Source organism: Capra hircus, chromosome 18 (assembly GCF_001704415.2).
Source record: "Capra hircus breed San Clemente chromosome 18, ASM170441v1, whole genome shotgun sequence".
In the NCBI taxonomy this organism is placed as follows: domain Eukaryota; kingdom Metazoa; phylum Chordata; class Mammalia; order Artiodactyla; family Bovidae; genus Capra; species Capra hircus.
In genome coordinates, this window is record NC_030825.1 from 57,420,353 (window position 1) to 57,559,354 (window position 139,002).

At 52.4% G+C, this 139,002-nt stretch overlaps 4 protein-coding genes and 1 pseudogene across 11 annotated transcripts in view; 3 read left to right on the plus strand and 2 right to left on the minus strand.

Annotated features, from left to right (window-relative positions):
* On the plus strand, positions 4,780-83,129 carry MYH14 (myosin heavy chain 14). Of its 4 annotated transcripts, none has more exons than XM_018062842.1 (42): positions 4,780-4,801; positions 10,149-10,559; positions 15,227-15,383; positions 16,871-16,898; positions 17,028-17,130; positions 17,827-17,850; positions 19,697-19,789; positions 20,164-20,227; positions 23,746-23,844; positions 24,762-24,902; positions 35,563-35,658; positions 38,114-38,232; positions 39,419-39,571; positions 39,994-40,167; positions 40,514-40,687; positions 42,352-42,466; positions 46,245-46,432; positions 48,873-48,994; positions 51,097-51,166; positions 51,301-51,461; positions 52,891-52,999; positions 54,061-54,192; positions 55,034-55,240; positions 56,654-56,791; positions 58,967-59,090; positions 59,653-59,824; positions 61,647-61,859; positions 62,428-62,572; positions 63,910-64,116; positions 65,949-66,053; positions 66,153-66,305; positions 67,456-67,704; positions 71,082-71,294; positions 71,866-72,078; positions 73,327-73,488; positions 74,427-74,555; positions 75,111-75,199; positions 75,294-75,417; positions 78,218-78,426; positions 80,235-80,343; positions 82,016-82,188; positions 82,362-83,129. In XM_018062842.1, exons 2-42 carry the CDS (start codon positions 10,152-10,154, stop codon positions 82,519-82,521), a joined length of 6,024 nt encoding a protein of 2,007 aa, XP_017918331.1. In that variant the 5' UTR covers positions 4,780-4,801; positions 10,149-10,151; the 3' UTR covers positions 82,522-83,129. The 4 variants fall into 4 exon arrangements, with proteins under 4 accessions (XP_017918331.1, XP_017918330.1, XP_017918328.1 ...); XM_018062841.1 differs by lacking the exon at positions 4,780-4,801 and adding an exon at positions 6,270-6,402; XM_018062839.1 differs by lacking the exon at positions 4,780-4,801 and adding an exon at positions 6,891-6,985.
* KCNC3 (potassium voltage-gated channel subfamily C member 3) lies at positions 86,518-100,047 on the minus strand. 4 transcript variants are annotated; one of them, XM_018062848.1, is made up of 5 exons: positions 97,761-100,047; positions 92,614-93,721; positions 91,312-91,503; positions 88,244-88,303; positions 87,088-87,173 (listed from the first exon to the last, which is right to left on the minus strand). In XM_018062848.1, the coding sequence occupies exons 1-4, from the start codon at positions 98,646-98,648 to the stop codon at positions 88,287-88,289; spliced, it is 2,205 nt and encodes a 734-aa protein (XP_017918337.1). In that variant the 5' UTR covers positions 98,649-100,047; the 3' UTR covers positions 87,088-87,173; positions 88,244-88,286. The 4 variants fall into 4 exon arrangements, with proteins under 4 accessions (XP_017918334.1, XP_017918337.1, XP_017918336.1 ...); XM_018062845.1 differs by lacking the exon at positions 88,244-88,303 and having other exon boundaries at positions 86,518-87,173; XM_018062847.1 differs by lacking the exons at positions 87,088-87,173; positions 88,244-88,303 and adding an exon at positions 88,570-91,030.
* On the minus strand, positions 102,908-110,709 carry NAPSA (napsin A aspartic peptidase). The gene is made up of 9 exons (XM_018062859.1): positions 110,206-110,709; positions 106,693-106,834; positions 106,432-106,555; positions 106,123-106,241; positions 105,580-105,779; positions 104,389-104,511; positions 104,037-104,181; positions 103,376-103,474; positions 102,908-103,195 (listed from the first exon to the last, which is right to left on the minus strand). The coding sequence occupies exons 1-9, from the start codon at positions 110,286-110,288 to the stop codon at positions 103,004-103,006; spliced, it is 1,227 nt and encodes a 408-aa protein (XP_017918348.1). The 5' UTR covers positions 110,289-110,709; the 3' UTR covers positions 102,908-103,003.
* LOC102188792 lies at positions 128,714-133,683 on the plus strand (annotated as a pseudogene).
* NR1H2 (nuclear receptor subfamily 1 group H member 2) overlaps positions 135,228-139,002 on the plus strand; it is a 6,613-nt gene continuing 2,838 nt past the window's right edge. Inside the window, exons 1-8 of one of the 2 annotated variants that reach the window (XM_018062857.1) lie at positions 135,228-135,346; positions 135,459-135,600; positions 136,182-136,243; positions 136,329-136,451; positions 136,772-137,062; positions 137,145-137,419; positions 137,605-137,784; positions 138,454-138,553. In XM_018062857.1, coding sequence (XP_017918346.1) covers positions 136,201-136,243; positions 136,329-136,451; positions 136,772-137,062; positions 137,145-137,419; positions 137,605-137,784; positions 138,454-138,553 — 1,012 coding nt within the window. In that variant the 5' untranslated portion in view covers positions 135,228-135,346; positions 135,459-135,600; positions 136,182-136,200. Of the gene's footprint in view, positions 135,347-135,458; positions 135,601-136,155; positions 136,244-136,328; positions 136,452-136,771; positions 137,063-137,144; positions 137,420-137,604; positions 137,785-138,453; positions 138,554-139,002 lie in introns of both variants that reach the window. The other variant, XM_018062856.1, reaches the window with a different exon arrangement.

The window sequence follows — 139,002 nt, forward strand, 5'->3', positions numbered from 1 at the left end:
TCTAAGGGCTGGAACTACATCTTTGTCCCATCCGTCTCCTTGGCTTCTGGTACAAGGGTCTGCAAACTATGGCCCACAGGCTAAATCCTTGGGTTTCTTGTTTGTATAAATAAAGTTTTATTGAAACAAACCCATACCCATTTGTTTACCTATTATCTATGGCTGCTTTCCTGCTAAATAGAATAGTTACAGCAGAGACAATCTGGCTCTCAAACCTGAAAATATTTACTGTTTGGCCTTTTACAGAAAAACTGTGCTGACCCCTGGTCAGGAACAAGGCCTGGCACATAGTAGGCACTCAGTAAATATTTGTTGTCACATAACTGAGCCGGTCTCTCATCTGTGACCCACACGAGGCTGCCAGCTTGCTCTTGTCTCAGAGCCAGTTCCAGTCACATGCGGGAAAACAACAGCCCAGGGACCAAAAATAAAATACTGGAACCATTCACATCTCGGCCACAGAGGAATTGCTCAGGCAGGAATATAGTCAGGACCCACAGAGAAACTCAGCACACTCTGTCCTTTTATTTTTCTTTGTTAAGACTTGGGGCTCCTTTACCCCTGCCAGGCGTGGAAACTGTTCCCCCCATTTTTTTCTCTTAAAAAAATCCCCCAAACCCTCTTCCACAGAGAAGCCCCCCTCCCTGACTTTCCTGTCTCCTCTCTTGTCAACTCCAATGTTTTGTTTTTGTACATGAGTTAGGTCCCAGCTGGTTTTTTTTTTTTTCCTGCTTCCGCAGCCCATTATTCAGATTCTGCATAATGAGGCAGTTATGAGTTAAGAATAATGGGGCTGTGTCAGCTGGCAGGAATCCCTCTGGGAACTGAGAAAGCTCTCACACTCCAATTTCCTTTTCTTCTTACACACATCGATCGCAGCATTCTATCCGTCCTCACTTTCTGAGCTTCTTCTGTACTGCAGTTTGTCCTGCACCCTCAGTATCCACAGAGAAATCAGAGCCAGTCCCTGAGAGCTGGGAACTCACAGTTTAACAGAGACAATCCCAGTGCTTCGGGTGAAGAGATGGATGCACGGTGGGATGCATCCATCCACCATCCATGGGAGGGATGACTTGACCGTCAAGGGAATGAGCTTGAAGTTTTATTCTGAGGACCCTCTCTGGCAGACTAGGATGGAGGCCAGATGGAGGGCTCTGAGGGAGCAGGGTGCCTCCTTCTGACCTGGTGTACATTCTGGTGATCTTACATAGGTATTCACACCCCGGACACTGGTGCCAGATTGCTTGGGTTCAAATCCAGAGGCTCTCATGCTTTCTAACTATGTAGTCTTGGGTAGGTTTTCCTCAATGTCCTCACAGTAAAATGGGTATGACTAGTACCTACCACTTAGAGTTATTGGGAGGATCATGGGATTAATACATACAAAGAACTTAGAACTGTGTCTGGCACACAATTGTTTAGTCGCTAAGTTGTGTCCCATACTTTTGTGAACCCATGGACTATATATAGCCCAACAGGCTCCTCTCTCCATGGGCTCCTCTGTCCATGGGATTTCCCAGGCAAGAATACTGGAGTGGGTTGCCATTTCCTTCTCCAGGAGATCTTCCCAAGCCCTGGATCAAACCCGCATCTCCTACATTGCAGACGGATTCTTTACCGCTGAGACACCAGGGAAGCCCACCTGGCGCAGAGTAGGCACTCAGTAAATATCAGCAACTATTAAAAGTGCTTAGCAACAGGCATCCTATTATCATTTAGTGATGTCATCAATTATCCTATAGATTGAGCAGAAAGAAGGACAGCTCCAGTTTAGATCCTGGGTGGGAATGATGACATCACCAGTTACCAGGTGGCAAATGGTTAGAATGTACATGCCAGAGGTTTCATTCCCACTTGAATTTCTGTTGTGTCCCAGTCCACACTCTTCTCTGGGGCACATGGGATTATTACCTATTTGTGCCTCAGTTTTCTATCAATCAAATGCAGATAATAAAATTATCAATCTCATATGATTGTTGAGAGAATCCCATGAGTTAGATACATACCAAGGCTACAATGTCCTGAGCACAGTTGGCACTCCCAATCAACAGCAGCTCCCGTTAGCCTCATGGCAAGAAGACTCCACGGTGGACATGCTGGCTAGGGTAACAGGTGCTCTCCTCTCTGTCTGGGAGTCTTGGCTAAGAGCACAGACTCAGGGGTCTGACCCACTGCAGTCTGAGCCCAGATCTGCCTTCAAAGGCAGCCAGGAGACCCTGGGCACGTTGCAGGCCTGAAAGTGGGAATGACAGTGCCAGCTCACAGGACTGGCACAAGGAGGCATCAACATGATGATGGTCATGCTCCCAGCACACAGTTAGCCTTAGTACATGTGAACTGTATAATCACTGAGGACGTCCTTGGAAAGGTCCTCCCCTCCTTGGAACCACTTGCCCATCTGCAAAGAAATGGGCAGTGACTGCGGCAACCTCAAGGCTTCTTGCCTATAAGGACTCACCTTTGCTATCACTGAGTGTAGGTGTTCGGAGATGGATGCTCCCACCCATGTCTGCCCTCAGCCCAGCACCAGCTCTTTCCTTCTGTCTCCTCACTCCCCATCTCTTAACTGTCAACTTTCCCCTTTCTCTGGCTTCTTTCCCTTGTTTTAGACTTTTTCTTTCTCTCTTGTTTCTCTCCTGCATGCTATCAGAAGACTGTTTGTAGAGCAATAAATAATGATAGCAATCATAATTTGTGTATTTAATCTTTCCCCCATGCTAGGACAGCTCTTTGCACATATTAACTCATTTAATTCACACAAAGACTTGTTACTGTTGGTTCAACAAACACTTACGGAGTGCCTCCTGTGTGCCAGACCCTGAGAATCCAGCTCGGAGCAAAAGAAAGATCCTCACCTTCGTGGGACTCACGTTCTAGTGGAGAGATAGAAGATAAAAAGGTAAACAAACAAACAAAAAACACCTCTTCTAGTGCTATGGGGGAAGAAACCAAGGAAGTCAAAGGAAGAAAGTGAAATGTTTTCTATAGAATGGTTGGGAAAGGCCTTCTGGAGGAGGTGTTTGCTTCCCTAGTGACTCAGACGGTAAAGAATTCTCCTGCAATGAGGAGACACGGGTTCCATCCGTGGGTCGGGAAGATCCCTTGGTGAAAGGAATGGCAACCCACTCCAGTATTCTTGCCTGGAGAATCCCATGGGCAGAGGAACCTGGTGGGCTACAGTCCATGGGGTCGCAAAGAGTCAGACACGACTGAGCGACTATCACTTATACTTTTCTGGAGGAGGTGACATTGGATCTGACCTGATGATGTGAGGTGGGGCAGCCATGCAAAATCTGTGGGAAGAAACAGCCAGTGCAAAGGTCCTGAGGTAGAACCATGCCTGGGGAGTGTTTGAGGAGCTGAGGAACAGCTGAAAAGCCTGTATCACTGGAGCTGAATGAAGGAGAGTTGATCTCACACAGGGCCGCCCTGGGACCACATCATGCAGGGTCTTGTGGGTCACAGTGAGGACTTTGGTTTTTACTCTGACAAGGAGCCATGAAAGGTTCTGAGCAGAGGAGGGGTGCAGTCTGGACAAAGTTTGACAGGATCCCATTGGCAATAGGCTGTGGGGGAGGGGTGGTGAAGGTGGGGGCAGAGGGGCCATCCTCTCCATTTGACAGATGCAGAAATAAATGGAATGTCAAAAAAAGGCCAGCAACAGGCTCAAGCCCCCACAGCTGTTGAGCAGTGGAGACAGGTTGGCAGGCTGGCTGGGACTCGAGTCCTGTGTAGTCCAGCCTCCCCTCCCCCTTCTCAAGCCTAGCTGCTCACCCCTCCTGAAGTCTCAGTGTACACCTGTAAAATCGAGACTCAGCTCAGAGACCAGTGGTGCACGGCTCACCAGCAACATGCTAGCTCCAGAAGTGGGCACCACCTCAGGGTTCAAAGGAGCCTTCACTTTGTGACCTTGGGAAGGTGCCTACCTCTCTCCTAAGCCTCTGTTTTCCCATCTATAATCTGGGAAGCATTAACCAACGTCTGGGTGTAGCCTGGTAGTTAAAAGCGCAAGTTCTAGCGTCAGATTTGGCAGGATCCGAGTCCTTGGTCCGCCGCTTGCCAGCTCTATGACTTCCAGCAATTAGACATCCTCTTTAAGCTTCGGTTTACCTCATCTGGAAGATGAAGATCTTAACAGCACTAATTCCAAGGGGGTAGTTGTAAGGATTAAATGAGATCATGAAGGTAAAGCGCTTAGCACAGCTCCTGGCATACATCAGGCACTCAATAAATGATCATTATTATTATTACTAACAGTAATGCCCACACCTCTGGGTGGGTGAGAGCCTGGAGAGTGCCTGGTGGTACGCGGTCGGCGTTTGACAAAAGTGAATTCTCTCGCCCTTCTCTCATGCCTGCCGGCTCCCGGGGGACCCAGGCATTCCGGCCTCCGGCCGCCCCCCCAAAGCCGACCCTTACAAAGGCCCTCATTCATGTCTGGTGCACAAAGCGGCTCATTCACCCTGGTCCCTTGGGCGTCCCTCCCCTGGCCACCCCTTGTGCCTCGCCATTGGTCGGACCCCCTGCCTGTCAGGCTTCAGGTCTTGCCTGCTGCCGTGCCCCCTAGCTCCACGCTCCAGAGCCGTTCTTTTCCCACGGCTGGCACACTCCGGCAACTTCTGATTGGCCCCGCCCGCCAGCCGCTCCTCTTGATTGGCGGGTGCGCACCCTGTGGGCGAGTCCATAGCTTGTCGCAGCGGGCGCCGATTGGCCCCTGTTGCGCTTGTGTGGGCGGGGCTTTCTTGGCTGGCCCGCCCCTCCTTCTCCCCAGGCCGAAGCCTCGGGACGGCCCTGGAAGCCGGTGAGTGCCCGGGGCCCGCTGCCTGCCTGAGGCGGCGGGGAGTGGAACTGGGTCCCGGGAGGCTGGAGCTCCGAGGTTGCGGTCGGGGCTCCGGAGGCCGGCGCGAGCTGCGGGGGAGGGGCGGTGACGTGGACACTCACCTTGCGCTCAGCGGGACAGCAGCTGGGGGCCAGGGGACGGGGTGGGGCGGGGCGTCTCCACTCGCCCCCACAACTCGAGTTCCTCCTCTAGGGGAGGCCGGGTCGGGGTCCTCGCTGGAGACCCCAGGCCTGTTTCGCAGATGGGGAAACTGAGGCTCGCTTTGGGACATTGGGCGCTTTAATACTGAGTCATTGCCTTCAATTCCCCGCACTCGATGACTCTGTCTCTGTCTTCACGTGTAAAAAGTGAGGACCGGAGACAGGGATCGTCGTGACTGGCAGAGCAGAGGGGTGGGGAAAGACATCTTTGAGCCCCCGCGATGTACTTGGGCACTTTTATAACTAAATAATTAACTTTAGATTATATTAACCCGAGATGGGTTATATTGCACCCATTTAACAGGGAAAGAAAAACAGGCCGCACAGAGGCGGTGACTGCAGGGCGACAGGGCCGAGAACAACACTTTGAAGACCGACTGTGTGCTGGGTTCCTTAACGTTTTTAATCCAACAGTAGTCCGCTAAGGAAGGCTGTAGTTCCTAAGAAGTAGATGGGGAGGGAGGTTGAGAGTTACCACCTGGGAAGAGGAAATTAAAATCTTTGAGGACCTACTACGTGTTCCACCCAAATCCGCTTTTTAGAAAATGGTCTGGGCTTGAACCCCAGCCCTCCTTACTGGCTGTGTGACCTTGAGCCGGTTACTTCCTTCACCTTTCCATGCCTCAGTTTCTCCAGGGAAATGGAGATGCTGATTGTCCTTATCTCACTGGTTTTGTGATCATTCTATGAATTTGGCCCACTGTTCTAAAAGCTGGAAAACCCTCGGCCCATAGTAGGTGCACTTAGTTACCATTATTTAGTCCTCGATTCAGAGAACTGAAGCTCCAGAGTCTAGAAAATCATGTTCTCGTCTTCTTCGATACGTCTCGAGCTCCCTGTGGATTGTACGGCCCCGTTTCCAGGGTTGAGGAAACTAAAGTTCTGCGAGATTAAATGATGTCTCGGGGCATTACTTGTTTAAACGCTGGGCTGGGCACTTTCTCCCACATGGGTTTATTCATTTCATTGGCCTCCATTCGCGAAGAGGAAAGCTAAAGCCCAGAAAGCTTGAGCGGGATTCGAACCCCCGGAGTCCTCAGCCCTCTCCGCTACGGGTCCTTGACCTTTGCTCTCCCAAAGGAGGAGGGGCCCTGGCGCCGCCGCCGCCCACCTGGCAACAGACTCATCCCCGCCTCTCCCCATCCCCCTGTCTAGGGCCTTGCAACCCCGGGATCCGCCCCCTTCCCCAGCCGGGCAGGTGCTAGGTGACATCAGAGCCGGGCTCCCTCCCGGTGACGCGACGTGGCCCCGCCCCGCGCTGGACCGCGGAGGTAGCCGCACCTGGGAGCTCTGAAGAGGCCGGGGGGATTCCTGGGCCCCCTCCCCAGCTTCCCGCTTCCTGTACCAGCCCGCGCCCCCCAGGTAACCCCGAGGGTCCGAGGGGTGAGGCTTGGGTCTTAGGGAGATGGGGGTTGGGCGCTGGGATTCCAGGATCTGAGGAGTGGGCCCCGGGGCCAGGAACCCCAGGTCTGATTAAGGACGACTCTGGGAGGCTGGGCTCATGGGAGGAAGGCGCTGGGACCAGGACTCCCCTGAGAGCTGGAATGTGTACGTCTTGAGGGAAGAGGGGGCTGGGAGCCCGGACTCCTGGGTCTGAGGGAGGAGGGGTTGGGTGCCCAGATTTCTGAGTCTGGAGGCAGGGAGGACCCTTGGAACCTAGCACTAGACTGAGGTCAGAGGGCTGGATGCCAAGGGCCCCAACCCCTGCCCCAGGGGCGGATCCCTGGCTCCGTCCCTTCCAGCCGGCAGTCCCTGCCCCTCCCAGGCAGGTGCTTTCACCTGCACTGGTGACAGAAATGAGTCCCGGCAGAGGTGTTCCTGCTGGTTAAGGAGGGCGGGGCTGCCAGAGGGCCAGGCCACCCCATCAGAGATGTTATCAGCTCTCAGAAGCTGGTCCCAGGCGTCTTCATCTCTAGCCTCTTCACCTTTAGCCGGCTGCAGTGAGGTGAGGGGGCTGGAATTCACAGGTCAAAGGGAGGAGAGGTCTGAGGGTTCCTGGAAATGTAGGCTGCCAGGGGCCCAGACTCCTGAGTCTGGAGGAGGAGGGGCTGGGGGCCTGGACTCCGGGGTCCAAGGGAGGAGGGACCGGGGCTCAGACTCTTGGCTCTAGTGAGGGGAGGCACAGGGCTGGGTGATTGCAAAAAACTCCCAAACCCTTCCTGGTCAAAGGCCATGAGCTGGAGAGGAAGTGGGTGGGGCGAGGGTGAGGGTAAAGTCCCATGGATGGGACTTGGCTCTGAAGGGATGAGGGCCACTTAGGAGGCCTGGAGTCAGCCTGGGCGACCTGGGGCCTGAGACGTGGAGAGAGATATGGCATTGGATGGCGGGAGACGCCCGCTGTTTGAACGCAGGGGCCTTGAGTTTGAGGCCAGAGAGCAGCAGGACCAGATGTCATGGGGTGAGGGTGGGGGCCTGGGACCAGTGGTGCTGGGTAGAGGGCCTGGGGGTAAGAGGGCTATGTGGCCTGGAGCTGAGTGTCCAGGTAAGGGAAAGATAAGGGCCTGATGGGGCCAGACCCGGAGATTTCCAAGAGGAGCTGGGTGTTTGGAGGGACTTCTCCAGAGATATATTGGAGGTGGGGGCTGGGGGGGCTGGAGGGCAGAGGCAGAAGCACCAAGGTGGGGGAGACAGAGCACTGGGGGGTCCTGTGACTGGCATGTGGGCAGTGAAGTGGCCATCTGAGGCTGTGGGAGATAACAGAGTCCAGCTTCTTCAGGGGCAGGGCACGGTGAGGGACAGGGGGCATAGTTTTCCTCGCGGGTGCTTAAACTACTCTGCAGTTGCCAAGCTCTGTTCCCTGCTGGTCTGCAGCCCCTTTAAGGGCGGGAAGGGGGTCTAGCACAGGCTGGCTCGGATCTCAAAGCTCATCTTGGGTTGTGACTGAGATGTGTCTGAGACCAGATCGACCCCAGACCAGGTGCTCCTCGAAGCAGGGCCTCGTCTGACTCATCTCTGGATCCCCAGACTCGTCCTGGGCAGAGCTCAGGACTTAAGAAAACTTCAGGGAATGTTGAGTGAATGCAGAAGTTAATGAATGGGGCCAGCCCGTGGTAAAGAGAAGGATTTCAGGTTGCAGGGAAGAAAGCCAGTGCTAACCAAGTGATGAAATTCAGGTCTGTTCTGGGATAACCTAGAGGTGGTCAGGGAACCTGAGTTACAGAAATCAGCTTGACACTGTCCTAGGGCTTACATCTATGAGGTCAAGGTCTTCAGCATGACCCAGTCTGACCCCCTTTGTCCTTAATCTTTCCTTACTTACCACCCTTTCTCCCTGGATCACCTGGCTCCAGCCACAATGCCCTAGACATAGAGGCACATGCCTGCCCCAGGGCCTTTGCAAGAGCTGTTCTCCCAGCCTGGAATGCTTTTTTGTCTGACATTCCCATGGCCAGTTCCCTTCATCTCCCTCAGGTCTTTATTCAGATGCCACATCAGAGAGGCTTTCCTTGGCCACCCCAATTAAAACTTCAATGCCCCTCAACCCTAACAGTCCCTGTTCTCTGCTTCATTCTCCCTCTTGGCATGTATCATCATTGAACATACTGTATAATTTACTTATTTATCTTTGAATCTGTCTCCTGAGATTAGAGCAGCACTAACTCACAGAAACACGATGCAAGCCAAATGTGTAATTTAAAATTTTCTAGCCACATTAAAAATAACGAAATAAAATGGAACAAGTGACGTAAGTGCTAATGATGTATTTTTTTAATCCAATATGTTACCAAACGTAAGAAACACGAATGAGCTTTTTGTTGCACTGTCTTTGAGACTGGGTGTGTGTCTTATGCTCAGAACCCATCTCAGTATGGATTCTCCATTTCAGCTCTCCAGTAGCCACACATGACTGTGGCTCCTATGATAGCCAGATCAGGGCTAGAATGTAAACACCTTAGGAAGGCAGGAATCTTTTTCTGGCTTGTCCTTTGCTATATGGCTGACACCTTGAACAGTATCATAGCCTGGCTTATTAAAGAATTATTTTTAGAAAATCTATTTTATTGAAATATAGTGGATTTACAATGTTGTGTTAATTTCTTCTGTATAGCAAAGTGATTCAGTTATACATACATATTCTTTTCCATTATGGTTTATCACTCTTCATTGAATAGCATTCCCTGGGCTATACAGTAGGACCTTGTATCCATTCTATCTATAATAGTTGGCATCTGCTAATCCCCAACTTCCAATCCTTATCTCTCTCATCCCCCACCCCTTGGCCGCAAGTCTATTCTCTATGTCTGTGAGTCTGTTTCTCTTTCCTGCTGCTGCTGCTGCTGCTAAGTCGCTTCAGTCGTGTCCGACTCTGTGTGACCCCACACAGACGTAGACGGCAGCCGTCAGACTCCTTCGTCCCTGGGATTCTCCAGGCAAGAATACTGGAGTGGGTTGCCATTTCCTTCTCCAATGCATGAAAGTGAAAAGTGAAAATGAAGTCGCTCAGTCGTGTCCGACTCTTAGCGACCCCATGGACTGCAGCCTTCCAGGCTCCTCCATCCATGGGATTTTCCAGACAAGAGTACTGGAGTGGGGAGCCATTGCCTTCTCCAGTTTCTCTTTCCTAGATAAGTATATTTGTTACCTATTTTAGATTCTAATATAAGTTATATGGTATTTGTCTTTCTCTGACAGTTCATTGACTATGATAACCCCTAGGTCCATCCATGTTGCTGCAAATAGCATTACTTCATTCTGTTTTTTGAATGGCTGAGTAGCATCCATTGTATATATGTACATCTTTATCCAGTCATCTGTCAATGGACATTCAGGTTGTTATTCAAGAATTATTGAATTGGGAATTCGCTGGCGGTTTAGTGGTTAGGACTCCCAGCTTTCAGTGCCAGTGGCCCCTGTTCAGTCCCTGGTGGGGGAATTAAGATCCTGGAAGCCTCGTGGTCCAGCCACACACACACACACACACAGACAAGAATTACTGAATGAATGAATGGATAGAGAGGTGGATGGTAGAGTGGGTAAAAAAGGTCTGTGAACCCATTTTGCAGAAGTGTAAATTGAGGCTTGGTGGGGAAGGCAGTGGCGACTGTCGGGGGATCTGGGGTGGGGATGGAACCCCTCCTTGACCCCGGTCCTCTGCTCTCTCCCTGCAGACCATGGCAGCAGTGACCGTGTCGGTGCCCGGGCGGAAGGCGCCCCCCAGGCCGGGCCCGGTGCCCGAGGCCGCCCAGCCGTTCCTGTTCGCGCCTCGCGGGCCGGGCGTGGGCAGCGGGCCCGGGGGCTCGGCCACGTCCCCGCAGGTGGAGTGGACGGCGCGGCGCCTGGTGTGGGTGCCGTCGGAGCTACACGGCTTCGAGGCGGCGGCACTGCGGCACGAGGGCGACGAGGAGGCCGAGGTGGAGCTGGCGGAGAGCGGCCGGCGGCTGCGGCTGCCGCGTGACCAGATCCAGCGCATGAACCCGCCCAAGTTCAGCAAGGCCGAGGACATGGCCGAGCTGACCTGCCTCAACGAGGCCTCCGTGCTGCACAACCTCCGCGAGCGCTACTACTCCGGCCTCATCTACGTGAGTGGCCTCGTTCCCCGGGAGGGCCTTGCCTGGGCTGGGGCGGCTGGGTGTCAGCACCCCAGCTGGAACCGACTTGAGGCTGTTTCTAATTTTCCCCTCAGGTTGCGTGACGATGCCCACCCTTGGTTGCCAAATGATAAATTATTGGATTACCAGGACTGCCTCAGACCCCATTGCAGGCGTTTCATGTTATACAGTAGATGCTCCTTATTGGGCTTCCCCTGTGGCTCAGTGGTAAAGAATCCGCCTGCAATGCAGGAGCCCCAGAAGATGCAGGTTCGATCCCTGGGTAGGGAAGTTCCCCTGGAGAAGGAAATGGCAACCCACTCCAGTGCTCTTGCCTGGAGAATCCCAGGGACCGGGGAGCCTGGTGGGCTGCCGTCTATGGGGTCACACAGGGTTGGACACAACTGAAGCGACGCAGCAGCAGCAGCAGCAGCAGCAGGATTAAGACAGCACTGGCCATAGTGAGATTGACTGTGCCCTAGTTACTGTTAACCTTTCAATGTCTCACGTTGTTTAATCTCAACAGCAAGCAGGTGGGGTAGGGCAGTGGTTCTTAGCTCTGCCTCCTCGTTATAGTCAGCTGGGGAATTTTTACAAAATACCAGCGCTGGAGCCCTGCCCCACCCCATTTGAATCAGACTCTCTGGGGGTGTGACATGGACACCGGCATTTTTAATAAGCTTCCAGGGTGGTTCTAATGGGCAGCCAGAGTGTCGTTCAGAGTAAACAGGATTAGAGACGTTGACAAGGAATGTCGACAATAATAGTGAGAAATAATGATCATGGGTGGCTAGCAAATATTTATCGAGCACTTAACGATGTGCCAAGTACTGTTCTAAGTGCTGCGTGTGGGTTAGCAGCTCACTTCTGGGCTGGGGACTTGTCCTTATCGCCTGATGTTTCAGGAATGTTAAGTGACTTGAGTCCCAGGTCACATGGACGTGAAGGATTTGAACCCAGGCAGCTGGCCGCAGAGTCACGCTCTGAATCCCAGCTTAGAGGGCTGGAGTCTCACTGCCTTGCTCATTGAAACTGGCCCGTCAAGAATAGCCACAAAATATCTCCCTAAGACCCCAAAAGGAAAAGTGCTGGTTTTATGTGTTTTAAAAACCACAAAACTTTCATGAAAGTAATAAAAGAATATGTCACTAAATGATGAGATGTATCAAAAAAATAAAAATAAATAAGCTGGTCTCAATGTCCACCCCGTTAAGGGTCATAAGCACAAGATGAGGGTATTTTTATGAATTCTGACTCCTGTTTTGGGGAGAGACTGAGGCCGTGAGAGGGGCCAGTAGCTGGCTCAGGGCCCCTCAGCTTTTGGTGGCAGAGGTGGGATTTGACCTCAGGATTATCTGGCCCTGGATTGAGGTGACACCTTCTGCAGCCTGTGTTGGGCCCTTAGGATTTCTCACTTGCCTTTGTGAGCCATGGGAGCTCTGTGAGCCTCTGTCTAGGCCACTGCTCTGAACCTCATCAAAATCAGGGAATCAGAGGGGCACCCAAAACCCTGAGCCACCCCTTTCCTGTTAATAAACACTCTGAACCCTCATGGTAACATTGTAGGGTATCTCCTATCATCCCCATTCTGTTGGTGGGGACACTGAGCCTCAGAGAGGGGCCAAGACTTAGGCCACACCCCACCAGCTACCAACCAGCTTAACTGGAATTTGAACCCAGGCCCCCATTCTATCCACAGCAGTGGGAAGATCATTGGGAAAGTTCAGGGGGGAAAATGGTGAGGCCTGAGCAAAGCTTGTGGTCTGAGAGAATTGGGCCCTGACAAATGAAAGTGAGATGGAAGTTTCTGGGAGCCCAGACAGGAAGGAAATTGGGCCTTAACAATAATCATTAGCACTCAGGGAGTGCCTGCTTTCTCCATGAGGTGCTGTTCTAAACTTCATTTCAGTATGATCTTGTTGACCTCCTCACCACATAAGGCTGTGAGGTAGGGGTTGTCACCTCCTTTGCCAATGACTTGGAGAGGAAAAGACATTGTCCAGGAGTAGTTAACAGCTAATGTATTAGGCGTGCATAGGGACTTCCCTGGTCGTCTAGTGGTTAAGACTCAATGCTTCCACTGCAGGGGGTGCGGGTTTGAGTCCTGGCCAGGGAACTAAGATCCTGCGTGCTTCAAGATGCAACATAATTGAGTAAATAAATAAAAAATAAGCATGCACAGGGCTCCAGGGCCCACACTCAGCTCGGTATTTGCAACATGAACTTGTGGGTAGCTCTCCGAAGCCCTCTGTAGAAGCGCTGTTCCCATCCCTGTGTGATGAAAAGGGGACCCGGGAAAGTTAAGGTGTGTGCTCAAGCCACCCAGCTAGAAGATTCGATTCAAGCTCCACCTGGCTTGTCCTCGGGCTGTGCTTAGTAAATACTAACTGGCCAAAGGGAAAGACAGTGCTTCCCAGTGGAAAGGGAGAGGGGGATGTCCGGGATTCCAGAAACCAGTTCCGGCTGCTCATAAGCTATTTGGCCTGGTGTGGTCCCTTCCCTGGGATGCCCAGGGCAAAGGGGACCCCATCTGCTGGACGCTGGCCGTGCCCTCTGCTCCAGGAGGCACCTGAAGATGCTTGGCATTGTGTCACTCTCAGAATCCTTCTAGATGGTGGAGGTTCAGAGCTCCATTTCCCCAGAGCTGGAAACTCACGCTTGGAGAGGGCAAACACCTGGAGTCGAGTCACACAGGCTAGAAATGTGGGATGACGCAGCACCTGAGTCTGAGTGAAGTCTTAGCTCCCAGGTGGGCTGGGAACCTGAGGGTGTCTCAGCACCGCGACTGGAGCGCCTTTGACTGCCCTGCCTTGGGCTGTCTGGTTTTTATTCAGTCATCCTTAATCCCCACCGCCTCTGTAATGAGCTGGGGAGGGTTTCTCAGGGAGGAAACCGAGACTGAGGGGAGAGTCGCTGGTCTGTGGAGGGGCGGTGGCAGCGGGGAGTTGGACCTGGTGGGTCCGCCTTCAGAGTCCTGCCCCAGGCCCTTCCAGCCAGGCTTCTGCAGCTGTGCACTGGCCACTCAGGTGTCCCCGGCCCTCTCTAGGTGCACCGGCCTCAGCCCTTTCCCCCCTGGCATTGGCAGCCAGCTCAGGTTCCCTCTAGGGTGTCGCCCCGGTGATAAGGTATGGCTGGCAGGAGGGGGCTGGGATGGGGATGGGGTGCAGGAGGTGGGCTCCTCCGCCAGCCAGAAGTGGGGGCCGGGGCACCAGCAGCCATGAGATACCCTCCCTGGGAATGTGGTCTGGCCGCCCCGCCCTTTGAGAGCTCTGGGGAGCTGCTGGCGGGGCGGGCAGACACCCAGCAAACCGGTTGTTCTGCTCCGGGCTGGCCACCCACCCTCCCATCCTTAAAAGCTTGGCATCAGGCAGCCTGCGGTGGCCACACCCTCACTCTGCTTGAGAAGCTCGAGTTGTCTGGGAGCTTAAAGCAGTTCTGCTATCAATCGACAAGTAAACAGCTAGTCATTTAACTCGCTAAGTAGCTAACTAGCTGCCTAAGAAGCTAGTTGGTTTCATAGTTAACTAGCTGAGACCCTGGGGCTTCCCTGGTGGCTCAGTGGTAAAGAATCCGCCTGCCAGTGCAGGAGACATGGGTTCGATCCCTGGGTTGGGAAGATCCCCTGGAGAAGGAAATGGCAACCCACTCCAGTATTCTTGCCTGGGAAATCCCATGGACAGAGGGGCCTGGCAGTCCGTGAGGTCGCAAAGAGTCAGACATGACTGCGCAACTAAACATCAGCTGAGCCCCTAAGCAACTCTCTGGCTGTATTAGCTAGCTTGACCCAGCTAAGTTAACTAGTTAGCTCTCTGGATTGTGTTAGCTAGGTGGTCAGCTAGTTCTCTAGCCGGTCTAACTGCCTTGATCCATTCTGTCTCTCGTCTACCTGAGGCTCCGTTAGAGCTGAAACAGTGCTTAAATGATTACCAGATCCTGAACTCAGGTCCAGCAGGTGTGTGGACAAATTCAGGGCATCCATGAACTTGGATGCAAAAAAAAAAAAAATTACATCTTTATTTTCACGGACCTCAAACCTGAAATTTAGCATGTCCTCCAATAAGAGAGAACCACCAAGACCGTCGTGGACGCAGGTCCTGTGAGTCTGTTATCAACAGAAACCGCAGACATGCTCCCGTCAAGTTTCAGCGGCTGCAGATACAGGAAGCACTCTTCCAGAAATATTCTGTGTGTATTCAAGCAGATTCAGAAAAGTGTTCTTCTTGCAAAGTTCTTGTTTCCTTTCTGTGATGTTGTTTTGGAGATAGTTCTCTGTCTGCAGAGGCCAGAAACCTCATAGGAATTCATTGTATGACCATGCATCCCGATCGTTTCCGGTCCTTCGTTATTTTAAAGGAATGATGCTACAGATGAACTTGCACTTGGTCCTTTCATGCGTGTGAGTCCAAGCAGTGACAGGGCTACAAAGCCTCCATTCTCTCCCCTTGTGAATCCTCATTCATACAGCACCTTTGTGCAATTTGGAAAGCTTCTTTTCAACCATCAGCCTGAAACCATAACAAATGCTGAAATCTACATTGTCATTGTCCCTTTGCTGGATGTCGTGCAGAACCTGCCCAGCTGTACATGGCAACTCTGTGCTGCCCCTGGGTCGCAGGCAGGTAGCTAGCTGAAGCCGTCTCCCTTCTTGCCCACTGCAGACGTATTCCGGTCTTTTCTGTGTGGTCATCAACCCATACAAGCAGCTGCCCATCTATACAGAGGCCATCGTGGAGATGTACCGGGGCAAGAAGCGCCATGAAGTGCCGCCCCACGTGTACGCAGTGACCGAAGGAGCCTACCGAAGCATGCTTCAGGGTGAGTGTGGGGTGGGGGCTGCTGGAGGTGCCTCTTCAATGGGGACTGGGCTGGGGGTCAGGATTAGATGTCAGCTCAAGGGTTTCAGACTCTGCAAGGCTTCTTTGTGGGGCAGGAAGGAACACAAATGGAGGGCCAAGGGGGCAATGCTCTGAGTTCCACCAGACAGGCCCCTTTTCATCCGCCTCTGTTTACCCCTCCCCGCAATAAGCATCACTTGGAAGCTCATTGGTTCCAGGCTTCTACAAAAATTCCTCTTGAAACAGTGACTCTTAAGAGTATTCATTCATTCAACATTTATGTTGCTGACACGATCTACATTGTTATGAATGAATGTCACCCCTTAGAGAATGGGTGTACAGCTGGGCAGGTTGATGTCCATCAGAGGGGTGCCATTTACTCCATGACAATTGATAACTCGGGGCAAAATTCCATAATTCCATGTGGTACACATAATACACTCATCATCTATTTATTGTAGGTCATCTATTTTAATAAATATTTGTATAAATTAAAATACATATTAAACATTTTAAAGTTTGTATCTTTCTATCATGACATTAATAGTAGGCAGCATATAAGCTGTATTTACAAAGCAGCGGTTCCCAGAGTGTAGTCCTCTCATCATCAACCTCAGCATCACTTAGGAACTTGTTTGAAATGTCAACTCAGTCTTTACCCTTAACCTGCAGAGTCAGAAAGCCTAGGGAGAACCATGGACCTTGCCAGTTCCCACTGTCCTTGGTGTCTAACACTGAGTAGGTGGTCTGTGTGCATTTTTTGAAGGGATGGCTCAGATGGTAAAGAATCTGGCTGCAATGAGGGAGACCCAGGTTCGATCCCTGGGTCGGAAAGACCCCCTGGAGGAGGGCGTGGCAACCCACTCCAGTAGTCTTGCTTGGAGAATTGCATGGATAGAGGTGCCTGGAGAGGGAGGCTATAGTCCATGGAGTCACAAAGAGTAGGACACGGCTGAATGACTAACACAGCAACTTGTCAGACCCAGGATGAGCAGAGGAGGAGACAGTGGGGACCGAGCTGTGCTCTCTGCCCTCAGGTCGGGCAGACGACCCCCAGTGGGCCATCAGTCACCATCACTACATTCTGTGGCCTGTTTGCTATTACAGGCTGAGCCTGGGGTCTAGGATCTCACTCTCATATCTTTGAATCTCATCATTCAGCCCGAGGCGGCACACAGTAGGGGCTCAAATTGAAGTTTGTTGAATGAATTACATTCTGTTCGGTTGGAGTTTGTTGTCTTCATTTTACAGGTTAGGACACACTGAGGCTCAGGGAGGGACAGCTGCTTTCCCAGAGCCACACAGCCAAAAAGAGGCTGAGTCAGGATCAGGTATTAGAATCTAGGAGGATCATATGTCAAAAACCCAGCTTTTCCTGAGCCCTCGGGAAGGATTTTGAAAAGAGGGTGGCCGGCGTCTCGCTGGAAAAACCCTCCCAGGTGACCCGTCCCCCTCTGTCCCCTACAGATCGTGAGGACCAGTCCATTCTCTGCACGTGAGTAATCCTGAAGGACTTCCCGGAGGAAGTGGGATTCCCAGCTGAGCATGGCTCTGCTTGGAGTGGATGGGGCTTACCAGGTGACTTGGGCTGACTGTTTCTGCTTCCCTTTGTGCCCCCCCTTAGTGGGGAGTCCGGGGCCGGGAAGACAGAAAACACCAAGAAAGTCATCCAGTACCTCGCCCACGTGGCGTCATCACCAAAGGGCCGGAAGGAGCCTGGTGTCCCGGTAAGTGACCTGCCTTGGGACGTACTCTGGAGCCTGCCACCAGATGCTCCCTCCCTCTCAGGCTCTGCTTCCCCTCCTAACTCCCCGCCCCTCATGGAAGAACACAGTCACAGGCCTTCTCCTGGCTGTCCCTGCCCCACCCCCACCCCCGAATCCCTGCTACGTGCCTGATATATAGTGCTGGGAGCCGAGGCAGGATGGACACAAAGATTGCAACAGCCAGTCCTTTGCCTCGCTGACCCTTGGAACAGTGCCTCTGGCACTGTAGTAGGAGCTTACATCCCAGAGCACCCACTATGTGTCTGGTCTGTTTAGGTTCCTGCAGTGCCCAGGTTTGCTTTGTAAGTGAGCGTTTATATGTAGCCCTAGTCCTTTGACTTATATTACCGTAACACCCCAGTGAGGTGGGTGTGGTTTTTCCTGCGTTAAAGATGGGAAAGCAAAGTCACACCTGGGGTGGGTCGGTTGTCCAAGGTCACACGCCCAGAAAGGGCTAGCCCAGATTCAAACCCCAGCTGACGGGGCCGCTGCCAGCTCTCCACCCCCAGGCACCCCGCTCCACAGGCCAGTTTCCCCAGCCCCTGTCTCTCTATCCCACCCCTTGCCCCCTCCCCCAACCTCAAGCTCACCTGTGTGTCTGTCCATGTTCCATGTGCTGTGTCCTGGTCCGTGTCTCGTGTCCTGTGACTTCCTCAGGCCTCCGCCGGCGCTGTGTCTTATGTGAGTAGCAGGGAATCATCTCGAGTCCTGCCACCCCTAATACCACCTGGGTCACCCCAACCCACAGTCTTCCTGGCAGACAGGTCCCAAGGCACTGACGGTCACCCCTGCCTGGAGGCCACATTGTCACTTTTGATGGTCCTACTATGCACAGCAGGCACCACGCTGTCATTTCATGCAACCCTACAGTGGGCACACACCCAGGCCCCCCACTGTTGCTTATGGCAGCCCTACTGTGTAGTGAAGGACAGGGAAGCCTGGCGTGCTGCAGTTCATGGGGTTGCAGAGTCAGACACAACTTAGCGATTGAACAGCTGTGTGCACACACCCAGGGCCATTTAGTGTGGTCCTGTTGTGCATGTGCAGACCCTCCCACATAGCTGTGTATATTAGCCCTACTGTTCTGTGCAGAGCGGCCACAGGTTTCAATGGGAAACAACCCAGAGCCTATAACTACCATCTATTGTTGATCTGCTAAATGTACGTAGACAGAGCCCACGGACACCACGCTTTCACACAGCCCAGGGACCCACACTGCCATTCATGGTAGGTAGGCCTACTCTGTACCCCCAGCTCAGGCTAGTGTCTGAGGGCTCACAGGGCATTTAAAGAAATAGTTGGGATCTTTGAGAACCTGGCTAGGAAAGAGGAGAAGAGGATTGTCATGTATTGAGCACTTACTGTGTTCCTGGCTCTGACACCCAAGTGGCTGTAGGGAAGCTCAGAATAAGATCTCTAGCCATGGGGGCCCGAGGAGGGATAAATTGGCAGCAGGTGATTAACAGATGCATACTACCATATATAAAATAAACAGCAGGGATTTACTATATACCCAGGGAACAACTGAACTTCCCTGGTGTGTCAGACAGTAAAGAATCTGCCTGCAATGTGGGAGATCCGGGTTCAATCCCTGGTTCAGGAAGATCCCCTGAGGAAATGGCAACCCACTCCAGTATTCTTGCCTGGAGAATTCCATGGACAGGGGAGCCTTGACAGCTACAGTCCATGAGGTTGCAAAGAGTCGGACACAACTGGACAACTAGCACTTTCATAGGAAACAATAGTCAATATTTTGTAAGTTTTAAGGGAAAAGAATCAGAAAAAAAAGAATATATATATATATATATCCAAACCACATTGCTGTACACTTGAAACTAACTCAATATTAACTATACTTCAATTTTTAAAAATTGCTGTCTTGAAAAAAAAAAAAAAAGTCCCCACTCAAGGATTAGCCTGACTGGGGAAGGAAACTACCATTTCTTGAATGTGTACTATGTGTCAAACAGTTTGAAGAACTTTACATAGATGGTATAGATTTTTCTTTAGGTCCACAAGTGATACATGAGTACCCATTCACTGTAACAACAACAACAAAGCAGGCAAAATGAAATTCCTCTTTCCTTCTCTCAGTCCTTGGAGTGGCTTACTCTGTTGACATTTTGGTGTGTATCCTTGCAGACCTTTCTCTAAATGTCTACAAACATGTATCTATACGTATAGACATGGGAGTCTTGTTCTGTGGTGGTGTTTTCTCGGTTCTTTTTTTTTTTTTTTTTTTTAATTAATAGGATCACATTGTAGGTGTTGTCCTGAGACTTGCTTTTTTTGTTTTGTTTCCGCTGGACAATGGATCTTAGAGAAGTTTCCTCATTCCCTTCACAACAGACTGAAGGGCAAGCCCAGATCCGGGAAACCTGGCACACGCCCAGACAGACACACAAAGAGGCCCCTAACACACAGACACTCAGCCAGAGCCCCCACCCCAGCGGGGCCAGTGCCCTCACCGCCCCCCACCCCCGCCCCCAACCCCGCCACTGACAGGCCATCCCCCGACCCCCTGCAGGGTGAGCTGGAGCGGCAGCTTCTTCAGGCTAACCCGGTCCTGGAGGCCTTTGGCAACGCCAAGACGGTGAAGAATGACAACTCCTCCCGCTTCGTGAGTGCTGGGGGAGGGCGGGGCCTGGGCTCGAGTTAATGAACCGGGAAGTGGGAGCAAAGGAAGGTTGGGGACAGACAGGACGCGTGGGTCCGTAAGAGGGGAGGGGCCTGGGGTCCACGGCACCTGGGCCTGAAGGATGAAGAACTGGGGACCTGGGTCCTAAGGAAAGCAGTCAGAGGCGGGTGGACCTTGAATTCTCCCGGGGAGGCGCCCCTCCCCACCGCATCACGGCCCCGCTGGATCGGATGGGGTTCAGATGTAGGGAGATAGTCAAGAGACAGGCTGACTCTCGGAGGGGTGAGTGTGGGTTGGGGGTGCTCCCCAGGCCCGCAGGACCTTCCGCTAAGCCCCTCCACCCGCCTCCCTCGCAGGGCAAATTCATCCGCATCAACTTCGACGTTGCCGGGTACATCGTGGGTGCCAACATCGAGACCTGTATCCTCTCACCGCCCAGAGGGGTGCCCGGGGGCGGGGAAGAGCGGCGGCGGCCATAGAGGGTGGCCCTGGGGTCTCACCGCGTATAGGAAACAAGGATCCACACTCGCCCAGAACCCTGGCTCCCTGCTGCCGACCCTGTGCCTCGGCAGGAGAGGGACGCTAGAACCTCTGGAAGGGGCAGGCGCAGCGTCTCCACGTTGCGGGGAGGACTGCGGGGCCTCCCGTAGCCTTTAAGAGAACGCCCTCCCAACCTCGCCACCGGGGGGAGGGCACGCGAGCACAGAGAAACGATGCAGCCAAAGCGCAGGGCGTGTGGGGGGCCGACACCAGCTTCCAGAGCCCTGGCCCCATGGAGTCACGTGGGACGTGCTTAATCCCCAGGTGTTCCAACACGTGTCCCAACAGCTACACTCATCAGAGACTCCGCACTGGGGGGTTTTATTGGGGGCTGGTCGCGTAGGCACCGCCTGCCCAGCGCGTACCCAAATTTCAGAGTCCGGGAAGGAAAACAGATGTTCAGCAGAAAGCATGTTGGTTTACACAGTTCAGGTGCAGGGAGCCCGTGCTATCAGCCTGAAGTTCAGATTCCCAGACACAGCCAAAGACAGGCCTTGCAAGCCTGCTGACTCCCGCCAAGCTGTGTCCAACTTTCCCCACCGGTGGCAAAAACGCTCCCTAGAGCTCTCATGGACGGAGGAGCCTGGTAGGCTGCAGTCCATGGGGTCGCTAGGCATCAAACACGACTGAGCAACTTCACTTTCACTTTTCACTTTCATGCATTGGAGAAGGAAATGGCAACCCACTCCAGTGTTCTTACCTGGAGAATCCCAGAGATGGGGGAGCCTGGTGGGCTACCATCTATGGGGTCTCATAGAGTCGGACACGACTGAAGCGACTTAGCAGCAGCAGCAGAAATTTACAAGCTAGAACCCAGAAGGTCCAGGAGTGCAAAGCTTAAGAGAACAAGGGAAGACATCACACCAACCCTGGGTTTGAATCCCAGCTCTGCGGCTTTGAGGCTGGGGGCCCTTAATCCTGTGATTTGACCTCTCTGGGCCTCAGTTTCCCCATCTGTAGAAGGGGGCAAATCATAGAACCTACCCTTGAAGGGTCTGAAGGACAATGTGAGGTACATTCTTAGCATGCCTCCTGCCACACAAGCACTCAAGAATGAGTTACCTGGGGACTTGCCTGATGGTCCAGAGGTTAGGACTCCCATGTTCCCCATGCAGAAGCCCCGGATTCAATCCCTAGTCAGTGGAACTAGATCCTGCATGCTGCAACTAAGACCTGGTGCAGCCGAATATATATATATATATACACACACACACACACACACACACACACACATATATATATTTAAGCTTATTTTTAAAAAAGGAAGAATGAGCTACCTGAGACTTCCCTGGTGGGCGGTCCAGGTTAGGACTTGGTGCTTTCACTGTCAAGGGCTAGGGTTCAATCCCTGGTCTGGGAATTAAAATCCCACAAGCCGCTGCAAGGATGGGCCAAAAGAAAAAAAAAAAAGAGCTATCATTATTAGAAATGAATGATTAGGTTAGCACTGTCCTTATAATGTTAATATGTTAATATTGTTGGTTAATAACTGTGATTTGTAATGTGGGTGATATTAATAACAAATCATATTTCCACCCCTGGGGTGTCAGCTCACTGTCCCATACCTGTCCCCTCTCCCTGTCATCCAGGGAGAGATTGAGAAGCAGTGTGTTGGCAAAGAGTTTTTCCTAAGAGAGCTTGTGTGTGTGTGCGCTCAGTCGTGTCCTATTCTTTGCGACCCCATGGACTGTAGCCCACCAGGCTTGTCTGTCCATGGCATTTCCCAGGCAAGAATACTGGAGTGGCTTGCCATTTCCTTCTCCAGGGGATCTTCCCAAGCCAGGGATCAAACCCGAGTCTCTTGCATCTCTGCATTGGCGGGCAGATTCATTACCACTAGAGGCTTAGGGAGTAAGGAAGCAGGGACCTCCCTGTCAAGCCCTGGGCCCCGTAGACTCTACTGCTGCTTGGTAAGCACTTCCTTGGGCTCAAGGCCTCGTGACCCCTGCAGCCACCAACCCCCGATCCCCACAGTTCTTGCGGCCCATCACCCCACTTCATGGCGCTTCCTACTCACATAGCTTCTTAAAGCTCAGGGCTCTCTCTGCCCCGCCCCTTCCTCCATCCTGCCACCCTGAGCGTCCGTGGACCCCAGGGCTCCAGCAGCCTCTTCTGTTCACCTGTGTCTTCCCTGTCGGCTTCCGAATGCTAACTTTCTCCTGTCCACACTCCCCATCCCACTGGGGCCGCTCCCACTGGGCACGGTTCTCCTGCTTGGCTGTTTCTGCCTCAGGGCCAGTGACCAGGCTGTGGACTGATGCTCTCGAGGCCGGTGACACTCCCAAACAGATGGATTGATCCCTTTCACACCAGCATCCCTCATGACCAACATTTCTGGAGGGTTGACCTTGTGTCTGGGGCCACCCTGAGAACTCTCCGTCTGTTAACTCAGTGCCTCATATCTGTAACCCTGTGAGGCAGATGCTATTTTTTTTAAGGCTCTTTTTTGTTTATATGTGGACCATTTTTTTTTTTTAACATCCTTATTAGTTACAACACTGCTTCAGTTTTATGTTTTGGTTTTTTGGCTGCGAATGTGGGGATCTTGGTTCCCAGATCAGGGATTGAATCTTCACCCCCTTCTAAGACTTGGAAGGCCAGGTGTTAACCATTGGACTGCCATGTCCAACTCTCTGCCACCCCGTGGACTGCAGCCCGCCAGGCTCCTCTGTGCATGGGATTTCCCAGGCAAGAGTCCTGAGTTGCCACTTCATCCTCCAGGGGATCTTTCTGACCCAGGAACTGAACCTGTGTCTCCTGCTTTGGCAGGCAGATTCTTTACCACTGGGCCACCTGGGAAGAATCATGTGCTTGGTGGTCCATGAGCACAGGACACAAATGGTTACACCAAATATCAGTTGCTTTATTTTCCTTTAAGGCGTCTTACCAATTTTTAGTGTGTAAACCAGCCATCTGGCTTTCCCAGAAGGGAGAAGCTGAGAGCTCAAGTATGGGGAAACTGAGGCTGGGAGGGTCATGATGACAGGAGGTTTTTTTTTTTTTTTTGGCCATGCCACATGGCATGTGGGATCTTAGTTCCCTTACCAGGGATCAAACCTGCCTCCTTTGCACTGGAAGTGCAGAGTCTTAACCACTGGACCACAGGGAAGTCCTGACAGTAAGCATTCTTATCCATGGTAAAGGACAAACCAGGCGCCTGCTCAGGTGTTGGCTGCAGAATAACTCGTTTACCCCCAGGGCACCTCAGGGACTCATGCATGGGTGTCAGTATCAGGCTCCTTGCACAGGTGAAGCAACTGAGGCACGAGGCTAAAGTGACATGTCCACGGTCACTGGTCCAGTTAGGTTGCCCGCCAGGTCTCTGAGCGCCTCTCCTGTTCCATGAGAGAGCAGGAGGGGGTCCCCTCCTCTGCCGCACCTTGACTCGGCCCGCCCAGACCTGCTGGAGAAGTCGCGCGCCATCCGCCAGGCTAAGGACGAGTGTAGCTTCCACATCTTCTACCAGCTGCTGGGAGGCGCCGGGGAGCAGCTCAAGGGTCAGTGTCGGGCGGCTCTGGGGGACTGGGCGCGAGTTGCATGCGGACCCCCCGGAGAGGAGGACGTGGGGGCGCTAACCTTTGTCCAGCTCCTGCTCTATGTCAGGCTCCTGCTGGGTGGCGGTTCTCTCGCCTCCTGGATCCCTCTGCCTCTCGACTTCCGCCGCCCCCAGACTCTGCTGTCCTTTGGCTCCTGCTGTCTCCTGGGTCTTGCTCACGCCAGCTCCGCGGGGACATGGCTCCTGCCCACGCTCTCCTGAACCTCCACGGGGCTCCGCTTCCTCCAGCCGCGTGCTGTGACGACTCCAGCTTTGCCGCCGTGTGGTTCCCGATGATGATCGTGGCTTCTGAGCCCCTGCCTCCTGGCTCCTGCCTGAGACCCCTTCTGTCTCCTGCTCTGCGCCCCTCCAGCCCTCTGGCTGCGGAAACGCCCCAGGCTCTCTCTTCTATGGCGGCCCCGCTGCCCTGCGGCTCGCTCGCATTCTGGCTCCTTCCACGCTGTAGCTTGGGCCGCCTCCTGATCCCTCCGCACCCAGCCTCCCGCTCCCGGTGGCTTCCGAACCCACACACGCTCTGCCGCCCGAGCCCTGCTGTCCCGTGGCTTCTGCCAACTCGGGCACCCCCTGTTGCTTCTGCCGGTGGGTGTCTCTCACCTGCTCTGGGCAGTTCTGCGTCTTGAGAATCACTATGAAAGGAAGGAAGAGGAAAGGTCTGAGATGTGCTAAGTACCCACTTCGCAGGCCAGCCCTTCCCACCAAACCCGTGAAGAAAGGATCCCGGTTCATTTGACAGAGGAAGAGACCGAGGTTCCTAGTGGGGCAGTGATGCACGTCCTCGGGTAGCTATTTAGGAAGCCAGGACATGAGTCTGATGCTACGGCTCATACTTGACCTCGGCTTCTGCCGTTACCCCTACAGCTGACCTGCTCCTGGAGCCCTTCTCCCACTACCGCTTCCTGACCAACGGGCCGTCTTCCTCTCCGGGCCAGGAGCGCGAGCTCTTCCAGGAGACGCTGGAGTCCCTGCGGGTCCTGGGATTCACCCATGAGGAGATCACCTGTGAGTGAGCCCAGACCCTGCCTGGTAAAGGGTGGGGGTGGGCTGCACGGGAAGGAGGGGCACTTGGCCGTTCATGGCTCCGTTTGAAAACTGCAACAGGGAACGGAGAAGGGAGGGAACTTTAAATAGGGGATCAGGAAGGACATGGTGAGATGGTGATGATTGCACGAAGGTCTGGAGAGCTCACATGTGAATGTTGGTGCTATCAGGGAAGAACGTACTAGGCGGCGGAGGGGAGGGACAGTATGTGCAGAGGCCCTGAGGCAGGAAAGGCATGGTGTGTTTGAGGCGTTGAAACTTCTCTAGGGACTTCCCTGGTGGTCCAGTGGTTAAGACTCCATGCTTCCACCCCAGGGGCACAGGTTCGAGCTGTGGTCAGGGAACTAAGATCCTGCACACTGCTCAGTATGGCCAAAAAAAAAAAAAGAAAGAAAGAAACTTGTCTAATTCTCTAATGGCCTCAATTAGTCAGTGACCCAGGTGGATGGGGAGATGAAGCCGCAGAGGCAGTTGAGGGGGGGGACTTTGTTCTGAGGGCACTAGGGAACCATGGGAGGGCTGGGGGCCACGGAGAAGCAGCTCTGGGTTGTGTGAGGCTGGAGGAGGCTGAAATGAGGGTACGGGGAAGACGCTGACTGTGGCTCTGAGTCTGCCCTGGAGCACTGGGGTGAAACAGTCAGCTCATCAGCCCATGTTCTGCCACTTTGCCCCGCCCCTTTCTCACCAAACAGTGCGTTCTGACAGTAGTTCATCTGCAGTACTGTTTTCCTTGGCCAGGGCTGCCGTCATAGAGTACTATACACAAGTGCCTTGCTTGTGTGCTAAGTCGCTCAGTCGTGTCCCACTCTTTGAGACCCCATGGACTGTAGCCCTCCAGGCTCCTCTGTCCATGGGATTCTCCAGGCAAGAATACTGGAGTGGATTGCTATGACCTCCTCCAGGGGATCTTCCTGACACAGGGATCGAACCTGGGTCTCTTACTTCTCCTGCATTGGCAGGTGGGTTCTTTGCCACTAGCACCGTCTGGGAAGCCCAAATGAGTGCTTTAAACATGTGAAATCAATCATCTCCCTGTTCTGGAGGCGGAAAGTCTGCGAGCAGGGTGTCGGCGGGGTTGGTTGGTCCTGGAAGATTCTGCTTCCTTCCTCTCCCCTGGCTTCTGGTGGTCTCCTGGCAATTTTGGCTTCCCCTGGCTGGTAGAAGCATCACCTGATTTCTGCCTTCAGCTTCACGGGGCGCACCTCCCTGCCTGTGCGTCTGCCTGCAGCCTCCCCTTTTTATAGGATGCCTGTCATTTTGGATTAGGGGTCACTGCACTCCAGTGTAATCCCGTCTTCACTTAAATAATTGCAGCTGCCATGACCCAATACTCAAATCAGGTCACGTTCTGTGAAGTCGCAGGCGTTAAGACTTTAATATATGTTTGGAGGGAGTAGAGGGACAGGGTTCAACCCGTGACACGTATGTAGAGGGCGAATCTCAGTCTTTTTTGTGGCTGCTTGGCATTTCATTGTTTGGATGAACTGTGATTCCTTTCACCAGTCCCGTAGAGAAAGACCCTGATTTCCAGGACTGAGTGGGGGTGGGACTGGGTCTCATTCTCCTCCGGTCTCCGGCGCTGCAGGAGGGCCCGGGAGCTATTGTTGGCTCCAGGGCCAGTGGGGAGGGCTAGAGACCCAGTGCCAGCTTGGCTGTTCACCCAGGCTGCAAACAGGCCAGGCTTCCTCGCGCATATTGACACAGGGTCCCAGGCCTCCTCGCTCGATTTCCCAACCGCAGGTTGTGTAACTGCCCCGCCTGTGTGTCTCCGCTCTCCTCCCTGGGCAGCTGACAAATTTCTGGAGGGAAGTGACCATGAGGGCCTGGGCCCCGCAGGTCCCTCCTGGCCTCTGGACACAGGTCGCCTCAAGTAACTCTCCTGCAGTGTGGTGGGCACGGCCAGCAGCCCCAATTTTTGCAAACCCGAGACAAAAATTTTGCAGCACCAACTTCGTGTGTAATGACATAATCTGAATATGATCAAAGGTCATCGTGTGAAAACCGAGTCTCCCCCAGCCTCCCTAAGCCCTAGTTTGCCCTCTGTTAAGCTTCCTGCATCTCCTGCCAGAAATATCTTAGACAGGAAAGAAAAGACACACAGTATTCTCCAGTTCCAGGACTGAGGTTCAGGCATGTGTGTGTGTTCAGTCGTGTCTGATTCTTTTCGACCCCATGGACTGTAATGCGCCAGGCTCCTCTGTCTGTGGGATCTCCCAGGCAAGAGTACTGGAGTGGGTAGCCATTTCCTCCTCCAGCGGATCTTCCCAACCCCGGGATCGAACCCACATCTCCTGCAGTACTCTTTCACTGTATTGATGAACTGTGACTCTTGGAACGTGTCTGCCCCATTGCTGTTGGGATGACACATACCCCCAAAAAGGGGCCAAAAATATTCTTTTTATAATTAAAAAGAATTTATTTTTGGCTGTGTTGGGTCTTCACTGCTACTTGGGTCTAGTGAGCCCAGTTGCTGCGAGGTTGGGGGCAGCTGCTCTCCAGCTACAGTGCGCCGGCTTCTCACTGCGGTGGCCTCTCGATGCAGAGCAGGGGCTCTCGGGTTTGGGCTCAATAGTTGTGGTGCCCAGACGTAGTTGCCCCGTGGTATGTGGGTATCTTCCGGGACCTGGGATCGAACCCATGTCTCCTGCATTGACGGATGGATTCTTAACCAGTGGGCCACCAGGGAAGTCCCAAGAACATCCTTAGAGGTAGGTCTTTGTGCTCACAGGTGAACAGAACTGCAGCATCAGTTCTTAGCAACGAAATTCTGAGTCCAAGGAGAAGTGCCAGTTTTAAATTTTACCCAGCTTTGATGGACATTTAAACGACTGTTTGAGATATTCATACAGCAAACAAGTGTATGAGTCAGTGGCTTTTAGCTTCACAGAGTTGTGTAGCCATCACCGAAATCAATTTAGAACATTTTCAGTGACCCAGGAAGATAACGTGGGCCCCTTTGCCGTCTTCCTGCTCGTTTCTACCACTAGCCCCTGAAGATCATGAATCCCCAGGCACCAACAACGACCTGCTCATGGCTTCTTGGTCTTCAGCTCTAATCTCCATCCCGTCACCGCCATTTTCCTTCCTCCCACTTTTTTTTTTTTGGTGGCTCCCCGCGGCATGTGGGATCTTATCTCCTCGACCAGGGATGGAACCCGCGGCCCCTGCATTGGAAGCAGAGATTCTTAACCACTGGACCGCCAGGGAGATACCCGCTGTTTTTAGAATCGTGCTGACTCGACCTCGCCGCCGTCCATAAGGGGGCGCTAGTTTCCAAGCCCTGCCTCTGTCGCGCCTCTTCCCCAACGCGGATGCCGGCAGCCAGGGTTGTCACCTTTCTTGCTTCTGCTGGTGTGGCACGTGGCTGGGGTCTCATAACAGTGTGATTTTGTATCTCCCTTCCAAGGAGTGGGGTCAGACGGTTTTGTTTTTTTCTCTAGACTCTCCTTTGGACAAAAGGGACACACATAACCCTGGCTGTCCAGTGGTTAGGATTCGTAGGTTTGGGATGGCCCAGGGTTCGAGCTCTGATCTGGCAACTAAGATCCTATAAGCCTCACAATTTGGCCAAAACACAAAAACGAAAAAGGAGACAGAGGTCCAGGGAAGTGGGGTGTCCGCCCTAGTCAGTGCAGTTGACCAGGAGATGGAGGAACCCAGTTTGACTCCAAAGCCAGCCAGTGATCTGCTCCCAGAGAGGCAGGTGGGTGCCTCTGGGTCACCCTCGAGAGGCCCAGGGCAGAGAGCACTGGAGGCCGGTGGAGGGAAGCCCTCCACCCCACCCCGACTTCCCGTCCACACTGGCGCCGTCAATGCCACCGGGGAGGTTGCGCAGGGATCCTGGCACGCAGAGAGGCGGCCCGCGCTCACGTGAGGCCGTCAGAGCATCGCCAGCCCCACGCCCCCACCCCCGCAGGCCTGGGCTTGCTTGCGGCCGCTGGGCCGAAGTCACTAGCGAGCGCTGACTGCCAACGCCTCGGGCGTCAGGTTCACCAGGTGCTCCGCACCCACGCAGGTTGCTAAGCCAGCCGTGAAAGGCCATTTAAAGGCCACCGGGGGAACGCGAGTCTGAGTCGGGCTTGAGCTGACGTTAAGGATGAATGATCATTCAGTTGATGGTGGCCTTGTCTGTCTATCAGGAGATGTCCTCATCTATTTATCTTTTGGGAGGTGTCTCTCTGCTTCCCGCCCCGCAAAACCTCCCAGTGTTTCCGGGATTCTTGCTGTCCCCGTCTAGCCAGCCCCCTGACCCCAGCCCTACCCCGCCCACTGTGCTGCAGGGGCAGGGGGTGGAACCTGAGGTCCAAGAGGCCATCGGGTTGCCCAAGGTCACGCAGCCAGAGAACACCTCCACTGGTTAACCCCTTGTCGTGTATTTATTCATTCTTCATTCATTGGACACCTGATGAAATCTGCGAGCCGGATCTCTGCAGGCACCGGGGGAAAGGAACTGTGGCCAAAACAGAACAAGCCTCTGCCCCCTGGAGCACTGACACAGATTAAAGTCGATCCAGTGGAAGGTTCATGGTGCGGTGACTGTGGCGGCGAGGGGGCTGGAGAGGCGGGGCGTGCTGTCTCGGTAGGGGCGGGGCAGCCCCTGGTGGGGGCGGCGCTTGGCTGAGCCCCGTTGATCCGCAGGAATTAAGCAGGTCAGGAAGCAACAGTTAGAACTGGACATGGAACAACAGACTGGTTCCAAATAGGAAAAGGAGTACGTCAAGGCTGTATGTTGTCACCCTGCTTATTTAACTTCTATGCAGAGTACATCATGAGAAACGCTGGACTGGAAGAAGCACAAGCTGGAATCAAGATTGCCGGGAGAAATATCAGTAACCTCAGATATGCAGATGATACCACCCTTATGGCAGAAAGTGAAGAAGAACTAAAAAGCCTCTTGATGAAAGTGAAAGAGGAGAGTGAAAACGTTGGCTTAAAGCTCAACATTCAGAAAACGAAGATCATGGCATCTGGACCCATCACTTCATGGGAAATAGATGGGGAAACTGTCAGACTTTATTTTGGGGGGCTCCAAAATCACTGCAGATGGTGACTGCAGCCATGAAATTAAAAGACGCTTACTCCTTGGAAGAAAAGTTATGACCAACCTAGATAGCATATTCAAAAGCAGAGATATTACTTTGCCAACAAAGGTCTGTCTAGCCAAGGCTATGGTTTTTCCAGTGGTCATGTATGGATGTGAGAGTTAGACTGTGAAGAAAGCTGGGCGCCAAAGAATTGATGCTTTTGAACTGTGGTGTTGGAGAAGACTCTTGAGAGTCCCTTGGACTGCAAGGAGATCCAACCAGTCCATTCTGAAGATCAGTCCTGGGTGTTCTTTAGAAGGAATGATGCTAAAGCTGAAACTCCAATACTTTGGCCACGTCATGCGAAGAGTTGACTCATTGGAAAAGACTCTGATGCTGGGAGGGATTGGGGGCAGGAGGAAAAGGGGACGACTGAGGATGAGATGGCTGAATGGCATCACAGACTCGATGGACGTGAGATGGACGTGAGTTTGAGTGAACTCTGGGAGATAGTGATGGACAGGGAGGCCTGGCGTGCTGCGATTCATGGGGTCGCAAAGAGTCGGACACGACTGAGCGACTGAACTGAACTGAACTGAGATGGTACTACTCAGAGAAGGTGGTGGCACCCCACTCCAGTACTCTTGCCTGGAAAATCCCATGGATGGAGGAGCCTGGTGGGCTGCAGTCCATGGGGTCAAGAAGAGTCGGACACGACTGAGCGACTTCACTTTCACTTTTCACTTTCATGCATTGGAGAAGGAAATGGCAACCCACTCCAGTGTTCTTGCCTGGAGAATCCCAGGGACGGGGGAGCCTGGTGGGCTACCGTCTATGGGGTCGCACAGAGTTGAACACGACTGAAGCGACTTAGCAGCAGCAGCAGATGGTACTACTGGGCTTCCCTGATAGCTCAGCTCATAAAGAATCCGCCTGCAATGCGGGAGATCTGGGTTCGATCCCTGGGTTGGGAAGATCCCCTGGAGAAGGGAATGGCTACCCACTCCAGTATCCTAGCCTGGAGAATTCCATGGACTGTATGGGCCTTGAAGGCCTGTAGAGGGAGGGAATTCCCAGGGCAAAAGCCTGGGGGCAAGAGAGTGTTGCATGTCGGGAGCACGGTTGGCTTGGCTAGTTGGAGTGAGGGGACCCTGGGCTGGAGCGGATGGGAGGATTGGGGACAGGGTGCACCAAGGATCCTGACAAGGGACTAGCTTGAATCGCAGAGGCAGTGATGATTGTGGAAGGGACTCTTGCCCCCTAAAGTGGCAAGCTTAAGTTCATTCACAAACACATTGATGGAGGGCTTAGAAGCAGTTAGAAGATGAATAAGGAACCGATAGACAAGGAGTTATGACCTTGGTGGAAAAATGAACATTTGTTGCACAACCCGGTGTGTCCCACAAACTCTGCCAAAGCCTTTTTCCTTTTTCTTTGAGGGCTAGAATTCACATACCAGTAAAATTCACCATTGTCAAGTACACAGCTCAGCGTTTGTATTAATACTATATTCCCAAGGCTGTGTGATCATCACTGCAATCTCTCTGCCTAATTCCAGAAACTGAGTCTTTTCTCAGCAATGATTTTGTTTTCCAGACTAGGTCTCACATTTGAAAGAGTATGAAATTAAAAAAACCCACACATTAAAGGTATGTGAGCGTTCCTGTGTCCTGGGGTCCCAGGAGGCCACCTTGGTTAGCAGTTTCTTGTGTGTCCTTCAGAGCAAGGCTTCTTGAAGCTGTCAAGCCAGTGACCACCACCCTCTCCACTTCTGTTTTCAGAGATTTTAAAGAATATTTATTTGTTTGGCCGCACTGGGTCTTACTTGTGGCATGTGGGGTCTAGGTCCCCAACTAGAAATCAGTCTTAGCCACTGGACCACCAAGGAAGTCCCTTGGATTTTTTTAACCCTCTTTGTTTTGAATAATTTCAGGTTTACAGAAAAGTAGTGTAGAGTCCACAAAATCGTTGCATGCCTTCTCCCAGAATTCTCAAGTGTCAGCACCTTGCTACGTCTACTTCGTGCTCGTCTGTCTTTCTGATTACTTGTTCTGAGTCGTTCGAGAGGAGGGGTGTTGCCCAGGGGCCCCTTCACCCTTCATGTTAGTTTCTGATGGCCGCTGACACAAATGATCACAAATGGCACGGCTTATAATAACACGTTTACTCCCTGACCAGAAGCACTTCCCTCCCCTGGTCGGAAGTTGAAAATCAATCTGACTGGTTAAAATCAACGTGTCAGCAGAGCTGGTTCCTTCTGGAGGCTCTGGGGAGATTTGTTTTCTTGTCTTTCTCAGCTTCCAGAGGCCACCCACAGGCCTTAGCTCGTGGCCCCTTCTTCCATCTTCAAAATGCGTTGCTCCAGGGAATTCCCTGGCAGTCTAGTGGTTCGGACTTAGTGCTTTCACTTCTGGGGCCCAGGCTCCATCGGGGAACTAAGATATCTCAAGCTGTCTGGCGGGGCCGAAAAAGAGAAAACAGAAACAAAGAACATCACTGTAACCGCTGCTCACGTGGCCTGCCCCATCGGCCTCCCTCTTATAAGGACCTTCCCATTACATTGGTGGCTCAGACGGTAAAGCGTCTGTCTGCAATGTGAGAGACCTGGGTTCGATCCCTGGGTTGGGAAGATTCCCTGGAGAAGGAAATGGCAACCCACTCCAGTACTCTTGCCTGGAAAATCCCTTGGACGGAGGAGCTTAGTGCAGGCTACTATCCGTGGGGTCGCAAAGAGTCGGGCACGACTGAGCGACTTCACTTTGGATAATGCGAGATTAATCTCCTGTCTTGAGATCCTCTGTTTCATCACATCGGTTAAGTCTGTTTCTCCCTTTGAGGTAACATTCGTAGGATTCAGGCCGTGGACATTTGGGAGCGGGGACATTATTCATCCTACCACCTCCTGAATCTGTCAGAGCATACTGCCCAAGAACATTCTCCAACACAAACGCAGTACAGTGTCATCATTAGGAAATTAACATTGGCAGTATGGGTACTATTTATCTAATCCACAGACCTTATGCCAACTGTCCCAGTAATGTCCTTTATGGCAAAAAAAAATTTTTTTTTCACAGACCTTATGCCAATTTCCCCAGTAATGTCTTTTATAGCAAAAAAAAAAAAAGTTTTTGTTACACACACGCACACTTCCCCAGTCCAAGATCACACACATTGCATCTAGCTGTCACAGTTTACTTTTCATCCGTCTGGAACTGGTCCTGAATTTTTCTCTATCTTTTGTGACCTTGACACTTTGGGAGATTACAGGCTAGTTGTTTTCTCAGCGTGGGTGCACTTTCTCTTGATTAGATTCGGGTTACGCGTTTTGGCACCGGTCTCCCAGAAGAGTTCCCTGCCCTCTCCACCTCCCACCACGCTTTTCTCCTAAGTAAACTTTGTGCAGAAGCTTACGGAGCACAGACGCCAAAAAGTGAGCTTGGCGCTGAAGCATCCAGCTGGGGAAAGTTTCTGCAAGTGACACCCCATATGACCAGCACCTCGAAGTCCCCTCAAGCTCCTTCCGGTCACCAGAAACCCCCGTAACCTGGCATCTAACAGCACGGAGTTATTTTATTGCTCAGTTGCTCAGTCATGTCCGACTCTTTGTGACTCCATGGACTACAGCACATCAGGCTTCCCTGTCCTTCACCATCTCCCTAAGTTTGCTCAAACTCATGTCCATTGAGTCAGTGATGCCATCCAACCATCTCGTCCTCTGTCGCCCCCTTCTCCTCTTGCCCTCTTGAATTTGGAGCAAGCAGACCCACACAGTCTGCACACGTTCTGTTTCTTAATTATGTATTTGGCTGCTTTGGGTCTTAGTTGAAGCCCTTGGGGTCTTTGAGTCATGTGGATCTTTCATTGTGCCGCCTGGATTCTCTAGTTGTGGTGCAAGAGCTCAGTTGCTTGGCAGCATGTGGGACCATCGTTCCCCAGCCAGGCGTTGAACCCAGACCCCTTGCGTTGGAAGCACCAGTCTTAACCACTGGACCACTAGGGAGGTCCTGACCAAATCTAGATCAAGTTCTGAACAAAACCAAGACCCGCGTTCCTTTGGATTCCACAGTGACTACTCTCTTGGAAAATGCACTGGGTATAAAAACCAAACACCAAACACTCATGTGTATATATAAAACAGCTCGGATTAGTCTCAGACCATTTGAGACCATTATTCATAGACACAAATGTACACTGGGACGTTTCGAAATCACTCAGGATGTGGACATCTCTTTGTGATACAGACAGGCTTCTGCGTCGCGTCTGGTGCCCACCCGCACAGTCTCTGTGATGTCCAGAAACACCCCAGTATGTTGCTGGGATGGCGCCCATCCCTCTGCCAACCAATCCCTGCACGTTCCCAAGATGTCCTCTAGGGGGCAGCATTGCCCACTGATGGCGAGGTGTCTAACCCCCTTTGGTGCGTGAGTGCTAAATCGGTTCAGTCGACTCTTGGCGACCCTGTGGACCGTAGCCAGCCAGGCTCCTCTTCACAGACATGCAAATAAATACAATCCATCTTTTACAATGTCCGAGTTGGAGAAATCCGCTACACACGGCAGTTATTTGTAACCCCCAAACCAACCGTCCTGGTGTTTGTGTGGTCCTTGGGGTCATTCACAGAGGAGTGAAAGTTTTGATCTGCCCAGGGTGCACCCAACTGAGGTCCTGGGGGCTGCATTCCGCTCTCTTGTTCTAGCTCATACTGCAAACCAGTATCCTTTCTGCAACCTACTGAGTGCCACGTTTTTCACTTTGGGGATGCTTTTGGTTGGTGATTTCACTGTTGGAAATGCTCCCCCACGCGTAGTGCTTAATGTCATCCAGTGTCCCTAGGAGCAAGACTGTGTTGCTGGATACAGAGAAAATAGGTGTGTAAGAAAAGCTTCCTTCCGGTTCCAGCTGTAGTGAATGTTGGTTGTGAGTTCAATGTGAATCAATGCTGTGTATATCTGATAAGGTATCTTAAAAATTTTTTTTTGATTGAAATATAGTTGATTCACAATGTTGTGTTAATTTCTGCTGTACACCAGAGTGATGTATACATATATATATAGTTTTTTATATATAAATCTTATACACATCACTTTATAAAATGGACATGTGTGCATAGCCCACCAGGCTCCCATGGACAGAGGAGCCTGGCAGGCTATAGTCGACAGGGTCACAAAGACTCGGACATGACTGAAGTGACTTAGTATGGACGCACGTCTGTAAAATACAGAATTCATTTTCCATTCAGGTATTTTAAGACCTGCCTGGAGTCAGGTGGTGGTGTAATTTGACATAAGGTTTTAAGCTAGATTTATTTATTTATTTATTTATTTTTTTTTTAGATTTATTTTTAAAATTTTACTTTTGTAATTGAGGAGTTGAAGTGTAGCTGATGTATTATGTGTTAGTTTCAGATGTACAGCGCAGTGATTCAGTTGCATGTGTGTGTATCCTTTTTCAGATGCTTTTCCATGATAGGTTATCACAAGAGACTGAGTGTAGTCCCTGGGCTACGCGGCACGCCCTCGTTGTCTCTGCTGGGTTTCTGCGGGGCTAGTTCACACCCTCTGCCATGTGTCGTGACCTCTCTCTCTGCTGCCTCTTAGCCATGCTGCGGATGGTCTCAGCCGTTCTCCAGTTTGGCAACATCGTCCTGAAGAGAGAACGGAACACTGACCAAGCCTCCATGCCTGACAACACAGGTACCGCCACCTGGCCCGCTACCCACCCTCATACAGAGCTGTGCCCCTCCAGGCCCGATTTCCTGCCCTTGGCTGAATCTTTACTGAAAAACACCTTCCACTCTTTACTTGATTATACAGAGTGTGAGCTCTGCTGAAAATGTGAACAACACCAGTGTGCCAAAGAGGGGGTGGGCAGGGTCCCCCATCATCTCAGCCCCTCCCAGAGAACCACCGATTAGCGCGGGGCATGTCTCCTCCTGGACTCTGTGCTTTGCTTTTTTTTTTTTTTTGGCCTTTCAAAAGTAGAAGTATAGTTGATATTTCTTTTTTTTTTTTATCAAAATGAAAATAGCTCTGCTTCTTTATTATAAAATAATACAATCTGGATGGGGAAGAAACTCTGGCAAGACAGCGAAGGATAAAGGCAGGCAAATTACCCATAATTACTGCTCACATTTTGGGGCAGCTCTCTCTGGGCTTTGTTCTATGTCTGTATCAATGTGGAGATAATTATCATAGAAATGGAATCATGCTTGACACCCTCTTCCCCTCGGGATGGGAAGAGCTTGCTGTCCTGATTATGAAACCCTATGGGCTCATTTTCAAAAGCTGTGCGACACAGAGCATGTGAAGGAATGGGCATCCCTCTCTCTCTTTTTTTTTTTTTGGTGGTGGGATGTTTAGCAATAGCCATACGGAGCCATGCAATATTCAGGATCTTAATTCTGACCCAGGGATCAAACCTGCACCCCTCACGTGGAAGCTCAGAGTCCTAACCACTGACCACTAGGGAAATCTGGAAGGAGCATCTCTGATAGTGTCATTGATCTGAGCTATTCCTGTGACATCCGGTGGGTTCACACACCCAGCAGGGGTGTGGTATGAACTCATTCATTCATTTGGTTTGCAAATGGGGGGTCAACAAAGACTTTTAAAATGGTCCACATGAAAAAAAAACCTTAAAAATAGTACAGATGGAGGGCTTAGAACCCTGGTGAGCCATCCTGTTACTGGCAGTGTAGTACTCTGTGTTGGGTTTGGGTTTTTTTGTGTGTCTTTTTTTCCATTTAAAAATATTCTTGGAGAAGGCAATGGCACCCCACTCCAGTACGCTTGCCTGGAAAATCCCATGGATGGAGGAGCCTGGTGGGCTGCAGTCCATGGGGTCGCTGAGAGTTGGACATGACTCAGTGACTTCACTTTCACTTTTCACTTTCATGCATTGGAAAAGGAAATGGCAACCCACTCCAGTGTTCTTGCTTGGAGAAGCCCAGGGATGGGGGAGCCTAGTGGGCTGCCGTCTATGGGGTCGCACAGAGTCGGACATGACTGAAGCAACTTAGCAAAAATATTCTTAAAAAAAATAAAAATAAAAATATTCTTATATAAGGCAAAATCACTGCAGATGAATTAGAAATTGCAGTTGCAGAGAGAGAGAGAGACAGATTTAAATCTTCATCACCTCGCAGAAATAACCACTGTTGAAAAACCCCTCCTAGGTGTATTTCCTTTTTGCTGGTGCTGAGTATTTGTAGTAGCTAACTTCCCATGATGCAAGTGATAGAAGCTTCAAAACACTTCTTAACGATCATTTTAATTCAGAGGCGAAAGAAGAAACACACCTACCCACACAGTCCTGCCTCCATCTTCTGCTAAAAGAGCCGTTAACATTTTGGCAATTATTTTTCCTACAGAAGTAAGGAAGATCAATGAATTTTTAAAGATTTCTTTTGAGTTTGGCCATCTCAGTGAATTCTTATTCCAAGAGCTGTCCCCTCAACATTTTATTGAGACACTTTCCAACGTACAGAAAAGTTCAAGGAATTTTATACCAAACACTCGGATCCACCACCAAGATTCTACCATTGACATTTTACCACATTTGCTTCATTGACTATCTTTCCGTCCTCTCTGTTCACTTGTCTTTTTTTCCTGGCACATTTCAAAGTTGCAGATACTGATAAAGACCCTTCAGCATGGGTATCATTTACTGGCGTCCAACATGTGTTTATAATTCTTTCTTGAACTTGAAGTGAAACATACATATCATGAAATGTACATGGCTTAAGTGTACCATGTAATCATTTATAAGTATGATTTACTTATAAATAATTATTTATAATAATAATATTTAGTGACTGCAGAACACTCATTCAAATGGATGGATCCTGACTCTAACCAATCCCCAACCATTGGGCATTCAGGTTGCTTCCTGGTTTTCTCTGTTGTAAATAACACCGTGATGAACACCCTCTTAGTCCAGCCTTTACTTACCTCCAGGTTTATTTTTGCCAACTTGGGGTCCCAGGAGGAGAATTGTTAGGCCAGAAAACACACACTTTTAGGACCCCTAATGCCTCTAGCGGGAAAGGCTGGGGTCCCACCAACAGCTGGGGAGGTCACACCCTCTCCCCCACTCCTCGCTGTCCCCACCTCCCAGTGCTGACCCCATCTTGGTGCCTCTCGCCCTCAGCTGCGCAGAAGCTCTGCCGCCTCCTGGGCCTAGGGGTGACGGATTTCTCCCGCGCCCTGCTCACCCCCCGCATCAAAGTTGGCCGGGACTACGTGCAGAAAGCACAGACCAAGGAACAGGTGGGCGAGGCTGGGCGCGGTGGGTGCAGGGAGAGTCCTGGATTTTTAAGCAGCTTATGCCTGTTCTTTCTCACTCACTCAGCAAACTTTGGCTGAATATCTGTTCAATTACCGACTCTGGTCTAGGTGTTAGCATAAAGGCCGTGGTGGAAACAAGGACCATGCCTTTGGGGAGCTCAGGGTAGTAAGGAATCAGATAATAGAAGAAACGGGGAGGCTTTCTATGCAGGAGGGGGTTGGGGTGGTCAAGAAAGCCTTCTCAGAGGAGGTGACATTTGAATTAGGGCTTGGATGGTTTAGGACAAAGGGAATAGCATATGTAAAGGCCCTGAAGGTGGAACAAGCTTGGTGAGTTGGGAACATTAAGATCAGTGAGGCTGAGAGCTGGGGAGAGGGTGATAGAAGCTACAGCCAGAGAGGTTGGAAGGGGACAGATTATCCAAGGTCTTAAGGGCTACAGTAAGGAGGTGAGTTTTCTTCAAAGTGCTTTAGGAGGCCAGTGAGGATGTAAGCCAGGGACCAATTTGATTCAGTTTGTCTTTTATAAAAATTCCCTTGTCTACTATGTGGAGAGTTGGCTCCAGGGGGCACCAGTGGAAGCGGAGAGACAGGAGGAGGCCACTGTCACAGTCTAGGCAAGTGACGATAGCAGCTCGCACAGGTGGTGCAGTGGGGTGGGGAGAGGTGGACACGGACCGGCTATTTTCATAATCCAGTTCTGGGCTGGAGCGTCTGCCTGACCCTCAAGTGCACTCGAGGTCCTGGCATGGGGGGACAGGAGACTGTCACACTGACCCAGGTTCCACTCTCAGTGAAAGAGCAGATAAAGAATCTGAGGCACAGAGAGGTTTATTCTCATGCCTCAGGTCACACAGCCTCCAAGTGGCAGAGCTAGGATTCCAGCCTCGGTGTCAGGACCCAGACCCCACTCTCTCCCCTGTTTTACAGTGGAAATTGGTTCAAGCGTTGGGTGGAGGATTCATGAACTAACGAACCCCCAAGCACCTCATACAGGGCCCGGCACACAGTAGGCCTTCAATAACGGTCCGCTTGTGTTAATGTCATCACTCTTGATGACCCACGACGGGGCAGCGTCTGCACCCAGAGTCTCCTCGCCAGCCCCCGGGGGACGGGACCTGGGCAGCTGACGGGCAGGCCGGGTCCTCATGTGCGCCCCGCCCCGCAGGCCGACTTTGCTCTGGAGGCGCTGGCCAAGGCCACCTACGAGCGCCTCTTCCGCTGGCTAGTCCTGCGTCTCAACAGAGCCCTGGACCGCAGCCCCCGGCAGGGCGCCTCCTTCCTGGGCATCCTGGACATCGCAGGCTTTGAGATCTTCCAGGTCTGCTGTTTGTGTCTGGTGGGGGCCTGGGAGGGCTCCACCACGCTGGCCTGGCTCCCCTTCTCTGTGTCCCTGGCCCCTCTCTCTGGTCCCCGTCCCCCTCCCTCTGGTCCCTGCCCCCATCCCCCTGGGTCCCTGTCCCCCTCTCCCGGGTCTCTGTGCCCCTCTCTCTGGCCTCTGTTCCCGCTCTGGGTCCCTGTCCCCTCTTCCTGGGTCTCTGTCCACCCCCTCTGGGTCCCCGTCCCCCTCCCTCTGGTCCCTGCCCCCCTCCCCCTGGGTCCCTGTCCCCCTCTCCCAGGTCTCTGTGCCCCTCTCTCTGGCCCCTGTCCCCCCTCCGGGTCCCTGTCCCCTCTTCCTGGGTCTCTGTCCACCCCCTCCGGGTCCCCGCCCCTCTGTCTCAATGCGCCCCTGCCCTCCTGCAGCTGAACTCCTTCGAGCAGCTCTGTATCAATTACACCAATGAGAAGCTGCAGCAGCTATTCAACCACACGATGTTCGTGCTGGAGCAAGAGGAGTACCAGCGCGAGGGCATCCCCTGGACCTTCCTCGACTTCGGCCTTGACCTGCAGCCCTGCATCGACCTCATCGAGCGGCCGGTGAGCACACGGCTGCTCCTCCCCATCCCGCCGCTCAGCTCCTCTGCCTTCCTTGTTGCTTGGTCCAGCCCCTCTTCCTCTCCGGGCCTTGGGCCTCAGGCTTCTCCATCAGTTAAATGGGGAAAACGGCTAAGATCTGTGTGACCGCTAGGTGATTGGAACCCAGAATGTACCTACCAGCAGCCTGGCTCCAGTCAAGGGCTGATTGACAGCTAGAACAGTGATAGTTGTTTTCCTGTTTGCTAGTAGGTCCCAAGTGGCACAAGAGCTAAAAATTAGCAGCAACCTAAGTGTCCAGTTTTGGAGGATCTGACTTAACGCTTCTCCCTGCTCTGTCAACGGTCAGGCCAACCCCCCCGGACTCCTGGCTCTGCTGGATGAGGAGTGCTGGTTCCCAAAAGCCACGGACAAGTCCTTTGTGGAAAAGGTGGCCCAGGAGCAGGGTGGTCACCCCAAATTCCAGAGGCCAAGGCACCTTCGAGATCAGGCCGACTTCAGTGTCCTGCATTATGCAGGCAAGGTAGGGAGCAGGGCATGGTGGGGCAGCCTTGAGGCACGTGGGTGGGAGTGAGGATGGAGGGAGGATGCAAGGGGAAGGCAGGAGCCACCAGGTGTCCACTGGGAAAAGTCACAGCCAGGCCAGGGGCCAGGAGTGAGGACTCTGTCTGATGAAGTCAGCAAAGCCTTCTTCAAGGTGGGGTATTTGCAGTAGGTTTTGAGGGATGAATAGGAGTTCACCAGGTGGAGAATTCAGTGCATTTTATTCATTCATTTGGCCAGCATATGCCTTTTGTGTGCTCAGCCCTGTGCTGAGGAAAGCTGGGGATCCACGTCAGATATAATTCTGTCCTCACAAAATTCCTTATCTGGGAGGGAGACTAACACAGACCATTGGGATAAAAGGCTGATGAGTGCCTTAACGGAGGCAGTTACAGAGAGTATCAAAGTCCAGAGGAAGAAAGCCAAGGAAGGTCTCCCAGAGGAGACTGATGCTTGATCGAGCTCTAAATCAAAGGTCAGGGACTTCCCTGGTGGTCCAGTGGCTAAGACCCTGCATTCCCAATTCAGGGGGCCGGGGTTTGTTCCCTGGTTGGGGAACTAGATCCCACACGCCACAACTAAGAGCCAGTGCAGCCAAATAAATAACTAGAGGATCAGCAAACATTTTCTGTAACTAGTTTCAGCTTTGTGGAGCAGTGTCTAGCACAACTACTCAGTTCTGCCATCATAGCACAGAAGAAGCCGCAAGTTCACACGTAAATGAAGGCTGTATTCCAATAAAACTTTATTCACAAAAGGAGGTGGCAGTAAATGAAGGCTGTATTCCAATAAAACTTTATTCACAAAAGGAGGTGGCAGTAAATGAAGGCTGTATTCCAATAAAACTTTATTCACAAAAGGAGGTGGCAGTAAATGAAAGCTGTATTCCAATAAAACTTTATTTACAAAAGGAGGTGGCAGGCTGAATTTCGCTTGTGGACCGGGGCTATCTGGCAACCCCTGGTCTAAATGATGAGTAACACTTAGCTGGTGAGGGACCTGTGCAGAGGGGGCTGTCTTCAGGCTGAGGGAACCACATACCCCAGGGCTGAGCGGCAGGAGACCCGTGTGTCCTGTCCTAGAACTCAGTTGTTTCCCACACACTTTCTAAGATTTCCCCCGTGCCCAGGGCTGTGCTGGACTCTGACTCAGACTCAGACCCTGGCCTCTGGGAGCCACCGCGGAGGGTGGGGCAGGAGGGCGCGGGCAGGGACTCCTGGTGGTCCAAGATTGTGAGTCCCTGGGGAAGGAGCCGGCCCTGTGAAAATCTGCGGGGGTCGAGTCACAGGAGGCGGGAACGGCAGGCGTCAAGATCCTGAGGTGGAAAGGAGCTTGCACGTTTGAGGAAGAGCGTGGCTGAAAAAATAAGGAAAGAAGTGATAGTGGGTGAGGTCATAGAGGCGGGGGCAGAGTGTTCCCAAGGGAAAGGCAGAAAGGGAGAAGAGCCAGGCGGCGGGCGGGTGAAGTTCAGGAGAGAGACACAAGGTGGCGCCAGCGCGCTCGTGAGCCGTGAGCACGCCCTCCGCCCCCCCACCCAACCCGCACCCCAACTGGTGGTTTTCAGAGCTTCTGGGAGGCTCCTTGGGAAATCCGAAGAGCCTCAGTCCACTCCCCCACCACCCTCCTCTGCCCGATTTCATTCAGGTCGACTACAAGGCCAACGAGTGGCTGATGAAAAACATGGACCCTCTGAATGACAACGTCGCAACCCTGCTCCACCAGAGCACAGACCGGCTGACGGCAGAGATCTGGAAAGACGGTGAGGACACGCTTCCCCCGGCCCTGTCCCTGGAGCTCCGTGCATCCCTTCATTGTTTCTGAACCTGAGTTGTCTGCTCAGATACGGAACTGGTACCAGGACCGACATCCTCACAATAGTGTTTCCAGTTAGTGACTGAGGGATCGACATTTGAAACCAGCTTCGCACCAAGTGATAAAACACTCCAGTTTAATCAGAAATGAGACAAGGATGCCCCCTGACAACACTGCTGTGAAACACTGTTTTGGTGATAGTAGTTTATGCAATCAGACCAGCAAGATAAATGAGCATATGAATAGTCAAAAGGAAGCTATGAAGTTAATTGTAGATGTCATATGCTCCCGCCCAACAAAAAAAAGATCAAGAGATTTGACTGAAAAAAATAAATAACAAGAGAACTCAGATAATTGATGTTTTACATGTTAGTCAACTTTCAGACTTTGCTTTCCCTTCAGGGATTCAGGGAAGAAGGAAGGAGCAAAAACCAAGAGAGAGTTTTGGTTTCCTGCTCCAACAAGACCCATGTGAGTCTGGGCATCAGTCTTTTAAGATGGACACTCCTAGGAGGCAGATAGAAAAGCTGTGTCCATGCTTGTCTCCGATCCTTAGAGGAAGTTTGAGAGATGATTTATAAAACTAGCAAAACCAGCATCTCCGTTTTCCCTGATTCCAGGTTTCCAGAATCTGTCAATTGTAATCTTTTATTGAAGTGAAAAGCATAGTAGTGGAAATGTCAGCCCATGCAATTAGACAAGAGAACAAAACAATCACAAAGAGTCGTTCCAAAACAAGCTCAGAGCAAAATGGCATCGGCGTCTTGATGCAGTGAGCTGATTTTAGACAGTATCTCATGCCGTTTATACAAGAAGGTTTGAAAAGCAGTGTTTGAGTTTCAGTAACAGAACCAGAAGGACTTCCCAGGTGGTGCTGATGGTAAAGAACCCACCTGCCAATGCAGGAGACATCAAAAGACACAGGCTTGATATCTGGGTCAGGAAGATCACCTGGAGGATTAAATGGCAACCCACTCCAGTATTCTTGCCTGGAGAGTCCCATGGACAGAGGAGCCAGGTGGGCTATAGTCCACGGGGTTGCAAAGAGTCAGACACGACTGAGAGACTTAGCATGCACACTCATGCCACAGAACCAGATTCTGCCGAGAAACATCTCCTTCAGCCTGAAAATCTCCCCTCTCAACTTCCTTAAAATTCATGCCCTGCTCATGGCCACTTGCTTCCCCCTAACCCCTCACATGCTCTACCCCATATGTGCTTGGCTCTCAAAGGCTTTAAGAGACAAAGTAGGAGTGGTGAAGCCTCTTGAGTGTCCTAGTCTGAAACCCAGCACAGTATTGTCTCCTCCACAGTTCTCCCAAACAAAGCACGTCCTAAGACCAGCCCAGATTCAAGGAGCTGCCAGTCCCAGAGTCGGATGGGGAATTGGGGCCATTTCTGCATCAGTCTTTACTACAGCTGCCCTGAGTCCAGAGTCGGCTCTGCTTTCTGGCATCCTGACAGCCCAGCATTGGGTACCCAGCATCCTTGGCAGCTCAGGGGAAGAGACCTGTGAGACATGCTCTCTTCAGAGAGGCAAACGCAACAAGCTGGGTGGGAACCTTAAGTTAGTCCTGAGCTTCCTGGCAGCCAGGGCAAAAAGGGGATACCTAATAAAAATAGATACAGACTCAACCTCTAGGGAGAGAGGTTTTCTCCCTCCACTCCAACCCTGGGCATTAAATTCTCAGAGGACATTTATCCTTTCAGCCAACATTGGTGCCGTCACTAGTAACATAAATGTGAATAGGACGGTCTCCCTGGCTTAAAAGTTCATGGTCCAGTGGTTAAGACTCTGCCCTCCCAATGCAGGGGGCTGAGGTTCGATTCCTGGTCGGGGAACTAAGATGCTGCATGCCGCACAGTGTGGCCAAAAGAAAAAAAAAGTTAATGGCCAAGGTCAGGTTTCCGCTCCAGCTTTGCTGTGTGCTGCTGACTGATAACCCTCTCTTCTCTCTCCTTCCTGCCACCTTCTCTGCCCTCTCATGCCACTCCCCTTGCATCTCCCACCCCATCTCCCTGCCTCTGCCCCTGTCTGTCCTCACCGCCTCCCCAGAACACGGGGGCTTGCAGCAGTTCCCTTTCCTTGGCTCCTTCCCACCGTCGCCCCCAGGATCTTCAGGGAGGCACGGCTCTGCCATTTCTCCATCAGGGGGTGGGTGCTGCTCTGCATCAACGGGTGAGATTTCCTGCACGAGGAGGGTGGGCCCTTTGGACCGGGAACCTGTTTTGAATGTCTATCCCCTTTCCTCTCCATCCAGAGATCTCCCTCTCTTCTTTTCCCCCCTCTTGTCGGCTCCCTCAGCAGTTTCCAGATTCTTTGTTGCAGCCCAAGGCCTTCTTCGAACTAAACCGCATGTGAACATACAAACAATTATGATAGTATTAAGTTCATTCGGGGTTTTTTGTAATATTGTACAAAATCCCAGGCCAATCTTTGGCCACCGCTCTATCAGCTGGCATTAACCGAGCATATAAGATGTGCTGTGCGCTGCGCAGAGCCCTTTTACTATCATTAACCCGTGGAATCCTCCAGACACCCAATCAGGTGGTAGAGCTCTTATCCTGTTATAGATGAGGACGTGGAAGCCCAGAGAGGTGAAGTCACCTGCCTGAGGTTACGCAGCCAGTAAGGGACTGAGCTGGGATCCAAACCCAGAGCCTCCCCTCTCACCTGTCCTTCCGATAATAACTAGGAGCATGGCGGTGGGGGTGGGGAGACTTAGACCTGGGGAGGAAAAATGTCATATCTGAACCCCCACTGTTCACCAAGCTCTGCTTTCCGAAAGAATTATCTATTGATTCCATAACCCTCACGATTGGGGATTGCAGGCCATCAGCTGCAGGTCCTGGAACCTCACGTGATTTAATACATTGAATTTGTGACAAAGGAGTGGCTATTGCTCACCAGTTGAAGTGACACCATCAGATAATAAAAGTTATAGAACTTTCCTGGTGGTCCAGTGGCGAAGGCGCCATGCTTCCAATGCAAGGGCCCTGGGTTTGATCTCTGGTCAGGAAACTAGATCCCATATGTGACAAATAAGACCCGGCCAGCCAAATAAATAAATAATATACATTTTTTTTTTAAGACAAAGTTACCATCAGGCCTTTCTGGGAAAATGGTGACTGTGGAGGTAGTTGGTGTTATTTGTTTTTTCTTTTCTTTTTTAAAATTTCTTTTTTATTTTTGGCCTTATTTTAAATATTACCTTATTTCAAAGCCACATTTCACTGCATTTTTAACATGAGGCTGTTTTAAGTTCCTAAATATGCACCTGTGGTTATCACCCTTTTCCTTCTCTGTGCTTCAGTTTCCTCCTCTGTAAAATGGGGATGACTCTTACAGGCTTATAAATAAGCCGACGTATGTCAAGTGCTTTGAGCAGAGCCAGGCAGAGAATCAGTGCTAAGGAAGCATTTGCTATCATCATCATTTGCTGATAAGGAAAATGGAGAAGAAGGGTCAGGGTTTGAGAGGATTCACACCACTTTGGTTCAGATCCTGGGTCTTCAGATGCTAAGTTGTATGGCCTTGGGCACAGTTGTCCAGCTTTCTGAGCCTCAGTTTGCTCATCAGCCCAATGGGCTGATAATACCTGCCTTGCTGGGCTATGAGAGATGGCTCATATGTAAAGTATCAGGTCTTATAAATAATGAGATCCTTGACTTTGGCCAACTCAGTCCCCTTAAACTGACCCCTGACTTTATCCTTTCTCCCACAGTGGAGGGCATCGTGGGGCTGGAGCAAGTGAGCAGCCTTGGGGATGGCCCGCCTGGTGGCCGCCCGCGCCGGGGCATGTTCCGGACGGTGGGACAGCTCTACAAAGAGTCCCTGAGCCGCCTCATGGCCACACTCAGCAACACCAACCCCAGCTTCGTCCGCTGCATCATCCCCAACCATGAGAAGAGGGTGAGCCACCCGGCCCCGGGGAGGGAAGTCGGCTCTGGGGGGAGGAAAAGTCCCAGTCACTGAATTTAGTTGGAGCTATGTCTGGTCCCAGGCTCACTTCTGACTGTCTGTCTGTGTGACCTTGAGTACGTTGCTTTCCCTCCCAGGCTCATGGCCCTGTTAGGAAAATTCATTCATTCATGGGGCTTACATTTTATCGAGCACCTACTAAATGCCAGGTGGTAGGGATACAGTGAAATCAAGGAGGGCTCCCCGGAAGAGGTGAGGTCTGAACTTGGAAGGCTAAGTGGTATTTCAAGCAGAGAGCTGGTTGGAATATGAAATGTGCAAGGGATAGAAAAAAGGCCGCTGGAGCTGGGGAGGTGTAGGGAGACCATGCCTGGCCTCCCAGGCCATCAGTAACATTTTCTAGTTGGGAAAATCAGAGTATAGACCCTGTAGAGAAGGGTCAACATAACAGAAGATGAAACTACAAAATTAGGCGCTTGGGGCTTATACTGTCCTCAGGAAGTAGGAGCTGCAGTTACTGGGGAGGTGGCTCTGCATGTGTGTCTCCCTTCTCTGTGAATACTGTCTGTGTGTTAGTTGCTCTCTTGTTTCTAACTCTTTGCGACCGTAGGGACTGTAGCCCGCCTGGCTCCTCTGTCCATGGGATTCTCCAGGCAAGAATTCTGCGGTGGGTTGCCATTTCCTACTCCAGGGGATCTTCCCAACCCAGGGATCAGACCCACATCTCTTGCATTTCCTGCACTGGCAAGTGGATTCTTTACCACTGTGGCACCTGGGAAGCCCCCTCTGAAGTTGGAAAGTGGCTTAACAATCAATGACCTGTCAGGATGTAACTGACAGGAGTTTTTCTTTCTTGGTGGTATATAAAATAACAATGTGTTTTATAATTGAGGGTGCCTTATATTTGATGAAATATGGCATACATAGACTCAGCCACTTCTCCATAGAGCCCTGGTCCTTTTAAGTGGAAAATGGTGCTTGGAGTTTAAGATGTGAGTGTTTGGTGTGCTCAATGGTATCAAGGTGTCACTCCAGGGAGATTCCAGTGTATAGCTGACGTTGAGAACAACTGATCTAGAGGTTCCATAAAAAAACTGGTTATTGTGTTGATTGCTCTCGGGGCCTGGGCAAGGCAAGAGTTGTCTTTTAGAATGCGTAATTTCTGTAGTGTTTAGCTTTTTACCAAGTGCCAGGTAGTAGGGATACAGTGAAATCAGGGAGGGCTCCCTGGAGGAGGTGAACACCTCCTGGGTTTCCTTGGTGCCTCAGTGGTAAAGAATCTGCCTGCCAATGCAGGAGATGAGGGTTCCATCCCTGAGTCAGGAAGATCCCCTGGAGAAGGAAATAGCAACCCACTCCAGTATTCTTGCTGGGAAATCCCACGGACAGAGGAGCCTGGGGGGCTACAGTCCATAGGGTCACAAAGGAGTCGGACTCGACTTGGCAACTGAACAACAGCAACAATATTTATATATTTATTCGGGTGCACTGGGTCTTAGGGACAGCATATGGGATCTAGTTCTGCCGCCAGTGATCAGACTATGCCCCCCTGCTTTGGGAGCCCAGAGTCTCAGCCACTGGAGCAACAGGGAAGTCCTTGAAAGTTAACTACCAAAAATAGTAACGTCTGTGCTTTGTTCGCCTTCCTAGACTATGCTATGCAAATTCAGCCTTCCTGCACTCCTTTCCCTCTACTCTGTTCTTTGCCACGCAACGCCGTTAATCATTTACTTTTGCCGTTTATCAGTGATGTCTTGCGGAGAAGGAAATGGCAACCCACTCCTGTATTCTTGCCTAGAGAATCCCATGGACAGAGGAGCCTGGTGGGCTGCTGTCCATGGGGTCACACAGAGTCGGACACGACTGAAGCGACATGCGTGCATGCATTGGAGAAGGAAATGGCAACCCACTCCAGTATTCTTGCCTGGAGAATCCCAGGGACAGAGGAGCCTGGTGGGCTGCTGTGGTGGGCTGCCGTCTATGGGGTGACACAGAGTCAGACACGACTGAAGCGACTTAGCAGCAGCAGCAGCAGCAGTGACGTCTTGACCTCACTTACTGTCAGTCTCTTGCAGTGGACAGTGTCCGACTCTTGCGACCCCACGGACTGTATGTAGCCTGCCAGGCTGACTCCATGGGGTTCTCTAGACAAGAAGGCTGGAATGGGTTGCCATTTCCTTCTCCAGGGGATCTTCCCGACCCAAGGAGCAAAGCCGCGTCTGTTCCATCTGCCTGTACTGGCAAGCGGGTTCTTTACCACTAGGGCCACCTGGGAAGCCCACACTTATAGGTTGAACCAGATGAAATTGCCTACCGTTTTCCACCTGCCCAAACTGCCATCCACCTGCGTTCCCCTGCCGGCTGCCGGCCGGTAAGTGGCGCCCCCGTGTGGTGGCCGCTGACCTCGCGTGTCTGTCACTGCTCTCCGCAGGCGGGGAAGCTGGACCCCCGGCTGGTGCTGGACCAGCTGCGCTGTAACGGCGTTCTGGAGGGCATCCGCATCTGTCGCCAGGGCTTTCCCAACCGCATCCTCTTCCAGGAGTTCCGGCAGCGGTGAGCGGCATGGGGTGGGGTGGGGCCAGATTTGGAAGCCACCGCCTCTGCATTCAAAGCTCCCCTCTCCCCCGCCGCTACTTCTGGGCGGGGCGGGGGTGTGGCCTCGGCGCGAGGGGAGGGGCGGGGCCTCTGGGCGAGTTCTTTTGGTTGCTAAGTCTCAGCTCAGGGCAACGTCTTCAGTGGGCTGCCCAAGAGAAAGGGCATAGAACGCTACGTTGCAATCGGTTATCGCAACAAGCGTTTCTTATAAAAATGCAGTCGAGCAAGAGAACAGAAAATATCAACATATAAGATCCCTAGTGATTGAGAAACTCTGATACACACGTTTCTCAATCACCAATAAAAACTATGGCACTTTAATATTTGATATTAATATATTATGTATATGATATTTATGTGCATGTATATATACGGTAAATATTAAAACAAAAGTTATGCTTCACACAGGCTGTATGTAGCAGAATCATTGGCTAGAGAATGAGAGCCCTATATATAATTTAAAATTTTCCTATTAGCCGTATTTTTAAAAGTAAAAAGAAACGGGGAATTAATGATAACAGAGTTAATGTAACCCAATACAACCAAGATATTAGATGTATATTTTGACATGTAATTTGGAGAAAGAAATGGCAACCCACTCCTGTATTCTGGCCTGGTAAATTCCATGGACAGAGGAGCCTGGCAGGCTACAGTCCGTGGGGTCACAGGAGTCGGACACGACTAGCACCCATGCAACATGTAGTCAGTATAAAAATTTAGTAGTGAGACACTGGGCATTCTTTTGTTTCTTACTGAATCTTTGAAGTTCAGTGCATGTCTTCCACCCATAGCACATCTCAGCTTGGACACAAAAATTTCCAGTGGTCAAAGGGAAATTACTCCTATTAAGACAATGAAATTGTGTTGAAAAGAAACATATTTGCACTGCTTCGGTTTTTAAATTGAAGTTTCATTTAATTAAAATGGAATACAATTACAAATCCTGGTCCCCAATTGCCCCAGCCATCTTTCCAGGGCTCTTCGTAGTTGCATGTGGCCAATCGCATTACATTGGACGGCTCATGTCTGCAATTTCCAACTCAAAGTGTGGCCCTGGATCAGCAGTATCAGTATCACCCAGCAGCTTATTGGACAGGCATATTTGGGGGCCCCTCCCCAGACTTACTGAATTAGGATCTGCATTTTAACAAGATCCTTGGTGCCTGAGAAATTCTAATACACGCAGATATATACACACACACACACACATTTCCCAATCACCAGTTTAAAAATAGGGCATATTAATATATGACATCAATATATCATGCATATGATATATATGTGTATGTATATGTTGTATATATCGTATCCATATTTTTAATGAAATGTCATGATCCAGGGAGCGGGCACAGCAGGCGAAAGGCGCTGAGGATGGACACATCTGTGTTTAATGAAATGTACTTTTCAAATTTGGATTTGCACAGAGAAATGTGAAAGAAACAGCTGTAAGGCACTTAACTCAGGACCTGACACATAATAAGTTCAAAAACATCAGCCCCCATTTGTTATTATTCTCCCACTTCTGAGACACACCTTTTTTTACATCTCAATGACCTATGCACGCATGCATGCGTGCTAAGTCACTTCAGTTGCATCCAACTCTTTGCAGCCCCGTAGACTATAGCCCACAGGCTCCTCTGTCCATGGGATTCTGCAGGCAGGAATAATGGAGTGGGTTGCCATGCCCTCCTCCAGGGGATCTTCCCGACCCAGGGATCACAACCATGTCTCTTAGTCTCTTGCATTGGCAGGGGAGTTCTTTACCACAAGCGCCACCTGGGAAGCCCCAGTTACCTATGGTGTTCTTGTAATTAAACACTTGTTATCAGCATGTGCTGTGTCCCAGGAGGAGAGCTTTTATTGATGACATTGCTTTTGGTGGTGATATCAATGCTCTCAGCCTGGTGAGCAACCCTCAGTGATATTTGAATATTTCTTTCTCTTACTGTTCCTATTGCCATTGTTATTATTGCTATTTGTCCCTCTGAGCCCAGTGCCTGGCCATGGTGACAGTTTGCTGTTACTCTTCACCCTACCCCACCCCTCTCCCCCCATTGCAGGTATGAGATCCTGACGCCCAATGCCATCCCCAAGGGCTTTATGGATGGGAAGCAGGCCTGTGAGAAGATGGTGAGTGAGAGGTGGAGTGCGTGTATGTGTGTGTGTGTGTGTGTGTGCATGGTCTCAAGGGGTGGAGAAGGTTGAGCTGGAAACCTCCCCTCTCCTCGCCCCTCCGCCTCACAACCCTTCCCCCACCCCCCCAGATTCAGGCCCTAGAATTGGACCCCAACCTCTACCGCGTGGGACAAAGCAAGATCTTCTTCCGGGCAGGCGTTCTGGCCCAGCTAGAAGAAGAGCGGGACTTGAAGGTCACAGATATCATCGTGTCCTTCCAGGCAGCTGCCCGGGGATACCTGGCTCGCAAGTAGGGCTTCATACTATCTCTTGGGGTCACATTGGCCAAGACTGGTTCAAGGAGGGTTGATCAGATGTCCCCAGAAGTTGGTTCAGGGAGGGGTTGACCAGATGTCCCCAGAGGTGATGCAGGAAGGTATTGACCAGCTGGCTCCAGATGGCAGACCTCTGAGATGGTAGAAGGGCCGAGACACAAAAGGATGGAGCTACTAGATGCCCAGGCTTCTTGGTTCTACAGCCCCTGAGGCTCCTGAGTGATGTTAGGACCACAGAGAAGTGTTCAGTTCAGCCATAGGGTGACCAACCATCCCAGTTTGCCTGGGACTGGAGGTTTCCTGGGATGCATGGTCTTTGTGCTAAAACAGAGGAAGCCCCAGGCAAACCAGGTTGAGGTGGTCACCCTAGTGGCCGGTACCTCGAGGGACTCCAGTTGGAGGGGGAGACATACACCAGCACAAAGTGTTACAGTCCAGGGTGAGATGTGCTTCAGTGGGGATCGTACAGCTACAGCGAGAGGGAAGGCGGGGAGTTTTCAGCAAAGTCCCCTTCTCCCTGGGAACTGGCCCAGAGGAAGGATCAGAGAATAAAGGACTCCCCAGACACCAGGCTGAGGGGCAGGGACTGTGTCCAGGGGCAGTGGGGAGCAGCAGAGGGCCAGGTCAGCTGTGGGCATAGAAAGACCTCTCTGGAAGCATGTCAGGGATGAGTTGGAGGCTGGGAAGGAAGCTGGGGTGTCTGGTGGGGTAGAAAATGAGATCTGAACTGGAGCTGAGGCAGGGGCAGAGTCAAGGGCAGAAAGACTGATGGACTGCACACAACAAGATTTACCGACAATAGAACAATGCTCGCACATGGCTGGTGCAGCTACGTTGCTTGTCATGTCTGACTCTTGTGACCCCATGGAATGTAGCCCACCAGGCTCCTCTGTCCATGGGATTCTCCAGGCAAGAATACTGGAGTGGGTTGGAATCTTCCCAGCCCAGGGATGAAACTCAAGCCTCTTTCATCTCCTGCATTAGCAGGCGGGTTCTTTACCGCTAGCACCACCTGGGAAGCCCAGTAGGCATTTAATAATGGTTGCTAAGGGGACAGGTGGAGAAGGCAATGGCACCCCACTCCAGCACTCTTGCCTGGAAAATCCCATGGATGGAGGAGCCTCGTAGGCTCTAGTCCATGGGGTCGCTAAGAGTCAGACACAACTGAGTGACTTCGCTTTCACTTTCACTTTTCCCTTTCATGCATTGGAGAAGGAAATGGCAACCCAATCCAGTGTTCTTGCCTGGAGAATCCCAGGGACAGCAGAGCCTGGTGGGCTGCCGTCTATGTGTTCGCACAGAGTCGGACACGACTGAAGCGACTTAGCAGCAGCAGCAGCAGCAAGGAGATAGGGCCTGGAGGGGCCGTGTCTCCTTCTCCCACCTGCCTGTCTCCCCACCCAGGGCCTTCCAGAAGCGGCAGCAGCAGCAGAGCGCCCTGAGGGTGATGCAGCGGAACTGTGCGGCTTACCTCAAGCTGAGACACTGGCAGTGGTGGCGGCTCTTCATCAAGGTGAGGGCACCTGGAGGGGTGACCCCAGTGGCAAGGAGACAGGTCCTTGGGGCCAGGTCTGCTTGGGCAAGTGACGTCCTTGGTTTGGGACTCAGTTTTCTGCACTTGCAAAATGGGACCAGTCAGCCCAACTCTTGTTCCTTGGGATTCTTCAGTTAACAAGTGACAGAAAATCCGACTCCAACCAGCATGGGTAATAGCTTCGGGATAGCTTTAGGTGCAGCTAGGTCTAGGGTTGAGATGGGTGTCCCTAAGATCCCCTAGAATTCAGTGATTCACTGGAAGGACTCAGAGAACTTAGAAAAGCTGTTACACTCGTGGTTACAGTTTATTACAGTGAAAGGATGGACATTAAAGTTGGGAAAGGTAAAAGGCGCATGGGGCATAGTCCAAACTTCCACTTGGGTTCTTCAGGTGTGGGTGGGGCTGGCCTGTCTCGCCAGCCAGAATCACACAGTGGTAAAGTCCACCATGGACTTGGACGAAGAACTTTGAGGCACACTGTGAGTGGCCAGTGGCTGCTGTAGGCAAAGCGATCCTGTAGCACAACGGGACACTTAGTGCTGCTTGTCATGTACCCTGGACTGTTCTAGACTCTTGGTAAATATGAAGTCATTCATGCATTCTGAAAACCCTGTGAAACAGGGGCTGCTATTATTCCCATTTTTTGTTTGTTTGTTTTTTGTTGGCCCCAGTGAAGGACATGTAGGATCTTAGTTCCCCGACCAGGAATCCAACCTAAACCCCCTTCATTGAAAGCCCGGAGTCTTTTTCTTCTTTTTTTAAATTTGTGGCCAAACCAGCGGGCGTGTGGGATCTTAGTTCCCTGACCAGGGGATCGAACCTGTGCCCTCTGCATTGCAAGGCTGAGTCTTAACCACTGGACCGCCCGGGAAGCCCTTCTCATCCCACTTTTATAGATGAGGTAACAGCCAGTAGTGGAGGAGCTGGCATGGGAACCCAGGAATGGGGCTCTCCTCAGAGCGTGAGCTGTTAGCTTCCGAGCCCAGTGGCCTCCCACGGTGGGAGCCAGGCATCCACACCCCCTCCTGTCCCCACAGGTGAAGCCGCTGCTGCAGGTAACGCGGCAGGATGAGGTGCTGCAGGCGCGGGCTCAGGAACTACAGAAAGTGCAGGAGCTGCAGCAGCAGAGCGCCCGCGAGGTGGGCGAGCTCCAGGGCCGGGTGGCGCAGGTAAGGGGCGGGGCCATCGTGCGGGGGTGGGGCGGTGGGCGGGACTGGTGGTGGTGGGCGGGGCTTCCGACGGAGCCCGCGGCAGGAATAAAGTTTCGCTGGGGGCGGAATGGGGGCGGAAACTGTGGTGTGGTGAGCAGTGAGATGCAGGGAGCAGGGTCCTGGGGATGAGGCCGACGTATCTGGTGGGAGTGGGGCTGGTGCTGCTGAGACAAGATGCTCGGGTAGCTGGGCCAGCACGGGGGCAGGGCAGGAGCCCAGTTTCGTGGCGGGGCCACCGTCCGCAGGCGGTGAGCCCTCCACTGTTGCCAGTATTTCTGGTATCTTAAAATAACGCCGAGGCAAAGCCCTTCTCGTTCACTTTTTCTGTTTGCTTTTTCGGAGTTATTTCCTTTGGTTGAATTTCTAGGCGTGGGAGTAGTAAATGCAATGTGAGCTGACAGAAAGTCCTCCAGAGGCCATTTCTCTGGAGGATGGACTGGAGATGGAGAAGCTGGAGGCTGGGAGGCCGGGAAGAGTCCGCTGGGAGAGGATGAAACCTGATCCAGTTAGGGTTCTGTGGGCAGAGTGGGGGGGCAGGGCAGGAGGGATGGAGGGGGACTGACGGACTATAGGGAAGTGAGGAAGAGGGCGGAACCCAGCGGGCTGACTCGGTGACTGGGGCTCATCCTGAGATGACGGGCAGGTTGGGGAACTGTCTTCCATCCCTCCCTCCTGCCCCCCCCCCCAGCCCCCCAGGGCAGACTAGATCAGGGGGCAGGAGACCCTGGTGCTCCGCGGAGGGCCATCCTGGGAGCACCGCCTAGCAGCCGCTGACCCCCCACCTCCGCCCTCTCCCCAGCTGGAAGAGGAGCGCGCCCGCCTGGCAGAGCAGCTGCGCTCAGAGGCAGAGCTGTGTGCTGAGGCTGAGGAGACCCGGGGCCGGCTGGCAGCCCGGAAGCAGGAGCTTGAGCTGGTGGTGTCCGAGCTGGAGGCCCGCGTGGGCGAGGAGGAGGAGTGCAGTCGCCAGCTGCAAACCGAGAAGAAGAGGCTGCAGCAACACATACAGGTCTGCCCACCCCACCCCCTGCCTGCCTGCAGAGGCCACCTCCCCCCACCCCTTCTGTTGACCCCGCCCACCTCTGCTTCAGCAAACGCTGCCTCTTAAAAACAAGTCTCAGTTCAAAGTGGCTGAAGCAAAGAGACTACTTTTGTTTGTTCGTTTCAAATAACGGGAGACTCTAGAATGTGTAAGCTTCAGGCATGGCTGGATCCAGGTGCTCAAGCAATAGCCTCAGTACTCTGCCTCTCTCCATCCCCTGGCTCCATTTGCCTCTGTGCTGCTGCATTCCCAGGCTGGCTGCCCTCCCGTGGTTCCCCTTCAAAATCCACAGATGTGTTCTACACTTAAGGCACATCTCAGTTCAGATGGTAAATTCTCACTGGCAGGACTTCATCGGCATTTGTGCTTCATAACTTCTTCAGTGGAAACAAGTAGATTCACATCCCCAACTTGGTCCAAACATACTTCAAAGCTTCCCAATAATTAATTGAGTGACTGGTTTTCAATTTAAGAGAAGTTGAGTTAAATTGAAAATTCAGCTCCTCAGTCAGACTGGTCACATTTTGAGAACTCAGTAGCATTTCAGTCACCGCCTCTTGACCCCATTGGAGAGGGAGAGCCCTGCCCTACGGTTATGGAGATGGCCTAACACAGCACACCTGATCCTGGACAGATGTGCTAGAAAGCAAGTTACTGGTCGCAAATACTCACAGCCTGAGGGAGGCGGACACTATGACACAGAGAGTCACAGTGGGGTTGCGCTCAGGAAAGCGGTGAACCAGCTGCTGCTGTGCGAGGCAGGCTCAGTAGTAACAAGAGAACGAGGTGACCCAGGTTCCTGCAGGAAGATGTGATTGGTTTGTTTATTTAATTAATTAGTTTATTTTTGGGCTGCACCACATGGCATGCATGATCTTAGTTCTCTGGCCAGGGACCCCACCCCCATGCCCCACACTCATGCCTCAGCATTGGAAGTGAGGCGTCCTAACCATTGGACCACCAGGGAAGTCCCAGTTGCTTTGTTTAAATAATTCCAAGGACTAGCAGGTAATTGAAGTGCATGACATAGGGATAAGCAGATACCCTGTCTGGTCCCCAGGATATAATATCTGTATCCTGGGGAGATATTGTATATAGATATCTATACAGACAGTGTAGGTAGTACATAGATATTGTATGCTGGGCACCAGGTTCAATGTCTCCAACAGTGCCCAGCCCCCCCTGCCAGGCACTCAATCAATGTTCATTGAGCCAATGAATGAAAGTAATGGTTGGGTCCTTCCCAGCCCCGCCCAGAGTGTGGACCTGTCTGAGCCACAAGCCCCAGGGGTCTATGAGCCATCCCCACCACCCCTATCCATCCCATCACACCCCAGTCCCCAGCCCCTGGGTCCTCACCTCACCTCCTCCACACTCCAGGAGCTGGAGACTCACCTCGAGGCTGAGGAAGGGGCCCGGCAGAAGCTGCAGCTGGAGAAGGTGACAACGGAGGCAAAGCTGAAAAAATTGGGGGAAGATCTGTTACTCTTGGAAGATCAGAACGCCAAGCTGAGCAAGGTCGGTGGCCGGTGAGCCCCCAAGGGTGGAGGGTGTGGGCCCACGGGTGGGCTGGCTCCCTCTCTGCATCGCCCACCCACCCCCAGCATGCCCCACCTCTAGGAGTCTTTGGACTCTCCATCTTGGCTGTGTCTCCCTGAACTTTTCCCATCTCCTAGCCTCTCTGTCACAGCTTCACTCCAGCCAGTGTTTACTGAGCAGCTATTATGAGTCATTCTTTATCTCTGTGTCATCAGACACCCCAAAGCCTCATTGCTAAAAACAGCCCCCATTTCATTACATCCCACTGTTCTGTGGGTCCACGGGGCTATGGTCCCCTTAGAGAGTTGCCGTGACATGATGGCAGGGGCTGGAAGGTGGTATCTGCGTGCTCCTTCATGTGGCCTCTCTGCTCACAGGAAAGCCTGGGTTTCTCACCTGGCAGCTCAGGACTGCCAGAAAAGAAGCAGAAGCAACCAGGCCTCTTAAAGGCTTAAGCCTGGAACTGACATCACTTTCTCTGAACTCTATACATCAGGGGTTGGCAAAGGTTTTCTCTAAAAGGCCAGATAGTAAACATTCAGGGCTCAGCAGGCCGCTCTGTTTCTGTGCCAACCACTCAATTCTGCTGTTGTAATGTGAAAGCAGCCACAGATGGCCTGTGTCAAATGGGCGTGGCTGCATCTCAATAAAACTTTATTTATAAACACAAGCAGTGGGCCAGGTTTGGCCTGCAGGCTGTAATTTGCACTGAGCTTAAAGCAGACTCAGTCTAGATTCAAGGGGTGGAAAATTGGACTCTGCCTGTGGCTGGGCATGTGGTGAAGAGTCTGCCACCATCTTTAACCTGCTCAGGGTTAAACCCCTGGGCTAGGCACAGGGGATATGGCATTTAACTAACTAGAAAAACGTTTCTGTCCTCACAAGGGTGTGGGCAAGGGGGATGCTAGCTGAGTCACTCCAGGAAATCAACATAATCATACATTGTGAACTAATTATAAACTGTCAGAAAAGAACAGAAAACTGTAGAAGGGGATGGCCTGACCTAGGCGTGGTCAGGACAGGCTTCCCGGAGGCAGTGGTGCCTGAGTTGAGAGCTGAGAGCTCAACGATGCTCAGGAGTCTTCTGGAACATTCCTTGGATGCAATGGCTCTTCTCTGCTACTCTGTTCTATATCTTCCTTTTTAAGGGAGTGCCAACCCACTGCCTAGACTTCCAAAACCACTCACAGTATAAAAAATGCTGCTCAAAAAAAAATACATAAACAAATAATGAAAATAAGTAAAAAATAATAAAAAGACAGAAAAGAAAAAAGTGCTGGTCCAGGCCGGTGCTTCTCAAACTCCCATGTGCCCAAGACTCACAGGGAGAACTTGTCGGAGTGCAGATTCTGACTTGGCAGGTCTGGGGGAGGGGGGCGAGATTCCATTCCTAACAAGCTCCCATTTGGTGCTGATGCCGCTGGTCTGTGAATCAGACCTGGAGTAGTGACGAGGCTCCAGAGCTCACCCGTGCATGCGGCTGAAGTGCAAGGATGTTCAGTGCGGTGCTGTTTATAATAGCAGGTGATGCGAATCAACATGAGCATCCATCCGAGGACCGTCGGGTTAATGAATAGGGGTATCCTTCCAATGGTGGGAGTCTATGCAGTCAACTGTGGTGCTGGAGAAGACTCTTGAGAGTCCCTTGGACTACAAGGAGATCCAACCAGTCCATTCTGAAGGAGATCAGCCCTGGGATTCCTTTGGAGGGAATGATGCTAAAGCTGAAACTCCAGTACTTTGGCCACCTCATGCAAAGAGTTGACTCATTGGAAAAGACTCTGATGCTGGGAGGGATTGGGGACAGGAGGAGAAGGGGATGACAGAGGAGGAGATGGATGGATGGCATCACGGACTCGATGGACATGAGTCTGAGTGAACTCTGGGAGTTAGTGATGGACAGGGAGGCCTGGCATGCTGCGATTCATGGGGTCGCAAAGAGTCGGGCACGACTGAGCGACTGAACTGACTGACTGATGCAGTTAACAGTCTGATGGGGGAGTGATGGGTTCATAGACACTAGGGAATGGGAAAGGAGGGAAGGGGTGGGAGCCGGAAGGGTCAGGGAAGGAAGGTGAGCAGAAACAGATGGGAATGACAGCCAAGATGAGCTGCGAGCCCCTGACTCCCACCCCCACCTCCCACTGTGCTCAGGAGCGGAAGCTGCTGGAGGAGCGGCTGTCCGAGTTCTCATCCCAGGCAGCGGAGGAGGAGGAGAAAGTCAAGAGCCTCAATAAGCTTCGACTCAAATATGAGGCCACCATTGCGGACATGGAGGGTGAGCTCCCGCCCCCCAGCGGGGGCCTATGCACGCTCCAGCAGGGGCGAGGGTGGGGTGGGGGGACAGCCCGCATGTGCTGTGGGGCCTCAGTGGTCATATCTGCTAAATGGGGGCAGGAAAGAAGGCTGGGGACTCGTGTGTCCTCCTTCCCAACCTAGTTCTCTTCCTCTCTCCTTGGTATTTTGGGTGACTCTAGCTGATGGTCCCATTAACTGTTTCAGACACTTTTTTTTTCTCGCTGTGTCCCTTGCTGAGGACTCAGAAGCAGAAACAGAAGAGAGGGAACAGAGGAGGAGGCTGGGGAGGCAGGGAGAAGAGGACAGGGCAGAGCGAGCTGGCCAGCCGGCAGGGGCCAGGGCGAGAGGGGAGGACGGCCTCTGGGGTCTGCTGCGGATCGGGGCCAGTGGGCTCTCCCAGGGGTGGGGAAGCTGGGAAAGATGGGGAGGGGTGGAAAGAGAGGCTGAGCTCAGCTTGATGACTGGGGCGAGGGGGCTGGGGGTGTCCCTGGGGGTGTGGGTCTGGCTCCGTCATGCGTGGCCCGCCCCCCTCCCCCCTCCAGACCGCCTCCGGAAGGAGGAGAAGAGCCGCCAGGAACTGGAGAAGCTGAAGCGGCGGCTGGACGTGGAGGGCTCGGAGCTGCAGGAGCAGATGGCGGAACAGCAGCAGCGGGCGGAGGAGCTGCGCGCCCAGCTGGGCCGCAAGGAGGAGGAGCTGCAGGCCGCCTTGGCCAGGTGCGGGGTGGACCGGCGGGGCGCGCGGCACGAGGGCGCCGCCTAGCGGCGATGGAGGCGCCCCGCTGAGACCTGCTAACCCACAGAGCCTCCGTGTACCCTTCTGTAAAATGGACACAGCCAGAGTTCCAAGCCCGTCTGGTTAAGGGAAAACTGAAAGCGAGCCCTGCGTGTCTAGTAACTTAACAGTTTCTTGCGCTGAGGCCAGAAAATGCTTTTTTCTTCTTCAACCCCCCATCCTCTCCCCAGCCTCTCAAAGCTGAACAACTCAGAATCCGCTGTGATTGGATAAGTGATCTGGCCGTCTTAGGAGTCATAATCATCATAATGCCAGGCATTCACAATTATTGAGCGCTTTCTGTGTGCCAGACATGGTGCTCACTGCTTTAGATGCTTTTCACCCTTGCGACCTCAGGCGCCCTTGTGTATGGATGCAGCTGGATTTCAGAGCAGCTAGAGTTGGGGGAAGCATGCATTGCAGAATTGATGGAACAGGGGTTGGTGGAGGGGGTTAAGAACGTGCACCCTCCAGCCTGACTTCTGAGTTCAAATCCCAACTCCTCCCCTTTCTGGCCACATGAACTTACCCAAGTAACATCACCTCTCAAGTCTTAGTTTCTCCATCTCGAAAATGGGGGCGATTATAGAAGCTCTCTCAGGGTTAGTGTAATAGTCGCTTAGTCGTGTCGGACTCTTCGTGACCCTATGGACTGTGGCCCACCAGCCTCCTCTGTCCAGTGGATTTCCCAGGCAAGAATACTGGAGTGGGTTGACATTTCCTTCTCCAGGGGAATCTTCCAAACCCAGGGATTGAAACCAAGTCTCCTGCGTTATAGGCAGATTCTTTATCATCTGAGCCACCAGGGAAGCCCAGGGTTAGTGTGGGGGTTAAATAAGAAGGTGCTGAGGACATGCCTGGCACACCCGAAGGCCTCAATTGATGCTGTGGTGTGCTTCCTCCTACTTTCCATTACTACTGTTATTTTTTTCCCCTTTTGCATTGAGGTCAAATTCGCATAGCAAAATTAACCATTTTAAAGCATACCACTGAGTGGTGTTTGGTACATTCACAATGCTGTGCAATCACTACCATCACCTCAAAAAAAAATCCTATTGAAAAATCACTCCCCATCTGCCCCCTCCCCTCAGCCCTTGGCAACCACCAGTGTGCTTTCCGTCCACCTAGATCTTGCTGATTCTTGCTACTTCTCATAAGTGGAATTATATAACATGTAGCCTTTGGCGCTTGTATTACTGTTTCCATTGCCACCCTTGTGGCAGTCCTGTGACGTGGGCGGGCATGCTCTCTCACAAACTGGGAGCTTGCAGTGCAGAGAGGTTGTCACTTGCCAGGGCAGGTGTCCAAGCAGGGGACACAAACTGTGATTGGCATATTTCCCTGAGCTGTTTAATCCGCAGTCCACACTGCCCCTTCATTCGGCTCCTCTTTGCAAGAGCTTGATCCTAGAGGGGTTATGAGGAGGAGTTCAGGGGTCAGCCACCCACTGACCATGTGACCAGGGCAAGTACTTTCCCACTCTGCACCCCAGTTTCCTGCGTGACCATGAACATCACATGGGATGATAAAGCAGAGGGCTCTCAAGTGGAGGGAACTTAATAAGTATCCTTGTGATACCAATGGTGTCATCCCCATTTTACAGCTAGGGAAGTTGAGGCTCTGAGTCCTAGAGCCACTGGTCCAAGGACAGAGCTGGGATTCGAATCTGGAACTGGCCATGTTCAGTCCCTCCACGCCCCCAGAAATCATCCCCACCCCCTGCCTGTCCTTGTACTAACCCCCTTGGTCCTTGTCTACCCCCAGGGCAGAGGAAGAGGGTGGAGCCCGGGCCCAGCTACTCAAATCCCTGAGGGAGGCGCAGGCTGGGCTGGCTGAGGCCCAGGAGGACCTGGAGGCTGAGCGCGCAGCCAGGGCCAAGGCGGAGAAGCAGCGCCGGGACCTGGGCGAGGAGCTGGAGGCACTGCGGGGCGAGCTGGAGGACACGCTGGACTCCACCAACGCACAGCAGGAGCTCCGGTGAGGCTGGGCGGCCGGCAGCTGGCCCCAGTTGGGCACCTGTGGAGCCAGGTTGGGAGGAGAGGAAAAGGACATGGGTCCAAACTCTCCATCTGCACAGATGCTGAGCCATTCACCAGCTGTTTTCTGGGCACTGGCTGTGGACCAAGCTGGGAACATAAATGGATCAGATTCAGGCATTGTCCTCTGGAACTCCCAGTCTAGGAGTAGGCGGATTCAGGCAAAGACAGACCTGGTCCAGAGCTCAGTGAGCTTTAATGGAGTAGGACAGGCCATCGTGGGTGATCAGAGAAGACCCTTGTATCACTCTATGGGAGGGAGTCCAAGAAGACTTCTTGAGAAGGGGGTGTTTTGAATAGGGTTTTGACAGATGCATAGGAGCTCACTCTTAAAGCCACACTCCTCCTGCAGCATCCCCACCCATACTCCTCGGGGAATATAGAATGAAGTCCCCATCCTTGGAGGGAAAGAGTAAGAAGAGGCACAACCAGCTGTCGGGGGCTGCCCTAAAGTCCCACTCTTCCTCTATTCTGAAATTCTATTCCCTGTCCCCCTTCCCCAATAAAAGGTCCAAGAGAGAACAGGAGGTGACGGAGCTGAAGAAGGCTCTGGAGGAGGAGACGCGCATTCACGAGGTGGCAGTGCAGGAGCTGCGGCAGCGCCATGGCCAGGCCCTGGGAGAGCTGGCGGAGCAGCTGGAGCAAGCCCGGAGGGTGGGTCGGGACGGGGCTGGGGTTTCTGGGGAGCCACGGGGAGGCAAAGGGGGATGCTGGGTGGAGGAGGCGTGTCTGGCTGGTCCTAGGCCAGCTCGCCTCTCTTCTCAGGTATTCATGTCTCTGATCCATCTTTTTTTAAAAACACAATTCTATTTATTTATTATTGGCTGTGCTGGGTCTCATTGCTGCTCGGGCTTTTCTGTAGCTGTGGTGACAGGGGGCTGCTCCCTAGCTGCCGTGCTCGGGATTCTCACTGCAGTGGTTTCTCTGGTCGCAGAGCCAGGCTCTAGAGCCTTCAGGGTTCGGTGGTTGTGCCTCCCAGGCCCTGGAGCACAGGCTCCATGGTTGTGGCCCCGGAGCAGAGTTGCTCTGCAGGCGTGTGGGATCTTTCTGGACCGGGGATCGAACCCGTGTCTCCTGCATTGGCAGGTGGATTCTTTACCACTGAGCCACCAGGGAAGCCCCCCGATCCATCTTTCATTCAGCGAATGTTCGCTGAACATGTGCTCTGTTCCCGGTGTGACACTGAGGGCCCCAAGTATGAACCAGACAGTCAGCACCCACTTTTATTGTGCAGATGGTGTTTTAGCAGGAGAAGCAGAGTGTAAACAATCTAAACAGATTCATAGGATAGATCAGGCTTATGAGTGCTATGGGAAAATGATGAACAAAAAGTGGGCTCAGAATGCTAATAGTGGGGCGAGGGGGGCATTTTGTGATTTGAAATAAAGCCATGGAGAGAGTCTATGAAAAGGTGACCTCTGAGTCAAAAGTTGAAGGAAGGGGCTTCCCAGGAGGCTCAGTGGCAAAGAATCTGCCCGCCAATGCAGGGGACATGGGTTCAGTCCCTGGGCCGGGAAGATCCACCTGCCTTGGGATAACTAAGTCCCTGTACCACAACTATTGAGCGTGTGCTCTAGAGCCCAGGAGCCAAAACTACTGAAGTGCGCGTGCCCTAGAGCCCATGCTCCGCAACAAGAGAAACCACGGCCATGTGAAGCCCATACGTGGCAACTAGAGAGCAGCCCCTGCTCACCACAGCCTGACAAAGCCCCCTCAAGAAACAAAGACCCAGCACAGCCAGAAATAAATAAACAAGGTCATAATAAAGAAAATTAAGGACGCGAAGAGTGACCCCATCTTGGCATCCTGGGAAACATGTTCCGGGCAGAGGAAACAGTCAGTGCAAAGGCCCTGGGGCAGGAGTGCGCCTGGCTCTTTAAGGAATGGTGAGGGGTTCCAGAGGAAATAGTGCAAATGACATGGGGCATGCATGTGCCTGGCCTGGTAGAGAAAGGGAGTCATAAATCTCTGCCGTCTCTCTCCCACCTCAGAGCAAAGGCACATGGGAGAAGACCCGTTTGACTCTGGAGGCTGAAGTGTCTGAGCTGCGGACGGAGCTTAGCAACCTGCAGACCGCGCGGCAGGAGGGTGAGCAGCGGAGGCGTCGCCTGGAGTCACAGCTGCAGGAGGTGCAGGGCCGCGCGGGAGACGGGGAGCGGGCCCGAGCAGAGGCTGCAGAGAAGCTTCAGCGAGCCCAGGTGAGTGGGGCGGCCAGCTCAGCGGTGGTGTCTGCTTTGTGACTTTGGGTGAGATGCCTGCCCTCTCTGGGCTTCAGTTTGGTCCACATCAACCCTGCTGTCCCTGCCAACTTCTTCAGCATTATCACACATTAACAGCTAGTAACTGGTGAGTGGTTGCTATATACCAAACATCCTGTGTATTTTTACTAAAGCCTCCTGGCCCTCCTCTGAAGGAAGTGCTAATATTGTTCCCATTTTACACACAGGGAAACTGAGACCCAGGGAGGTGAAGCTGGTTGTCTAAGGTCCCTCAGAGCCAAAGCGTGAATCCAGGCATGACTGACCTTGCGGCTTTTAACCCTGCCGCAGTGCCCACCTTTCACCCTCTTATCTTCTGGCTGTAAATAATCCACGGTCTGATTAGAAAAACCCAGGGCGAACATTTAAACCTGTAGGTAGAAAATGTCATACTGTGATTGCTGGGAGAGATGTGGGTTTTCTATTTTAATTGTATTGTGTTTTTTAACTAAATGACCAATACCTGTTTATTGCTGAGAACACGAGGCCAGGAGCTGCATCCAGGATCATGTGGTGGTGATTTGGGTGCCAGGAGAACAGCTTTATTGAAATATAACTCACATACTGTATAACTCACCCATTTAAAATCAAACCAGTCCATCCGAAAGGAAATCAACCCTGAATATTCATTGGAAGGACTGATGCTGAAGCTGAAGCTTCAATACTTTGGCCCCCTGATATGAAGAGCCGACTCTTAGAAAAGACCCTGAGGCTGGGAATGATTGAGGGCAGGAGGAGAAGCGGGTGACAGAGGATGAGACCGTTAGATAGCATCACTGATTCAATGGCCATGAGTCTGAGCAAACGCCAGGAGATCGTGAAGGACAAGGAAGCTTGGTGTGCTACAGTCCGTGGGGTTGCAAAGAGTTGGACACCACTGAGCAACTGAACAACGAGTTTTAGTATATTCATAGAGTTGTACATTTATCACCATAATCTAATTTTAGGACTTTTTCATCACCCTGGAAGGAAATCCTGTACAAGAGTTAGGGTTAAGGTCCCCCAGTCTCACCCCCTGCCCTAGCAATTACTAATCTACTTTCTGTCTCTTTCGATTTCCTATTCCGCACACTTCATAGAAGTGGAATCATACACTATGTGTCTTGTGTCTGACTTCACTCACTTAGCATGATGTTGTCAAGGTTTATCCACGTTGTAGCGTCTATCTGTACTTCATTGCTTTATGGCTGGATAATATTCCATTGTCTAGAGAGACCGCATTTTGTTTATCCAGTCATCTGTAGATGGACGTTTGGGTTGTTTCCACCTTTTGGCAGTTGTGAATGCTGCTTCTGTGAAGACCCTTGTACAGGTTTTTGCATGGACTTGTTTTCATTTCTCCTGAGTACGGACCCAGGAGCGGAATTGCTGGGCCCTGTGGAAACTCTGGTTTAACATCCTTGGTGGCTCAGATGGTAGAGTCTGCCTGCAATGCAGGAGACCTGGGTTCGATTCCTGGGTTGGGAAGATCCCCTGGAGAAGGGAATGGCAACCTACTCCAATATTCTTGCCTGGACAATCCCATGGACAGAGGAGCCTGGTGGGCTATGGTGCATGGGGTCACAAAGAGTCAGACAGGACTGAAAGACTAACACTTTCACTTTCACGTGGAAACTCTGCATTTAACCATTTTAAGGAGCTGCCAGACTGATTATTGTGGCAGTTACACCCTTTTACATCCCCACCAGCAGTGGGTAGTGGGGATCTGAGGCAGGAAAGCAGGGGGGTCGGCTGGCAGGAAGCTGCCATGATAAGATGCCCCTTCCCCACAGGCTGAACTCGAGAATGTGTCCGGAGCCCTGAGTGAGGCCGAGTCCAGAGCCATCAGGCTGAGCAAGGAGCTGACCAGCATGGAGGCCCAGCTCCACGATGCCCAGGTGACTCCAGCTCCCATCTCACCACCCGCTCCCTAACCCAGACCGCGCCCCCTCCACCCTCCTGCCCACACTAAACATCATCCTCCCGTCCACCTGCAGGAGCTGCTGCAGGAGGAGACCAGGGCGAAGCTGGCCCTGGGGTCCCGGGCACGAGCCCTGGAGGCGGAGGCAGCCGGGCTGCGGGAGCAGCTGGACGAGGAAGCCGCCGCCAGGGAGCGGGCGGGCCGCGAGCTGCAGGCTGCCCAGGCCCAGGTGAACAGCCCTGCAGGGAGACCCCCACACGGCTCCTCCTGGGTTCCATGGCTCATGGGGTGACCCCACAGGCCAGCGTGTCACAAGCCAGACCGCTGCAAGCCAGACTCCCCTCCTCGCTGTCCCCACAGCCCTAGCCCTGTGCAAACTTCATCCTCTTTCACCTGGGTCCTCCTCTCAGCCTACCTCCACACCTCCCTGCCTCTAGTCTCTCCCCTTCTGGCTCATCCTTCACGTGGTCTTTCTAATCCCCAAGCTGATGCTGTCCTGTCTTTGCTCACAGACCTCCCAGGGCTTTCCAGCTACCCGCCCTGGACAAAACCCATGCCTCTCACCAGGTTGTCAGAGAACCTGCATTCTCTGGGCCTTCTTTCACCGTTAGCTATATTCATCTCTCATCTCTCTTTCCTCACTTCATGTAGGAAAATGCTTTTCATTTATTAGGACTTAGCATCCACCTCTCCTGTTCTAAGAAATTCCTCACTACCCCTCTCTGAGCTTCCTTAACCCTTCTTTCTGCTTTGTCCCCACTCCAGTCACCCTGACTGGCTAGAACTGTCATTGCCCATGAGTGCCCCTGCCAGACTGAAAGCTCCCTGAAGGTGGGACCCCATCAGAGTTAGATCTGGGTCCCCAGCCTAAGCCTGATATATGGGATGCCCTGAGAAATGCCTGTTGAATGAATGATGAATGTATACCTGTGAATATACTTCTTTAACTGGAAAACTCCTATGCATACTTCAAGATCCATCACAAATGCTCCATCCTCCAGGAAGTCTCTTGAATGTTCTCAATAGATTTTTGAACCCGTCTGGTGGACTCCTGTGGCTTCCCTATTTCTACCTTAGCCTCTATCATCCTGGTTGTGACACTCAGTCTTCCCCATCAGACTGGGGGTTCCCCAGGGCAGAACCCATGTCTGATTCATCTTCTGGGTCCTGTGGAAACCATTTAAACGTCCTGGAGGAGCTGGGGCTCCAAGAATTCACAACCTCATCCCTACTCTTCAGGCAGAAGTGCCCAAAGGAGTGAATCATTTCCCTCTTTGAGCCTCAGTCTCCTCATCTGGGAAATGGGGCCCCACCAACTCACACCCGGGTCACTGACATGGGTGCCACCCTCTCTCTCTCTCCTCCACCCCCAACCCCAGCTCTCAGAGTGGCGGCGGCGCCAGGAAGAGGAGGCAGGGGCCCTGGAGGCAGGGGAGGAGGCTCGGCGCCGGGCAGCCCGAGAGGCTGAGGTCCTGAACCAGCGCCTGGCAGAAAAGGCGGAAGTGGTGGAGCGGCTGGAGCGGGGCCGCCGACGGCTGCAGCAGGAGCTGGACGATGCCACAGTGGACCTGGAGCAGCAGCGGCAGCTCGTGAGCGCGCTGGAGAAGAAGCAGCGCAAGTTCGACCAGGTGAGGCACCTTGGGTTAGCCACCTGGGGAACTGGGATGCTCACCCACGCTGCCCGTCACGGTCATTGTGAGCGATCAGTAACAGGTGATGTCACAGCTCAGCTGTGAACCTGTGAGGACCTTTGGGCAAGATGCCTCTTCCCTCTGAGCCTCTATAGGATAGAATGCCCATTGATCCTGGCTTATGTCTCCTGCCCCCAAATAATTATTGCTGGTACCCATTGTTACTCCCAAAGGCGTCCTGCAGATACACCAGAGGGTACTTAGGAAATAACACATCTTGCTTCTCCTACTGACTCACTGTGGACCTCAGGCAAACTGCTTGTCCCGTTTCAGCCCCAGTTTGCTCATCTGGAAAATGGGGATAAGAGAATTCCCTGGCAGTCCAGTGGTTAGGGCTCCGTGCTCTCACTGCTGCTGCTGTTGTTCAGTCACTAAGTCGTGTCTGACTCTTTGCGACCCCATGGACTGCATCGCTCCAGTGCGATCCCTGGTTGGGGAACTAAGATCCCACAAGCTATGTGGTACAGCCAAAAGAAAGTAGAAGAAGAAAGAAAAAATTGAAAGTGGGGGTCATACTAAGCATCTGACAATCTAAGAATGGAATAAAATTCTCAGAACCCCAGAGCGTTAAGATCAGGCAACCCTGAGGTTCACATCCCAGTTGGAGCCCTTTCTGGCTGTGTGGCTTGGGTAAATTGCACAATCTCTCTGCCTCATTTTCTTCATCTGGAAAATGGGAGAGTCCTTATTTTTGCCTTTATTGTTGAAAGGAATTTTCACTGGCTGTTGAATTTCAGGTTTTATTCTTTCCACACTGGGAAGAGATCATTCCATGTTCTGGGGCCTCCACTGTTTCATATTTAGAGTTAACAATCATCTAAGTCATGGTTTCCCTGTAGGTAATGTGATGTGGTTTTCTAGCTGGTTCGGACTGTTTTCTCTTTATCTTTGCTTTTTAGCAGTTTGACTATGATATCCAGCTGTGGGGTTTTGTGTTTATTCTACTTCAGTTTGCCAAGCTTCCAACAGCTTTGGGTTAGTGTTCTTGATGAGATGTGGAAATCTTCAGCCATTATTTTTTCAAATATTTTTCTGCCCCATTTTCTCTTTCTTCCCTTCTCTTCTCAAATTCCAAATACATGTATGTTCGATTGCTTAATACTATTTCATAGATCATTGAAAAAAATTTTAAATAATTAATTTGTGTTATATATATATATAGATAGATAGAGAGAGAGAGAGAAAGATAGTTAAGCAGGAGATGGCAAGAGTGAACACTGACATCATAGGAATCAGTGAGCTAAAATGGACAGGAATGGGTGAATTTAATTCAGATGACCATTATATCTACTATTGTGGGCAAGAATCCCTTAGAAGAAATGGAGTAGCCCTCATAGTCAACAAAAGAGTTTGAAATGCAGTACTTGAATGTGACCTTAAAAATGACCCAATGATCTCAGTTCATTTCCAAGGCAAACCATTCAACATCATAGTAATCCAAGTCTATGCCCCAACTACTGGATGCCAAGGAAGCTGAAGTTGACCAGTTCTGTGAAGACCTATAAGGCCTTCTAGAACTAACAGCAAAAAAAAAAAAAAAGTCCTTTTCATCATAGGAAATTGGGATGCAAAAGTAGGAAGTTAAGAGATACGTGGAGTAACAGGCAAGTTTGGCCTTGGAGTACAAAATGAAGCAGAGCAAAGGCTGACAGAGTTTTGCCAAGAGAACAAACTGGTCATAGCAAACAGCCTCTTCCAACAACACAAGAGCTGACTCATCCGAAAAGACCCAGATGCTGAGAAAGATTGAGGGCAGGAGGAGAAGGGGACGACAGAGGATGAGATGGTTGGATGGCATCACCAACTCAATGGATATGAGTTTGAGCAAACTCCAGGAGATGGTGAAGGACAGGGAAGCCTGGCATGCTGCCGTCCATGGGGTCACAAAGAGTCGACACAACTTAGCCACTCAACAGCAACAAATATACATATAAATATATATATATATTTGCATGTCTTGTTTTATTGTTCATCAGTTGCTCTGTCATAAAAAAAAAGTGAAGGTTTGAAGTACATTTTAAATTTTTATGTATTTTTTTTCCTACTATGACTACAACAGGAAGAAAAAAAACCCTTTCCTCTTTTGGGTATATAAAGTGAGGGGCTGATCAGTTTGATCCATTTAAGGTTTTTCCTTTTTTTGGTTCAAAATTTCCTTTCATTTAATTTTTTTTTAAACTTGAAGTGTAGTTTATTTACACTGCTGCCTTAGTTTCAGTTGTACAGCAAAGTGTCTCATATATTTATATATGATACATATATTCTTTTTCAGATTCTTTTACTTATAAGTTACTAGAAGATACTGAGTAGAGTTTCCTGTGCTTTACAGCAGGTCCTTGTTAATTGTCTGTTTTATATATAGTAGTGTATATCTGTTAATCCCAGATTCCAAATCTATCCATCCCCCCTTTCCCCTTTGGTAACCACGAGTTTGTTAGTTTGTTTTCTGTATCTGTGAGTCTGTTTCTGTTTTGTAAATAAATGCATTTAATTACATCATTTTTTAAAAGATTCCACCTAGAAGTGATATCATATGATGTTTGTCTTTCTCTGCCTGGTTTATTTCACTTACTATGATAATCTCTAGGTCCATCCATGTTGCTGCAAATGCCATTATTTCATTCTTTTTAGTCGCTGAGTGATATTCCGTTGTGTATAATAGGCCACGTCTTCTTTATCCGTTCCTTCATCCGTGGACATTTAGGTTGCTTCCATGTCTTGGCTATTGTAAATAGCGCTGCAGTGAACACTGGGGTGTATGTATCTTTTCGAATTAAAGTTTTCTATACCCGGGAGTGGGATTGCTGCATTATATGGTAACTCTAGGACCTCCCAGGTGGTACAAGTGCTAAAGGACCTGCCTGCCAAAGCAGGAGACGCTGAGGACTCTGGTTCCATCCCAGGGCCAGGAAGATTCCCTGGAGCAGGGCATGGCAACCCACTCCAGTATTCTTCCCTGGAGAATCCCATGGACAGAGGAGCCTGGCGGGCTACAGTCCATGGGGTCGCAGAGTCCGACAGGCTGAAGCAACTGAGCACTGTGGCACATGGTAACTCTGTTTTCAGTTTTTAAAGGTACCTCCTCACTATTCTGCAGAGCGGCTGCACCAGTTTGCATTCCCATCACCAGAGTGATCCACTGAAGCGCCAGCTGGTCTGGGACCCAGTGGAAACTTTGAGCCCTCTGCCTCCCTCTGGTGTCTCTGCCTCTGTCTGTCTGTCTCTCCGTCCTCGGCCCCTCTCTCTTCCCCATCCCCTTGTACACTCCTTTTAGCTAACCTGTCTCCCCCACCCCATCTCCCTCACCCCGGAAGCTCCTGGCGGAGGAGAAGGCGGCGGTCCTGCGGGCGGTGGAAGAGCGAGAGAGGGCTGAGGCCGAGGGCCGCGAACGCGAGGCCCGGACGCTGTCCCTGACCCGGGCCCTGGAGGAGGAGCAGGAGGCGCGCGAGGAGCTCGAGCGGCAGAACCGCGCGCTGCGGGCCGAGCTGGAGGCGTTGCTGAGCAGCAAGGACGACGTCGGCAAGAGCGTGAGCGGCCTCCGGTCCCCGGGTCCCCGGGACACACAGACATACACACACACACGTGGGCGACCACACGCCCCACCCCCACCCCGTGACGCTGGGGCACGCAAGCACACGTGTGTGCTCTCCCACACGGAGGGCGAAGGGGACCGGCTTCAGAGAGTCCCCGTGTTCACGCACACACTCGGGAAGTGAGGAAAGCCAGGCATCAACAGGCAACTGTTCATGGGCCGAGCACACAGGGAGAATCTTCCAGCAAACGTGTGTGCACACACTGAGCACGGGAGCTTCTTAGAAAACACCCATGTGCAGGTGCGTGTTCATGAAATGTGAGCAGACTCTCCCGTCAAACACACTTGCTCACGTGTACACACTGAGCACGAGAGCCGCTCACGGTGTGTGTAGGTGACTCCGGACAAGAAGGAGCTAGGATGGACATGTCCCCTCGCTGCCTCCCCCTCGTCTATCAGAGCTCCCCTCCCCTCTAGCCTAGCATAGATCTCCGGGCCTGACCCCCCGCCACCTCGGTGGTCCAGGTGCCCAGGGCTCACTCTCATTCTGCCCCCCACCCTCCCAGGTGCATGAGCTGGAGCGAGCCCGCCGGGTGGCCGAACAGGCAGCAAGTGACCTGCGTATGCAGGTGACGGAGCTGGAGGACGAGCTGACGGCAGCCGAGGATGCCAAGCTGCGCCTGGAGGTGACCATGCAGGCCCTCAAGGCGCAACACGAGCGGGACCTGCAGGGCCGCGACGAGGCGGGCGAGGAGAGGCGGCGGCAGCTGGCCAAGCAGGTATGGGCAGGGCGCCGCCCAGCTCGGCGTGCCCGGAAGTCTCACCCATCCGCCTGCCACTCTAGGTTTCTACCCAAGTCCCACCTGCTAGCCAGCCATCCTCCTGTTCCCCAGCCCACCATGACCGGAGAACCCACACGCACAAGGACCCATTTGGACACCCTCTATCCACTAACTGGTCCACCCAACCACCATCCCATCTACTGAGCCCGCTGCCCGGCCGCCCGTACACAGCCTCCCTACCAGCCAAGACTTCTAAACAACCAACTCTGCATCCGACTTCTCCATCCACCCAATACCCGCTCCAATCAACCTCCTCTCTCCAGCCCAACCGCCCCAGTATCTACCCACCTCCTCTGCACCCTCAACCAACCCGTATACCCATTTACCTGCTCATTGACCAGCTTGTCTTCACCCCACTTCATCCGTGACCTTCCTTCCTTTTTCATTTACCCAACCGCCCCAGTATCTACCCACCTCCTCTGCGCCCTCAACCAACCCGTATACCCATTTACCTGCTCATTGACCAGCTTGTCTTCACCCCACTTCATCCGTGACCTTCCTTCCTTTTTCATTTATTTCTTCACCTGCTTCCTCATTCACTCCATATTTCTCTCTGCACATTCATTCATCCATCCTTCATTCAGTGAAGGAACTTCCTATGGTCTGCAGCGGGCAAGGCTTTTCACTCGGTGATGTGTGGGAGGGGCGGGTCAGCCCTGAGTATCAGGAAGAGCCCTCTGGGGCCATGTGGGCAGCAGACTGGAGCAGGGGAGACTGGAGTTAGGAAGCCCAGAGCCCAGAGCAAGTGATGAAGAGATGATCCAAGGCCAGGCTGGGGAGCAGTATCTGACCGTTTCTTTTTAAATCTCCCTTGGCCCCACTGATCCAGCCATGGGTTCATGCACGATTTTGTCCTGAGGGCACCAAGGAGCCAGCCACAGGAGGGCCAGGAGCAGTGTCAGCTGTGATTGTAGAAGGACCTTTCTAGAGCCTTCAGGAATGGGCTAGAGAGTAGTGATGGGAGCAAAGAGGAGGCTGGGGCAAGAGGGAGGGATAAGGCCTGAGCCAGGGCTGTGGGGTTGGAGAGGATGGTTGGGTTTGTGGCAGAGAGAGGCAAGGGGCAGGAGGAGTGGGGCTGGAGACCTGGGCAGGGGCTGGAGGATAGACCTCTATGCTACTGGCATGTAGGGGGAGCCTGGGCCTCCTGTCCCCTGAGCCCGCCCCTCCCGACCTCGCCTCTCCCAGTTGAGGGACGCAGAGGTGGAGCGCGATGAGGAACGCAAGCAGCGTGCTCTGGCCATGGCCGCCCGCAAGAAGCTGGAGGCCGAGCTGGAGGAGTTGAAGTCTCAGACCACGGCGGCCGGGCAAGGCAAGGAGGAGGCGGTGAAGCAGCTTCGCAAGATGCAGGTAAGGGGTGGGGCTTAAGCCGCGGAAAGGGGAGGCCACGCCCTCGTTCCCGCTCCCAAACCGGCTTCCAAACCAGCTCCGACCCCGCCCTCTTGATCCCAGGAGAAGCACCCACGTTAGGCAACAGCTCTATCCTCTTTTTATATTTTTTAGTTCCTTTACTTAAATTGCTTAGTCTTTGGGACTTCCTGCGGCCCAGTGATGAAAACCCTGCGCCTCCACTGTAGAAGGCACAGGATTGATCCCTGGTCAGGGAACTAAAATCCCACATGCCGCTGGATGGGGGCATAAATAAATAGTTGCCAGGTAGCAAAGTGGCCGAAAGTGTAAACGCCAGGGTCAGGCAGCCTGGATTCAGGTCGTGACTGTGCCACTTACCACCCTCAGTGCGTTGCTGAACGTCTCTGTGCCTCAGTTTCTCCATCTGTAAACTGGGTAGGAAAATAGTCCCCACCAACTGGAGTTGTGAGGCTTAAGGTTTTCAGTATGTGTACAGAATAGAAGCTGGCCCAAGGTAAGTGATCGGTGTTTTCCAGCACTTTTTTCTGACCAAGCTGCTTGACTTGAGGATCTTAGTTCCCCCACCATGGATGAACCCGCGCCCCCTGCAGTGGAAACTTGGGAGTCTTAACCGCTGAACCGCCATGGAAGTGCCTCCCAACTCTATTATTACTCCAGAGTCCACATATTATCCCCACTTTACGCTTGCTTTAATTTTGATATGCTTTAAAAAAAAAAAAAAAAGTAAGGCCCAGAGACGAGGGGAGAGCTGGCCCATGGTCACACAGCCAGCGGCTGGGAGCGGGGTGCAGAAGCCCAAGTCCTCAGGACTCTGCTTGCTCACGGAGAGCCCCCACAGGGCTGACTGCCAGGGTAGCGGGGCTGGGGGCATTCCCTGTGACCTGGCTGGGCCCACTCACTCGCTTCCTTCCGCCCAGGCCCAGATGAAGGAGCTGTGGCGGGAGGTGGAGGAGACGCGCAGTTCTCGAGAGGAGATCTTTGCCCAGAACCGGGAGAGTGAGAAGCGCCTCAAGGGGCTAGAGGCGGAAGTGCTGCGGCTGCAGGAGGTGAAGCCGGGGTGGGCGGGGCTCAGGAGGGTGGGGTCGCTGGTGGGCGGGGCCAGGGACCCAAACCGGAAAGCCACAAGGTCGGTGTGCGGATGGGCTAGAGTAGAGAGACTGGAGGCAAGGGAGGCTGGACAGGGCCGATGAAGCCTGAGCCGGGACGCAGAAGAGGGAACAGAGAGCGTAAAGGAGCAGGATGGACAGGGCTTTGGGTGGTAAGGCAGAGGAGGGGGGGAGAGGGGGTCTGGCCTGATGACTGAGGGAAACTGGAGGAGGAACTGGTCTGAAAAGAGATGTTGGGCTCAGTGAGGAGGCCATGAGGGTGAAGGATCCGGGCAGGCGGGCAGCAAGAAGTGGACATGGATCAGGGACTGCGGAGATGGATTTAGAAGACATCTGCCTGTAGACTGAAGCTCATTCCAAGGTTATCCAGGGGCAGCGTGTCCAAGTGCAGTGAAAAAAAGATCAAGAGACTTGAGGCGTGAGGGGTAGGGAGGCCAGTGCTCAGCCAGCCTCCCATCGCCGCAGCTGACCACCTGCCTATTTTGCTCGTTGCAGGAACTGGCCGCTTCTGACCGTGCCCGTCGGCAGGCCCAGCAGGAGAGGGATGAGATGGCAGATGAGGTGGCCAACGGAAGCCTTAGCAAGTGAGTGGCCCATGGTAATATGGGGCAGGGCGCCCTCTTCTGGCCATCCTGCCCTCTCAACCTCCCGTGACCTTGCCCTGCGTGTTCTCCCTAGAGCTGCCATTCTGGATGAGAAACGTCAGCTGGAGGGGCGCCTGGGGCAAATGGAAGAGGAGCTGGAGGAGGAGCAAAGCAATGCAGAGCTGCTCAATGACCGCTACCGAAAGCTGCTCCTGCAGGTGAGCACAGCTGGATCACCCCCTGCCAGCCTGAGGCCACACTGACCTGGGACCATAACACCTTCAATCCTCTTTTTCAATCCACATAGGAAAAGGGAATATTTGAGTTGGGTTTTGAAGGTTGAATAGGAGTTCTCTAGGTGGGGGAGGAATAGATGCATTCATTCTGTTGTGCTTCTGAGGCTTCTTGAAGGCTGGATCCAGGGAGCATGATGCTGGTAATATAGGTTTCATTCCAAGGCCTCTTCTCCTGGCTTGTAAGTGGTGACTTATAGGTGGCCATCATCTCATCCTGCAGTCACTGGGCTCAACTTTCTGTGCATGTGGGGGGAGCAAGAGAGAGCAAGCTATCTGATATCTCCTTATAAGGGCACTAATGCCATCATGGGGGCCCCACCCTCTTATCCTCATCTAGTCCTAATTACCTCCCAAAGGCCCCATTTCCAGATACACACTGGGGGTTAGGACTTCATATGAATTTGTGGGGCAACAAACATTCAGTCCATAATACACCAGTTCCCCAGGAAGCTAGCCTGGTGATCTCAAAAGCATTTAGAAGCCAACCTGGAAAGGGTCCCAACTGGCCCCAAATGGAGCAGCTTGAGCTTCAACCACGGGCATAATTACAACTGATTTAAATCCATCAAATCTGTTTAAACCCTCAAGTACACAATGACATTTAAAAAAATACTAATTAGTCACTGTATTAGCTGCCTGAGGCTGCTGCAACCAATTGCCACAAACTGGGTGGCTTAAAAAGACAGTAACTTGTTCTCTCACAGTTCTGGAGGTCAGAGGTCCAAAATCAAGGTGTCGTCGGGTTCGTCCTTTCTGAGGGAACGTCTCTTCCAGGCCTCTGTCCTGGTTGCTTGTCAGCAACCCGTGCCTCGTAGATCCATCAGCCTGGTCTCTGCCTCTGCCTCATATGACCTTCCCTGTGTCTTCTCTGTGTGTCTGTGCCTCCTTCCCTTCTTGCAAAGACACCAGTCATATTGGATTTAGTGCGAGGCTGTTCAGTTGCTAAGTCACATTTGACTGTGCGACACCATGGACTTGAGCCCACCAGCCTCCTCTGTCCATGGGATTCTCCAGACAAGAATACTGGAGTGGGTTGCCATTTCCATCTCCAGGGGATCTTCCTGACCCAGGGTTCAAACCTGCATCTCCTGCATTGGCAAGTGGGTTCTTGACCACTGAGCGACGAGGGAAGCCCATTGGATTTAGGGCCCATTCCAATCCAGCATGGGCTTCCCAGGTGGCCCAGTGGTAAAGAACCCACTTGCCAATGCAGGAGATGCAGTAAACTCCTGGTGGGCTATAGTCCATGGGGTCACAAAGAGTTGGACACAACTGAGCGACTAACACACTTTAGAAAGGATGGAGGAGGAAACTGTAGATTAAAAGAGACTTAAAAATCATGTACAAAAAAATTTTAATGGACAGCATTCAACTATAGAATCTAGGGATGCATCTTTGAATAATAAAACTCAAAAGGAAAAAAAAAAAGCAAGGAAGTGATCACCCTGAGAGTCAGGAGGGGGCAATTCCCTGGTGGTCCAGTGGTTAAAACTCTGCACTCCCAATGCAGGAGGCTCGGATCGAACCCCTGGTTGGGAAAATAAGATCCCACAAACTGCACAGCACATCCAAATAAAGAAAAATGTCAGGATGGCATGTTGTTTGGGGTGAAAGGAAGAGGTTGTTAGTAGAATGGATGCATGAAGTTCTATTTTTTGACCTGGGCAGGGGTGACAATGATGTTTGCTTTTTATTAACCTATACTGGAGTGGGTTGTCATTCCCTTGCCCAAGGGATCTTCCCAACCCAGGGATCAAACCTAGGCTTTCTTCATTGCAGGCAGATTCTTTACCATCTGAGCCACTAGGGAAGCCCAACCTATTAAACCATATAGTTGATCTGTTTTTTGCTTTTTCTGTCTCACGGTTCTGTTTTCCAATAAAAGGTTAAAAAAAATAGCATATGCTAATCACCAAGTCGGTCTCTTCCTGTGAGGGTGAAATGAAGTAAAGTATGAATCAGACTGCATCTGACTCATTTCCGTGTCCCCAGCATAGGATCTCACTCGGAGTACGAGATGAATAAATAAACAGGCACTATTACTAGGGGTGTGGTTACACATTAGCAATATAGTAGCTCCTGTTAATTGAGCCTGCCTTTCTCAAAACGATCGTGCATATCATTCTATCAAAACCACCTGAGTGCTTGTTGAAAATGTGGATTCATGGACCTTATTCCAGACTTGCTGAATGAGAATCTCTGGAGGGTGGGATCCTGTGGTCCATTTTTTTTTCTTTTTTTCCCACAAGCTCTCTGGATGAGCCTGGTGCAAACAAAAATGTGATAACCCTTGGAATAGACTCATTCACAGTCAAAGATAGAATTGACAGCATTTAAACAAGCCTGTGATAGTCATCTTGACTCATTTATTTATTGGGCTGAGTTGTACAGCATGTGGAACCTCAGTTACCCAATCAGGGATCGAACCCGACCCCCTGCATTAGAAGCTCAGAGTCCTAACCACTGGACCACCACTCTCCTCTTGTGGTCTTATTAAAATAGCAAAAACCTATCCAAAATGTTAAAACCCAGAGCTGGCACAGCTGTTGGCTGATAAGCCAATCAAGGAAAAGTACATTTATTGAGTGTTTATTATGTGCCAGGCTCTGTGCTATGCACTTAACAAGCATCAACTCACTTAGTTATGGGAGGTTCTGGCGTTTACCTCCCACCTTCCCTCTGAGACTCCACCATGACAGTCCTGCCTTCCCCACTGCTACAGGTAGAATCACTGACCACAGAACTGTCAGCTGAGCGCAGTTTCTCAGCTAAGGCAGAGAGTGGGCGGCAGCAGCTGGAGCGGCAGGTCCAGGAGCTCCGGGACCGCCTGGGTGAGGAAGACGCTGGGGCCCGAGCTCGCCAGAAGATGATCATCGCTGCCCTTGAGTCCAAGCTGGCCCAGGCTGAGGAGCAGCTGGAGCAGGAGAGCAGGTAAGTGGGAAGGGAGGCACAGCTGGAGGGCAACCCTCACATTCTGAGCAATGAGACAAAGGGGAGCTGTGTTAACAAGCACCTGGTTTAGAAACATCCAAAAGGCATCATAATATTAATGGTTGATGGTTTCCTGTATCGTTTAGGATGCTCTGTGCTGCAAGTAACTGCATTCCCACTATATAATGTAAACAGTAACTTAGCAGTTAGCTATAGCTGCATAACGTGTCAGTCACTCAGTCGTGTCCAACTCTTTGTGGCCCCATGAACTGTAACCCATCAGGCTGCTCTGCCCATGGAATTCTCCAAGCAAGAATACTGCAGTGGGCTGCCATTTCCTTCTCTAGGGGATCTTCCTGACCCAGGGATCGAACCTTGGTCTCCTGCGTTGCAGGCAGATTCTCTACCATCTGAGCCACAAAGGAAGCCCCATATGCAGGGAAGCTGCCTAACAAACCACCTTAAAATTTCAGTGACTTAAAACAGCAATCATTTATTATTGTTCATGAGTCTTTGGAATGGCTGGTAGGTTCTGCTGATCTGGGTTTGGTGAGCCTCCCTCACGCATCTTTGCTCAGCTGAAAGTCAGCTAGATGGATTTGCTGATCTTGGCTGGGCTCTCACATGTCTACAGCCTTGCCTGGGACAATTTGGCTAACTTGTCTCTGCTCTAGGCTGACCCAGGCTTGTTCATATGACAGAGTGAAGGTTCCAAGAGAGAAAGTTTCTTAGGGCCTAGGCTTGGAACTGGTACAGTGTTGCTTCTGCCATATCCTGTCAAGCAAGGCACGTGGCCAGCTCAGACATAAGAGAATATCCAGTCATGGTTGCCATTGCTAGGGGCCCCATCACCTGGACTTCACCCTAGTATGATGGTCCATGTAGGAGAGAATGGATGAGCATCAGGATAGGGAAATTCAGGGGACAGGAGGCAAGGATGGTGCCGGGTGTCTGACCTGCAGATCTAGGTGGATCATGGGAAACTGGGAGGAGGAGCATGTTTGGGAGAAGGCATTGAGCCCAGTGCAGGGTGTACAGGGTCTAGTGGGCAGCTGAGGCTGGGGGCTGAACCAGGCTAGAGCTCAGGAGACAGATTTAGTGGACACCAGGCTGTTGATGGTTGTAGAAACCTGGGGCACAGCTGAGTGTGTCCAAAGAAAAGTGTGTGAGTGAGAAAGGAAGACAGCAGAGGTGGTTAAGGATAGAGTTTGGGGCTCCCAGAGTGTTCTACAAACACAAAGAGCTTGAAAAGGAAGAGAGAAGAGAGGGAGAAAGAAAATTCCCAGGCCAGGCAGAAGGGAGGTCAGGTGGGAGATGATAAGTCCTGAACCCCTGGGGGCTGGGGCTGTGAGGCTAAGGAGGGGGCAGGGCAGAGTCCAGGGGATAGTGCGACAAGGTTTGGGTACTGACAGGCGGGGGGTGGGGCAAAAGAGAGAAAATGGGTGAGGATGGTGCCTGGCGGTCTGATTTGGAGACTTGCGGTCAGTGGGTCAGTTCCCTAAGAGGAGGAAGACTGGGAGCCAGGTGGAGGATACGGTAGAACATAAGAGACCTAGTGGGATGTGGAAAACTGGTGTAGTCATGGAGACACTTTTAGGAACATCAAGCATCTTAGCTGAAGTTAAGGATTAGGTACCCTGGTGGTAGCCTGGTACAACCAGGCCTCCGTAGACTGTGGGAGCCAGTTGCAGGTGGGTGGGAAGGTGGGCAGAGGCCACTCTGAGAACAGGCAGCTGCTGGATGAGGCTTGGCAGGGGTAGAACCCCAGGTGAGCAACTCTTGATTCTCCCCTTCGTGCCTCTCCTCAGGGAGCGCATCCTCTCTGGCAAGCTGGTGCGGAGGGCTGAGAAGAGGCTTAAAGAGGTGGTGCTCCAGGTGGAGGAGGAGCGGAGGGTGGCTGACCAGCTCCGGGACCAGGTGAGCAGCTGACGTCATGGAGAAGCAGTGGGGGTGGGGACCACTGCCTGAGAAGTAGCACGCGACATCTCTAGAGGTAGTGAGCTCCCATCACAAGAGGTAGTGTATGGGTGCTGGACTAAAGCCGAGTGCAGATAACGTCCTGGGCCTTGGTGCATCAGCGGAGAGCCTGAATCAGTGACTTTGTGATCTGTGAATTCTGGACTCTAGGAAAAGCCCTGGTGGGGAGCTGAGACAGCTAATGAGAGGGAAGAAGTTAAATCCTACCCAGAGGCGAGGCCACAGCTTAAATAATAAAGTGGTGTTTATTGAGAGCTTTCTTTAGCCAGTGCTAAAGACATAACATGTAGTAACACTTAAGCCTAATCAGAACTCATGAGGTAGGTACTATTATTTTCCCTCTTATTCGTGTCAGAAAACTGAAGTCACTTGCTCACAATTATTTATTTGAGATGGAGCCAGAGTTCAACCTTCAGCACTTTGGCTGCATATCTGTGCCCTTAATTATTTATTGATCGGTGAATGTGTCCCACACACTGTGCTCCTTACTTAAACAAGCAGACAGCATGCATGCTTGCATTCTCTCATCAGCTCCATTTCACAGGTGAGAAAATGGAAACTTTAGAAGGGGGTATAATCCAAAGTCGCACAATTAATAAAGACAGTCTGGATCAGATCCTCCTAGACCCTCTTGCCAGCCTCCACCCCAGGCTCAAATGCGACTGACTGTTTGCTGTGCCCTTAAAAGCTCAGCTGTGTTTTATTCGCCAATTATTTCACAAAACAATTGTTGAGCACCTGCTCAACCTGCGTGCCAGGCACTGTGCAAAGCATTGGAGATATGGCTGTGAATGACGTAGAGAATGTCCCTGGCCCTCGTGACGTTCACATTTTCAACACAGGAAGAGGAAGACACGACCGTAAACCTATAAACAGGCAAAGATAATTACAGATTGTGAAAGGGGTTATGAAGAAAGAAGAGAATAAAGAGAGAGGGGGATACAGAGGACTGGAGAATCCTCCCTAGATTGGGAGGGAGGTGGTCCGGAAGACCTTTCTGAGAAAGTGACATTTGAATTGATACTGAAGGGTGAGAAAGAGCCAGGAAGAGGGAATAGCAGGTGCAAGGACCCTGGGCTATGGAAATCAGCTCAATGAGTCCCAAGCAAAGAAGCAGAGCAGAATAACTCGAGAGAAGAATGGGGTTGGGGGCGTTGAGTGATACATGAGGTTAGAGAAGTTGGCTGGAGGCAGATTATGTGTGTCCTCTCCTTGGAGAGAGAGAGATGGCAGGGTCTGGGGGAGGGTCTCACTACAGATGGCCTGATCCGTGTGTTTATGGGAAGACGACCAGGCAAGGGCCTGGAACGCCAGGCGGAGGTGCTGGCTGGGACCTTGTCCCGGGGCACTGAAGAACCATGGGAGGACCTTGAGCAGGGCAGAGGCAGGGGCAGATCCGAGCATAGAGAGACCCCTCTGCGACCGAGTGGTGGGTGGTCTCGCGTTTGAGCCTGACCTGGAGGCTGGTGAGAGGATCTAGGAGAGCAGAACAAAAGTGTGAACAGAAGGCAGGGCGTGTGACAGTCAGGATAGAGGAGGGATGGAGATGTGGGGAGCTCTGGGTGAGAGCCGCACACAGAGACATGACCTGACTCCCCGGCTCCCGCAAAAGCTGGAGAAGGGCAACCTTAGAGTGAAGCAGCTGAAGCGGCAGCTGGAGGAGGCCGAGGAGGAGGCTTCCCGGGCCCAGGCGGTCCGCAGGAGACTGCAACACGAGCTGGAGGATGTCACAGAGGCCTCCGAGTCCATGAACCGGGAGCTGAACACGCTCAGGAACCGGCTCAGGTAAGGCCACCCAGTGCACGCGCAACCTCTCTGCATAAACCCCCAGCTCCTCCGTCTTCGCTCTGTGCCTCCCTCCCCATTTTATTCTATTTCTCCGTATCCTCCCGCCTTTCACTTTTCTCTCTCCCCTCCTCCGGTAACTGCCTCCTGGTCTCTCCTCCTTCCTCCCCCAGGCGCGGACCCCTCACCTTCACCACCCGCACTGTGCGCCAGGTCTTCCGGCTGGAGGAGGGCGTGGCGTCCGACGAGGAGGCGGTGGCGGAAGAGGCGGAGCCGGGGTCCGGGCCGCCGCCCCCGGAGCCAGAAGGGTCCGCTGCGGCCCCACCGCAGTGACCCTACCCTGCCCCAGCCGCCGGGCCCTCCCTCCTTGGCCCACCCCCGCCAGGTGCCTGTCCTGAGAACCGCCCTCTGGCTTCTTGCATTTCGAAAGTACTGCCTTCCGGCATGACAGCACTTATCCAGCCCACTCCGGGGGTCCCGGGAGACTTTCCCGTGAACCCCTAAACAGAGGAGTGGGCAAGCAGGGATCGCGGACTGGGGCGATCTCACTTGGGAGAAATTCGGGTGTGGGCGGCAAGCTGGGTTCCCATCCAGTTCCAAATCCTTCCTTCGGTTATGAATGATCTTTGTTGGGAAGGGAGTTTGGCTCTCCACGCCCCTTCCCCCTCCCCCTCCCTCTTTCCCTCTCCCTGTCTCTCCACTTAGCCACCGACCCCAGAACTTCTGAGCAACAGCACCCTGAGCTCCAGGCGGCCCTCAGCCTTTGACCTTTGCAGAAGGGCAGAATAAGGGGACCTCACACATCCCCCCTACCCTCAGGTTCCCTCCCGTTGCTCTTGTGTGATCACAGTTCAGCTGGAGTTTCCCATGGGGGCTTGAGGAGGCCCCATACCCTCCCAGCCTTCAAACTGTTGCAGAAATAAACTCCAACCCCAACTGGACCCTGAGGGCTATGTGTGTTCCTCCAGGGGTAGGGAGACAGGACGGGCAAGGGGCGGTGATGCGTTGGGGGGCAGTCGGTTGGTTGTAATTCAGCAGGTCGGTGTCGGGGACTTCCTCATCCGGCCTCCCTCCGAGGTATCCCCTCCATTATACAGATGGGAAAACTGAGGCTGAGCTGCAGGGTCCCTGGCTTTCATGCCTCCCAGTCAGTGAGTGGTAGGAGGGGGAGCTGCACTCTAGCTGACTCTCAAATCTTTGCAAAGCCACGACAGTAGTGACTGTTGAGCTGTTTGTTGAATGCTATTTACCGAGCTGTGCTAAATGTGGGACATTAGTCTCAACCCCTAGATGTAGAGATTTCATTGTTTTCCAGTGTCTAGAACACTGCCTGGTATAGTTAACGTTTTTATATTTGCTGAATGACTAGATCACCCCCTCCTTTTTATATTGGTTGAATGAATAGAGCACCCCCTCTACTTTCTGAGTGGTGGAAACAAGCTCAGAGAGGTTAAGAGACTTGCCCAAGGACAAACAGCTACTAAGAAATAGAACCCAGTCTGGCTTCAGAGTGGGTAACCCCTGAGCCCACACTGGGAACCCAGGTCCATCCCTTTTCCGGAGACTAGAAACCTTCATCTATGAGCTCACATGACCTGGGTCATATGACTTTCCAATTAGGACTGTCAGCTCAATTCAGTTGCTCAGTCGTATCAGACTGTTTGCAACCCCATGGACTGCAGCATGCCAGGCCTCCCTGTCCATCACCAACTCCCGCGATTTACTCAAACTCCTGTCCATTGAGTCCGTGATGCCGTCCAACCATCTCATGGATCCCCATTTTTACAATCAGGGAAACTGAGGTAGATACTTGCTCCCTCCCAAATCACAATGTGAGAGCCAGCGATGAGGGGCATGTCTGCACCCTCAAAGTGCATGCCCTTGCCATTTTAGTCCGACCCCTGCTCTTGAAGACCCAACTCTTAGGTCTCCCCCCAAAGCCCCCTTCAGGAGACCTTCTCTGCAGACAAGGAGGATGAAACTTTTAAATGAAAAGGAAACTTTTATTTTGGTGGGGAGTGACAGGGTGGGTGGGAAGGGTGGGGCATGACACTTTTTCTTTGGGGAGAGGGGGTGACATGCGGCAGCTTCTGCAACGGGCGGTTCATGCACCCAGGGTGGGCGTGGGGGAGGCTTGGGGGAGAGGCCACGCCGACCCCTCCCTCCCTGCCCTGGGGGTGGGTTGAGAAGACCCGCCATTAGCACCAGAGTTGGACGATTTGCAGACCTCCCCTCCCCAGACTGACTCCGGACACCCTCCCCCATCCCTGAGAGCGCCCCCTTGCCACTCCCCCCACCCCAACGACAGGCCAGGCCCGCCCCGCCCACTTTTGAGTGAGAAACTTATTGCTGTGTGCGCGTTGGGGAGGAGCCGCTGTGTTCAGAAAGACCCCCGCCGTCCACTCCTCCCCAATCACCCCGCCCCCTGCCCCGTGTCGGTGCGTCCCGGAGCGCAGGAGGGGCGCGACGTGCGTGTGGGGAGCGCATCATGCAGCGCATGCGTGTAGTTGCAGGCACCCTGGCGGCCGGGGGGAAAGGGGCGCGGGACTTGGAAGCTGTCCCTTCAGCTCTCTCTCTCCCTCCCCGACTCCCACACTGTTGACTTGGGGGACGGGAAAGGAGAATAACGTTTGTAGAGGTTTGTAATGATTGTGGTTATTTTCAAAAGCTGAACTAAAAAGCTGGGTACGTGTGGCAGATTGGCGAGCCGGAGGGGGTGGGGGTAGGCGTTGGGAAGAAGTCTGTACCCTTTAGAAAAATCCTCACCCCCTTTCCCCGCACCTTTCGGCTTCCGTGAGGGTCAGGGGTATCTGGGGTTTTAAGAAGTTAAACCCTTTGGCAATATAATCAGTCTTCAACCCCATACCCTGGTGTCTGAAGCCTCTAGCCCTTTACCCCGCCCCACCCCGCTCCCACCAGAACCCGCCCCACCCCTCGCCCCTGGTTCGCCAGGGTTCAGGGTCCGAGGGCAGAATGGGGGGACTCAAAATGCCCCTTGCATAGGAATCGTTGCATCTAGAATCGTGCTCAGTGACGTCCCCCCAACCTGCGGGTGGGGGGTGTTCCTGAGGCCGGTGGGAGCAGAGGGAGGGAGGTTGCTAATTCCGTGGGCCCCCAACTCCAAAAAGGGGAGTCCCCTAAGGACTCTGGGACCGGTGTGGTCTCTGGGCTTGGGGGAGGTAGCGCATCCTTGAGCCAGGATGGGATGTGAGAAATGATTTTCCACCCGCGAGCGTCGGGGGTTGAGGAACGCGGGGGAGGGGCTAGCTGGAATCCCAGCCCGGGTGGATATGTCATTGTTTCCCAAGCTTCTGATATTCCAGCGTTCCTCCACTCGGGAACAGCCTCTACATTTTAAATGTAAACACCTCTAACCTAAATAAACGGTGTCCGGGCCAAGCAGCAGTATCTGGACTTACAGGCTTATATGCGAAATGCTAGGAAAGACAAAAAGTGTTTGTCCTTGTACCGCTTAAAACCTCAGCACATCGCCAGGGGTGCAAATATGACCCTCTGGGAAACATTGGCGTCTATGAGGGTGCCTTTGGGACACCATTTAAAGAAAGGGGCTCTTGGAGGGGACAGAGTTATCCATAAGAAGGGGGGTGCCCCGGAAAGATCTGGTTCCCTGGAATTGCAGACAGGTTGAGCCTATCTTGAAAATTCTAGAGTCAGGGGAACCTGAGCTGAATGTCTGATGTCAGGTTTAGGGGTGTCCAGGAAGTGTTCAGAGTGTGGCAAAAATTGGAGCATCCCAAAGGCTGGGTCAAGTCTTGGAGGTTTGAGAGGTGCTAGGATGCAGCCCAGGGGTTAGGACTGAGGGGAGGGGGGACTGGGGGGGCAGGTAGCATCTATGTGCAGAGAGGTTAAGTCCCAGGAGCGTGCTGGGATTTGGAAGATGCGTGCCAGAATCAGCCTCAGGAATTCTGAGGGCAGGTCTCAAGTCCTGGGAATCTAGGGGAGCGGGGGGCGGGGGCCGGTGTTGCGGAATTTTGTGTGCTAGGGCCAGAACATCCCAGGAATACCGGGATGGGAGGTCTGAGTCCATGCAGCAATAGAGGCGAGCAGATCCCTGGGGGAGTGGGGGGGGTGCGGGGGGAGCAGGAGAGGCGGATGAAGAGAGTGAAATTCACCAGCGGGATGCTCCTAAAGGCTGAGGGAGCAGCTGTCCGCAGGCCCTCCCCGCCCCGCCCCCCTTCATGCCTCCGCTTCTACCATCTGAGCTCAGTTCCCGTTTTTGGCTTTGGTGACTGTTCCTCCTTCCCCCACACTGCTGCTAATTTTTTAAAAAATCAGTGCATGATGGGTTGCCCTCCTGGGGTGAAGGGTAGGAGGCTAGGAGACCCTCCTGTGCTGTGGCTTAAAGGCCAGCCCGACCCCCTTGAAGGTCCCCACCCGCTTTCCAGAATGTCCCTTCCCTTGCTCGCGGCATGCAGCCCCCCGCGGCTTATTGCTGAGGTGGAGTTGGAGAGGGCGGGGGTCCAGGTTGGAGGAGGCATGCAGAGTTGGGGGAAGGCGCCCCAAAATGTGATTGGCATAATTCGGACGTATTTACACGAGTTGATGGGGAGGGGTCTATGGCTCTGGAGACCTGAGAAGGCTTTTTTTAAGGAGGGGCAGAGTTGGGGGGATGGGTTTTGGCTCCTCCCCCTCCATCCTGGGGGCCCAGGTCGGGGTGAGGGGCCCGGGGGTGTCTGCTGGCGTCGTCGTCTCCGTTGCATATTATTAATGACTTTTTGTTTTTGTTTTTGTTTTTGTAAAAAAACCCTTTCCCCCACCCCCCACCCCCAGCTCCTTTGACCTTCTTCCCTTTCACCCCCGAGTCCCCCCACGGGGGGGAGGGGAGCGCTAGAGGATGGAGGGCAGGGTTGGGGGAGCGCGGCGGGCGGCCCTGGGGGAGCCGGGGGGAGTGGCAAGGGGGGCGAGGCGCAGGGACACCCCGCTCAGGCCCGCGATGCTGCTCAGGCTGCGGGATTTCTCGTAACCTGGGGGCGGGGGGAAGGGCAGAAACACAGGAGGAAGAGAGGAGATGCGGGTGCAGGCGGAGGGTCCAGCAGACAGCGGGACCCAAGACAGAGGGAAGCAGGAGAGAAACAAACAGAAGGGATAGGAGATGGAGAGAGAGACGGAGACAGAGACAGGAAGAGGTGGAGGGAGAAGGTGAGACACAGAAGGCAAGAGAGAGACGGTGGAGACAAGAGGGTTGGACACCAGGACACAAGACGACAGACGGCAAGAAACGGGTAGATGGACAGAGGCGGACCAAGGAGACGAGAGAGAGAGAAGTGAACAAATCGGACAGTCAGTTGGTATCGAGGAGAAAGGTGCAGACATGGGGAGGGGGGAGAGACTCAGGGTTAGGAGGCAAGGTGGCACCCACCGAGCCTCCCCCACCCTGCCTCCACCACCGCCCGCCCCCCCAACCCCCGTCCCCCCAGTTGGCCCCCTCGTCTGAGGCAAAAAGGTGGGGGGAGGGCAGCGAGGCAGATGGTGGGCAGCACGGGCGTGGGGAGGGAGCTTGGGTGGAATGCCAGTGGGCGAGCAGCTGGTGGGGAGGGCTTGGGAGGGGATGGGTGGGGCCGCAGGAGGTAGGGGGCTAACCTAGATGGAGAAAGGAGGACGGGGCGTGGAGGGGTGGACTGTGAGGGGCTGAATGGAGCACAAGTCGACAGTGCCCCCCTGGGCGGGGCCAGGGCGGGGTGGTGCTGAAGGACAGCTCCAGGAGCAGTCTGACGTGGGCAAGGCTCAGCCGAAGGTTGTAATGGGCTGTCTTTAAAGGCTGAAGATTTCAGATGGGAACCTTCTGATGGGAAGGTCCTGATAGTAGTGTCTCGAGACTCAAGGGATCTAAGGCTTAGGGGCAGGTGTGGGGTTTCTTGAAAACTTAGGAATGTCTTGAGAGTTCTGCCAGTATCTGGGCTGTTCTAGGGCTTTCCTAGCCGGTGCCAAGGGGTCATTCTGGACGTGGGCATCTTGACAGGAGACAGGGCCTGGGGGGTAGTCGGAAGCCCAGTATCTTGGAGTCACCCCCTCCCAGCCATTCCCAGTTGCTAACCTGGGGGAAAGGGGCGGGGGGGGATCGAGGGTCTCGCGAGGTCTCAGGCGGTGACAAGAGCTGGGGACAGAAATACACAGAGTCACGGCGGGGGGAGGGTGGCCAGGGAGAACCCCCCAACACAGCCTCACTGTTGGGGGGCCGGAGAAACGCCGGGATCTCTTCCTCCTCTCTGGTGTTTTCCGCGGGAGGGGAGCAGTGAAATGGGGGGCGGCCAGAGACATCAAATATGGAAGGAGCTTCCGGGGTGGCTTGGGGGGGTGGGGTGGGGGAGGGTGAAGGGAGAGAGGAGGGGGAATACTGGGGAGGAGGGAGGGGATGCGGGTCAGGTGCTGGACCCAGCAGCACCTGAGGGAAGACAGAGAAGGGGGCTGATGGGGTGGGTGGGGAGCAGGTCATGAGGAAGGGCCTTGAAAGAAGGAGGGCTAGGGAACAGTGGAGGGTGAGGGAGAAGTTAAAAGAGGAAGACAGGTGTGTGGAAGGGGTAGGGATCCAGGACCTTGGGGGAGGGAGTTCAGCCAGCCCCATCAGCTCCAGCCATTATTTGAGTTCAATGAATGGATTTTGGCATCAGAGGCAAAAGAAGCAGAGACCTCCCCCCCAACCCCCACCGGTCCCTCCACTCCTCCCTTACCCACATTCCCAAGTCCTCCTGCCCCACCCCTCAGTTTCATAGGGGCCATCCAGACCTGGGGGTGGGGGAACAAAGGGAGTAGGCAACAGGGCTGGGTGCAAGCGGGGGGTGGGCCGAGATGGGAACAGGGAGGTGGGGGTTGGTAATGAGATGACAGTGGAGGATGATGGGGGAGTGGGGGGAGGGTTGCAATAGGAGAGGTCCAGGAATGGAACAAGAAGAGCCGACAGTCCTCTCTGGACTAGGAGCCTGGAAGCCTGCTTCCTGTCCTGCATCTGCTCTGTGGCTGGGGGTTGACTATGGCCCTCTCTGAGCTTCTGTGAAACAAGGGGCTTTGGATGCGGTTCTCCTTGGAGGCTCCGAGTCCTGCTCTGCCATCTCCTTAGGCTGCGGCTAGGGATTCTTTAAGCTGTATCTCTGCATTTGGAAGGAAGACTCCATAGGTGTTTGTTGAATGAATAAGTGATGGACCAGGTGCCTTCAGGTGGCTTCTCAACACTTTTAAGATCAAATCCAGCCTCACCATGGCCAAAAACACTTCCCCCCAGGCTCCTCCCCTCTCCTCTTGGCCATTCAACTCCAACCACACTCTCCTCCTTGCTATTCCTTTAACAAACCAGGGGCATCCCACCTCAGCACCTCAGGGCCTTTGAGCTTGCTCTTTCTTCTGCTCGCTGGTCCTTTTTGAGCTTCAAGTTTTAGGTCGCCTTCTCAGAAAGACCTTCAACCTTTATCTGACCTCGTTAGAGTAATTATCTTGTTTCCTGTTTCCCCCACTCATGGGGTGGAGAACTTTCCCTGTAAAGGGCCAGATGGTCGATATTTCCAGGGCTCTGTGGGCCTACTATCTCTGTTGAAACTATTTCACTCTGCTGTAGTACACAGTGGCCGTGTTCCAATAAAGCTTTATTTACAAAGCAACTGGTGGACAGGTTTGGCCCTTGGCTATAGTATGTTGCCACAGGGCTCTAGAGTATCAGCTCTGTGATGGGAGATGTGTGCTTTGTGCCCTGCCAAATCTCCAGTGCCTGGAACTCCACCCTCAATCATTAGTTGCTGAATGAATGAATGAAGTTAGGGGTTAGCTGGGGTTGTTGTGAGGATTACAGAATACATGGCATATGGAAAGTGCGTGGTTACGTTTGCGGAATAATTCACCTACTGTCCCCTCACTCTCTCTCTGACCTCCCCACTGTCCAGTCCTGGCCCTGTTCCTCTGCCTCTCTTCTTCCCCATCCCTGTAGCTCTGACCCTGGCTCAGGCTTTGTCCTCTCCCCCAGGACCCTCATCCCAGCCTCCACCTCGGCCTCCCGACCTGCAGTCTCCCCACTCTAGTGCCTCCTCGTGAAGTCCCAGAGTGGACCTCAGTTCAGTTCGGTCGCTCAGTCGTGTCCGACTCTTTGTGACCCCACGGACTGCAGCACGCCAGGCCTCCCTTTCCATCACCAACTCCCAGAGCTTGCTCACACTCATGTCCGACCTGCTCCTTCCCAGATCCCAGGACAGGGCTCCTCAGCTCAGCCTGCTCTCCTGCCTCAGGTCTGGGTCTGCATCTGCCTCTCCCACCAAACTGGGGATAGGGGGCGGGGTTGATATGCTCCCCATTGATTCCCCCTGCTTAGCACCAGGAGCATGTATGCGGGTGCTTGGTAAGTGCTGGCCAAGCCACAGGTGACTGCATAAGTGGCTGAGTCTTTCTCACCTCATCCTGTACTCAGAAGAACGTCCTGGGTGTGTGCCCTCCTTTTCTTGATTAAACAAACAAAAGCAAAACCAAGCGGGGGTAGGGGGAGGCAGGGGGAGAGATGTGGATGGGGGTGAGGATGGAGGTCAGTCGTGAGGCCATTGAGGTGGGGAGGGGTGGGGTGAGTTCTAGCGGTTAGTGAGAGGCAGGGCAAGTCCTGGGTAGATGGGTGTGGGGTCAGTGTCGGGGCTGGGAGTTAATTGGATGGAGCTGTTCACAGTGAGGGGGTGGGAGTCTCGGTCAGTGGGGGCTGCATGTTCTCAGATGGGTTAGTCAGGAGGGAAGGGGTTCACAGGGGTGGGGGCTACTTACCCCGGGGGGAGGGGGTTCGTCCACTAGGGGGATATCCAGGCCGCAGCGTTGGCGTTGAGGTCGGGCAAGAAGCTTGGGGGGCCTGGCTTACGCCAGTCTGGGGGGGGCAGTGGGGGAGCACCGGTGGCTGGGGGGTGGGGGAAGAGGCCAGAGGGTCCGGGGTGGGGGGGGTGGGGGGGAAATGGAGATGCAATAAAGACAGGTGAAGGGTCAGTGGTGAGGAAATTCGGGGGAAGGGGTCTGAGAGGGAGGGAATTGGGGCCAGGAGGTGGGGGAAGGGAAGTCCAGCACCTCCTCCCCCATCTCCCTCTCTGCCCTCCCCTAGGGGAGCGGAGAGAGGGAGGGTCCCGGGGCAGGGGCCAGTGGAGGGCACCTCACCTTTCCGGATGGAGCCATCAGGGGATGGGGCGTAGTCGGTGAGGAGGAAGCAGGCTCGGTCCCGGCCGTAGCGGCCCCGGCTCCCAGGAGTGATGGGACTCTTGTCTTCCGGGGACATGGCGGGTTGGTCAATGGCTGGGCAGTCCTCATGTGCAAGCGCAGCAGCTGCAGGGTCCCCATTGGGGCGGGGATCTGTGTTCAGAGGGGCAGACAGAGACACAAAGGCAACAGTGAGGTGTGGGAACTCGTGGAGGAGAGGGTGCCAGAGGTGCAGGGGGTCAGGGGCGTGTGGCTGGCGGGTTTGGGAAGCAGGGTCGTGGCCAGGAGGGTGTTGAGTCTTGGGGAGGACAGCAGGGAAGGGTGTCGAAAGCCAGGAAGTGGAGTCAGGCCAGGCACCGGGTGTCGAGAAGGGCAGTGCCAGACCAGGGCGTTGGGTGTTTGGAGGGACAGGAACAGAAGAGGTGGCTGGGAAGTGAGCTGGGTACTGGTGGGCTGCATGGTTGAAATGGACCGAATGGGGTTCAGCTGTGGTTGGGTGTGTGCTGTGGGATAGGTTTGGAAGGGTGGTTGGGAAGGATGAGGAGGCTGGGAGGTGGTTGTCTAGGGAGGGTTGTTGGACGCTGGCAAGGGCACAGTGGGGAGGCGTTGGGAAGGTGACAGATGAGGGAGGGGGAGGTGGGGGTCCCCTAGGCTCTGACTCCAGCTATTTTTAATTGGTGTGAAACTGGGTCAGCGGCTGAGGGAGCAAGATGGGGGGCCGGGCGGCCCAGCTCCCTTTCTTGACCTATTTAAGGCATGGGGGTGGGGGCCCCCAAGCCTCTCCCTCCCCCTGGACAGACGCCCCAATCACTTCTGAGACACAGACTCCCCTGGGGGGAGGGACACACAGGCTCAGTCAACTTTCCTCATTTCCTTCATCACATAAGCTGCAGCTGCCCCTGGCCTGTCTCTGGCCCTCGATTCCCACGTGAAACTCTCTCCCCATGTATCTCTGAACCCCACCCCCCTTTTCTCTGAGTCCCTCTTACCATATGGCTGATCACTCTGCCCTCCCCCCAGACCCCCTGAATACCTTGGCTGTAGGTCTGTCTCTCCCTAAAACTCTTTCACATGAAACCTGCTTCTCCATCACTGCTTGCTTCCCTGCTTCTCTGGCCTCAGCACCTGCTGTTCCCTTTCCTCTTTCCCGTGTCTGTTGCTGACCACCTCTGAGCCTCAGCACATACCTCCTGCCCCCCTCAGCACCACTCCACCTCTGCCTGCCCACTCCGCCTCCCTCCATCCCTGGTGACCCCGTCTCACCTGCCCGGTTGATCTCAACCACTTCCTCCTGAGCCAACGGGCAGGGCTCCCCAGGGGCCGGCAGAGGAGGCAGCCCCATGATTCCGAGCCCCCCCGCTCCCCCCCTGAGCAGCCCGGGGTGCGTGTGGGGGCCCGGCGGGTAAGCCCCGGCCACAGTCACCCCCATGGAGGGCGGGGTGATGGGGGGTGGGGGGCTGATGCCGCCGCTGCCATGGTGAGGAGGGAGGGGGGGTGGTGGGGGCGGGTCGGGCTTGCAATAGTTGGGCGAGCCAGGCTGCGGGGGCCGGGGAATGTGCTTGTTCTTCTTCTTGGGCAGCTTCTGCTTGGCCATGGCCAGCGAATAGTACATGCCAAAGTTGTTCACAATGACGGGCACTGGCATGGCGATGGTGAGCACCCCGGCCAGGGCACACAGCGCCCCGACCAGCATCCCCGACCACGTCTTGGGGTACATGTCTCCGTAGCCCAGGGTTGTCATGGTGACCACGGCCCACCAGAAGCCGATGGGGATATTCTTGAAGTAGGTGTGGTTGGAGCCCAGGATGTCATTGGGGTCGGCGCCAATGCGCTCGGCGTAGTAGATCATGGTGGCGAAAATGAGCACACCCAGGGCCAGGAAAATGATGAGCAGCAGGAACTCGTTGGTGCTGGCGCGGAGCGTGTGGCCAAGCACGCGCAGCCCCACGAAGTGCCGCGTGAGCTTGAAGATCCGCAGGATCCGGACGAAGCGGACGACCCGCAGGAAGCCCAGCACATCTTTGGCGGCCTTGGAGCTGAGGCCTGAGAGCCCCACCTCCAGATAGAAGGGCAGGATGGCCACACAGTCAATGATGTTGAGGCTGCTCTTGAGAAATTCCACCTTGTCTGGGCAGAAGGTGATGCGCATAAGAAACTCAAAGGTGAACCAGACCACGCACACGCCCTCCACATAGGTCAGGAAGGGCTCCGTCTCCACCTCCACATTGGTGACATTCTCCGGCGGAGCCCCAGGGATCGGGGAGGCTTGCGTCACTGTCTTGTTACTGATGTGGATGAAGCCCTCGTGGGTCTCCAGGCAGAAGGTGGTGATGGAGATGAGGATGAAGAAAAGGGAGGCGAAGGCCACATACTGTGGGGCAGGGTGGGAGAAAAAGGGCAAAAGGTGACCCAGGCATCTGGTCAACCAGCCATCTACCCAAGACCCTCCCGGTGGCCCCTTTCTCAGACCCAAACTCCAGGGGAATCCGGGTTTCCCAGCCCCAATGCGTCCATCGTTTCTTGCATCCTGTTCTCTCTAAAGCTTGCAAAAGGATCAGAGGCAGCTCTCCCCCAGCTCCGGAGAGGAGCTGGCCCCAGCCGCAGCAGCAGATGGTCCACTTCTTTCCTGGAAACAGCAATTTCTGGCTCTGTGCTGTCTCCTAGACCACCCCCCCCCCACCCTCCTGTTCCCTGTGTCATATCTCAGGGGTCCCTGGCAGGGTCCAGTGATTCTGCTGGGGGGGTGGGGGAAGGGAGACTAAAATCATGCATCCTGTGTCTCAGAAGCTTTGGGGCTTGGCTTGGAGCTGGGGGAAGGGGAAGGGGAGAAGGTGGGTGGGGAGGCAGAACCAGGAGGTGGTTAAGAGTAGGAAAGCCTAGGTGTGAATTCAGCTTTTTCTTTGCCTAATTGGGCAAGGAGATTAAGCCTTCTGAACCTCAAGTTTTGGTGTTTTATTTTTAAGGATTATTGTAAGGATTACATTAGATGAATATACAAAGGATTTGGCTCCAAAACCAGTGCTTGAGCTTTTATTAGGGTATAGGGGCATCAGTTAAAGGGGGGGCCAAGGTTGAGACCTCAGGTACCAATGTTTAAGGACCATGATGCTAATGACCGAGTCCAAGAAAACAGAGAAGGCTGGGTGAGGCCCTCACCCAGAGAAAACAGCAAAGGGGTGGACCCACAGAAGAAAGGAGCAGTGTCAGGGCTCTGAAGAAAGAAAGAAGTGAAGGGTCAAGACTGAAAAAGAGGGAAGATGATACGGGTAGGGTTTAAGGCTCACGAAGGGAATGTCTGGGGCTTGGGCATAGAAAAAGGGGAGAGGGCAGGGCTAGGTCCAAGGAGAGGTGAGGGGACTGGTCAGAGGTTCAGAGGTATGGGGTGCCTGGATCATTTCAAGATGGGGAAGGATCTATGTCCTGAACACACAATGGTGTGGGTTTTGATGAAGGCCTTGAGGACTGAAGGCAGGGTCAAGATCTTGAAGGCCTCTAGGAATTGTAATTGGCTTTATCAAATATGTAGAAGGGAGGTCAAAGCAGTAGGGTTAGTCCTGAGAGAAGGGGATGGGCGTTGAGGCAGAGGGAGCTTTAATCAGATGGGTAGAAGAGAGAGAGACGGGGCTGCAGAGAAGAGAGAACCAATGTTAGGCTGCAGAAATGACTTTAGACCTTGGGGTAGCCTGTGGGGAGGGAGGGTCAGTGCTGGCCCTCTGCCCCACCCCCCTCTTCGTTTCTCCGCAGTGGTTTAACAGGCCAGAGGCCGGCACACAGCGCATGCCCGGTGCCAGCCCCCCCCGCACCCCACTCCAAACCTGGCGCACCGCGCAGGCTGCGGCACCGCAGTGGGGGCGGGCCGGCCGGGCCAGGGGGCGGGGCGCGCGGTGGCCAGCACCACGGACAGCTCCCCCTCCGCAGTGCGCAGCCGCAGGGCCTGGGAGCAGTCTTAACCCCTACCGGGCCAGAGCGGAGCAGGCATTGCGCAGCCGCGGTGCCGCTTCACAGAGGGAGGCCACAGGCCAGGAGCTTGAGTAACTCCTTCCCTCCCAGGACACAGAAAGGAAAGGTGGGCACCCGCCGCAGTGCGCAGCTGGACAGCGTCAGGATTGGTTTACCCCCTTGTCCCAAGATGGTTCAAAAGTAGAAGGGGTAGGAGGGCATGGAGTCCCTGTAAGAAGGAAAGGGGAGACTACGGAGAGGGGAGCGAGTGGGGAGGAAACCGGACCCTCCACTTTGCTCTGGCTTCAGCTATCGACTCTCAAACTTTCACTTGAAGGCTAGAAAGTGCTTGAAACTACATGGACACTCAAAACACAGCTATAAAGTAAATAAATGTCCTCCGGAGCTGTCCTGAACCCCTAGCTTCACCTCAGGACCCTTCAATGGGGTCACAAGAGGGAAGGGCGCCCTAGGCCATGGAGGAAGGGTGACTCTCAGAGGCCTGAGGGGACATCTAGGGCCACGTCCCTTCCGCACCTCCTCTCCCCCACCTCCCCCCACCCCAAACCCAAATCCTGCCAACTCAGCGCTTCCCGGGGACCAAACTTTATGCGGTGTCTCCGGGCCCCCCTCCCTCTTACTCCCTCCCCCGGCGCGAATGCGGCACTGCGGCTCCGCGTCCTTCCCGGCCCAGGACGCGGCACGGTGGGGGGAGGGTGCCGGACGGCTCCTCCGGGTGTTCGGGTCCCCAGGAGGCTAGGAGAGGGGCTGGAGTCTCTTCCTCTTCCCCTCCTTTCTCTAATTGCCCCTATCTTGAACTGTCCTCTCTCCATCAACACAGGGAGGAAGTTAGGAGGAGGAAGAGGTTCAAGTGAGAACTAGGGGGGAGGGTAGCTATTTAGCCAAAGAAGTTACAGATTTTTGAGGAAAGTTTTTTAGCGGGGAGATGAAGGGATCTTTGGGGGAAGTCTAGAATTTTGAGGGTGATAAGGCGGGATAGAGGATAAGGCTGGAGTGTGGGCTCTTTGGTTCACTTTGGAGGGAGGGGGATCAGGAAGGGCTGAGGAGCCCAGTTCTAGGCTCCAGACTGGGTAGTGGGGGGCAGAGGTTGTTGAGAATGATGAAGCGAGGAGGGATTGGAGCTGGGGATGAGGGGACAGGCGGAAAGAAACCAAGAAAAAACTGGGAGCTATTTTGAGAAGGAAGCTTTGGGTCTGAAACACTTGAGGGTCCCAAGGATTGAGGTTAGGTAAAAGTTCTGGAGCAGGAAGGAAAGTCATTTACTGACTAGGAAAAAGACTGGGAGGCTGGGGCTGGGGGTGGGGGTGTCCCAGAGACAAAGAGTGGGCTGTGCAGTTTAAACAATGGAACGGAGGAGCTGGGAGAATCTGTGGATGAGGCAGAAGTGATTCTAGAGGGCATATGGGAAGTTCTGAAGACGAAAGACATTCTGGGGGCTCGGACTCTTCTGGAAACGTTGAGGAGGAGTGTGAAAGCCTTGGGGGAAGTCTGGAGCTGTACTGAGAAACCCTCAGGAGAGGAGTCGGTGTGAAGGATGTGAGAAGGGATGTGAAACACAGAGGTGGCAGCAGGGTTCCAGGAGAGAAGATGCCCCAAGACTCACCGTTGCAGCGAGGGTGAAGGGGGAGTGTCCTAGCAGGAGCAAGTGGTTTGGAGGTTCAGAGGGGTCTGGGGACTCTGAGAGTGGGGTGGGAACTATCCTGAGACTTAAAGAGCAGAAGAAGCAGAAGGGTTCAAAGATAACCAGGAGACGCAAACTTGGAAAGAGGGCGGGGATTTGGAGACGGGCAGAGGGAGAATGAGAGAGGTGCTGGGAGAGCCTGCAGGACTGAAGGTTGGGGAACTGAAGAGCAGGCTTCATGGGGTCTGTGGAGGATGGAGACAGTGTTCATAAGCCCTGGGACACTTTGAGGGTGAAGAAGCGATGTCTTCTGAGGATTTAAGGAGGTCCAAGAAACTGAAGGCTGGGGGTGAGTCCGCTGAGTGTCTGAAAGGTGCCCAGAGAGGTGAGAAGAGGTGACAAGAGGCTGGGAAGACTCTGAGGGTTGAGGAAAGGTCTTTTGAAAGCTCTCTAGCGGGGTCCAGGAAAGGCGGGGGTGGAGCTGTTCAGGTAGGTTGTTTAGGATATTGGCCCATCAGAGAAGTTTCTAAGGGTCGAGGATGGACTAGAGAAGCAAGGTGGGGTTGAAAGGGGTCTGGAGGGCTCTGGAGGGCTCTGAAGGTTGGAGAAACATCTTCTGAGGATCTGGGGATGGCCAAGAGAGAGGGGTGTGTTCAGAGGGGTACGGAAGACCCAGGAATGGGGTAAGAGGCTTCTAAGAAATTGGGAGGCTGAGAGACCAGGAGTGTCTGAGAGGGGCCAGGGGCTGAGGGCGAGGATGGGGAGCTCCCTGAGGGTCTGGGAGCTCCAGGAGAGGGGAGGGGGATGGGGGCTCTGAGAGAGCGCTCACCCTGGCGGCCCGCGACGAGTAGGGGTCCTCGAACAGCGCCCACACCCGGGGCTGCCAGCGGCGCCACCACGTGCCGCCCGCGCCGCCCGCGCCCCCTGGCGGGCCCCCGGCGCCGCCGCCCGCGTCCTGGAAGCAGAGGCGCTTGAGCTCGCCGCCGGCGCCGTCCAGGCCGCCGCCGCCCGCGCCCGCCTCGTCGTCCAGACCCGCGTCGTGGGCGCCCGCGGCGTTGGCAGCGTTGGCGGCGCCCGAAGGGTCGGGTGCCTCGAAGGAGTCGAGCGCTTCCTCGGCGTCCCGGTGCTGCCGGTAGGTCATCCAGCAGCAGGCCTCCACGTCGGTCTCGTCGATGCCCCAAAAGCCGAGCTCCTCCTCGAAGAGCGGCCCGCACACGTCGGCCGGGCAGTGCAGCTTGCCCGTACGGTAGTAGTTGAGCACGTAGGCGAAGACACCCGGATGCCGGTCAAAGAAGAACTCATCGGCGCCCGGGTCGTAGTCGAAACGCGCCGCCGCCTCGGGCTCCGTCAGGCCGGCCAGCCGCGTCCCCGGCAGGGTGCGCAGCGTCGAGCGGTACGTCTCATGGCGCACGCCGCCCACGTTGATCACGATCTTGCCACTGTCGCCACCGCCGCCGCCGTGCCGCCCCATGGCCGCCGCCGGCAGCCCGGGGCATGGCTCGGCGCGCCTGCCCCCGGGCCCGCGGGGTGCCGGGGGGCCCGCCGGGGACGCGGCGGGGCCGGGCTGCGCAGATTGCTGCTGCTGCTGCAGCGGCAGTGGCGGTTGCGGCGAGGGTAGCGGTGGCGGGGACTCGGACGGCTGCGGCGGCGGCGCCGGCTGCTGTTTGCTAGCCCCCTGGCGCCCGCGGAAGGATGAGACGCAGACTGAGCTCAGCATTGGATGGGGGGCGGAGCGGCGGGGGCGGGGCTTTGTGGGGGCGGAGCCACGGGGAGAGACAGATGTGACTGGGTGAGAGGAGGTGATGGAGGAAAGGGGCGGGGCCGAAGGGACGGAGGAACTGAATGGATTGGCCTTGGAAGGGATGGGGGCGGGGCTGAAACTGGGAAAAGGACCCAGACTCCAACACTGCCTAGCTGGATGGGGCGGGGCAGCACATGCGACACACCGATTGGGTCTTTCTGAGATAAGGGGCGGGGCCGAGCGAGGTGTTAAAGGGGCTGGATGGGACGCGAGAGTTGCCTGGTTTGGCCGCACTAGGAGAACAGAGGAGGCGGGGCTAGATGTGAGAAAGATATCTGATTTAACAAAAAAAAGGAGCGGGGCGGGTAGAGAAATAGGACTCGTCCATGCTATTTAAAGGGGCCTGACCGAGACTGGCGGAGGCAGGGGTTGGGCCACAAGGCGGATGGCCTTCCGAATTGGATGGAGGCGGGCCTAAAGCGCCGGCAAGCAGTACCTAGTGGAGTAGGGCAGATGGAGACTGCCGGGTTGGGATCCTAACATTGCTTGGACGGGGCAGGGCGAATCTTAAGAAGAGGCAGGGCCACAGAAATTAGAAAGTCCTAATTCTGGGAGGGTGAGGGGGCGGGACTGAGCGAGGGGCGGGAACTGGAAGAGTAGCACTAGGCTGGACTGAAAAGGAAAAGAGAAAGGGGAACAGGGACTAAGACCCAGTAGAGAGGGGACGGAATGGGGCGAGGCCTGGAAACCTGAAAGCTTCTGACTAGGTCTAATGGAGGAGGCGAGGTGAAGAAAGTACCAGGTCGGAGCTGCAAACTCGGCCCGATTAACTGGGGCTGGACCGGAAGAATGCCAAGATGGATGGGGAGAGACTGAGAGAGGTGGGTGGGGTCCACGAATGGTAGAAAACGCCTTGAATTGCCTGTGGAAATGCAAGACTAAGAGAGGAGAGGGGCTTTCAGGGACTTGAAAGCAACCAGGGTAGGCGGGGGCGGGGCAGGGCTAAGAGTGTAGAGAATGGCTAAGGAAAATGTGAGACCTGCAAAGAGTACAAGGCTATCGGAATGGACGGAGCGGTGGAACCTATAACGGGAAGTCTTGGAGGCCAAATAACCTGGGAGAGAGTCCTAAGGATCAGCAGGGCCTTAAAGGGGGTAACGCGGTGAGGGAAAAGGGACAAGGTATAGATAACGGCAGGCTGCCGCCAGGAGAACCGAGGGATGGATGAGAACTGGTGAGGAGAGTCTTAAGGGAGGCGGAGGGTAGAAACTAATAAAACCACCGGGAAGCACAGTCTAGGCTGAGGAAACAGGCGGGCCGGTAGGAAATTGGGCGGAGTCAAGTGTCAGAGCATCCCGGAGAGAGGGCGGGGAGATCGCGGGGGGGGGGGGGGCGATGGAGGGCGGGACCAGAACTAGGCGGACCGCCTAGCAGCGGGTCCGGCCCCGCCCCCTGGGCGGGCCTAGCCGCCGGGTAGTAGAGCGCAGGCGCGGGGCAGGGGCGGGGCCAGCGGCTGCGGCTGGGGCTGCGACGGCCGGAGGCGGTGCCTGTGGGAGGGAAGGGGGCTGGTCACGGTCTGCGGGCCTCCCCGCTCTGCCCTATCGCCGGCAGGTGCGGCGGCTGATTGGTATCGCCTCCCTACCCATCCCCGCTCCGGCTTCTGTGTCTCATCAGTGTCTCTTTTTCTCTGAATATTTGTTCCCCCGCCTCTGCCCTTCCTCCTTCGAGACTCTGACCCCTCCATTCTAAGTCTCTGCGCTCCCTCTGGGTCTCTGTCCCCCTCCTCCGAGTCTTACCTCTGCTCTCTAAGCCTCAGTCTCCTCTCCCCGGACCATGGCGGGGTCTTCCACCCTCAGTGTCTTTCTCTTGGCCTCTACCTTTTTCTCTGATTTCTCTCTCTTCTGGCCTCTTTCTCCTCTCTTGGGTTTTTGAACCCTTCCCTCTGGGTCTCTTTTCCCTCCTGTCTCTGTCCTTCTTCTTTATGTTTCTGTCCTCAGTACTCCCCTCCCGCTAGGGTCTCCCCTGTCCTCTCTCTGTGTCTCTGTCCCCCCAGCTCTTGTTCTCTGACCACCTCCTTCCCTGTGTCTTTTTCCCCTCCTCCGTCTCTTTCGCCCCTCTGTCACTGCCTTTTCTCTTTCTGTCCTCTCTCTCTCCCTCCCTTGGGCCTCTACCCCCTCCCACCCGTGCCTCTTTGACCCCTTTCTGAATCTGTCCCCCTTTTCCTGCGTCTCTGTCCCCACTTCTTTGGGGCTCTGTCCTGCTATCCTTTGGCCTCTGTCCCTCTCCTGGATCTGTGTCCCTCTCTCTCCGGCTCCTACTGAATCGCCCTCTCTAACCCTCATCCTGGCCAGGACTGGAGGCTGCGTCACTGCAGAGCTGCAGAAGTGGGGCCCGTCCTGCGGACCTGGGAGGTAGCTTCCTTCAACTCCCTCACCCCCAGACCTAGGATCCCCCACTGCCCCCTCAGGGTTCTCGGACAGTCCTCAAGCTCCCATGGGACCCGGGAGGATATCGGGACTTCCTACTCTTCTTCGGCTCCAAATTCTGGTGTATCCCTAGGCAGAAGCTGTGAATCTTGAGGTGGAGGAATGGGCTTGGGTTGAGTGAGGCTTTGGGGGCAGGTGGGGGTGAGGATGGATGCTAGGGTAGGGGTTGAGTGGGCATTAGGGGCTGGGAGTAAGCGCTGGGGTAAGGACCTAAGTTAAGTATCCCCCCCTTATACCCTCCCCCCAACCCCACCCCAACTCTATACTTTTCTGCATTTGACAGCAGCCAGGCACTGGATCAAGTTACCAAATCAGCGTTTTTGCAGAGGTCAGAAGGTGTGGAAGAAGGTGCCCAGGCAGAAGGGAGGGGAGGAGGAAGAAGCGAGGAGGCTGAAATAGGGAAGAATATAGAATGAGACTCGGATTAGAGACCATGGATGAGGGGAAGAGGTTCGGTCAATGATGATCCAGATTCCATCAGGCCCTGGGAAACGTGGATGCCCTCACTTCCATATGGTCCTCTCCAGGCCCCACAGGGGTATGAGGGGGGATTTATGAGCCTGGATTCTCCATCCATACGGAAGGCTTCTGACGGCATAAGGAGGCCTTGGGTTATGGGACACCAGCTTGGCAAACAGACCACAGGGAAGTGGGCTCGATTTTTGGCGACAGACACCAGGGGAGGGGAGGTCAATGTTCACGTCTTTAGACCCTTTCCCCGCCCCTCCTCCTTCCCAGTCTATCCTTTCTCAGGCCTTCAAGACACAAAATTCCTGAAAGCCCCAAACTCTCACCCTCATCATCCTTGGTGCCCCCTCCTAACTCTCCCTCCCTCATTCCCCAAAGCCCTAGAATTGTTTCTGACTTCCAAGACCCCTTCCTTGTTCCTCTGCCCACATTCCTACCAGATCCTAATCCAGGACGGACAGTCTCCCCCGGGCACTAAAGCTGAAAATGTGAGAACTCTCTGCCTCGGATCCTTGATCCCTCCGAGAGACCCTCCGAGTACCTCTCCACTGTAATCTCTGAGTCCCCGTCTCCCTTGTCCCTCGCCTTCAAAACTGGGACTTGGGCTGTCTTACCACCCCCGGACCCTGAGCCTTCTCCCCACCACCCCTCCTCCGTACTCACCCCAAGTCGAGGCGGGGCGGGGATGGGGAGATCCGGGGCTGGCGATGGGGGGAGGGGTGACCCAACCCCGGCAGCTCTGGGCAGCTAGAGGCTGCAGAGGGGGGAGTGACATCATCGCCGGAGGAGGGGCGGCTCAGCTCCCCCACCCACCCGGGGGCTTCAAGCCCCGCCTTTATGGCGTACCCAGGGGTCCCGAAATCCCAAAGGTCGAGAGGAGGAACAGGAGATAAACTGTGCGGGAATGGTATGCCCTCCCCTTAGAACAAAGGTTGGGAAACCCTTTACGGTTTCAGACACCGCCCCCGCCACTGCCACCTGTCGCTGCGGTCGCGACCTGTCGCTTCCTACGCGTGTTGTGGCTACGCCCGCCCACGTCAGAGCGTGAACACCGCTCAGACTACAACGTCCGTGATGCTCTGCGGCTTCGGGTGCCTTTGAAGAGAGGCAGTGTAGGCGAGGGGCTTCATGGGCTTCGTAGTACAAGATCCTTCCACCGGTGTTCCGGGAGAAAAGGAGCAATGTCTTTCTGTCTCAACTCCAGAGAGCCGGACACTAACTTTTTTCCTCCCCCTAAAATCTCCCTCTAAAAAAAAAAAAAAAGGAAGAGACCTCGATAAGTTTAATGTAAATAGTAATTTTTTTTACTATCAAGGTGTGCGCATGCGCCTAACCAGGGCCTCAACCGAACGACTGCGCCTGCGCAAGCTCGCCCCTTTACTGTCTTGTTCCGCGAGGTCGAGCTCGGGCCAGTCCCACTTGGGCGCCGCTTTTCCTGTCGCCACGGTCGAAGACGGCCACATAGCTACCCAAGAAGACATCACCGAGGATCCAGAAGGGCCCTGAGGGCGGAGGCACGTCCAGAGCCATGAAGCCGGACAAACAGACACTGAAGCCACTCCGAGTAATCTACAAGGCGATAAGACCGGTAACAGGTGTCACGCTCACCGGCCTGCCTTCCTCCTAGGAGCCAGAGCTTCGCCCTGCCCACCACTAGATATGTTTCTGTGCCGCATACTTGGACCTAGTGACGTCTCACTCCCAGCCCCACCCTTCCAAAGGCGCCACTCTGACGTCATTGCCACTTACCTGGATGACGTAGTCCTGGGCCGTGAGGTTAAACCAGACCCCCCCAAGAAGGAAGGAGACTGGGGGGAGCGTTGGGATTTTCGAACACTTGATGTAGTACTGAGGAAAAAGAGGAACAAGTCCGAGATGAGGGATTCCTTCTCAGCTCAATTTTTTTCTGTGACTCCCCAGTGCAGCAGGGTGATGTCCATTTTGGGCAACTAGGTGTTAAAGACCTTGTGTGGTCAAGATCTCCTGTCTTCTGTAGCCTTACTGGCTCTTCCTCATTCCTGTATAACTGTTGCCACTTATCCTAGGCTCCCATTTGATCAGGTCCTCTTTACCTCTAATTGAAAATCAAAAACTGGTGGCCCACGGGCCATATTGGGCCTGCAGGTCTATGTAACTAGTCTTATACTTATGTTCACTCACTCTCATCCAGTAAACCTGGATCACCATCCTCTCCTATGCACTGTGACACTCAGGATAGACTCTAGGGAGGTGTCTTTGCTTCCTCCCACTACCCTCCAACCTCTCACTCACAAGGTCCAGTGCTTTCTGCCCTGGGATGCCCTCCTACCCATCTGATTCCCACCCTCAGGCCATAGCATCCTGTACAGTGACCACTGTTAAATCCCTGTGAGTCTCCCCAGCCCATGTGCACCAGACACCAGGTCCTCACCTTCCCCATCAGCAGGGGTACTGCCCCAATGGCTTTCTGCAGGGCCCGGATCTCCTCAGTGGGTCCTGTGATGAGAGATGTGCCTGTGTCCAGAATGGCAGCACAGCCCTGGGCACAGAGAGTCAGCCCTGTGCCCACCTGAACACTGTGAGGCAGAAGGGAACAGTCATTAGAGCCGGCATCCTAGGAGGCAAGACCCTCAGTCCTCTCCTCCCTCAGACCTAGGAGACCAGGCCCACAACCCCTCCTCCATCAGACCCAGGAATCTGGATCCCCAACTCCCTTTTCCCCAGGACATTGGAATTTAGGCTGTAGCCTACTCCTCCCAGACCTAGGAGGCCAGGTTCCTCACCGCTCCATGTGGATCTGCCAAAAAGCAGGGATTGTGACTGGCACAAAGGTGAGGGGTGGGATGTAGTGTGCTGGGTCTGAGCCACCCAGGACCAGCTCTCCTCCGTCAGCTGCCTCAGGGTTCCTGCAGAGGCAGACAGTTGTAGGTGTCAGGGAATTTCTCCTGTCAGCCCCAGGAATGGCCAAGGGAGGGACTTCCTGCCAAAGGGGTGGTGTCTGGGTTCTAGGTGGGTTAGTGGGATGCAGGCAGAACCTCAATGTGGGGACTGGAAGCAAGGCAAGAAATGAAGAGAAATGGGGATTTTCTTGGGGGAGGTTAGGATTTCAGGGTCTTGGGGGCTTCTTGAAGTGGGCATGGGACTTCTTGATTTGCATATAGAAAGTAGGATTTGGGGGGAGTAGAGCATTGAGATTTCTGAATTGGCTCTGGGTGGCATGATTGAGAGGAGTGAGGTGGATGATGAGACTTTCTGAATTGCATGTCTAGACATTCAGTGGAATTAGACTTCAGTTGGCTGAGACTGATGGGAACGGGGGTTGAGGGTGGGGACTTCCCAGAAGTGTGGAAGGACAGGATCTACTAAGTGTAAGATGGACGAATTCTCTGGCAGTCCAGTGGTTAGGACTCTGTTCGTCCCCTGCAAGGGTCACCGGTCTGATTTCCAGTTGGGGAACTATGCTGACCGGGCAAAAAGAAGAAAAGTGGATGGGACTTCCTGGGTTGGACATCCAGATAACTAAAAGACAGAATTTCCTCCCTGCAGACTTCCTGAATGACAGCTGGGGCTTTTTGAGTGTAAGGTTTAAGGTTCCTAAAAGGTAGATGGGACTTCTTAGGCTAAAAGGGGCAATTCCTGACTTCTGATGTGTGTTCCCAAATAGAATTGGGATTTCTTTATGCTGAAGATGGGGTTCTTAAATTCAGTATTTGGTGGGGTAGAGCATGAAATTTCCTGGTTTGAGTTTTGAAATGTGGAACATTTTAAATGATGGTGAGTTTCTTTAATAGGTCTCAAGGTGTTGCTTAGCAAGTGGAATTTCTGACTAGGGTTCAGGTGTTTCTTCTATTGGGACAGTGACTTCCTGAATGGAGGGCGGGACTTCCTTTATTGGGCAAGGGACTTCCTGAAGGAGGGCAGGACTTCCTTCTTGGGACTAGAACTTAAGCAGAAGGTAGACCCTCACCCGTTACCTGTTGAGGTAGAAGGAGAAGACAGGCTTATCCAGTAGGCCCTGGTCCACCAGTCTGTCCAGCGGGGGCCGAACTCCTCCCACGGCCAGAACGGGAAAACCAAGGCCCAGTATCCCATCAAAGTGGGCAAACGTGAAGACCAGGCTGGGCTCCCACAGAGCCTCCCCAAAAGTCACTGTTGCACCTGTGATTCCCCCAATCTGGGGTAGATGCAAAAGGAGTGAGTTACTTCTAGGAGGACGTTACCTACATAACTCTGAGGTCTCCCAAACCAGGGCATGAATCCCAGATCGGGTCCTCAAAACCCCGTGGAGCTGTGAATACCTCCAACTCCCTAGGAAGTTCTGCCTGGCCAAGGGCCACCCCTGCCTAGGAGCCCCCGCCCCACCCTCCTTCCTCCAGGAAGCCCCGCCTCCCGCTTCCGAAGCCCTGTCTGCCTGTTTACCCAGGAGGACCCGCCTCGCCAAACCCCTCCCTAACCCAGATAATGTTAGAAATGGGCTGCTTCTAGGCTCCCGCGGTCCGGGGAACGAGGTCACGCACAGTCAGCTTATCCTCACTCAGGATGCCTGCTAGGCGCCCGGTTCCATATTGAATGGCAAACTTGGTCCCATTGAACCGGAAGGAGCTGGAGGCTTTGGGGTTGAAGCGGTGGTGGAGCCCTAGGTTAGAGGGTCAGGGAGACGTCACTGGGGAAGAGAGGTCTTCCCGGTGCCTCCTGCCCCTCTGGCCAACTCACCTGTGAGGGTGTGTCGGAAGAGAACAGGTCTTCAAAAACCCTGGGAAGGCCAGGCCCCGCCCCCCTTCTCCCTTTGCCCGAGTTCAACCTTAATTTCCCTTATGAAAGCTCACAGCAGGGTAGACTGAAGAAGCGGCATCTCACAGACGGAACCCAGAGGTTGGAGGAGCCAGTGTCAAAGACGACAGAGAAGTTTTGTGGGGGGGTCCCCAGCCCAATTTCCCCATAATACTGGGCCTGATGGCAAAACAGGAGAGGTTGTGGATGTGGAGCTTGACTTGAGGGCAGGAACCCGGGGCGGGGGGGGGGGGGGGGGGGGGGGGGGCCGGGGGGAGGGGGGCGGTGTTGGCAGCCTATGTAGGGCTGTGACTTACGTTCAGGTAATTGGAGAGAGGCACAAAGAGGGACTTGTTCCCAGGGGATGGAGCCCCCAACGTGGGGGCTTCCGCTAGCTTCTCCCATCCCCTCAGTGGGTTCAGGGCCTTGAATCCAGTGTTGACTCTTCGAAGTGGGATCCTGTGGGGGAAGAGATGCCAACAGTTAAGGAGCTACCCTTTCTAGAGATCCTCCATAACAGACTGCCCCAAAGAGGATATGACAATGTAAACATTTCCGTGGTCCTGGAGTAATGGTCACTACTCGTTCAGTTCAGTCACTCAGTCACATCCGACCTTTTGCGACTCCATGGACGGCAGCACACCAGGCTTCCCTGTCCAACACCAGCTCCTGGAGCTTGCTCAAACTCATGTCCATCGAGTCGGTGATGCCTTCCAACCATCTCAAACTCTGTTGTCCCCTTCTCCTCCAGACTTCAACCTTTCCCAGCATCAGGGTCACTGCCAGGAGCCCTACAAAAGTAACCTTCCAGAAAACCCCCACCAAACACCTACCAAACCACAATGACAGAGTCTTCAGGGGGACTGAAGACTCTCCCAAGAGCAAACCATCCCAAACAGACTCTCCCCAAAATGTTTCAATAAAAGACATTCCAAATAATGTAAAATAAGCCATTCCAGAATGGATGTACATGAAGTTCTCCCAAGATTCTAATATATTCAGAGCGGGGTGGGGGGATGGATTGAGAGTTTGAGATTAGCAGTTGCAAGCTATCAATATTTTTAATATTTTGTGTCGGGTGTTAGTTACTGCACGTGGGAGAGTGGCCATTGTTGCAGCATCTTTTACTTGTGACATGTTTTAATTGCAGCATGCAAACTCTTAGTTATGGCATGGGGGATCTAGTTCCCTGACAAGGAATCAAAGCTGTCCCGCTGCACTGGGAGCCTGGAGTCTTAGCCATTGGATCACCAGGAAAGTCCCGGAAACTATCAATGTCATATATATAGAATGGATAATTTGGAAGGAATGATGCTAAAGGTGAAACTCCAGTACTTTGGCCACCTCATGCGAAGAGTTGACTCATTGGAAAAGACTCTGATGCTGGGAGGGATTGGGGGCAGGAGGAGAAGGGGACGATAGAGGATGAGATGGCTGGATGGCACCACGGACTCGATGGACTTGAGTCTGAGTGAACTCCGGGAGATGGTGATGGACAGGGAGGCCTGGCGTGCTGCGGTTCATTCGCAAAGAGTTGGACACGACTGAGCAACTGAACTGAACTGAACTGAACTGAAGAATGGATAAACAGCAAGTTCCTACTGTATAGCACAGGGAACTATGGTCAATATCATGTAATAAACCATAATGGAAAAGAAAAGGGAAAAGAATGTATATAGAACTTCCTTGGTGGCACAGTGGATAGGACTCTGCCAGCCAGTGCTGGGGACATGGGTTCCATCCCTGGTCCAGGAAGATTCCACGCACCATGAAACACCTAAGCCCATGCGCCATAACTACCAAAGCCCACATGCCTAGAGCCCGTGCTCCCCCACAAGAGAAGTCACTGCAAGGAGAAGCCCTCACACCAAAACGAAGAATAGCCCCCGCTCGCCACAACTGGAGAAAACCTGGGCAAAGCAATGGAGTCCCAGCGCAGCCAGTGGTTGAGACTCCGAGCTTCCCACTGCAAGGGGCGCGGGTTCCATCCCTGGTCAGGGAACTAAGATCCCACATGTCTCAACCGAGAGTTACTATGCCACAACTAATAGATCCCACATGTCGCAGAGAAAATCTTGTATGTCATAACTAAGACCTGGTGCAGCCAAATAAGTACATATTCAAAAGTGGAATTGGAGAAGGCAATGGCAGCCCACTCTGGTACTCCTGCCTGGAAAATCCCATGGACGGAGGAGTTGGTAGGCTGCAGTCCATGGGGTTGCCAGGAGCTGGACACGACTGAGCCACTTTACCTTCACTTTTCACTCTCATGCATTGGAGAAGGAAATGGCAACCCACTCCAGTGTTCTTGCCTGAAGAATCCCAGGGATGGAGGAGCCTGGTGGGCTGCTGTCTATGGGGTTGCACAGGGTCGTGCCGGCGACGGAATGAAACACCAACACTGCAGAGTGGTTTGAATCTTTATATTTTTAACACTTGCTTCTTACAGCTGCTTTATTTTATATCCCTTGCACAACAACCTACAGGGCAAGCTGCCAAGCACTATGATTCAGAGACTATACAGTGCGCAGGCGCAGGGCGAGATAACCTTTACCTTGACTTATTTACTGCAGCTAAGACTTTGTTTTGGGGAACTTCCTTATCAACTTAGAATCCGTTTTGTCCCAGGGTCTGTTCCTTTTGAGGAATCAGAGAAACATCCTTGTGTGCAAGCAATGTTCTTTTCCCATGGGAACAAACAGGATTCTTAGCTGAACATCTCATTTGCAAGAATGTTCAGCCCTGGTTGAGAGTCTCGTTTGCAAGCACTTCTCAACCTTCCTTAAACCTAGTTCCCTACACTGGGCAGAACATCTCGTTTGCAAGAATGTTCAGCCCTGGTTGAGGGTCTCGTTTGCAAGCACTTCTCAACCTTCCTTAAACCTAGTTCCCTACAGGGTCGGACACGACTAAAGTGACTTAGCAGCAGCAGCAGCAAAAGTGAAATAAATTTTAGAACTGCTACTTTCTGATTGAGTAGGTGTCTAGGACGGAGCCCAAAGATTTGCATTTCTACCAGGTTCCTGGGTCCTGCTCATGCCAGTGTTGTTGGTCCTGAGTCAACACTCAGAGAGTCTCTTTGCATTAACTTGGGAAGTGGCCATGATCTATTAGGTTGAGAAAGTAGGTTAGCAAACATCATGTGCAGTAATCTTTCTGTACCTGCTTGTAGTTTCTCCCTGGGGCTCTGCTCTCTGCAATGCCCTCCCCGCCCCAACCCCGCCACCCATGACTCAATCCTTGAGAGGCTTAAGAATGTGAAGTGGGGATAAAATGTTTCCTGGAAGAGTAGACCCTCTCTTGCCATTAAGAGTTCCAGAAAGTGGAGAGAGGAGAGGAGAGGAAGGGAAAGATGGGGAGGCATCAGAGGTGGGGGTGAGGTCATAGGGGGTCCCTAAAATGGGACTACTTGAGACCTCAACAGTTTGGAAGATGCAAAACTGGGGGAGTCTCAATTTAAATGTCACAGACCTGTCTCTCCAAGTTTTGTTGGAAGAGGGGTGTCACAGGTATGGAGATTTCAGTATCAGATGATCACAGCTCAGAGTGGGGCCAGCAGAGTCCTTCCAAAAATGTGTACTTCGGGATGGGCCCCAACCCAGGGTCTCAGGGCGGAGGACCCTGGACTGAAAGGGCTTGGGTCTCAGGAGAGATCAGGGAGGACCCTTCAGTGGGTGAGAGCCCAATTCAGAGACCCAGGAACTGAAAAGATAGGAGTCATGGATGTTGGGGTTCCAGGTTCGGGAGTCCCTGAACTGGGGAGCCCTGGACTTGAGGGCAAGAGGGAGAGAGTCTGTCCCAGGTATGAGGGTGATGGGGGTCCCCAGTACCGGATCAGCGAGGCCCCGGCGGGCTCCAGGGTCAGGAATGGAGGCAGCAGCGGCAGCAGCAGCAGCGGCGGCGGCAGCGGCATCTCCGGGGGCCTGTGTGGACCCAGGCCTCCTGCAGCCCTGTTTTCTTTAGCGGAGACTCCGCCCTATTCACTGCCCACTCCACTAAGACATGGAGTTTCTTGATGGGTGATGTGGGGATAACGGGTGGTACTTTTGAAAGGATGTGCAGAATATTTTTGTAGGGTCTCCAGAAGTATTATCCTGTGTTACTGCCGTGCCTCACTCCCAGATTCAGTGGTGGTGGAGGGTCTTCTGTGCCCCGCCCCCTCCATTCTTTAGATATTGTCTCTTTTACTTAAACTTTCACTTCATTTTTTTCTGAGACTCATTAACCACAAGGGTTTTCTTGGGCCACCAAAGGGATGGGCAGGGTGTCTGTGAAGGGTCTGGGGGAAGGGTGAGAGAATCAGACTGCCAGAGTATCAAGAACCCGCTTCTTCTTCTTTTTTTTTTTTTTTTGGTAAGGTTTTCTTGGTGTGGACTGTTTTTAAAGTCTTTGTTAAATTTGTTACAATATTGCTTCTGCTTTCTTTTCTTTTCTTTTGGTCATGAGGCATGTGGGATCTTGACTCCTGACCAGGAATCAGACCTGCATCCACTGCACTGGAAGGCAAAGTCTCAATCATTAGACTTCCAGGGAAGTCCTAGGACCCACTTATTGTCTTACCTGGGAAATAATGAAACACACGCACAAATAAAAACAGTTCACAGTCCCATTGCTGTGCTGTGGTTAGTTGCTCAGTCGTGTCTGACTCTTTGTGACCCCACGGACTGTAGCCCACCAGGCTCCTCTTTCCATGGGATTCTCCAGACAAGAATACTGGAGTGGGTTGCCATGCCCTTCTCCAGGGGATCTTCCCAACACAGGGATCGAACCCAGGTCTCCTGCACTGCAGGCAGATTCTTTACCATCTGAGCTACCAGGGAAGCATAAAAATAATTCAGTGTCTGTGTTTGCCCCCTTTCCCTAATTAAATATTGAGGAGCATCCAAAAATCCAACTGAAAAGTGCCTTAGATTTCTAGATACCACCCTCAAAGTTTCTGATTTCAAAGCCCCAAGATACAGCCCAAGAATCTATCAGAAAAAAAAAAATCATTTACCTTATTACAATTACAACTGTGTTAATGGTATTTCCATTTACAAGGATTGATTAGAACTAGAGAAACGCAAACTTAGCAGGGTCTACTTGTTAGTTAATGCTGTGTAATAAGTCACTCGAAAACCGAGTGGTTTAAGACAGAAACAGCACTGTTGACAATGGCCAGGACACAGAAGCGACCTAAATGTCCATCTTCGGAAGACGGAACAAAGAAGATGTGGTACGCATACACACTGGAATATTACGCAGCCATTAAAAAGAATGAAGCAACTCCATTTGCAGCAACTTGGATGGCCCTAGGGAGACTCATACTGAGCAAAGAAGTCAGACAGGGAAGGTGAAGTATCCTATGACATCCCTTATGTGTGGAATCTAAAAAAGAAATGATGCAGATGAACTTACTTGTGAAACAGAAAGAGACTCACAGACTTAGAAAGCAAACTGATGGTTCCTGGGGGGAGGTATAGTCAGGGAGTTTGGGAGGGTCATGTACACACTGCTATATTAAAAAAAGATAATCAACAAGGCCCTACTATAAAGCACGTGGAACTCTACTCAATGCTATGTGCCAGCCTGGATGGGAGGGGGGGAGGGCAATGAATACATGTATGTATATGGCTGCATCCCTTCACTGTTCACCTGAAACTATCACAACAATGTTAACTGGCTATACCCCAGTACAAAATAAAATGTTGAAAATTTGAAAAAAAAATCATTTATAATTTTTTGATGAGCTTTCTGGGTTCGAAATTTGAAAGCCGCTTGACTATGCAGTTCTGGTTCGTGGGGTTGCAGGCAGATGTCAGCTGAGGCAGCCGTCATCAGAAAGCTTCAGTAAGGCCAGAAGATCTGCTTCAAAATCGTGTTGGGACTCCGTCTCTGGACTTTGGGTTTCCTTTAGGGTGTCGTAGCTTAGCTGGATGCTGGAGGAAAGGGATTGTCAAGGGCGAAGTTACAAAGAGGGAGGGCCTAGGACCCCCGAGTTTTCAGGAAGCATTCTCAAGAGCACCATGAGGAAGTGGGGGCAGTGAAGAGGAATCATAAAGGAGCAAAGGCTCAGGTGTTGCACAAATAATGATGCAATGGAGAGAAGGAAACACTGCAAGAAGGAAATGTTTGAGGAGGGAGAGGAGAGGAGACTCAGTGCCAAAGTGGAGCGGTTGGCCTCTTACAGATTGTCCAAACATGCTCACGGGAGGGGCAAGAGTGCACCTCTGCAAGTGAGCTGGTAGTGTCCCTGGGGCCAGCCTAAGGAAGTTTCTTTCTGATTGGTTCTATTTTTTTCAGCAAAAGAAGAAGTGAGAATGAAAGCAGGGAGAATGGCTGGAGGTTTAGAGAGAAGAGATGAGAAAATAATTTCTTGGGGGCTGGAGAAGAAAACTGTGGCAGCCTTGCAGTTTGGTTCTGAGTGTTTGCAGCCACACATCTGAAATGTGTTCCCTCCTGAGTTCAGCTGGGTGGGAGCAGGCGCAGAGAAGGCAGTGAGTTCATTTTAACCAGGGTTGGGGTTTTGCTGGGCAAGTATGACTGAGGGAAAAAGAGGAAGGGAGATCATGTCATTTGTGCAAGGGCACGATTATGGTGGTTGATCACAGAATCTATGCAGTCTAAGGAAGGGAGGACACAGGAGGAGATGAGAGAAATGGGGGGTGGGGGTGGGAAAGGTGGGATCTAACAATCAGAGGTACCAATGACATTCCTGAATTGAAAGACCTTATATAATTTGTCCCTGCCTGGCAACAACCTCAGACATGCAAATGATAACACTCTAATGGCAGAAAGCAAAGAGGAGCTAAAGAGCCTCTTGATGAGAGTGAAAGAGAAGAGTGAAAAAGCTGGCTTAAAACTCAACATTCAAAAAATTAAGACCATGGCATCCAGTCCCATCACTTTATGGCAAATACAAAAGAAAAAAGTGGAAACAGTGATAGATTTTCTTTTCTTGGGCTCCAACATCACTGCAGTCAGTGACTGCAGCCATGAAATTATAAGATGCATGCTTCTTGGAAGGAAAGCTGCCGGGAGCCAGTGTGAGGAACCCCGCCCGTGGCAAAGGTCAGGAGGAAGGAGGCTCAGCATATGCAAAGGCGGGATCGAGCCTCAGGGGTCCCCCTGGAAATTCTCGAGCATCTACCCCCAAAACCAGAGTCTGCCTGCTTTACTGTGTTATGCTTTCCACCTACTCTTCCGACATTAACAGGAGGCTGTCCCCCCACCACCCTTTTCCGGAAAAAGTTAATTTAGAGCTTTTAGATAATAAGTCTCCTGGGCATAATAAGGGTGTTTCAATCCAAAAACCCCTCTGATGGCTTTCTAGCCTGCCTGCCAGACTCTCACAGCTGTGCATGTGATTATTTGCGGCCTCCGGACTGCGGGAGGCACAGGAAGCTTAAAACATCCTAGGAATGTAGGGGCTTCCAAGGAGTCAAAATCATTAGAATAGGACTGATTAAGGGTTTCATTTGTTGAGCCAATACTTGCTGCCAAGTTTTCATATCTTTTATTTGTAGATATATTGGTATATGGAAAAAACAGGTAGTAGCCCTGGTATTAGCAACATTAGATCTTTGAGTTAAGTGCTTTCTTTGTTATAACCCACTGTACCTTTGTTCTACAGGAATGTAACTTTATTTAGTACTTTGAGGGTGATTCAGATTAAAAAAAAAAACACTTCAAGGAAAAAAGAGTTTTCTGGTTGATAGACATTTATCTAGGAAGAGAGCCATAAAAATGTTAACAGGCCTCTTGGCCAGAAGATAATGTAAACCACCTGAGACCTTTTGTATATGGGAAGGTATGCAAAAAGAAAGCCTGGTCTCAATAAGGGTCAGGACTGCTGCCCCTGCATAACTCTGCATATTCCATTATTTCTTTATGTACAACTTGGGGTATATAAGCTGCTTTTGAAAATAAAGTTGTGGGTCTGGCACCAATGTGCTTGGCTCCCCCATGTCGTTCTTTTCTCGTTTTTTTCTGGCTGAATTCCCATCTGGAGCGTGGAGGCTCACCAAGTCTACTTATTTGCCCTGACTTCTAAGACCCACACAAGAGGGAGCCCAAGGCGGGGCACCCTCTGCTATTCAAGTGGGTGCCAGTGGCCTACGTAGACGGTGCAAGTTCCTTGTCTTGGAACTTTATTGGTTTTCCACGTAAAGCAAGTTATTCAGCATCTTTTCTCCACTAATTTTCCTACTACACTATTCTTCCCTAATCTCTCTTTATATTTCCAAATAAATGAGTTTTTTCTCACAGACTCTGTCCCCCCTTCAAATTCCCTGGATCCACCGGGGATGTACCTCTGCAGAAAGCTATGATAAACCTAGACAGCATATTCAAAAGCAGAGATGTCACCTTGCCAACAAAGGTCCACATAGTTAAAGTCATGGTTTTTCCAGTAGTCATGTATGGATGTGAGAGTTGGACCATAAAGAAGGCCAAGTGCCAAACAATTGATACTTTTGAACTGTGGTGCTGGAGAAGACTCTTGAGAGTCCCTTGAAGAGCAAGGAAATCCAACTAGTCAGTCCTAAAGGAAATCATTCCCGAATCTTCATTGGAAGGACTGATACCAAGGTTGAAACTCCAATACTTTGGTCACCTGATGTGAAAAGCCTACTCATTGGAAAAGACCCTGATGCTGGGAGAGATTGACGGCAGGAAGAGAAGGGGGAGACAGAGGATGAGATGGTTGGACCGCATTATCAACTCAATGGACATGAGTTTGAGCAAACTCCAGGAGACAGTGAAGGACAGGGAAGCCTGGCGTGCTGCAGCCCATGGGGTCACAAAGAGTCAGACACGACTGAGTGACTGAGGAACAACCTCCCTGGCATTGTCCGTTCTCATTCCCCGCCTCACTCCTGGTTATTCCTCAAACATCCTAGACATACTCCTGCCTCAGGGCCTTTTCACAGGCTGTTCTGCCCTTGTGTTTTCCCTCCAGAAAAATCTTACTCCCTCCCTCTCTTCCTTCAAATCTTTGCTTAAATTCCACCTTCTTAGTGATGTCTTCCCTGTCTACCCTATTGAATATGGAAACCATTCTCTCCCAGAATTTCCAACTTTTTTTACCCAGATCTATTTTTCCCCCATAGCTTTTAAATATATATATATATATATACCTTTTCTTTGAAGTGTATGTATTCATTTCTGGCTGCGCTGGGTCTTTCACTGCTGTGCATGGCTTTCTCTTGTTACGGCCAACGGGGGCTACTTACTCTTCATTGCACTGGGCTGGCTTCTCTTGTGAAACACAGGCTCTACGCGTGCAGGTGTCAGTAGTTGTGAGACGTGTGCTTTGCTGCCCCGAGGCATGTGGAGTCTTCCCGGACCAGTGATCGAACCCATGTCCCCTGCATTGGCAGACAGACTCTTAACCACTGGACCACAAGGGCATTTGTCCCCGTAGTATTGACATCTTCTAACATTTCACTAACTGCAATTAACACAACATGACTAATGTTATCAGCAGTAAGCCACATGCTTCTTCGATGCAAGGGCAGGGATCTTGGGCTGTTCCCCTTGCCACTCTGTCCATAGCACCTAGGACAGCACCTAGCATCTTGCAAAGACTCAATAAATATGTTTAAGGACCCACTTTGAGCACTGGTTACTCTGAGATATTTCCCTGACACAACAGGGTGGAGGGCCAGTTTTCTCTACAATAACTCTTACAACAAGCAGCTAGAATACTCAGTCTTGACACCTTGGGGTCCCCTCACCCAGATTCAGCATCTCCCATTCCCAATTCTTAGGTGGTGCTAAGGGTAAAAGCCAGGAGATGTAAGAGACATGGGTTCGATCCCAGGGGATCAGGGAGATCCCCCTGGAGAAGGGCCTGGAAACCCACTCCAGTATTCCTGCCTGGAGAATCCCCATGGACAGAGGAGCCTGGTGGGCTACAGTCCATGGGGTGACAAAGAGTCGGACACGACTGAAGAGACTTAGCACAGCATGGAGTAAACTCTTGAGAGTCCTTTGGACTGCAAGGAGATCAAGCCAGTCAATCCTAAAGGAAATAAGTCCTGATATTCACTGAAAAGACTGATGCTTAAGCTGAAACTCTAATACTTTGGCCACTTGATGGGAAGAACTGACTCCTTGGAAAAGGTTCTGATGCTGGGCAAGATTGAAGTGGGAGGAAGGGACGACAGAGGATGAGATGGTTGGATGGCATCACAGACTCGATGGACGTGAGTTTGAGTGAGCTCTGGGAGTTGGTGATGGACAGGGAAGCCTGGCGTGCTGCAGTCCTTGGGGTCGCAAAGAATCTGACCTGACTGAGCGACTGAACTCGACTGAACTGAACTGAAAGGACTTGCCTGTAACTCCGTAAATGGTCACAAGGTGGCGGTGTGGGCCTATTTTGTCGTTCAAGATTCGCTCTTTCCCTATCTGACACCTCAGTTTCTTTATAAATTCTAGTTTAAATTTTTTTCAAACTCTAGGAATTATATTCCTAATGAGACAGGAGATAGGTGGGCTCCAGGATGAGCAGCTAGAGTTCATCGTCTGTGGACAGATGCTCCAAAACAGCAGGAGGGGAGCTTCAAAGAATCCACCCGCTAATGAAAGAGGCATGTGTTCGATCCCTGATCCGGGAAGATCCCGCATGCCGTGGAGCAGCTAAGCCCGTGGGCCATAACTACTGAGCCTGCGCTCTAGAGCTCGACAGCCTCAGCTACTGAGCCATGTCCTGCAACCGCCAAAGCCTGAGTGCCCTGGACCTCATGCTCTGCAACAAAAGACGCCACCGCTTTGAGAAGTCTGTATTCACCACAACTAGAGAAAGCCTGTGTGCAGTAGCAAAGACCCAGTGTAACCAAAAGCTAATTACTAAATTAAAAAATAAACTAAAGGTAGCAATATAACATGTCAATCCCAAACTTCCAATCTATCCCCCTTCCCTTAGCAAAGCATTTTTAAAGGCAAGGTGAGGGAAGGCTGTCCCAGGGTATGTGATCAGTTCGTGCACAGTTCTCTGCTTGGTTGCTGTTCAGGTAATGGGATAGTTAACAGTCTCAGTCTGTTATCAGTCTCAGCCTGTTAAGTCTGCAGTCATCAAGTAGTTAATTTCTTACATGTGGTGGTGGTTTTCAACATCTGAAAAACTCAGGAAATATACATGAAATACTATTCTCTGGGTATTTCAGAGAGATTCTGCAGCAGAGAATATATGGGAGGGGTCTGTCACGGGAAGTCCCCTCAACAGCACTGAATAGTTACAAACTGAGACTGAGTGACTTGCCCCAAAATTGTTGTCCATCTTCAGACCATTTCAAAAACAGTTTCGCCAGAATAAACATAGCTCTGGAAATCCCATGGAGAGAGGAGGCTTAGGCTGCAGTCCATCGGGTTGCACAGAGTCATACACGACTGAACTGACTTAGCGTGCACACATACTGAGCTCCTTATTTGAGCCTGGCAATGTTCACCACTTTTTATTTCATTTAATCATAATGACAAGATCAGTTCAGTTCAGTCGCTCAGTCGCGTCCAACACTTTGTGACCCCATGGACTGTAGCATGCCACGCTTCCCTGTCCATCACCAATTCCTGGAGCTGGCTCAAACTCATCAACTCCATCGAGTTGGTGATGCCATCTAACCATATCCTCTGTCGTCCCCTTCTCCTCCTGCCTTCAATCTTTCCCAGCATCAGAGTCTTTTACAGGGAGTCAGTTTTTTTCACATCAAGTGGCCAAAGTATTGGAGTTTCAGCTTCAGCATCAGTCTTTACAACGAATATTCAGGAATGATTTCCTTTAGGGCTGACTGGTTCAATCTCCTTGTAGTCCAAGGGACTCTCAAGAGTCTTCTCCAACACCACAATTCAAAAGCATCGATTCTTCGGCGCTCAGCTTTCTTTATGGTCCACCTCTCACATCCATACATGACCACTGGAAAAACCCCTAGCCCTGACTAGACGGACCTTTGTCAGCAAACTGTCTCTGCTTTTTAATATGCTATCTAGGTTGGTCATAACTTTTCTTTCAAGGAGCAAGGGTCTTTTAATTTCATGGCTGCAGTCACCATCTGTACGGATTTTGGAGCCCAAAAAAATAGTCTGTCACTATTTGCACTGTTTCCCCACCTGTTTGCCATGAAGTGATGGGACCAGATTCATGATCTTCGTTTTTTTCAATGTTGAGTTTTAAGCCAGCTTTTTCACTCTCCTCTTTCATTTTTGTCAAGAGGCTCTTCAGTTCCTCTTCACTTTCTACTATAAGGGTGGTGTCATCTACATATCTGAGGTTATTGATATTTCTCCCAGCAATCTTGATTCCAGCTTGTGCTTCATCCAGCCCGGCATTTTGCATGATATACTACTCTGCATATCATTTAAATAAGCAGGTTGACAATATACAGCCTTGACATACTCCTTTCCCTATTTGGAACCAGTCTGTTGTTCCATGTCCAGTTCTAACTGTTGCTTCTTGACCTGCATACAGATTCCTTAGGAGGCCGATAAGGTGGTCTGGTATGCCCATCTCTTGAAGAATTTTCCAGTTTGTTGTGATCCACACAGTCTAAGGCATTGGTGTAATCAATAAAGCAGAATTAGATGTTTTTCTGGAATTATCTTGCTTTTTCTTTTTTTTTTATTTTTTTAGGAATCTCTTGCTTTTTCGATGATCCAATGGATGTTGACAATTTGATCTCTGGTTCCTCTGCCTTTTCTAAACCTAGCTTCAACATCTGGAAGTTCACTGTTCACACACTGTTGAAGCCTGGCTTGGAGAATTTTGAGCGTTACTTTGCTAGTATGTGAGATGACTGCAATCGTGCGGCAGTTTGAACATTCTTTGGCATTGCCCTTCTTTGGCATTGGAATGAAAACTGACCTTTCCCAGTCCTGTGGCCACTGCTGAGTTTCCAAATTTGCTGGCATATTGAGTGCAGCATTTTAATAGCATTATCTTTTAGGATTTGAAATAGCTCAACTGGCATTGCATCACCTCCACTTGCTTGTTCATAGTGATGAACACTAAGGCCCACTTGACTTTAGACTCCAGGGTGTCTGGCTCTAGGTGAGTGATCACACCATCACGGTTATCTGTGTCATGAAGATGCTTTTTGTCTAGTTCTGTGTATTCTTGCCACCTCTTCTTAATATCTTCTGCTCCTGTTAGGTCCATACCATTTCTGTCCTTTATTGAGCCCATCTTTGCATGAAATGTTCCCTCGGTATCTCTAATTTTCTTGAAAAGATCTCTAGTCTTTCCCGTTCTATTGTTTTCCTCTATTTCTTTGCATTGATAATTGAGGAAGGCCTTCTTATCTCTCCACGCTATTCTTAGGAACTCTGCATTCAAATGGATATATCTTTCCTTTTCTCCTTTGCCTTTCCCTTCTCTTCTTTTCTCAGCTATTTGTCAGGCCTCCTCAGACAACTGTTTTGCCTCTTTGCAGGTCTTTTTCTTGGAGATGGTCTTGATCACTGTCTCCTGTGCAATGTCACAGACCTCCATCCATAGTACTTCAGGCACTCTATCAGATCTAATCCTTGGAATCTTTTGTCACTTCCACTGTGTAATTGTAAGGAATTTTATTTAGGTCACTCCAGTACTCTTGCCTGGAAAATCCCATGGACAGAGGAGCCTGGTAGGCTGCAGTCCATGGGGTCGCTGAGGGTCGGACACGACTGAGCGACTTCACTTTCACTTTTCACTTTCATGCATTGGAGAAGGAAATGGCAACCCACTCCAGTGTTCTTGCCTGGAGAATCCCAGGGACGGGGGAGCCTGGTGGGCCGCTGTCTATGGGGTCACACAGAGTCAGACACGACTGAAGCAACTTAGTGGCAGCAGCATACCTGAATGGTCTAGTGGCTTTCCCTACTTTCTTCAATTTAAGCCTGAAATAAGGAGTTTATGATCTGAGCCACAGTCAGCTCATGGTCTTGTTTTTGCTGACTGTATAGAGCTTCTCCACCTTTGGCTGCAAAGAATATAATCAGTCCGATTTTGGTATTGACCATCTGGTGAAGTCCATGTGTAGAGTTGTCTCTTGTATTGTTGGAAGAGGGTGTTTGCTATGACCAATGCGTTCTCTTGGCAAAACTCTATTAGCCTTTGCCCTGCTTCATTCTATCCTCCAAGGCCAAATTTGCCTGTTACTCCAGGTATGTCTTGACTTCCTACTTTTGCATTCCAGTCCCCTGTGATGAAAAGGACATCTATCTTGGGTGTTAGTGAAGAGGAAAATAAAATTTTTACATAACCTCCTGCTCCTTCTGCCTCTGTAACTCAGCTTGCTCCTTGCAAAGTCTAGATCACGTAGGTCTCAGAAAGTGGGGACTCACAATACTAGGAACTGGAGCTTATCTCACTCACCCTTGTCCTGCTCTTTGCAATCGCCCTAGCCCCTGCAAACCCACAAACCTGCTTAATCATGCCTGTCGGTGTATAAAAACACTGCAACCCCTTTGTTCAGGGCTCAGAGCTTGGGGTGTTAACTCCTCTGGGCCTGCCGGCATAATAAACCTGAGTTCTCCAACTCTCTGAGTGTGGTGCTTGGTTTCTTGAGTACTGGTTTCTGCCACATTTCTTCTAGAAGGTCTTGTAGGTCTTCATAGAGCCGTTCAATTTCAGCTTCTTCAGCATTACTGCTTGGGGCATAGACTTGGATTACCGTGATATTGAATGGCTTGCCTTGGAAATGAACAGAGATCATTCTGTCATTTTTGAGACTGTACCCAAGTACTGCATTTCAGATTCTTTTGTTGACTATGAGTGCTACTCCATTCCTGCTAAGGGATTCTTGCCCACAGTAGTAGATATAGTGGTCATCTGAGTTAAATTCATCCATTCCAGTCCAGTTTAGTTCACTGATTCCAAAAATGTTGAGGTTCACTCTTGCCATCTCCTGTTTGACCACTTCCAGTTTACCTTGATTCATGGACCTTAGATTCCAGGTTCGTAGGCAATCTTGCTCTTTACAGCATTGGACTTTACTTCCATCACCAGTCACATCCACAGCTGGGCACTGTTTTCGCTTTGGCGCCATCCCTTCGTGCCCTCGGGAGTTGATTCTCCACTCTTCTCCAGTAGTATACTGGGCACCTACCGACCTGAGGACTTCCTCTGCCAGTGCCATTCATACTGTCCAGGAAGGTGGTAGAAGGGGCGAAGTCTCATTTAAAATCAAACCGCATGCCCACCAGAGATGCTCAGAGGGTTCACACAAAACCTTGTGTGCACCAGGGCCCAGAGACCCCACAGAGACTGAGTCAGAAGTGTGTGTGAGTGTCTCCTGTGGAGGTATGGGTCAGCAGTGGCCTGCCGCAGGGGCAGAGGCTCTGGGTGCAGGAGACTGGCCACTCAGCCTGTGGCATAAGCCCTCTTGGAGGAGGTCTCCATTAACTCCACCATCAAGCCACCGAGCCGATGACCCACAAACTGCAGAACAATTATACCAAAGAAATTATCGCACTGTTAAGAAAGTTCTAGGATTCACAAGAGATCTCCCCACCTGGGGATCTGGCAAAGGGACTGAGAACCCCCAGGGGAATTTGACTTTGGAGGGTAGTGGGATTTGATTAGAAAACTTACACAAGACTGGGAAAGGAGACTCCTGGAGGGCACACACAAAGCCTTGTGCACCAGGACCCAGGAGGAAGGAGCAGTGACCCCGCGAGAGACCGACCCAGACCTGCCTGCGAGTGTCCAGGAGTCTCCAGCAGAGGCAAGGGTCAGGGGCAGTGATGAAGCAGTGCAGGACCTTCTGAAGGAGGTCGCCATTATCTTCATCACCTCCACCATAATTTGGTCTCAGGTCAAACAAATGGGAGGGAACACAGCCGCACCCATCAACAGAAAATTGGATTAAAGATGTACAGAGCATGGCCCCACCCATCAGAACAAGACCCAGTTTCCTCCACAGTCAGCCTCTCTCAACAAGAAGCTTCCATAAGCCTCTTATCCTTATTTGTCAGAGGCAGACAGAATGAAAACTGTCTTCCAAATGTTCAAGAACTTCCAGAGGTTGAAGCTGGATTTAGAAAAGGCAGGGGAACCAGAGATCAAATTGCCAACATCTGCTGAATCATTGAAAAAGCAAGAGAATTCCAGAAAAACATCTACTTCTGCTTTATTGATTATGCCAGAGCCTTTGACTGTGTGGATCACAGCAAACTGTGGAAAATTCTTCAAGAGATGGAAACACTAGACCATCTGACCTGCCTCCTGAGAAATCTGTATGAACGTCAGGAAGCAACAGTTAGAACTATACATGAAACAATAGACTGGTTCCAAGTAGAAAAAGGAGTACATCAAGGCTGTATATTGTCACCTTGCTTATTTAACGTCTATGCAGAGTACATCATGAGAAACACCGGGTTGGATGATGCACAAGCTGGAATCAAGATTGCCGGGAGAAATATCAATAACCTCAGATATGCAGATGACACCACCCTTATGGCAGAAAGTGAGGAGCTAAAGAGCCTCTTGATGAAGGTGAAAGACGTGAGTGAAAAAGCTGGCTTGAAACTCAACATTCAGAAAAGGAAGATCACGGCATCCGATCCCATCACTTCATGGGAAATAGATGGGTTAACAATGCAAACAGTGGCAGACTTTATTTTCTTGGGCTCCAAAATCACTGCAGATGGTGCCTGCAGCCATGAAATTAAAAGATGCTTGCTCCTTGGAAGAAAAGCTATGACCAACCTAGACAGCATATTGAAAAGCAGAGACATTAGTTTGCCGACAAAGTTCCATCTAGTCAAAGCTATGGTTTTTTCAGTAGTCACATATGGATGTGAGAGTTGGACTATAAAGAAAATTGAGTGCTGAAGAATTGAGCTTTTGAACTGCGGTGCTGGAGAAGACTTGAGAGTCCCTTGGACTGCCAGGAGATCCAACCAGTCATTCCTAAAGGAGATCAGTCCCGAATTTTCATTGGAAGGACTGATGCCGAAGCTGAAGCTCCAATACTTTGGCCACCTGATACAAAGAACTGACTCCTTGGAAAAGACCGTGATGTTGGGAAAGATTGAAGGCGGGAGGACAAGGGGATGACAGAGGATGAGATGGTTGGATGGCATCGATTCAATGGACATGAGTTTGAGCAAGCCCCGGGAGTTGGTGATGGACGGGGAGGCCTGGTGTGCTGCAGTCCATGGGGTCACAGAGAGCTGGGCTGGACTGAGTGGCTGAACTGACTGACTGTTCATGGGGTTCTCAAGGTAAGAATACTGAAGTGGTTTGCCATTTCCTTCTCCGGTGGACCACTTTTTGTCAGAACTCTCCACCATGACCCGTCCATCTTGGGTGGCCCCGCATGGCATGAGGCCACCTATTTTCATAATCCCAACTCTCGTTGGTCTCAGTTCACAGATGCGGAAACTGAGGCGCAGCAATAGTGAATAACTTGGCTCTGCCACCCTAAGGAAGTGGCAGAAATACCCATTCAGCCACTCCCCTCCCCCATATTCCTGTTAGCCATCCTTTTACTGGCAAACCTCCCGGGATGGGAAATTCCGCAACTTGAAGCCCAAACCGAAATGGAGATAACAATCTGCAGAAGAGCATGGAGCATGTATTCTCATTTAAAAAAAAAAATACATATACACTCGATATAGATCATATACACACAATATAGATCTGACTATCATGCGGGAAAGATTTTGGAATAATTTCCACCTTCTACCTGTTCAAGTATTCTGAATTTTTCATTTGTTTTTTGTCCCACTGCCCAGCTTGCAGGATCTTACTTTCCCCACCAGGGGTCGAACCTGGGCCACAACAGTGAAAGTGAAGTTTTTTAACTCAGGTTGGGACTCGAACACATACACTGGGACTTGATGCCAAAACCTTGGCTCTCTGCGCACCGAAGCCAAACAGAAATAGAGACAGAGTTGTGGAGGAGAAAGAGTTGCTGTCTTTTTTTTGCCAGGCAACAGGGGAATACAGTAAGCTAGAGGCTTAAGAACTGTGCCCTGGTGAATAGAGAGGTTAATCAGGCCAGGGGATATGATAAGGGTCAAGGCAGTAACAGCCTTCCCTGGTGGTCCGGTGGCTAAGAATCTGCCTGCCAATGCAGGCGGTACAGGTTCGATCCCTGGTTTGGGAAGATCCCGCAGCTATGAGGCAACTAAGCCTGTGCTCTGCACCAAGAGAATACTCCCAATCTCCATAGCCACAGAAAGCCTGCATGTAGCAATGAAGACCCAGCACAGCCATTAATAAATATATATATTTTGTAAAAGGCAGTAACAGTCTTGAGACTCACATAGACTTGAGACTCAAAGAATAGGACACCACTGAGTGACTGGACAATCTTCAGTTCTTTCTTTTGCAGTTTCAACAGGGTGGGGCTACTGACAAGACTAGGGTGTGTCCAGGGTCTTAGGTTGTCCAGTCTCCTAACCTTGATGAGCCCCACTGGTCCCTTTAATCTTGCCTCAGGTGGTTTCAGGGCTGCTCCTCCCTTAATTAGCAACTGTTCTGCCCTTTGGAACTCAGAGGTCACAGAGGCTGGAGTCTTGCCTGTTAAGAAATAGGAGACAGACTTTCCTGGTGGCTCAGTGGATAAGAATCTGTCTGCCAATTCAGGGGACATGGGTTTGATTCCTGGTCCGAAGATTCCACAGATTCAATTCAGTTCAGTTCAGTTGCTCAGTCGTATCCGACTCTTTGCGACCCCATGAATCGCAGCATGCCAGGCCTCCCTGTCCATCACCAACTCCCGGAGTTCACTCAGACTCAAGTCCATCAAGTCAGTGATGCCATCTAGCCATCTCATCCTCTGTCGTCCCCTTCTCCTCCTGCCCCCAATCCCTCCCAGCATCAGAGTCTTTTCCAATGAGTCAACTCTTCGCATGACGTGGCCAAAGTACTGGAGCTTCAGCTTTAGCATCATTCCTTCCAAAGAAATCCCAGGGCTGATCTCCTTCAGAATGGACTGGTTGGATCTCCTTGCAGTCCAAGGGACTCTCAAGAGTCTTCTCCAACACCACAGTTCAAAAGCATCAATTCTTCAGCGCTCAGCCTTCTTCACAGTCCAACTCTCACATCCATACATGACCACAGGAAAAACCATAGCCTTGACTAGATGGACCTTTTTGGCAAAGTAATGTCTCTGCTTTTGAATATGCTATCTAGGTTGCTCATAACTTTTCTTCCAAGGAGCAAGGGCTTTTAATTTCATGGCTGCAGTCACCATCAGCAGTGAGCCCCCCAAAATAAAGTCTGACACTGTTTCCACTGTTTCCCTATCTATTTCCCATGAAGTGATGAGACCAGATGCCATGATCTTCGTTTTCTGAATGTTGAGCTTTAGGCCAACTTTTTCACTCTCCTCTTTCACTTTCATCAAGAGGCTTTTTAGTTCCTCTTCACTTTCTGCCATAACGGTGGTGTCATCTGCATATCTGAGGTTATTGATATTTCTCCCGGCAACCTTGATTCCAGCTTGTGCTTCTTCCAGCCCAGCGTTTCTCATGATGTACTCTGCATTGATGTTAAATAAGCAGGGTGACAATATATAGCCTTGATGTACTCCTTTTCCTATTTGGAACCAGTCTGTTGTTCCATGTCCAGTTCTAATTGTTGCTTCCTGACCTGCATATAGGTTTCTCAAGAGGCAGGTCAGGTGGTCTGGTATTCCCATCTCTTTCAGAATTTTCCACAATTTATTGTGATCCACACAATCAAAGGCTTTGGCATAGTCAATAAAGCAGAAACAGATGTTTTTCTGGAACTCTCTTGCTTTTTCCATGATCGAGTGGATGTTGGCAACTTGATATCTTGTTCCTCTGCCTTTTCTAAAACCAGCTTGAACATCTGGAAGTTCATGGTTCACGTATTGCTGAAGCCTGGCTTGGAGAATTTTGAGCATTACTTTACTAGCATGTGAGATGAGTGCAGTTGTGCGGTAGTTAATTAATTCCATAGATTAACTGCAGATTAACTAAACCTGTGTGCCACAGCTACTGCACCTACAGTCTACAGCCTGTAAAGGTCACCATAATGAGAAGTCTGTGCACTGCAAGGAAGAGCAGCTCCCACTTGCCACAACTAGAGAAAGCTTGCACGCGGCATCAAAGACCCTAGTGCAGCTTAAAAAAAGAAGTAATGGGAGACAAAACGGTCTCTGTTCCTGGGAGCCCCAAAGGCCCTGCTTGGCATCAGAAGCACAGAATCTTAACTACTGGGCCACGAGGGAAGTCCTATGGGTGGATTTTTAACAGCGCTGGAAGTGTTGCTGTTCAGTCGCCCAGTCGTGTCCAACTCTTTGCGACCCCGGCACGCTAAGCTTCTCTGTCCTGAACGATCTCCTGGAGTTTGCTAAAACTCATGTCCATTGAGTCGATGATGCCGTCCAACCACCTCGTCATCTGTTGCCCCCTTTTCCTCCTGCCCTCAGTCTTTCCCAGTGTCAGGGTCTTTTCAAATGAGTCAACTCTTCACATCAGGTGGCCAAAGTATTGGAGCTTCAGCTTCAGGATAAGTCCTTCTGATGAATATAGGGTTGATTTCCTTTAGAATTGACTCGTTTGATCTCCTTGATGTCCAAGGGACTCTCAAGAGTCTTCTCCAGCACCACAGCTTAAAAACATCAATTCTTCCACGCTGAGCGGGCCACACGACAGGCCAATAAATCCCAGGTGTGGAGACAAGGAATATGGCTTTATTGGGAAAGCTGGCTGACCGAGAACATGGCATACTAATGTCTAATAACCCTTTCACCTGGGGTCTGGATGCCAGGTTCTTCTATAGAACAGAGAAGTAGAGAAGGTGAGGAAGTCAAGTAGAAAAGCTATTTATCTTGCAAAACAGGGGGGGATGTGTTAAATTTCTCCTTTTCTGCAGTCATTCAAAACAAAGGTAGGCTATGTCAGATTGTATCTCTGTGAGTTGAATAAAGGCACTTTAGTAGTCTGGGAGAGGGCAGCTTTCCCTGAGGAAGGCCATTATGTATGATTAACTGGACATGGAACAATAGACTGGTTCCAAATAGGAAAAGGAGTACATCAAGGCTATATATTGTCACCCTGCTTATTTAACGTCTATGCAGAGTACATCATGAGAAACGCTGGACTGGAAGAAACACAAGTTGGAATCAAGATTGCCGGGAGAAATATCAATAACCTCAGATATGCAGATGACACCACCCTTATGGCAGAAAGTGAGGAGGAACTCAAAAGCCTCTTGATGAAAGTGAAAGAGGAGAGTGAAAAAGTTGGCTTAAAACTCAACATTCAGAAAACAAAGATCATGGCATCCGGTCCCATCACTTCATGGGAAATAGATAGGGAAACAGTGGAAACAGTGTCAGACTTTATTTTTGGGGGCTCCAAAATCACTGCAGATGGTGACTGCAGCCATGAAATTAAAAGACTCTTACTCCTTGGAAGAAAAGTTATGACCAACCTAGATAGCATATTCAAAAGCAGAGACATTACTTTGCCGACTAAGGTCTGTCTAGTCAAGGCAATGGTTTTTCCAGTAGTCACGTATGGATGTGAGAGCTGGACTGTGAAGAAGGCTGAGCGCCGAAGAATTGATGTTTCTGAACTGTGGTGTTGGAGAAGACTCTTGAGAGTCCCTTGGACTGCAAGGAGATCCAACCAGTCCATTCTGAAGGAGATCAGCCCTGGGATTTCTTTGGAGGAAATGATGCTGAAGCTGAAACTCCAGTACTTTGGCCACGTCATGCGAAGAGTTGACTCATTGGAAAAGACTCTGATGCTGGGAGGGATTGGGGGCAGGAGGAGAAGGAGACGACAGAGGATGAGATGGTTGGATGGCATCACTGACTTGATGGACGTGAATCTGAGTGAACTCTGGGAGTTGGTGATGGACAGGGAGGCCTGGCATGCTGCGATTCATGGGGTCACAAAGAGTCAGACACGACTGAGCGACTGAACTGAACTGAACTGATAATAATAAAAGCAAGGCAAAGAAAAGGTTAAAGTCAAAGAAATATATCTAACAGGGCGTCAGAATTGGTTCTACCCTGTAACATTGGAGTAGGTTGCCATTTCCTTCTCCCAAGGGAGAATATTTATTTTTGCCTGGAGAATCCTGCAGACAGTGGAGCCTGAAGGGCTGCTGTCCATAGGGTTGCACAGAGTCGGATACAACTGAAGCGACTTAGCATGCAGCATGTAACACCGGGTGTGGATTTCTGATAGTGCTGAAGGGCGCCCCTAAAGCACCCACCCCTTCTTGTTCAAGGGTCTGCAGTACTGTAGTAAGTACAGGAGAGAGGAGAGAGTGAGTGCAGCTGTGGGTCCTTGCTCCCAGGCCAAATGGCCTGGGCATTCCTGGGCTGGGGGAGGCAGGTGTATTGGGGGAAGAGTACACAAGCCACTGGATATTAGGGGACAGAAGCGCAAATGTTGGGGAGCTCCACCGTGGTGACCCTCACTTATGTGAGTGTTGGAGAAGGACCTTCCCTGGAGAGAGGCCTGAGTAGGACAGGACACCCAGGCTGGGTCAGGGTGGGCTGCACGTGGCTGTGCAGTTTGTTGACAGCACAACCTACCCTAGCAGCTTCCTGCGGTTGATTTATATCCAGTCCCACCTGCATTACGTCACTGAGTTCCCCTTAGGCATTCAGGGATTTATTTATACATTTGCTCATTCATTCAGTCTAGTCGCATCCCAAGGACTTCCCCGCAGCTCAAACGGTTAAGAATCTGCCTATAATGAAGGAGATGAGGGTTCGATCCCTGGGTCAGGAAGATCCTCTGGAGAAGGGAACGGAAATCCACTCCAGTATTCTTGCCTGGAGAATCCCCAGGGACAGAGAGGCCTGGTGGGCTACAGTCCATGGGGTCGCAAAGAGTTGGACATGACTGAGCGACTAACTTGTTCACATCATAGCCTCTCCAAGCCGGTCCTCGCTTTCTCCTACTCTTTCCACTCCTGTCTTTGTGCCTCGGGCCCGCCTTCCAGTCTCCGCGCCCCAAATCCTGGGGCGGGCGGAAGGTTTTATTCCTACCCCTTCCATTGGGTACACTGCCTGAAAGTGGAAGTGAAGTGGCTCAGTCGTGTCCGACTCTTTGCTACCCGTGGACTGTAGCCCACCAAGCTCCTCGGTCCATGGGATTCTCCAGGCAAGAATACTGGAGTGGGTTGCCATTTCCTCCTCCAGGGGATCTTCCTGACCCAGGGATCGAACCCAGGTCTCCCAGATTGCAGCCAGATGCTTTAACCTCTGCACCACCAGGGAAGCCCTTAAATACAAGAATCCAAGTACTAACATCAAAGATTTCAAGGGAGGAAAGGAAGCCAGGAGGGAAGAAGAAGAGGGAGGAGGCGGGAGAGGGGGGGCAAAAGGGGTGGCCTTACAGATGTCTCCTGCCACCTACAGATGCCCAGGTTTTATAGGACTTTCCCCTGGTTCTCCAGAGAAGGGAGGACTGGAACTCAGCCCTACCAGAAATCAGACCAGACCAGAACCAGAATTCGATTTCTCTGCCAAGAGGAGGTGATCAGTCTCCAATCCTCAGCTCAGGCTGAGGGCCCTTCGAACAGATTCCTGCATCCAGGACCAGGTGACTAGAAAAACAGGGAAGGATAGGAAGGGTTAAGGAGAGGAAAGAGAGAGGGAAGGGGAGAGAGGTCAATAAAGTCTCCTGTTCCTTACCGGTCGGGGGACTCTGGCCAGTTGTCCGCATCAGGAGGAGACCAGGGACAAAAGGGTCCCCGTTGCGGCCGCTGGGTCTCGTCCATTGGCAGGCAAGCTGGCCCCTGAGTACCCCGAGTGGTCAGGATGTCAGTCTCAGCGAAGAAGAGTCCCCGCCAGAGTCGCCATTTGTTACAGGAAGGCGGACCCCTTCCAGGGCCTGAAACTGGGCTCTTGTCTAACACTCCGAAGTGAATTGTCCGAGGAGACACATGTGCTGACAAAGCAAGAGATTTTATTGGGAAAGGGCACCCCGGTGGAGAGCAGTAGGGTGAGGAAACCCAGATATTTCAACCAATGGAAGCCAACCTACTCAGCCAATGCGGCTGGAGCACTTAATATAAAGAGTGTGTTGATGCTCCCCAGTGGGATCTCCAGGTGGTGTCTGCTCAGCCACTGGCACCTCTCTGTGTGGGAGCAGGTCCAGAATGGAAGAAGCTCATCCTGAGTGTTCTCCTGCCTGGATACCCAGGTCCACAAGGCTCAGGAAGACGCCCTTCTCACCACCATCTCTTGTCATGAGCCACCAAAAAGCTGCTAGGAAGCCGAGCGGGGGTCAGCCCGCAGGTGAAAGGACCAGACAAAGAGGGTTTAGAGGAAACGTTGGGTGTCAGCTGTTGGGGATGGGCGTGCACAGAAGACAGTATGGACCTCTCTTTTCCTTTTTCTTTTTTTTTTTAGTAGCTGCAACAGGTCAAACAGGGCCCAGCACCCCTATCATGTGAGTGCCTTTGGTTTGAATCTGGAAGAGGAAGGTAAGAGGGACCCAGAGATGAAAAGCAAGCTGCATGTGTCAAGTGTTGCCTCATGGGACTGACAGTTGTTGACCAGACACCCTGGCTGGGCCCTTGAGAAGGAAAAGAGGTCCGGGGAGGCAAAAGCGGAAGAGCATAGGCGAGCATGAAGGATCCGCGACTCTCCACCCACCTCCTAAATTGAGGCTCTTTTCTTTCTCTCCTCTCAGGATGACTTTGAAATCGGGCGTCCCCTTGGCAAGGGAAAATTTGGGAATGTGTACCGGGCTCGCCATTTCATTGTGGCCCTGAAAGTCCTCTTCCAGTCCCGGATAGAGAAGGAAGGGCTGGGACATCAGCTGCGGGGGGAAACTGAAATCCAGGCACACCTACAGTAAGGACAGTCTCTGTATGAATGAGAGTCCCATGCGTTTTTCCCCTCACAGACTTCCAGAGGGAGCTATTGCCCTCCTGGCCCCAGCACAATTTGCCCCTTTGTGTGCCCAGTCACTTGTAATAGCATCCTGAATTGGGCCTCAGGGAGGAGTCTTGACCCTTCCTCCTTTTGTCCCCCGGACACCACAATATCCTTCGCCTGTACAACTGCTTCCATGATGCACGCCGGGTGTACCTGATTCTAGAATATGCTCCAAGGGGTAAGCTCTACAAGGAGCTACAAAAAAGCCACATGTTTGATAAACTGTACAGCCACGGTGAGGCAGAGGAGGCTGAGGGCTAGGGTTCATGAGTTTCCTATGGGCTGATGGGGGTCACTGCCTATGGCTTTCATGACAGTTCAGATTGCTTCTTTTTTTAAAAAAACTTTTATGAATTAATGAATTGATTTATGGCTGTGCACGGTCTTTGTTGCCATGTGGGACTTTACTTGCACCGGCTTCTCATTGCAGTGGCTTCTCTTGTTGTGAAGCATGGGCTCTAGGGTGTGTAGGCTCAGCAGTTGCGGCACACTGGCTTAGTTGCCCTGTGGCATGTGGAATCTTCCCGGATGAGGACTCGAACCTGTGTCCCCTGCATTGGCAGGTGGATTCTTTACCACTGGACCACCAGGGAAGTCCTGAATTGCCTTTTTTGGTCAGTTTTACATAGTGACTCTTATACCCTACAATTTTACCTTTGGATACCCTATGGCATCACTGACTCAATTTGAGTAAACCCCAGGAGGGGCTTCCCTGGTGGCTCAGAGGGTAGACTGCCTGCCCGCAATGCGGGAGACCTGGGTTCGATCCCTGGGTCAGGAAGTTCCCCTGGAGAAGGAAATGGCAACCCACTCCAGTATCCTTGCCTGGAGAATCCCATGGATGGAAGAGCCTGGTGGGCTACAGTCCATGGTGTCGCAAAGAGTCGGACACGACTGAGCGAGCTCACTTCACTTCACTTCACTTCAGGAATTGGCGACGGACAGGGAGGCCTGGCATGCTGCAGCCCAGGGGGTTGCAAAGAGTTGGACACCACTGAGCAACTGAACTGAATAATTACCCCTGGAATATTAATAAGTAGTGTGTATAAGTTTGCATTCTTTGGTTGTAAGCAACAGAATCTAACTGCATTACCTTATGGAAAGAAACATGAAAGGCTGTGAGGGAGTTCCCTGAATAAATGAATGAAACTGACTTAGAAAGCCAGGGATTTTTGGAGGGCTCCGGGTGGAAATGACAGCCGTCATCACCCTATGGCCGGCTTCATTTCCAGACTGCTTTTTCTTTGCTCACACAGGTAATGGACGAGTTGGCAGATGCTCTGACCTACTGCCATGACAAGAAGGTGATTCACAGGGATATTAAGCCAGAGAACCTGGTGCTGGGGCTCATGGGTGAGGTGAAGATGGCAGACTTTGGCTGATCTGTGCACGTACCCTCTCTAAGGTAGCACAGGTGGTGGCACCCTGGGTGCCAGTTAAGAATGATCCAATTTAATTCACTTCACATGTAAGACCCAGCTACAAACCTGGGTTTGTATTTCAATGCTGCCTTTTGAAATGCCTATTTTAACAAGTACTTGTAGACTGAAAGAACGTGGTTTGACTGTATCTTCTATTTTTTAACGTTTACATAAAATTTTGCCAATAAGTTTCCGTGTAAGTACATTAAGAATGATTGTGCCATAATTCCAGGAATGTTACTCTATCAGTAAACTATAATTAATTTACCTTGTCCCTCTTGGTGGACCGTCAGTTTGTTCCAAAACTTCCTGGATCATGAGCTAAATAATTGTAGGAAGAATCTCAGAATATGGGATTGTTGGTCCCAGGACTTGCCTTCTTAACCCTAATTCATATGAAAACTTGGTGTTTCCAAGTTCCTGTGCTTGAGAGGGGATTGCCCAGGACTGGATGCTGGGGAAGGACAGTGTCCCTTCTACTGAGCCTCCGCTTAATGTTCCTTTCTCTAGGAGAAAGACAATGTGTGGGACCCTGGACTACTTGCCCCTAGAAATGATTGAGGGGAGAACATAAAATGAGAAGGTAGATCTATGGTGCCTGGGGGTGCTCTGCTACGAGCTGCTGGTGGGAAATCCGCCCTTTGAGAGTGCCTCCCATAGTGAGACCTACAGACGCATCCTCAACGTGGGATGGCCACACTCTGGGCATTCATGCGGGAGCTGGGGGTAAGGGGTGGCTGGGAGCCTGGGGCACACACAAAGGTGGTCTACTATGATCCCGGCCAGTGCCTTGAATGGACCAAGGAAAGTAACCATACTTCTCTTTCTTCTCTGGCCTCATCAGGTAGATGTAAGATTTCCTGCATCAATACCTTTGGGGGCTCGGGACCTGATCTCCAGGCTTCTCAGATACCAGCCCTCGGAGTGGCTGCTCTTGGCCCAGGTCTTGAAGCACTCATGGGTCCGGGCTCACTCTCGGAGGGTGCTGCCCCCAGCTGCTCAAATGGCTTCCTTAGCCCTGTCCACCCCTATTCTTTTGTGATTGCTTGTGGAACACCCTGGCTCTGGTATCTCATCTGTCTTTTGTTTCTTCGCTTGTAAGATGCATCATGCTAGTTAATAAGGCCTTCCCTGTGGCTCAGCTGGTAAAGAATCCGCCTGCAATGCGGGAGACCTACGTTCGATCCCCGGGCTGAGAAGATTCCCTGGAGAAGGGAAAGGCTACTCACTCCGGCATTCTGACCTGGAGAATTCCACAGACTGTATAGTCCATGGGATTGCAAAGAGTCGGACATGGCTGAGTGACTTTTAGTCTTAATAAAGGCCAAATCATTTTATACATTTTTGGCTGTCCTGGGTCACTGTTGCTTAGGATAGGCTTTCTCTAGTTTCCACCAGCAGGGGCTACACTTGATGCGGCGTGCTGGCTTCAGCAGTTGTAGCCCATGAGCTTAGTTGGTCCCCTGCACAGAATCTTCCCAGACCAGGGACAGAGCTGGTGTGCCTTGCACTGGCAGGCAGATTCTTATCCACTGTGCCACCAGGGAAATCCAAAGCTGAATCATCTTGTCCCAGGTCTCTTTATTAAAAAGAAAAAAAAAAAGTATTTATTTGACTGCGTTGTGTCTCAGTTGAGATCTTCACTACATCACGCTGGATCTTTTGGTCAGGCATTGGCTCTGTGGTGGCAGGAAGGCTCTGGAACACGTGGGCTTAGTTGCTCCTGCCCCCCTCACCCCCCCGCCCCCCCCCCGCACTGAGATCCTAGTTCCCTGACCAGGGATGGGACCCTCATTCCCTGCATTGCAAGTTGGATTTATTTTTAATATATTTATTTGGCGGCATTGTGCCTTAGTGGCGTGTGGGAGCAGGTTGCCCTAGAAGGGATCGAACCCAGGCCCCCTGAACTAGGAGCCTGGAATCCTAGCCACTGGACACCGGAGAAGTCCCACCAAATTATTTTTAAAATATGCTTTTACTAGGTCTAGATTGGTTATTTCACTTATTTGAAACCAGTAAGCAGCTCTCCTCCAAAATCAGAAAACTTAACACAACTTAAAAACGACAAATATGCTTTTAATCAGCCGTGTGCCAAAAGGAGCCGCAGCTGGGGAGGTGATGCCGAGTAAACCTTTGGCCCTCGAGCAAGAGACGTACAGGCAGAGTTTAAGGCCACGCAGAGCGGGGCGGGAAGATCTGGGACTCACCACGCCGCCCTGGTGGCTCAGACGATAAAGAATCCGCCTGCAACGCGTTGAGACCTGGGTTCAATCCCTAGGTTGGGAAGACCCCCTGGAGAAGAAAACGGGTATCTACTCCAGTATTCTGGCCTGGAGAATTGCGTGGACAGAGCCTGGTGAGCTGCAGTCCATGGGGTCGCAAAGAGTGGGGACACGCACGACTGAGCGACTTTGACTTTCACGCCGCCCTACTGCCCAACATTTGACTGAATGGGTCAGGAACTCTTCAGCCCGCCCTCATCCTAGTTACCCGGAAACGCAAACTTCCGGTGGGTCCACGACTTCGACCCGAAGCAGCCCACCGGAATTTCATCACCCCGACTACCCGCCCACTCCAGGAAGTGACGCACGGTGGGGTTGCCGGAAGAAGTGGCGAAGTTACTTTTGAGGGGAACTCAGTCGCGGCGGCGTGCCACGGGCTACGGAGAAGAAGGAAGAGAAGGCAGAGCAAGGGGACGGAAGCAGGTGCACTCAAGTGTGGGGCGACGCGGGAGGAGCCCTGGGCCTGGGGCTTCCCGGCGTTCCCCGCGCTGCTTGGCTCAGCCCCCTTCTCTCCTTCCACCCTCTCCCCTCCTAGTTCGCGCCGCCCCCCGGCTGTCTCCAAGGCAACGGGAGTAGGGGACCCCCCCACCCCCGAGAGGCCGCCCACGAGACCCTCGCGCGCAGCCATGAGCCCCGCCCCCTACTGCTGTTCGGAGAGGGGCGGGACCTGGAGAGAGGTGTGAGGGCGGAGCATGATGGGAGGAGGTTGGGGGTGCCTTGATGGGCGCAGATGGGGCGGGGCCTAGAAGGAAGAGATGTGGGCGGAGCATGATGGGAGGAGGTCGAGGGGCCGTGATGGGCGCAGATGGGGCGGGGTCTAGAAGGAAGCTAGCGGGGCGTTAAGGACGGAGCTGGGGTCCGAAGGAGAGATGGGGGTGCTTCCTCAGCGGAGGTGGGGTGAAGCTGGAGGGGAAAGAGGAAGTGAGGGCGGAGCTCTCGAAGCCGAAGGGATAGTGTCTGGAAAAATCCGGTGGGGGAGGTCTGGAGTGGATGGAGCCTAAAAGAAGGGGGCTGACACTAGGGAGGGGCGGGGCTTGAGACCTCGCTGAAAGCTGTCCTAGAGCAGAAAGGGGGCGGGCCCTATTAGAACTGGATAGGAGGATCTGTAGGCTGGCAGAGACTGGGGGTGGGGTCTGCACGAAGTGGGGGAAGAGTGTGAGAGATGGAGGAAAGAGAGGTCCCCTCATTAAGACCTGTGGCTGGCCTACTCTGACCCTCCCTGGCCCCACAAGGCTCTCCGCCCCCCTGTATCGTGCAGGCTGCTCCGTGACCCCACCATGTCCACCCCCACCACGAATTCCGTGGACACCCCCTTGCCTGGTGAGTGACCCCCACCCTTCCCCAACACAGCTATTCTCCCATCAGGTTATTGTCAGCCGAAACTCACTGTGTCTCCCTCTCCCAGGAAATGGCCCCAGCACCCCCTCTTCTTCACCTGGGGGAAAGGAGGATGGTCCTGAACCATGCCCTGGAGGGGCGGATCCTGATGTCCCAAGCACTGATGGGGCCGACTCAGCCTCCGTTGTGGGTGAGACAGGGTCCAGGGACATGGGTTGGGAGTTGGTATAGAGGCTCAGGGAGGAATCTAGAAGGAGAGAAAGATCAGAAATGGGGATGGCCAGCCCCAGCGTCTTGCTGACTTTTTTTCTTCTGTTAGTTCTTGGTACTTCTTATTTTGACCCATTCTTTGGGATTCACTGACACACACATCTTTCCCTCCGAATCACCGGCTCTGTGGGTCCCCCTCCACACTCTTGATTTGTTGCTTCTGATCTCTCATGGACCTGTCCCTCTGGCTGCTGTTTATCCCTGTGGTTCTGTCTCACGGCTTCTGTCCACCCATGCCAGTCATCCTAGACACAGCAGAGGAGCCGGAGCGCAAGCGAAAGAAGGGCCCAGCTCCAAAGATGCTGGGCGATGAGCTGTGCCAGGTGTGCGGGGACACGGCGTCTGGCTTCCACTACAACGTGCTCAGCTGTGAAGGCTGCAAGGGCTTCTTCCGCCGAAGTGTGATCCGAGGCGGGGCCGGGCGCTACGCCTGCCGGGGCGGTGGCGCCTGCCAGATGGACGCCTTCATGCGGCGCAAGTGCCAGCAGTGCCGGCTGCGGAAATGCAAGGAGGCAGGGATGCGGGAGCAGTGTGAGTCCTGGGGAGGGCGCGGGGCCAGGCCAGCCCCTGCCCAGCCCTGGGGCCTCTGCTGAGGCCTGTGTGTCCCCACCAGGCGTCCTCTCCAAAGAACAGATCCGGAAGAAGAAGATTCGGAAGCAGCAGCAGCAGCAGCAGCAGCAGTCGTCACCCACGGGGCTGGGAGTCAGCAGCAGCAGCCCAGCCTCTGGGCCCGGGGCCTCCCCTGGAGGGTCTGACGGGGGTGGCCAGGGCTCGGGAGAAGGGGAAGGTGTCCAGTTAACAGCCGCTCAGGAACTAATGATCCAGCAGTTGGTGGCGGCCCAGCTACAGTGCAATAAACGCTCCTTCTCCGACCAGCCCAAAGTCACGGTACGGCCCCTTCCACAGCTTCGAGGGACAATTCACCCAGTGTGCTCAAGTCGACAGGGCCACAGTCCAGGGCACAGGGAGAGAATGAGGCTCCAGAGAACAGGCACTTTGAGACGGGGTAGCCTTGGGCTCGCGGGAGACGTCCTGATAGTAACCTGCTCGCCCCCCCACCCCCGTGTCCCCAGCCCTGGCCCTTGGGTGCAGACCCGCAGTCCCGTGATGCCCGCCAGCAGCGTTTCGCCCACTTCACGGAGCTGGCCATCATCTCCGTGCAGGAGATCGTGGACTTCGCCAAGCAGGTGCCTGGCTTCCTGCAGCTGGGTCGCGAAGACCAGATCGCCCTCCTGAAGGCCTCTACCATCGAGGTAACAGCCAGCCTGCCCAGCCTCGGGGAGGCCGTTCCATCCTGCCCTCGAGGAAGTCCCGAGATAAACCCCAGGAGAGATGTCGGGAGGATAGGGACAAAGCAGACTCTAGGCCTTTCCCTGGTGGGGGTGGTATTCTCCAGGAGAACCTCAAATGCTAAATAAGTCATCAGAGCCTCCTGTGAGGTGAGGAGAGAAAGGAAACGGCCTGAGACGGAGAATAATTGAGGGTTGGGCTGGAGGGCCACACTTCAGGGAGCATGCTGACAAGGCTTGTTCAGGGAGTTGATGTTTGAACCAAAACTGTGGTAATGAGTAAGTGCTGAGTGTCTAGTGTATGCCAGGCCCTATTCCCAGTGCTGGGGGCATGGTGGTGAATGGAGCAGACTGAAAGAAAGCTCTGCCCTGTGCCTCGTAAGCACTTGGGGGGGGTGTCCTGAGTGGAGACGGCTGAGGGTGTCGAACCTGGGGAAGGGAGAGAGCTTGGAGTGTCCAGCGTGCTGGCTGCAGGCCCTGTGGCTGAGAGATGATGGGGTGGGGTGGAGACAGGCAGGGGATGATCCCAGCAAGATCAGGCCCCCCCATTCAGGCCAGCAGAGGAAGGACAGTGGCCGAGGGGCCACAGGGCTCCTCTAGCCCCTGCCCACCCTTCCCCTCCGCCACCCTCAGATCATGCTGCTGGAGACGGCCAGACGCTACAACCACGAGACTGAGTGCATCACTTTCCTAAAGGACTTCACCTACAGCAAGGATGACTTCCACCGCGCGGGTACGGCCAAGTGCAGGCTGGGCAGTGGGGGCCCTGCTGGCCAGGAGACCCGGGCCCTCACATCCCTGTCTGAGCTTCCATCTCTTCACCTCCAGACTAGGATGAGGGCTGAGCCCTCCCACCTCACAGTGAGAGCTAAGACCACAGTGAGATTATTGAGCCCTGACCCTGCACAGGGGGGACATGGTGCAGGATGCGACAGAGGGGTATGTGCTGTCATATAGGGCATCTAGGTAGGAATTAAGGAAAGACACTCTTTGCTCCCCAGCCCTGGTCTCATGTGAGGGAGGCTGGATCTCAGTCCATTGGGTAATACATAACCTCCCCAACTGTACAGGGCAGACCTGGTCCCTGCCCTCCAAGAGCACTTCCCTAGGGATGGGAACCGAGGCGATGGGCTTCTGGAGAGAGTGTGGCTCAGTGGGACCAGAGGGAAAGGGAGGTGGGGA

Excerpts from the sequence above, each read along its gene's own strand:
- MYH14 (XM_018062839.1), top strand. The coding sequence starts at position 6,911 with ATGTTATCAGCTCTCAGAAGCTGGTCCCAGGCGTCTTCATCTCTAGCC. Across the intron at positions 53,000-54,060 it reads GGTGGCGGCTCTTCATCAAG|GTGAAGCCGCTGCTGCAGGT; the intron begins GTGAGGGCACCT and ends CTGTCCCCACAG. Across the intron at positions 73,489-74,426 it reads AGCAGCTTCGCAAGATGCAG|GCCCAGATGAAGGAGCTGTG; the intron begins GTAAGGGGTGGG and ends CCTTCCGCCCAG.
- KCNC3 (XM_018062845.1), bottom strand. The coding sequence starts at position 98,648 with ATGCTGAGCTCAGTCTGCGTCTCATCCTTCCGCGGGCGCCAGGGGGCT. Across the intron at positions 91,504-92,613 it reads GGTTGAGATCAACCGGGCAG|ATCCCCGCCCCAATGGGGAC; the intron begins GTGAGACGGGGT and ends CTCTGAACACAG. Across the intron at positions 87,174-91,311 it reads TGATGGCTCCATCCGGAAAG|GTTACGAGAAATCCCGCAGC; the intron begins GTGAGGTGCCCT and ends CCCCGCCCCCAG.
- NAPSA (XM_018062859.1), bottom strand. The coding sequence starts at position 110,288 with ATGCCGCTGCCGCCGCCGCTGCTGCTGCTGCCGCTGCTGCCTCCATTC. Across the intron at positions 104,182-104,388 it reads TGGCAGATCCACATGGAGCG|TGTTCAGGTGGGCACAGGGC; the intron begins GTGAGGAACCTG and ends TCTGCCTCACAG. Across the intron at positions 103,475-104,036 it reads TACCCCTGCTGATGGGGAAG|TACTACATCAAGTGTTCGAA; the intron begins GTGAGGACCTGG and ends CTTTTTCCTCAG.